Source organism: Pectinophora gossypiella, chromosome 6, assembly GCF_024362695.1.
Source record: "Pectinophora gossypiella chromosome 6, ilPecGoss1.1, whole genome shotgun sequence".
In the NCBI taxonomy this organism is placed as follows: Eukaryota; Metazoa; Arthropoda; class Insecta; order Lepidoptera; family Gelechiidae; genus Pectinophora; species Pectinophora gossypiella.
The window spans coordinates 203,523-325,418 of NC_065409.1; the positions used below are offsets into that span (position 1 = coordinate 203,523).

Sequence of the window (121,896 nt, forward strand, 5' to 3'; positions counted from 1 at the left end):
ATCACAATTCTTAAGTAGTTAAAATAGAAATATTGCATTTACTTAAATATAAATATAGTTCTTGGTAATCTAATCACAAGAAGCTAGACTCCAGAATTCTTTAGTTATGGGTTATAGGTAAGAAGCAATTGTTTAGCTGGTGGTCGGGATAGGAAAAGAGACCACGGAATACCACTTACTTACTAATACTACCCTGACACACCAGTTCCGCTTCCACCGCTGTCACCAAACCCTCCTTGCGTGCTCCCCGGCTTAGAGCACTCTTGGCCTGGCGTTTGTTTGTAACATCCTCGCGGTATGTTAGCTTAGGCCGTCCCGTCAGTGGTTGTAGCGGCGAATAATTTATGACTCTATCACTGAGTCACCATTTTACTCGTAATTTTAGCTTATTCTCATAGCTATTTGCTATTTTAAGGAAAAAACAGCGTGTGACCTAGTGTAATGGCGTCGAGGAAAACCGCAAGACATTCCTAGCTGGGACCCGCGGCCGACTGCGGTGGTGGTCCGTCCTCAAGTCCACCGAGTGCGTCAGGTCGCACGCGCACCTCACTGAACATCATTACCAAGATCGTTCTCAAGGTAAACATCGACAGTAATGTTTCCGTCCCGAGATCAGATTTACAAACTAACGACTTACCTGAAGTACTTACTATCACAACCTACCTATTATCACAACATCATCTTGGAGAAACGTTCTCGGACGATATAGGCATAGGTTTAGGACTACTTCTAAAAAACTCTTTTGATCATGACATTAATAATGTGTGCATGCCAGGCGCGTCATATTCGCAAATCATCACAAAATTATTCCAGTGTAAATATGATGCAAACACTACCGTTATTCTTTTAGTAGGCAATAGTACAGGGCTCACAAAAGAGCAATTGACTAGGTATCATAGGTCACTAATGAATGTTGAGTGTGGAAACTTAATTATTTGTTCTTTTCCATACTCAAATACATTAGCTAGTGAGGAAAATAATTATATATTTTCTCTCAACCAACACCTTTATAACAGAACCTGTCATCATAGTAATATTATTTATTTAGATTTGAATAAGTTTATTCGAAATTGTATAATAACGACAGATAGAATATATCTATCTAAGTACTTTAAAAAAATTATATGTTCAGTACTAGTTTTTTATATTACAGACACTTCTGCCAGACCAGGCAGTAAACTTATTGACTGTACTGTCTTTTACAGTACAAAACTTTTTATTGACGGTAGTCAGCCATGTACCACGAATGGTACTTCATCTTTAAACTAGACAATAAGACAAAAGAGAAGCTTGGAATATTAAAACTAGTTCACCAAAATATTCAAGGCTTCTCTGGCAAAGAATTAGACGTAGAATTATTTTTAGAGACATTTTTTATTGACATTTTATGTATTACAGAGCATTGGTTGAAGGATTATGAATTGTTATTCGGTTTTAAAAATTATCATTTCGCTAGCGCTTTCTGTCGAAAGATCAAATTACGTGGTGGCTCCCTTATTTTTATCAGAAATAGTTTAAAATATAAAGAACGCAAAGATATTACTGGACTTTCGATAGAGGGCACTATGGAGATTTCATGTATAGAAACAGAGAAACATATTGTTGTAGCCGTATACAGACCCCCATACAGTGCTAACTTCACAGTTTTTGAATCAGTGATGGAAAATGTACTGAAGGTCATATCTAAAAGTAATAAAGCCATTATAGTGTGTGGAGATTTTAACGTTGATTTATATGAAGTAGATTCAATTACAACTAGATTTCTAAGTTTGTTTACATCTTTTAACCTTGTTAATATATTTATGGAGCCAACTAGAATTACAGAAACAACTGCCTCATGTTTAGATAACGTTTTTTGCAATTGTGACTTTCAAGACAACAGTATCCTTAACTGTTTTAAGTCAGATCACAGTGGGCAGCTGGTCAGTTTTCCAGTACTTAAAAATGTTCAGAAAATTAAATTTCGTACACGACCCATCACTGATACTCGGATAGAGAAATATCGAAATAGTCTTATAAGTAACTTACCTTGTCCAAACTTTGATACAGACAATCCTGACGATTTTTACAGGGATTTCTTTACTATTATCCATAAAGAATTTGAAAATAATTTTCCTCAAAAGGTAGTTACCAACAGTCGATCATTCAAGTTCAGTGACTGGGCTACCGTAGGCATTCGCAAAAGTAGAAATACTCTTTATTCTTTATATGAGGAAAAAACGTATACACACACTGATAGTTTTAAAAGCTACGTCAAAAATTATTCTAAAATATTTCGAAGAGTGTGTTATACAGCCAAACAGATGCATATTAGTAGTAAAATAAAGACCGCGGATAATAAAATAAAGGCAGTTTGGCAAGTAATAAATAGCGAAACAAAGGCTTCGAAACCGCGTGAATTAGAATATAATATAGAATCGAGCACTGGGTTAGTTAAACAAGATAAAGATGTAGCTGAACTTTTTGATAAATTCTTTACGAACATCCCTGTAAAAACTACAGAATCTCTCAGGTCCTCTCCTGTTCAAGCTGATATATTGTTGAAAAGTAATGTTACTGCTTGCACTGAATTATTTGATTTTAAACGCGTTGATCCGAGTAGTATTGTTAAAGTATTCAAACAGCTGAAACTTAAAACCTCGAAAGATTTATGGGGATTGTCTGTCAAATTGATGAGCTCTGTTATTGATATCTTAGCACCATATCTAGCTTACATTTTTAATATGAGTGTTGAAAATAGCACTTTTCCAAATTTAATGAAAATCAGTAAAGTTATACCTCTTTTTAAATCGGGCACAAAATCAGACCCCACGAATTATAGACCGGTTTCTATTCTACCAGTACTTAGTAAAATTTTCGAGAAAATTATTCTCGACCAACTGCTATGTCATTTTAATTTAAATAACTTACTTCACAGCCAGCAGTTTGGTTTTACTAAGGGTCGGTCTACAACAGACGCGAGTGTCACATTTGTTCGACACATTTTCGATGCTTGGGAGAAGTCGCAGAATGCCGTAGGAGTATTCTGTGACTTGTCTAAGGCATTCGACTGCGTGGATCACGAGACCTTGCTTTTGAAATTGAGGCACTATGGATTAAATAATGGAGCTCTCAGTTTGTTAAATTCATATCTAGGTGATAGGATACAAAAGGTACAAATCAATAGTACGACTTCTTCGGGCTCTCATGTTCAAATGGGAGTTCCTCAAGGATCCATTTTGGGGCCGTTCCTTTTTTTAGTGTACATAAATGATTTACCTTATGTAGTACAGAACCAAGCTGACATTGTACTGTTCGCGGATGATACTTCTCTTATATTTAAAATCGATAGAAAGTTAGAGGAACTTGACGAAGCAAACAGCGCTGTGTCGCAGGTTCTAAGCTGGTTTACAGTAAATAACCTAGTTCTAAATGCTAAGAAAACGAAGTGTATTAAATTTGTTCTACCAAACGTAAAGAAAGTAAATAATAACATTAAAATTAACGACGAGAAACTAGATTTTGTTGAACACACCGTTTTCTTAGGAATTACTGTAGATTCAAAACTTCAATGGGGCCCACATATTGTATCACTAGCGGGCAAGCTAAGTTCAGCAGCATATGCCGTCAGAAGAATCCGACAACTCACAGATGTACCCACTGCTAGACTTGTCTACTTCAGCTACTTCCACAGCATAATGTCTTACGGTATTTTATTGTGGGGTCGAGCCGCTGATGTAGAAACTATTTTCATTATTCAAAAAAGGGCAGTTCGCGCTATTTATAATCTGCGTTGTCGGGACTCTTTAAGGGAGCTGTTTAAAGAAATAAATATACTGACGGTCGCAAGTCAATATATTTATGAAAACATTATGTATGTGCGTAAAAATGTATCTCTCCTTCCGAGAAACTGTGAAAGGCATAGGTACTTAGTTTACAATACAAGGAATAAAAATAAAATTGTTGTTCAAAATTCTAGATTAAGTAAATTAAATTCATCTTTTTTGGGGTTATGTATACGTTTTTACAATAAAATACCAGATAATATTTTAAATTTGTCAGAGAACAAATTTAAAGCTCACGTGAAGCTTACTTTATGTAAAAAAGCCTATTATAAGATTAATGATTACCTAAATGATAAAAATGTCTGGTATTGAATGTGTTCCTCTAGTTATTAAATAACTTGTAATGTACCCTCATTGATTTAAAAGATGTGTTGCTGTTGCAGTTTCTTGTCATTTCTTCTCCTCAGCCATAACACCTTGCGAAATGACGTAAATTCAAAAATGTTACATTGACCTTCAACAAGTTTATCCATGATAATTACGTTGAATAAATGATTCTGATTCTGATTCTGTTCGTAAACCTACGCAATTAAAATCTAGATATAAATAATGATACTTAGAAACGTTACACATTCTGCGCAACATATCTATAGTCCTGTTGGTTTTCTACTCAAGGTGAAATTGATGATAACAATTATTTTCTCTCCATATACCCGCAGCGTATTTGATATAAAAGTTTCCACGTACATAAACATTTTTGTGTGGATGTGGAGAGCTTGGCTCGTCGTAATTGCAGGATACGTTTTGCGACCGGATGGAAAGTAACACATTCTCATTTCACATTAAATCTGTCGACACTAATATGCGCGCGTATGGCAAAGCGCCGCCGGCCGCTGTTCATTATTCATACGTAGATATGCATACACTGGGGCCCTCCCAGCCCCGTCTGGCCCACAGAGACCCTCCGACAACTTTTATATTTGCCTAGAAAATAACCGTATGATTATGGTTTTTTTGTATCGAGCAAATAAATGTTTTTATTATTATTATTCTTCTTCTTCTATCATAAGGGTTGTGAGGGTGATTACCAACCTCAGCAACCCCGGTATCAGGGTCATTATTGAGACGCCAAAGTCCCTGATATGGCTTATGTACATAACAACCTACATACTTACGTCACCAGGAAGTAGTAAGTAACCGGGGCCAACGGCTTAACGTGCCTTTCGGACAATCGGTTGATCAGCCTGCAACCTCCTAACCAAACTAGAGATAACAAAGTGATTTTTATTATATGGCCCCACCAGGATTCGAACCCGAAACATTGATTGAGAGCTTATCGCTCAATCACTTGACCAGTGAGGCCATTTCGGTTAATGTAAGTTAATAAAAAAGTAAAATTGTTAACAACGCCAATATTGTAGGTCCCGTCCCCTTCAGAAAATAAAACGTCTACTTACGAACATCTAATTACAACGAGCGAAAATTAATCATGGTACTTTGCTATTTACCATTTAGGTATTATAGGTAGGTTATTTGGTACTAAGTATAACTCAAATACATGTAGGTGTATTAGGTACAATATACAAAGGTATGTTTTGGATGACGTGCGAGTGTGATGCGCGAGGCGAGAGGTGAACGGTGACACAGTGATCGCATTTTGTGAGTGGATCGGCCGGAGGCGACGATAAATGCACGATAGAAACTTCAAGGATAAGACAACAAAAGGCATCTCTGTTTAGATTGAAATATGTTTCCCCAACTCACTATACTGAAATATGCCCCTGATTCGATGGTTCAAGTGTTAAGTTTATATTTCTCTGAAGCTAAATCGAGTTTCTTCTTAAAAGCAATGTATGACTGAAAGATTTATTTTGAATGTAATATCCTCAAATTGCTTGTTCGCCCGCCAATGATGACGTGTGTGGAGAGGGCGGGCGGGGTGCGTCTTGGTATCGATCGCAGCCTCCACCGCCGCCGCCGCCGCCGCCCTGCTGGCTCCCGGCGCCCACACCGTAGGTACACCGCCTAACAATTTAAACTTTCATCCTATTATATTCCCAAGTCACCGAACTATTGCTCCGAGAGACGGCCAGCTAATGGAAGTATCGTCACTTAAAACTTGTCCCTGAATTTGACATCAGCCGGGACGACGCGTATACTTTCCATGATTCACTGTAATTAGGTTTAATCAAGGTCTTAACTGATTGAGAAATAGGAAGACGTCTGTCATTCAGAGGTGTAACGAAACAGATTTCGACACGGCCGTACAGGTACTAGCAAACTAAAGAAAGTCATTTTCCGCCATTGTAGGTACTCGCAAAATGCTCTTAATATTCCTGCTATTGTACGACCTGTTAGTTGTGTGAAAGGTTGGGTGGTGCGCCATGTAACTAAACAATAATCTGAAAATAATATCGAGGCTGCATGTTCGCCTCCCGTGGCCCCGGCCGAATGAACCGCCAAGCTCGCATCACTCACGCCGCTCGCCGCCGCTCTGGAACTCGCAGTAATAACTTGTACTTAACCCAGATCTCTTTGCCGGCGAATGCCGAGTGGAACGAGTGCGAGTGTGGCCCTCCAATGGATGGAGCGCCTCAGAGACTGACTTCAGTTATGCTTAGCTTTTCGCCCCCGATTTGCCAACAAATCGTTATTTTTACTTTTCATACATTCGACTAGAATAAAGAACACTTTCGTTCAGTACAAGACACGATCGTCATATTGGGCTGATCTATCACCATAGTATCAAGAGCGGTTGCAGGGTGTTTTATGAGGCTCTGTCTACCACCATCAAGACTTATGGGCATGAGGATAGATATGTATCTACTTATAACAAGATAGGTTATGATTATGAGAGTACCAATAACGTCTCATTATGGTAAGTAGTACCTACACGGTAACATCTTTAAGTGTTCGAGGTGGACGACCTACTACAAATCCACAAGAGACTAACGAGTACTTTTACTATTGGTTGTATTTGGTAGCCATCATGTTAGCATGTCACATAATATATGAAGTGACGCTAACGTCGGACTATCACATCATGAAACATTTATAATTTTCGCTTTTCGGCTATGACCATGAACGGTGCGTTGGTATTTCTAGTAGGTATGATTAGATTACATAATGAAAATAATTAACAGAAACTTTTTTTTATGTTAATCGTGTTTTAATCAATACAAATTGTAGTTTTACTTGACGTAGGGAAACTAAAAAGTATAATAAAAAATAAAAAGTACAAAATTAATTCGCTGAGGACAGGATTCGAACCTGCGCGGGTAAAACCCATTGGATTTCAAGTCCAACTCCTTAACCACTCGGACACCTCAGCTGTGAGCGAGCGAATTGAAATTACTCATCGCTATCCGCAAGCATGGTGTCCTTGTCACACACGCACACGGTTTCGCCCGTTGTGCGAACGTAGGTAACGTCATCTATCTACGTCAGCAATGTTTACACTTGGTTTACCTACACCTTTACCGCAAACATTTTTTCTTTTCGTCAAATCAAAGTCTGTGAAATACTCTAAGAAAAAAATAAGAAAATCTGCGCATGTGCAAAGTTAGATTATTTCTCTACTATGTATCTTTAAATAAATGTGTACTGAATAGGTATAATTTATGTATTATGTCGTGGAGATCCTTAGGGGAGGCCTATGCCCAGCAATGGGCGTTGTACGGCTGATGACAAGCTGATGATGATGTATTATGTAAGTAGGTATCTACACAAACTAGTATCTGTTATAATTTGATTATTACCTATTATTATTTAAAAGTAGCTTCAACCAATTAATCCCATTGCGAAAGCGAAAACAGTGGGAGAGCGCATTTTATTATCTTGTGAGACAAGAATGACAAGGGCGGCAAATTTTGTGCATTGCGGGAACAATGTTACTGTAGTACCATATCGTCACTGGAAAGGCAAAATTACGTAAGCGCCAAAATAGGTATTTTGGGTTTTTTATATATTCGGAATCAGCGTTTCATTCTGCGTCGATCTGTCTGGGTAGCATTGCGATACGAGCACTTTTTTGGCGCTTACGTAAATTTGAAAATAGTTGAATTTTTTCAATTCCAGTTTCTTAAACGACAAGATTTTGGTGTTTTTTTCGTGACTGGTGTATAAGTAATATTGTGGTCATATATAATAACTACATATTAACTTTAAGTAAATTTGGCATTCTATAGTTTGAAAAGTATAATTTTATTAGTAATTTTGGACTACTGAAAATAAAAAATAGACTATGTATAAGTCATTTTTATTTACAGCTTTTAAAATAAGTAAGGCGTATAAGAAAAAAATGTCTTAGCATGTTTATGCAGTGAATGGCGTATAAGTAATTTTGACTTACAGTATTTAGAATAAGTAAGGCGTGTACGTAAATTTGCCTTCGCATTTTTATGCTGTTATTAAGCAAGTTTGTGGGCTAGCAGTAAGTTTCCCAGGAAGTTATTTTTTAACAATAGATCTAAAAGTAAAACTATTTTAGAATTGATTTTATAATTTATTAGCGACCCGGCTTCGCTCGGATGCAATGCTGAGGAAAAATGAAATTATTTACGACATCACATTAAAATCCTCAAAAATAACAGTATTTCTTCACTATTTATTGGATGTTATTATACATACCTATAAACTTTCCTCTTGAATCACTCTATCTACTAAAGAAAATTGCATCAAAATCCGTTGCGCAATTTTAAAGATTTAAGCGTACATAGGGATATAGGGACAGAAAAAGCGACTTTGTTATACTTTTTAAGTTCTGTCGTTTGCATATTTAGCGCCAATTTTGAATTGAGAACTCAAAATTCAAATTTGTTGGAATTTCAAATATCAAAACAATTGAAAGCATTAGGATTAATGCAATTGTTTAGTCACAGCGTTGGTTTGAATCTGTCAGGTCACGTCCGAAAATGAATCTTACAAAGAAAAATTTTCTATAATTTTCGAAGAGGCCTACTGCGACTTCAGTGTTTCAGACAGTTAAAATCTCTATTCCACGATGAAGTGCCATGTCTGCGAGCCATCGAACGTTGGTATTTAGAATTCGAGCGTGGACATCCGCCTTCACTGAAGATAATATCGTTGCTGTGAGACAACTAATCCTCAAAAATCGTCATGTGGCATACCGAGAATAGAGGCGTTATTAGGCATTTCAGGGACAACCATTTAAACGATATTGAATGAGGCACTTGGTGTGAGAAAACTAGTTTGCCGTTGCATCCCGCATTTTCTGACGATCATAAGGTAGCCCGCGTCAGATGGTGTAAGAAAACTCTTCAGAGGTTCAACCGAGGAGAGTCAAATCACGTGTACGACATCATCAGTGGTGATGAATCTTGGATTTATGCTATTATCCTGATTCCAAACAACAATCCACAGTTTGGGTCTTCCAAAACGAGTCAAAGTTGTTCGCTCTCGAAGCACTTCAAAGAAGATGGTGGCTACCTTCGTGGAGAAAATCGGTCATGTTGCGACAATTGCACTTGAAGATCGTAGGACGGTTAATGCAGATTGGTATACCACAAGTCATCGCCGAACTTCGAAAATCTAACCCAAAGCGACGCATGATGATGCGCAGGAGTGCAGGATGCTGCACCATGACAACGCAAGCTCACACACCGCTCGTCAAACGATTATTTGAAGCAGGAAAACGTAGAAATTCTTGACCATCCTCCATACAGTCCTGACCTAAGCTCCAATGATTTCTTTACATTTCCTAAAATTAAAAAAGAAACTCTTCGCGGTCAAAGGTTCCAGTGCGGTGAAGAAGCGGCCAACGCTTTCAAGTCAGCCATTTTGAACACTTCTACTTTGGAGTGGAATAAATGTTAAATAACACCTGGTTCGAGCGAATGGAAAAGTGTATTAAACTTCGTGGTAAATACTCTTAAAAACAATAAGGGGAATTATTGAGGAATTAAAAAGACTTGACCCTTCCAGAGACTTGACTCGACTTAGAGCCACGTATGCTTGTCCTAATTCAAATAATTTTGAGCCCAAATATACTACTGCATGGTCGACTGTGCTGCCCTGCATATGTTATGTTATGTTAGTGGGCTCTGTTTTCCGCATTTAGACTCTAAGGTGGCCCATTATGCGTGTAATTGTTGACTACGTAAGCCAACCTATCTCCTTCCAGAAGCTCAGAAGCCTCCTGGGGATTTCACAGGCTTCGCGGAGCGACCCCACCCAGCGATCCACTGTGCTGCCCTGCATATTATGGACGGTGGATGACAATGACAAAATTAAGGGCAACATCCTTCTTTCAGTCATTTTGTAATATCGTCCATCTTGGATTTGAAATTTTGACATAATGACAGTATTCTGCTAGTGTAGTCCTATCTTTGATACCCATATTGAGGGGGTTGTGGAAAAATATGTACCTAGTCCGCTATTTTGAAACGGCGGCCATCTTGGATTTTAAATTTTGACATAATCACAGTATTCTACTTGTGTAGCTATTTCATTTGATACCCATATTGAGGGGGTTTGGAAAAATATGTAATCCCCCATTATGTACCGGCTGCCATCTTAGATTTATAATGTTATTGATTTTATTATATTGTATTGACATCGGAATTAAAGGTGCGTACCAAATTTCAGATCAATCTGACAACAGGAAGGTACTTAAATTGCAATATCTAATTTTGATACAAATATACCGTACGGGTTTAGCTAAATAAAACCGTTTAACCCTTTCACGGACAGAGACCATGGGTCATTGGTGGTTCATAATAGGTAGTATGGCACCTTGGAATCGGAACGTCCGTATACGTTCTGTCTTTGAAAGTGTTAAAAAGAAACTTTTACAAACAGATAACGGGTTGTACGCTATTATTTATATTTTATGAAACTTTATTTCTGACACTTCAGTATTTTAATAGCCATTTTTATAAATCAATTGAAGTAATAAGTAGTTTAAGGAGGTATTAAGAATAATTATTTGTCTCTTACGTCTTTTTACCCATGTAAGATATTACAAAAACTTACTTTAAAGAATTTTTGGTGAACTGACATAATCAATCGATCACTTTTTAGGCAATTTTTACATAATGAGAGCAGATGTGTAAAAGTCGTTACAGTAACTTTTACTCCGCTAACATTACAGTATTATTATATTTAAAGAAATATTGTCGTTCTCGTATGCATTGTCTTAAGAGCTGTAAGTAATTTTGCTTCCAAATAATATTTTAACCAGATGGCGGTTAAGTAAATTTGCTTTACTGTAAACTGAAGTCATTTTTACGTAAGCGCCACTATATCCTAAAATAGCAATCCAACAGTTATAATATGTATTGCTGGACATAGAAAATTAAAAAACAATGTAACCTTACCTTGACATCATCTAAATTGGATAATTGGGTAAAAAGTTATGATAAAAAAACGAAAAAATGAAACTTTAAACGGCTTTTTCTCGAAATGGCCTTTTGGCGCTTACGTAATTTTGCCTTTCCAGTGACGATATTATAGCTACATCAATAAATGTTCCATACACCACACATTCATTAAGCAGAATATCTCGACAGTGGCAGAATAGTAATGACCGTTGCTTTAGTAGTTGTAATTTAAAAAATATAAGGTATTTCGTTTGACGCAAATATCACAGCTTTTTATTTAAATGAATTATATATTTCACTTATTTTGAAAACTTACACAACAGTATAAGCCTCGATCAATTCAATACAGGATAATATCTATATGCGATTCTCAACAAACTGTTATAAAAAAACAGTTTCTTATTTTGACGTTTGACATTATTATCGTAAAAAGGAACGTTGTTGAGAACCACGGACGGACATGATGGCAGCTGTGTGAGTTTTTGGGCTTTTTGGCGGGAGGCGGGAACGGGACAGTTGCTTTCTTCATTGAATAATCTAAATAATTAATACGAAGTGGTGTTTTGTGGTTAATGATCGCATTAAGTTAGTCGGAAGACATTCGCGAGTGTTATTATATTGGAGTATTCAATAAACAAAGTGTATCTGCCTATTTTCGCTTCGTGTCAGGAAGCCGCTTCATAACTCAAAAGTTTATGCGGACTTTTGAGTTAATTCGTTTGGGGTTCGGAGTAGGAGTCTACTCCGAGGGTGGGGGCTTAGGTTTCATCATCATCACCTTTCATCATTTCATTAATCATCAAGAAAAAAAATACGTCAGACATGGCTGTATGGGCATAGTTCCCTTTGCCTTACCCTTCGGGGAAAACCAAACCAAAAAAAAAAAAAAAAAAATGGCAGCTGTGTGATGTTTTGGTTTATACACTACATAATTCTTCCCAAAAAATATTATCCAATGCTGTGTAATCTTAACAAAGGAAAAGCCATATTCTTGTTAATAGTATAAATAAATAGTGAACGCAATGAGTGAATATGTAATATAAGAGTTCGATGTGCTCGCAGGGTTCGGAATATGTTTTTCGTAGATGATAGCGGTCGGAGGTGGGTGTAAGATGCCGTGCGAAAGCTGTGGTGTACAGTTCAGCGTGTTTCGGCGCAAGCGGGCCTGCTCGGAGTGTGAGCGGCTGTACTGCGCCGCGTGCCTGCGCCGCGGTGGCGGTATGTGCGCGCCGTGCCGTGCGCTCTCCACCCGCCCGTTGGCGCGCCAGGCCATCACGCACCTCAAGGCCCGCGACCTGCAGTGCTTCCTGCAGCGCCAGAATGTATCCACACGCGGCTGTGTCGGTAAATTAGCGCTTCCTGTTCAATTGCTCACCAAACAGACATATTGCTAACCAATAAAAATTCTAGAACAATCAAACACATCGTTCATAATACATACTTATTCAACTATGATTAGGTTCCATTGTCACACACCACTTTCTTCCTCTATTCGCATCAATGTTACTTACAGGAGACTTATTACTCTAGAATCTTTAATGCATAAGCGATTGGCTTTATGCTAATAAGTTGAGTTGAATACCTTCACTAGCTAACTTATTAACTTCATTGTAAACCGATTTTGTTCCTGTATTTCGCAGAATCAGTTATGAAATAATACCACAACTTATCACTACTTACTAGTAATATATAGCTGAATATCATATGATTTCAAATATTATGTGTAGACTGGAGCATAGAATAAGTAAGAAATACTATGTGTAGAACGGCTACTCTCGGCTTCCCACCACAGTCTGAACTAGGGTTACCTTGGCCCTCCTCGAATATTTGATCTTGCAGTATTTGCCCGTGCTGGCTCACCTACATGGTGCCTATAAATATTTATTGTTTGTGGTGGTTATTCATCAAAACATGCTAATAATTAACATAGTAATAAAATTGAACCTAGGCTAGACAATTAATTAGTTCAGTGATTTGTCAAGTGTAAAGCCTACTTATTTATATTGTGCCTTCATTATTCAAAATTTCTTGTTTGTGATTTGTGTGATAAATAAATAAATATTACCTGATTATTATAAAACCATCTTCCATAAGTAGTATTACCCACTTAAGTAAGTAATGACGGTTAAATTAAGTATTGTAATTGGCAGCCCTCAGAACACTGTACACTTACTAGAACTTAGTACTGTATTAGAATAATCTTAATCTAATAACAGGCAAGTACCTATATAATGTATGTATTCTATATTGTATGTGACCTGTGTTCCAATGTACTTGGGTATTTCTCCAATTTCTGTGTCTATGTGGCACTTGGGTTGAGTGTTGGTTTTCTGAAATCTTAAATCATCCGTAAACATTCCCTTGTGGATTTCTCCTTTACCTTGGCATGAGCACCAGATATCTATCAAACATAATTAATACAATCAACAAGTTACTATTAAGCTTAAGCTTAAATTTATAATCCGTGTATCATTAGAAAGGAGATTATCCAAAAGTGGTCCAAATGTACACCACTAACAAGACCTATATAACTGAGTAGCTCATTAAATACTCAGTAATGAATACTAAGACCACATAAAAAAATATGCTGTCAATAAAAAGTTATGGCTGAATGAAAAATCTAGATTTTTAACACTTTTGTACAGAAATATTTTCAACCATGTACCATGGACTGAAAGTTAATCCAGAAAAAAAGTTTGTCCATGAAATGAGAAGGTTAAACAAAGGCAACTCAGTACAGCACCATCTTTATTTTTTTGGGGACTGTTGTCTGATTATTCCTTCATTGGGAATTCGGTATTTATGGAAAAAATAAGTTATGCTAATTCTAAAACCATTTCAAGATTTTGTCTTAATTGGCCTTATTTCTCTAGTTTTAGCTTTTAAGTCAGTTGGATGGTGTTTATTTTAGTAAAAATTGTGTATATTTGACATTCATGTGACCTCTACTTTAGGTCTACCCAAATTGTCATTGCCAAATGCCGTTTATAATAAATAAAATTTAATATAATCTATGTTCATCAAATACAAAGGGTAAAGTGTTCTAAGAGTGAGTGATTAACAAACTTAATGAAATGGCTTTGATAATAATAACCATCACTAACCCTCATCATATTTATTAGAAGCATAAACTATTCAAACTAGTTTCTTTTTAATAGCTTAATCATTCAATTAAAAATCTAAAGAAATACCTTAAAAAATACCTACATACCAGCTATATACCAACTAGTGATATATACATATATATAAATTTTGCTGCCATCAATGGTTCATATAATCTTCAGAAGCAAGCAGCTATTTAAAAATATTGCGTTTGAATGTTTTTCTTTATTGTATTATAATCCAAATCAAGTGTACAAGACACTAGCCAATTAGTAAATAATGTAGTTTAAAATTTTCCAGAAAAAGACGAATTGGTGTCGCTATGCGTGTCGCACGTGAACAGCGCGGCGTACCGGCGGCGCGGCGCGCGCGGCGCGGGCGCGGGCGGCGCCTTCACGTCGCTCAAGGGCTTCACCAGCAACATCAACGAGCTGCTCAACTCCGCCTTCGACCTGCGGCCCGCCGCGCAGCCGCAGCCGCCGCCCCCGCCCCCGCCCCGCGGTAACACTGTCTACATTCTCTTAAGACCGACTAACATAAATATATTTCCTACTAATTAAGGTAATAGAGTACTATCGAACAGAGACGTCACTTAGCGTGGGCGATCCTGACTCGCAGCCTGACGCAGAAGTAAGTTCCGTCGGGGCCGTACATGCTCAGCTGCCAGATGTTGATGCCCGCCTCCCGCGCCGGCATCATGCTGTTGGCGCTGTCTATCCTGTTCGGGTCAATCTTGTCGAACGTGTAGTTACCTCTGTGCACCATGCAGGTGTCTGTATCGTAGGGCAGGTGTAACTCCGCCATAGCAATCTTCACGAACATGTTCCTGCATGTCATGTCCTTGAAATCGATTTCGTTATGAGAAATCTTCCCATTCTTCTCCAACGCTGAGGTGAGTCTTACCAGTAGCCGGAAGTCTTTATTCACTGTGGCGTTACCTCTGACGAGGATTCTGTTAAATTTTTTATATGGTTGTATGCTGAAGACCACTTTGCCTGTTGACTCGTAGGGCGGGTCTGGTTCGGGGCACCGGTAGACCTTCAGTATAGTTACCTTATATGCACTAAGTGGTGGTTGTGCGTGATAAATAACGTATAAGGCGATTACAACAAAAAATAATGTAGATGACATCTCTGTAACTATCAGTGCAGCTACAACTGTGCCCAGTAGTGATCTGGTACACTATTGTTGTTTCCAAGTTGATTATCCTAGACCCTTGAACAAATTGAATTCGACGGATTATTTTTAAATCGTTAAAACCTATTTAAAATCTCATTAGTGATATGTACTAGTTGATAATGGTGGCTGAAACAGAAATCATGATTTTGTTCAACAGGCTGCAAAAAAATTACCTCCAGTGTATTTAAACATTTGCATTTGAATCAAGTCGCAAGATGAATATAACATACCGAATCCGCGCGGCAGCGGGCCATCGCCTTAAGAGATTTTTTGGACAGGTCATTTGTGACCACTCTGCTTACCAATGGGTGTGATACATCATAACGCTGACAGGCTCGCAGCTTATCAAGCTATCACTGATAATAGATAGTCCATCATTTTTAAGACCACATTCGTAGCCACTGTAGTCGTAACATAACCACACAGCGATTTCAACATATTTAGATTGTAAAGGTCTACTCAATAATACCAGGCTTTCTCAGAAATTACCAATATCTTCTACGTCGCGAGTCGTGGATTTAAATAAATTGCACAAAAAGTTACTTCTATACTCATATGTCCAATTTAAATTCAAAACAGTTAAAAACCCATTTTGTTAATGAAAATCATTTCACCACAGGTGGCAGCTGCTTCAACACGGCGCACGCGCACGCGCCCGCGCCACCGCCGCAGCCGCCGCGGCGCGAGCGTTTCACCATTAACCCAGGTAACCCGCACTTTGTGCTACCGTTTATGAAGTCTTTACAATATTGTTATATCGGATAGATATCGAATAATCCACTGTTCTCTTTTCTGTTTCGGATAGTTATGTATGAACAGTTTCTTTTGAGCAATGCTAAAAGTTGAGTGATGTTTGACGTTGTGTCGTGACGTAGGAGGCGAGCCGGAGCTGGTGGTGCCGGTGCCGGGGGCGGGGGCGGCGGCGGGCGAGGGGGGCTTAGTGTCGCGCAGCGCGTCGGCGGGCAGCGCGCGCGTGGACAGCGCCGACTGCTTCGAGGTGGAGGACCTGGACGACGCCGGCTGGGAGTTCGTCAAGCGGCCCGCGGACCCGCTGCCCGGAGGTGCTGCACACGCTCTCATCCTCATCTATTCCATGTTTGAAAATTATCATATATAATGTAACCCGTATACTATGCAAAAAAATTACCTCCAGCGTATTTAAACATTTGCATATTAATGTTGTACGGTTGTCCTACAAAAATCGATCCCATTTAAATTGCGGGTAATATTATGTAATTCGTAATATCTGAATGCAAATGTCTCATAAATGACCGATTCGTGAAACACTCGCAGATTCAGAAGTGCTGATGACGGAGAACTCGGCAAGCCCGGGGCAAAGCCGCGCGAGCAGCCCGCCGAGCACGGGCGGGCCGCGGCCGCCGCCGGCGGGGCCGGGGGCGGAGGCCGAGGGGGGCACGCCCCGCCGCGCCGCGTCGGAGCTGGAGCTGCACCGCTCGGAGTCGGCGCACACGCCCGACTCCAGCAGCCTGCAGGACGAGCCGCTCATGGACGACCCTGGTAACGTTTGAACCTCTGTGTATAATATATGTCTATAAGAGCGCCGGAGCCACAGCTGCGCCATTAGTTGATGAGCTAGATCCATAAAGTACGTTGTGTGGCGGCAGAGTGCAGCGCGGGCCCCGAGCCGGTGTCGCTGTCGCTGGTGTCGCGCGAGGCGGAGCTGGAGGCGCTGTCCGTGAAGCAGCTGAAGGAGCTGCTGGCGCGCAACCGCGTGGAGTACCGCGGCTGCCTGGAGCGGGCCGACCTGCTGGAGCGCGCGCGCACGCTCTACCGCGACCACCACAAGTATAAAGACGGTACGGACACACGTTAACCACTCACACACCCTGATAGCACCGGGGGACAAGACAAACCATTATATATTATTAGGAGCATCTGGTCTCTAAAACTAAATTAAAGTATAATAAAGAATTATTATTATTAAAGTATGGCACCTTCAGCGCTCCCCATTTGTTCGGCCAAGTAGAAATGAGATACGTGATAAATCTACAATATATGATAAAAAAATACATTTAACCCGAAAGCCGTTGTTCTGTTAATGCATTTTATTGCAAAATAATGTTAATTTTATTGCATTTAATTCATAGCCTCGGCCGACGCAGACGGATCGTTCAATATCACTTAGACGAGCTTTGAAGGGATACATCACGTGAGTTTTTATTTGACGAACAGAGCTAGGTCGGACTTTTATTTTCTTGATGTGTCTTGTGTCCCACCGTGTAACGTCCGAGCGCGACAGACGTGCAGACGAGGTCCGCCTCACCACGTGGTGTGTTCCGCAGACGTGGACAGCCTGCCGCTGGAGGAGTGCTGCAAGATCTGCATGGCGGCGCGGCTGGAGTGCGTGCTGCTGGAGTGCGGGCACATCGCGGCGTGCACGCAGTGCGCCCGCCAGCTGGCCGAGTGCCCCATCTGCCGGCGCTACGTGGTGCGCGCCGTGCGCTTCTTCCGCTCCTAGGGCGCGCGCGCACGCCAACTACGCCGACTGTTCGATCTGCCTTCCACCAACTACACATTGTTTAACCTAATGCAGTTTTTTTAACGAAGAACTTGTCAACAATCTTGATAGAAAATTTAGGAGTAAATATTACACTGCTCCGCGGCCCTCCCAGTGACCCTGCCGCCGCCCCTGACAGGGACACGCCAGAAGTACATTGATGGTGTTGATGTGCATACGGTCATATGTTTTCATCGACGAACTCTACATGGTCATCTAATGTTTATTCGCTTTAGCAACCATTTCATGTTTTATCCATTAGGTGTTAATTTACACGTACACCGCACATTGTTCATTCATCACGCCGGTCATTGTAAATAAGTGTATGATTACAGTGGACACGCTCGTGTTGTGTCGTAGCGGCCACTGCGCGAACTGCGAGTACTGCAGCTCGTTACATCTCGTACAAAGATAAACAGCGAGTGAACAACACAAACAGTAACTCGTAGAACGCACAGTCAAAAAAGCACCAGACACAACACGTACACTTGGCTTGACACAGCGCGCACCGTGGCCGTAATTATCGTCGCTCACAGTTGGCGGCAGCAGGACAAGTCATGGCGGCCGAGTCTTAAATTTATAGATATATTTAGTAGTGCGCTAGACAACGGGCTGTGTAACATTAATGTTATTTTTGTACGTGTATTGTAAGCAATGGTGCGTATCGCATCGATTGATAGTGCGCACACGCAAGTATTGGTTACGCCTATATTGTTATTACGCCTTTATAGATTTCGGTAGATATTGGTTTTAGTATTTAGATATATGGTATACTTGTACAGAGCTATGTCACAAATGTGGGCCCAGCCCGATGGTGCGACGCACCGCCTCCGTCTGCGGTCTCGATAATATTCTATATTTAGGCTGAATTTAAAAACTGAAATCATCAATTGTCTTCGCATAAAATTCTATAAAATGCTGTTATCTTAAATGTTGTACATAAAATAGTCATTCGTATTTTTGTATGTAATCATTATTTTTAATGGACTACCTGTAATAAACGCCACTCGGCATTCGATTTATCAAGTTATACTAAAAAATAATGTACATTTCAATACTGTTCCATTCCAAGCTATATACCTTCTGATCAACATAATATTGAATCAATGTATTTAATGTCTACTAGGGACTGTAACGGGAGGTACGCTCCGCTGCGCGCGCAGCAGCGGACGAAGAAATGGTAAAAATCGCAATGCCATGAGTGATGTAAATAAATATGACACCAAACTTGTTGTCATTACAATTTCTTTTATTTTCATCGTTCCTTTTCTTATTTTACCTTAACTTCGCTCTAATAATATTTACACATTATTTGAAAGTATACATCCATATGAAACAAAAGGTGAGTTGAAAATTACATACATAGAATTATCTATCAGTGAGATAGATAAAGTTGTAAAGCAATTGTTAGTGGAGGCGCGGTACGTTCTAGTCGCGGCCGATGGCGTGCGTGGTAGCGGGCGCGTCGACGCGGACGACGCTGGCGGCGGGCGTGAGGTAGGCCTCGTACTCGACGCTGGCCGGCGTCACGTCGTAGTGGTAGTGCCCGCCGTCGCCGTGCTCGCCCCACCCGTGGAAGTGCTGCACGCGCAGGTCCAAACCCTGCCACACATGACACAGCACAATGGCACATAGCTCTCGTAAAACAACGTAAAAGTTATTGCAACACGACAATTTTCAATTTTACTATTATTGTTAATTTAATTTTTATTATTACTTTTTTTAATAAAAAAACAAATCAGAAAACACATAAGCAGTGGTGCCAGAACGTCTCCGTTATCTTGTAGAACTCGTTAAGCTGTACTCTGACCTATTACGTGCCTAGTATAAAAGTATCAGTTGGGAAGTATATCGCTACGTACGTGGTCGCCGGTGACGAGCGTGCCAACGTGCGTGATGGGCGCGCGCATCTCGAAGTAGTGCAGCCACGCGTCCACGTCGCTGTCGCTGCACAGCGGCGCGGCGCTGAAGTCCGGCATCACGTGGTGCTTCACGCGGCCCGCGCGCACCACGAACGTGCCGCCCATACCTGGCCCACACCACACAACACGTACATCGTACCAACACGAGGGGAAACTTATTTACGTAAGTAGCTCAATGCCTGTTTATTTCAAACAAAAGGATCGAATGATTGCCTTGGACCTATATATCAGTGGGATATTAGTGTAGGGTCCTCATATCTGCAAAGCAACTTGTCTGTTTCTTTTTGTAGTAACAAATAACTTACCGACTACTTTCTCCCCGTAATGATTTTTAAGCGTTTCTCTAATAGCAGTAATAAAGTTCGATTCCCCGATACGTTTCTTAGCCACTACCTTGATGACCTGAAATCAAATAAAAAGACATATTTTAAGATTTACAAAATCTGAATGAACCTTCTCTGCTGCTACATAAATTATAACCTTAAAATGGGATTGCTTTTAGTTATTGTTTTTTTTACGTTAGGTAACTCGATAGCATGAGTCACATGAGCACCATACAGTGTACAGTTGGTTGAAAGTTTGCAAGTAAACACATTATCATTGAAAGGGAAGGTACACCTAACCTTGCCGGGCCGTCCGTCGCAGAGCAGGTAGTTCCCGAGCAGCGCAGTGCGCGTCTCAGTGGGCGGCAGGCGGCGCGTCAGGTAGCCGCTGCGGCCCTTGGCCGCGCCCGCCGGGTGCACGCACGTGACGCGCGTGCCTTGCTCCACGGCGCCGTCGCGCACGCTCAGGTTTATTATGCCCTGCAACGTTCATAACCACGTCACCATGAGTATCCTACACGTGATGTAACAAGAACTACAAAAGCCTTAGATAAAATTGGTCAAATACACATAATATTGTTCTCTAAACATGGTACTCGTATCTACTAATTACTGAATTACGTCACATGCGAACCTAAAGCAAACGTTTCGATGAGTAGAATCGGTAACGTATTAACTTTTTCAAAATAATTAACAAGTTGCGTCCAGGACACGGTTATAGATATTAACACATAGCGAGTGTAGAAATAGCACCATTTTCCACTTGACTAAATTGGAAATTTAGTAAGTTAGGTACCTCGCAGTTGACACCGACGTGCGGCCAGGGCCCGGCGCCGGCGCCGGCGATGAAGGCGGGGTCGCGGCGCAGCTGCCGCGCCAGCGCCGCCAGGTCGTACAGCTTGTCTCGCTGCACCAGCGGTAGCAGGTACGGCGGCCCGCCGATCTCCACCAACTTCGCATCGCCCGACAGACCTGATACACGTCAGCTGTATTGTATATACCGATAGGTACTTCACAGAATTGCATCCTAGTACGTCTTTTCCAATATGCTAATTCATACATGATTTACAACACCATCTATTGCTATCTGTATATCCACCTCAAAAATAGTATGGCGTGAAGTTGATTTTAAAGTATATTACAAATTTTATATGTAATCTTGTTAATTACGCAAGTGATTACATTTAACACAATACAAGAGTAATTACATAATGTCAGTAAGTAAAGTGAAGATAATTATGTTTACAACAACCAATAGGTATCTACGAGTGCGACAGATAACCGACATCATATACTTGTAACTATAAAACAAATCAATGTGTTTGTAACACTTCAAAAATACCTAAACTGTAACTAAATCGTCGTCAAAATTATTACGTAATATGTTCTTTTTATCGTTAGGAAGGCATATACAAAACGTAGAACGTCTTCCCATTCATATCTAATATATTTAATTATAAGGTTGGGATGATATTGTGTTCTGGTTACGTGTAGTTGTCCTCTCCTCAACCCATTAGGTATAGCGGGCGTGAGTTTGTGTATGTGTATATATATCACTGACCCGGCGAGGTGAGGTTGTACGGCGGCTGCGTCAGGTCGGGGCACTCGACCACAGCCGCCGACACCGACTCGAACGTCGCCGGCAACCCGCCAGACAGCACTGGAACGTTAAACAAGCCTCAATTTACTTAATTCAGCGCTCTGCTGTTGTACTTATCAAAAACACCATCAAAAATCTTTCTTACCGTCTGCGATCTCCTGCAAGGGCGGGACGTGAAGCGGCTTCTCCACGATCGGCACTTTACTGTAGTCCACGGACGCCATGCTGTAATGTAGTCAGTGCGAATATCAATACGCTCTAAACACCTATGTGTACCGTTGTTGACAGTCGTAATGTTTCCGCGGTGTCGTAACGTGATCCTGCACTGTGTCGATCATTGCTCTCACCTGCGGTCGGTCAAGGTCACGGCAGCTGCGCAGGCGCCGCCGGTAACAACCACGCAAACTAATAAATATCCCAACATTTCTCGTCTCTCGTGCTCATGAACGCGAACTGTTTACCTCTACTCGAAGTTAACTTTATTTTGATAAAGTTGTGTGTGACCCTTAAGTAAATAAGCGTTTAAATTAAATTTGAATTCGTAAACGATTGTATTTGTACTTGATCGATAATTACCTTGTAGACGCGCGAGGCCAGCCCGACTGAGGACAGCAGTGCGAGTGCGGGCGCGGCGGCGCGACTCGCCGCCACACCATGCGCGCCGCCAGCCTCGCCTCGCTCTCGGTTTATCTGCACTCGCACCGCGGTTATCATTCTATTGTGTTATCGTACAGTTTACTATTTGCTGTGATTTCTTCACTGTCATTGTAAAGGTCGAGTACCGGGTTAAGGGAATATTTATTAAAAAGTATTAAAAAAAACACATCAATATAATAAAAGTCAGTTTATTGCCCTTTCCAGGTTAACAAATTAAAATAAATAATCGTTATAACTACCAACAGCACGGATGAAATAAATAAATAGTAACTACAAAATTCAACACTTCGCCTTAATTAATGTAAACCAAGCTTTGGCAATGGGTACTATATACAGAGTTCCTACAACTCTGTTACTGAATGCAACTATTATATTTAAAACAATTGTATTGAAAGTCATACTTAACTAACATTGCCCATCATAAAATTTGCGCAAATAATAGGTTTCACCATAATTATAAAATTAAATATGCACATTCTTTAGATGCGACATAATTGAAGTTATTGGTTACACTTTATTTCATATGTAATAACAGAGTAAGGCTTCGGGATACGGAAGTAAAGGATCCTCCACAGGGGTGACATGTAACTGTACAACGCTGCGTGGTCACAGCTCACGCGGCACGTACACGCCGGCTGCTGCTGACACACACAACTCGTCATTTTCTCATTGTCATTGCGACCAATCACAGCCTGAGATATTATTCGTCTCCTAACTACAAGACAACTCTCGCGTACACAAAATATAATCCCATCTCGATCGCAGTCAAAATAATCATTCTCTCCGTCATTAGTATAACAACATGTTTCTAGTCTAGATCACATATCACCGTACATAGGGTACTACCAAATAAACAATAGACACGAACCTTTAAGGCGGGGTGCAACTACAATAAATTACAGACCAGGATACACGTAAACTGAAATATTATATACATTAGTCTTTTATTAAACCAAACATTTTTTAACATACAGGTACGAGTGTGTTCGAAAACTCGATAGCATCTCACAAGCCAGTCCACGTACAATTCTGCACAGTAAAACTTAAAATTCATCATCCTCCTTTAATAATATCACTAATGGAAATTAATATTACTCTTATAATATTGACATATAAACTAGTTACGTTCATCCACGCGGGCACACGACAGATTACTCAAACTAACAACAAAACTAAGTTTATATCGAGTTGTACCTTATTTTCGAGCACACGTCGTCTAATATGAGATAGTAAATACAAGGGAGGATATTTACAAAGGTCCCCGGACGCGCGCGTCCAGCTGTAGGCAGTATACAAATACCATGAACATTACTAACTACGTAGGTACACTTTATTAATATTACGACTCGGTTGAACACAGCTGAACAACATAAATTATTGCATTGATATGCGTTTTCGTCTTTTCAAAGTCAGTACGTTTCATTTGATATATTACACGTACAACAACAGGTGTTTTATAAATTATTCAGTTCATTACTATGTTGACTCGACACGGAAGCGCCTCACCGGTTAAAATAGTTAATTTGGATCAACAAAAAAGGTCACAAAAAAAGCCATGGCAGTATGTATTTGTAGACACCTTTCTCTTTGTTATTTCTATTATTAACTATCTAGAAACCGGTAAGCACTATAGCTTAAGTTACAAGATCAGTCGCTAGGATACAAAGAGTTAATAGGATACAAATGTGTAAAAGGACTAAATACTACGGCAGAAAGAAACGCCTGCGTGTGACAACTCCCCTCCCCTCCTTTTACTGCTCGTCGAAGACACTCTCGTTCCGCACGTTATGCGAACGAAGAAGATACGTTAACGGTAAGTCACATAGGTCGTGGTGTAGTCGGTGTTAGAGGTCGGTGTGCGGCAGCAGCGTGTGCACCTGCTCGTGGTAGAGCTGGCGCGCGTAGGCCGCGTGCTTGGCCACCCAGCCCGCCAGCTCGGCGCTGTCGCACTGCACGCGCGGCCGCCGCACCGCCTCCGCGCCGCCCGCGCCCCCGCCCCCGCCGCCCCCGCGCACGCCCAGCTCCACGTAGTGCGCGCCCTCCGACGACACCGCCACGCACGACACCAGGTTGCTGCGGGCGAGTTCCTTCGTTACTCATGTCCTAAAGGTAGTTTATACGAGAACCTTCGGGTCTCAAATGAAAAGTAGCTCCTTTCGGTGCTATCGTGAGGCATACGTACCTGAGGTGCGTCTCCATGACGATCTGCGGCTGGTGGTGCTTGCAGGTGAAGATGCGCAGGTAGGTGGTGGAGAGCAGCGCGCGGATGTCGTGCGGCGTGCCGCGCACGGTGCGGTAGGCGAGGAACAGCTCGGCGTAGTCGGCGCCGTTGAGCGCGTGCAGCAGCGCGGCGCCGGCCGCCTGCGCGGCGCAGTAGCGCGGCAGCAGCCCGCCCGCGCCCGCCCCGCAGCGCGGCGCGCGCACCCGCGCCGGCACCCACTTGTCCGACCTGCGCGCGTTATCGTTTGCCCATTACCCGCATGCTCCCCCTACTTTAGCCAATCTCCACCTCACGTCATTTGATCTAATTCGATATAATAGAATACCTTCAAAATTTTACTGCATACAGTTTTGTTTAGTATCTAAAAATTTGCAGGTAAATTGTGTGTGTACCTGCGGCTGGTGTCCCGGAGCGCGGAGGCGGTCTCGGCGGCGAGGTCGAGCACCCCTATGACGGGCTTGGTGACGGTGCCCACCAGCCCCTTGCCCACGCCGGCCAGGAAGCCCGGCAGCCCCTCCTGCGTCGCGCCCTCGTAGCTGTGCTTCACCAGCGACGTCATGCCGCCTGGACGCATGTATTCACATTATATACGCTGATACGCTTTGCTAAGCAGTAGTAGAAACTTCGAAGATAAAGAATCTTATAAATATTTTAAATAAAGGCAATGAGCACATAAAATTATAATTCTACTCATTGAAGTTCCAGACAGCACAAAAAACACAAGGAGGACATAAAAGTTATGAATATATCTTGTGATACAGACACAATATACAGATTTATTTACCATAAATAAAATTAACTTTATATAAATGTGATCTAACCGAGTATCCCGAGCCCGAACCCCCGTATCCCGGCGGCTAGATGCGCGCCGGCGGCCGCGCTGCGTATGCGCCGCCGCGTCTCCTCGTGCGCCTCGTCGCCCACCACGCGCTCCAGACCGTCGCCCAGGGACTCTGCACAAACATCATATTTCATTAACAATATACAAACGTACTACTTATTGGTTCGAATCAACTTGACCTCAATGGAGTGCAACCCTCTTCCTGTATATTTTCCCGTTTACCTTCTTTGCAGTTGTGAGTTCTTTTCTTTTTCTTTTTAAATAAAATAAGCTCGCGTTTGACCATAATCTCACCTGATAGTAAGTTACGATGTGATCTGCGGTGGATCACGCTTACCTAGCAAATGCCTATTCACCCTAGCCTTGAAGACTCCCGGATTATAACGAGTTGGAAAAACACGACGGCAGGCAGTTCCAGTCCTTTGCTGTTCACATCAAAAAGGAAGAGGCAAAAAGTTTTGTATCGATCATGGATCGATAGATCAACCATGGTGAGATTACCTGTGACCTTGGCGGCGGAGTTGGAGATGCCGTGTGTGACGTTCTTGAGCAGCGCGGAGACGTTACCCTCGAGGAAGAAGCCGGACACACCCTCCGACACATCCGCCACGAAACCCAGCGGGTTGCCTAAGAAGTCCACTGAGCCCAGGATCTTCGCCGCCTGCCACTTGAGCTCCTGACGAACATAGAATATGAAAAAGTTTAACAACTTGACTAGTGTGTCTTTCATCATCATCATTAACATTGTCCATTCGACTCCACGAAGAACCATTGCTAGAGTTGGATGTCTCTTCAAAGAATGCATTCGGAGTTAAGAATCGCGTTTATTTGGGAGATATAGTCCTAATGTAAGACCTATTCTTTAGTGTCTCCTACAAAATCGCCGTATAGATTTGGTAATAATTCTTAACCCAGACAATTTCAAGCCTCATTTACAATAGAATTGAAGATTGTACTTGTAGGTGATAAAGGTTCTTACGTCCTTGAAGTGTTTGAGCAACTGGCGGGCGAGGCAGGCGGGCGTCTCGAAGGGGTGCGCGCGCACGAAGGGCTCGAGCTCCACGCACGCGTCTTCGAAGCGGATGAGCGTCAGCCCAAGTCGGCGCTTGAGCGACGCCAGCCCCGGCTCCAGCTTGTTGGCTGTGCACATCGACAGCCGGATCTGTACCGCACATACTCATCATGTTATTGGTTATTGCTTAGCTTGAGTTACGGCTTAGTGCAGACACAACATGCAACTCTTTGGAGAGGAAAGATTATTCTAGCTTTCTCATTTATTCACACATATTACCGGAAGACAATGTAAACACGACAATAACAACACGATATCGTCGCCTTATAATGTACATCGCATAAGTGAATTTCTGAAAAATGTCGTTGGAATGTGATTTCTGTTAACAAAACCTCGCAATAGACGCGCTAGTTTAATTCCGGTAAAAAATATGGTGTCCATTTTTACCCGGATTGAAATGAATTGAAAGAAATCAATGTTTTGTTAAAGTAAATCACATCAGAATGTGATTTTTGAAAAAGGCGCTTAAGTCGTTTTCAATCTAAGGCGGCGATATGCAATAATGGATAATGTAGTCAACAAAATTCATGAGAGGGTAAACTGACACAATAAATACTCATACTCAAAGTTCGGAGACAAAGCTAGCCGTTACGGGGAGACATTAATCTGACCTGTTTGCATTTCCCAATCTGAACGCGTTAGAAAAATATCCGCTTTAATTGTACATGATATACCTATTAACAATACAATAAATCATAGGTTGTTGGACAAGCTTGAAGCAGGTCAAGGGAACTGGTCAAGTACAAACCTAAAACCTGGAGATGTCTAGGCTTGCCCTGCATGACCTCTCCGTAACGCTGGGTCGGCATTCCCAACCATACGGTGCAGCGGACTGGCCGGGACTAGTTCACGTGCTCATTTTGACGTAATGTCTCCAGTTGCTTCTATAGACTGAGAGCGAAAACCTTTCCGCGTATGTGTGAGTTTATGTACGTTTTAAGTGTAGGGTACCTGGCTGGGTATGATCTTGATGAGCGCGAAGTATAGTCTAGTCGCGTGTAGTGCGGTGAGCTCGTCGAGCACGCGGCGCGCCTCGTACTCCGCCTCGTCGGGTGCCTCGCGCGCCGGGTCCTCCGCCGGCGGCGCCGCCCACGACCACAGCTTCAGGATCAGTCTACATCAGGATTCGAATGGATATCAAGCTGAATAATACGGAATAGTAGCTCATCACCTGATTGTCCGTAACTAAGATAATCCGTGCTTCGGAAGGCTAGTTAAGCAGTTAGAAGTCGTTGCATGAGCCATGTCAGGGGCATTCGGCGGCTAAACCAACTGGGCACAATCAGGCCCGTTATCTTAAATTTTGTACCGGGTGAAGCCTTCAGCGCTCCCCATTTTTCCGGCCAAGTACTTAATGCATTTTGTGGCAAATGTTCAATAAGTCAAAAAAAATATTGGCGACTCAATAATAATGTCAGGGTTGATAGTTCACCTCACAAGACACGCGATAGAAGAAGTGGGCATTTTTCTTTTAGCGACACAACTAAGCTATATCTATGTATGACTGACCTCTCCTCGAGGCGGATGGCGAGCGGTCGCAGCGCGATGATGAGGTGCCGGAAGAGATGCGCGTTGTAGCGGTTGTTGCGCGTGCGCATGAGCTCGGCTGCCGCGTGCAGCGCCGGCAGCGCCGCGCCGCCTCGCTCCGGCAGACAGTACAGCAGCACCGGGCTCGCTGTTCCTAGCAGCTGCACCAGAACACAAATATTGATTTATTTTAATTTTATTTAGTAAAAGCACCGCGCGTGCTGCGGCCCAAGGGAGAAATGCCCTCTTTTACCTGGTTGTCCCACTGCATGTGGTGCACTATAAGAGCGAGGCGCGCGGAGGCGGGCGCGGCCTGCAGCTCGAGGCTGAGCCCCGCCAGGCGCGCGTGCACCAGCTCGGCGGCCGGCGCTCGCGCCACCAGGGACACTCCCACGCCCGCTAAGCTCACACGCACCCCCCACTCGCCCCACCCACCCCAGTTCGAGCCATCCTTCTCTTCCTCTTCTTCGCCCTCGATCCAGCCCGACTCCTGGAAAACAGTCGTGTCATTAAGACGAAAATAATAAAGCAGACATCTTGCATGGTGAAATGAGTATAGTGTAACTAACGGGTTCCTTGTGGTCGTGTATGCGCACGACGCGCGTGGGTCCGTCGGCGGTGAGCGCGACGTCGAGGCGGCCGGAGCCGGGCCGCAGCGTCTGCCACGACACGGCCTGCTCGGCCGGCACCGCGCGCCCCGCCCCGCCGCCGCGCGACTCCGGCAGGCCCAGCACCACGCGGCTACCTGCATACATCCAATCACATAATCAGTAAATCCACTCTAAACGTCTGCTTGAACAATTTTTTTCCAGACGTTTCATCAACTTTGTGAATCGTATGGTATTAGGCGACAGTCCATCCAGGCGAAAGGATGAGAAACGGCTGAATGCCGCATGTAATGTTGTATACAAAAATAGTGAAAAAGAGGCTAATACCGGGCGTGAGCGCCATGAGCCCGCCGTCGGGCTGCACGCAGAGGTTGGCGTGCGCGCAGGCCATGCGGCCGGGCGGCAGCAGGCGCCACGCCTGCGTGCTGGCGCGCCGCCCGTCCGCGCGCCGCAGCTGCAGCGCCGCCGCGCGCCCCGGCCGCGGGGCCGCGTCCTCGATGTCCAGCACCTACCGTCACAACACCATTCCAGTACTTGGTACTTTCTCATCAGCACAAGGTTCAGTACCCAGTGAGTGGTAAAATTGTCACAAACGCAAAGTCGCCTAGAAGACGTTTTTATTTATTAATACTGTAATCAATAACGGACCCTTACACTAGGCCGGGAAAACGATTACATTACACAGAAAAAAGAAGGTAAAACAAAAAAAAGTTTACGAATTGACAGTAAACTTACCATAGAATGCGGCGAGAGCGCCGTGTCGTCAGACAGTAGCGCGTCAGTCGGCTGCGGGGGCGAGCTGCCTTCGTGGATCAGCTGGTCGTTGGGGCCTCGTCTCCATAACTGAGATCTACTTACGACCACATGGCTTAGTATTCTATCAAACACGATTAAGTCAGTTTCATCAGTGTATCTCATACCTGTCGCCGTATCGTTTCCGTCCGAGTACAACCCGCGTCGAGTTGAGTGGCACTTCCAGTACGAGGGCACCGTCGTCTTCCGTGGCAGAGTTGGATGCTGATTTGGCTGTCGCTGACGTTACGAAGTCCCTGATAGTAACACATTGATTGACACGTGGAAATTTAAACATGACTAATGTGTTAATTTTCCTAGTTTCGTATTTTAACGAGAATTAAATTAAATTCAGTTAAAAAATATGAAAATATAGCAATGAGTTTATAATTCTAAGCTCAAAACAGCGGTATTATTATGAGTCACGAAAAAACAAAATATAATATTTTATATTTTTGTATAAATAAAAGTACGGTCAGTTACCTGGTGGTGGTGTGCGTGAAGACGATGTAGATGAAGTTCTGGTAGAGCAGGTGGTGGTGCGCCGGCAGCTTGTCGAGCGGCAGCGTGGTCCGCGGGCCGCCGGGCGCCCGCAGCGCCAGCGCCGGCGCCCCCTCGGGCTCCGGCAGCGCCCAGCGCGACGCCGCGTGCGCGCCCACCACGCACTCCTCCGCGCACCCCACCTGCGCAACCGAACACACTGCGGGAACCGTCCTACCAACAGGAACATCAATCGACCCACAACCGACCAGTTTAAGGTCTTGACGTCTGTTGGGGATTAAGATTCGCGCTGGAACTTGTAACCCGCGTCAAATCCTACTAGAGTGAGCACAAGCAGTGTACCTGGTGGAACATGATGGCGACGGCGGAGTAGTTGTCGATGCGCAACGGCGCGGGCGCGCAGTCCCCGTCGCTCAGCACCACGAACAGCGTGCAGCCCTGCAGCACCACCTCCACGCGCACGAACTGGTACGTCGACCCGCCCACCTCCCTGCGCCGGACCACATCCGTATCACAAAAGACACATACAACACAGGGATACACCGATGATCACTTGCCGCAGCCAATTTGATCGGCATCAACTAAGAACTACTAACAACTAATCTAACCCAAATCATGTTTTTGTCTACTAACTAAAATTGTACATGTTTTGATCTAGTAAATAAATATACAAATCATCACGGTTACATCCTCTATACATATATCTAAGCAAAATGCTTCGAAACAAATCGCCTGCACTGAAAAGTCGCTTATTAAGTCTGTCACCTGCACGCGATGTGCAGCGTGCGCGGCGAGTCGATACGGAAGCCGCCGGACCAGGCGGTGCGCGGCGCGGGCGGGGTGGGCTGCGCATGCGCGGGCGGGGCGGGCTGAGCGTGCGCGGGCGCCGGCCCCAGCAGCCGCACGCACAGCAGCTGCTCGCGCTCGTGGCGCGCCCAGTGCCACGGCAGGTAGCAGCCCGACACCGCCGACACGTGCGTCGCCATCGCGCCCGGGTCGTTCTAGTGTCACAATTATACATGAAAGGTGTTGTTGATTTGTTTCATATAGTCCCATACAGTAAAAATAATTTGAAATACGTCTCTTCTTCTATCGTGTGGGTTGTGAGGTGGATGACCAACCTCAGCAACCCTGGTGTCAGTGCCATTATTGAGCCGCTAAAGGCCCCTGACATGGCTCATGGAACGATTACTTACGTAAGTAGGACCAACGGCTTAACGAGCCTTTCGAAGCACGGAACACGTGTCACGTGACGGGCACGTGATATAAAAAAAAGAATGATAGCTATATGAGGTTTTAGGATGTGTGCCCGGTTAATGGTAATAGAGTTTAATGGGATTTAAACATAACTGGCGAGGAAGGGGGTGTACTATATACCTCCCCCTAATCTTCGGGGATACAGGCGTGTTGCTATTTGAATCAGAGATTTGCCAAATACTTTTGGATTATTCTTAACCTTCCATCTAAGATATATTTAGTCCTCTACTTTTTCCAGTCATTAGTCGATACCCCAAAAAGTGTTTACAATGTGATTGAACTCACGAGGGTGGTGGCGGTGCACTTCTGCGCGAACTGCAGATGGTGCGTGGTGTTGTTGTGCAGCTGGTAGCGCGGCGCCAGCGTCACGATGTTGGTGTGGCGGTAGCGGCCGCGGCCGGCGCGCGCGCACACGCCCGCCAGGTACACGCGCTCCAGGCCGCGCGCCTCCAGCCGCTTCACCGCCACGCCCGGGCCCAGCCCGAACGGGGAGCACCACTGCGGAGTGCAAGCATCAACACTCTGGACACTCCATACAATAATACCGTTCTTAAACCTAAATAAAGATTTTACCTATCTACCTTCTAACCGTGCGCCGCGCCCCGTGCCCCGTGCGTGCGAGCGAAACAATCAGTCCGCGCTGCAAGTCAAGCTCGCTCCAACTCGTATTGGTGCGGGCGGAGAGTGTCCCTTCTATACGTAGTATTAATGTTTATTGATAGTTTCTAAACATAGCCGTTACAACAGTAGGTACATACAATATTCAAAGAAAAGCAACTAGTTACACGACATATCCGTATACCACACCGCCGACGCTCTACGTTCATACCGGTACACACTAGTACGCAATGGAACAAAGCCGAACCTCAGGGTTAGCGGCGACGCCGCGGCCCAGTCGTGCGGCCACAGTGGGCCCGCCGTCGGCCTCCGCGAAGGAGAAGAGCAGCGGCGCCACCATGCGCGCCACCTCGTGCTCGTCGAACTGCCCCGCCGCCTCGCCGGCGCCGCCCTCCGCGCGGAACACCAGCGGCAGCCCCGTGCGGTTCACCAGCCAGTACGCCGCCGATATCGACACCTGACACATCAAATCGAAATAAATACCTACACATTACTGTCAACTTAGTACACGATCAGCCATCGAATGACTTTTTGAATGACAGAAACGTTATGATGAGTGAAATGCACAATCAAATCATGCGGGTTTTCAGTTCTGTACCATGATTTTGAACGACCAAGAAATTTGTTGCAAGTGGCAGATTGTGCACACCCAGCGCGTCACACTGGTGGAAAGGTAAAGGTCGCTTATTACGTAGACGTACCTTGATGCCGTCAGTCTTCTTGATGGTGACGCGCGCGTTGAGGTAGAGCCGCCTCCCCCGTGTGTCCCGCAGCTTGAGCCGTGCGCTGAACGAGTTGGCCGCGCCCGCGCCGCCCACGCTCAGCGGCGACGACCACCCGAACCCTTCCAGCTTCACTGACAGCTCGACGCCCTCTTCCACGTTCACCTGTTAGTATAAAAGAAATATAAAATGATAAATTGATATCTATAAAATCCCCCAACAAATCGCTACGGCTGATTGTCCCTTTTTGGACGACGTCTCAGTTAACAATGTTCTCTTATCGATTGACATTATGCTATGTAGTTCAGGTACAGGAAGTCCGTGTCTGTTGGTGTCGGATAGGAATATTGTTGATTTGTGAACCAACTGAAATAGTGATATGTATTAATCAGGTGTTACCTCATGGAAGGGCTGCGTGTCCCCGGGCGGCAGCGCGCCGAGCGCCCTGGGCGCGGCGGCGTCGTCGGGCGCGGCGGCGCGGTACGTGAGCTCGAGCGGCAGCAGGTTCTCCAGCCGCAGCGCCGGCACCAGCGTCAGCGTGTGCCCCGCGATCGGCACGCTCGACCGCTCCGGGGGGAACTGCTCGCGGATCACCACGCAACAGAATCTAAACGGATACAGGTAAATCAGTCATATTACATCGTGGTGGTATAAGAAGGAAGGTGTGTCGAGATGGTCATATCGCGGCTCTAGAAATTTTAAGAGGAAGGCTGAAAGATTTGATATAAGATATTATTGATAACATAAACAGCCTATATACGTTCCACTGCTGGGCATAAGCCTTCCCTCAATCCTGTGAACCTTGTCATAATTATGAATGTTATATCATGATTGTGTTCACTAAAAGCCGGCGTGGTACCTGTAGGAGGTGTCGGGCGGCGCGCGGCACTCGGCATGCAGCAGCGCAGGCGCCAGCCTCCAGTCGAGCGCGGCGGGCGCGGCGGGCAGTGCGTGCCGCAGCAGCGGCCGCACCCACAGCGCGCCCGAACTCGCGCCCAGCGGCGCCGCCCACGCCCCGCCGGCGCCCACCGCCGCCGCGCGGGACCCGCTGCTCGACCATTGCGCTGTAAGGACACCCACACAATAGAAATCTTGCGATGAAACCGAAGATACTTTAATTTTTAAGATATCTCAGTTACTTGTTTTGTCTTTTCATTTCAAAATCGTCCTTATATTCCAGGACTTGCGTTTATCGCAGAAGTAAAACACCTAAAACACGGTAACGCAGAGTTTGCTGCACCCAGCGTCAGGGTAACGTCCTCCACGTGCTTGTCCCGGAACGGTATTGATATCATCATCGTCGAATCTGAGGCGGTGATCCGCATGACACAATTTCCAAGAATCAAAGTCAAAAATCTCCTGGATATAGGTTATTATGGCCGACCTGAAAGTCATTGAATAGGGTTTGGGCCCAGGTGGGTCAGAATACGGAAAACTTGTCCAGGATTCATAGGAGATTCCAAATTGGAGTATAAGTGTGGAACGGTTCCTCGGAAAATAGAACACATCATGTTTTGTTCTTCTTGCTCTGCCACCTACCTGTACGTGGGAACGCTTGACGCTGGCTACTGACCATGCCACTTCCGTAGCGAAATACTGGGAGATTATTATAATATAGGTCTAGTATCGTCTCGAAAAGGTTTAGTTAAGTGGTATATACATAGTAAAACTGTAAATAAAGCTATTTCAAAATATATTACTGAATGTGCTAATTACACAGCTAAAATGGATGTGAACAAAAAGTTTGCGAACTACTGAAAAATTATAACTAAGAGAGGTCGTAGTTTAGTAAAGCGGGGTGACGGCGGCGCACACAGACTATATACACCTACTGCGACAGATTATGAATAACAACTTCTGAAGTGATTAGGAAATTAGACAACTGCAAAACACAACCGGTGGCTGAGAAAAAACCACCAGTAAGATTTATGCAGAGGTAGGCTTCGCTTTAGCGACGAATTTCCAAATAATACAAATCCGAAATGTTCGAGTCAATACCATGTATTTACGGGTATACATACAATATATGTGCTGCAATGTGACTAGGCTTACATAATATTGTATGCCTATAGATTATAAACATCGGTACCGGGGAGCTGTGTGCCGTGCTTATAACAGGTCGCGCGAGGGCAGCACAGCAGCGGGTGCGGGGGGTGCGGGGGGGGCGGGGCGCGCGGGGCCAGCAGCGGGCGGCGCGCCGCCAGCGCGCGCTGCAGCGCCGCGCACGCCGCCCGCACGGCGCCCGCCGCCGCCGCGCCGCTGCGCAGCGCTTGCTCTATGGCACAACATGCGCGTCAGCTGTACTCCCTCCCTAGCTTGGCTACATGCTCGTTCCTATCGTGCCCAATTAATGTGTTCGATGTACTCGTTACTGACAATTCTAGCCCTCGTCACTCCACCTTACTTTCAAAGTAGGTATGCTATATCTAAAGGATTTTGGCAGCCTAAAGTGATGATAAGGTCTCTAGCATCGATGGCAGCCTGGGCGCCTAGTGATACTGTCAATTAGCACGTAGTACCTGTGTTGGGCGCGTGGTCGACGCGCACCTCGACGGGGTGCGGCAGCTTGTTGATTAGCTGCAGCGCCGAGCGCACCGTCACCAGCTTGCGCGCCGAGCCCTCCAGCGATACCTCGAACACTATGCGCGCCTCCGCACCCGTCTTCTGCGAATACGCTCAGTATAACCACACAAAGATTCAGAATTGAATATCGGATTAGGTACAATTAATTATATGTATTTGGAAGTTATTGGCTTGATTTTACAGGTCTTTAGGCCACGTCAAAATAAACTTAAAAGCTATGACGTAATCTTTATTTTTTTTATTTTTTTCATAGAATATAATACGATTTCCACGTGATATTATTTTTGAGCAAATGTTACTCACGGTATGCGTGAGGTGCCGGAAGTAGACGCCGACGCGGTCCACGCAGACGGGGTCGGGCGGCGCCCAGCCGTCCAGCCGCAGCGCCAGGCGGTGCAGCGGCGCGGGCGCGTGCGCCGACGGGTGCGCGTCGGCGGGCGCGTGGCGCGCGCGCGCCCGCCGCGACCCAAACGAGAAGGGCTCCGTGTCGCCCGCGCGCACCGCCACCCACGAGTCGTCCGGCCCGCACCACGCGCCCGCGCTGCCCTCATGCAATCTAAACCAACGCAAACACAACACTAAAATATAACCACTTAAACGTTAATCTACGCATATGCATCAAACGGAATGATCCTTATATTAATATATATTTATCAGCCCACAAAGGATAAAAATCAGATTTTAAATAATTTTAGGAGATTAGGAAGTCATTCAACAAGTAACGCAACGCAATGTTAGAAGATACTTACACTATAAGAAATAAATCCCGTTTAGAACGATAACTCGCCGCTCTTCCTATTTACTTATTTATTTGTTTACTTGTTATATAGTTGGCGGCCGTCAGACGCCACACACACACACACAGTTGCGCGTGTACGATAAGTCGATAACGTCTATGTAAAACGAGGTTTCATGTATGAAGTGTCCGGATTGTGCTTACACATCAGATGTTGTGAGCAGTGTGGTGAACCAAAGTCGATGTCCGGTGTGGTTCCGCAGCGCGTACGGCACGAACGGTGACCGTCTACGGTGACCAGCGGGGCTTCCCTTCGGGGACTGCTCCTGCGAGTTTGACGCCTGTTTACATAAAACGTCACGAAATAAACTACCGTCTTCAGTATCTACCACTAGACCATTCAAACCTTTGGCCTGTGTCGGGTCAATAAAATAACCCTGACACCAGGGTTAACGAATTCTGTATCTTTGACCTCACATCCCACATGATAGAAGACCGTTCGATCCTCAGGCGATGAATAGAAATAATGAAGACGTTTTACCTAAAAATAAAACGTGTATTAAACATACTTACCTTATTCGAAGCCTAATAATAATTATATGAGATATGCCACTGTTTCCGTTCCTTTTCTGTCCCTTTCTTCCGGTTTTTACCTAGTTTCTGTCTCTTTCTCTCTTTCCACCACCACCGGCAGTAGGGCGCCATAGTTTTGGCGTACAAAATTTTCCTCATTAAGTCGTTGGACCATCAGGCAGAATTAAACTTATTAGGCTTCGAATAAGGTAAGTATGTTTAATACACGTTTTATTTTTAGGTAAAACGTCTTCATTAAACATCTTGACCGTTATTCGAAGCCTAATAATAATTATATGAGACGTGTTTGATATCGCCTGGTGGTGGTGACAGATCTGATGTCAATGTGACTACATAATATTACTCACGAAAACACTTATAATAAATAGTAAATAGTAATTATAAAAGGAGCGAAATTCGCCCCTACTGGGATGTAATTGTATTAAAATAAAACTTCTCAGATCTGTGTAAGTACAAAGTTGTTATAATATTCAAGAAACAAATCAGCATAATATAAATTACAACCACTTGTAAATAAAAATACTTTTACAAGAAATAAAAACAAATGCAGTACCCAATTCCCATTAGAACAAAATGAATTCTAACCTAGAGGATTAAATAATTGTGACATAGATCGATTAGGGTTAGAGTCGGTATTGATTACTTTTCGGCAGTAAAAACGTTGAAATGTTTTATTTGATCTCCAATTACCTCTTGATAAAATATCTTCTAATGGCGAATTATCCAACCAGCTTTTAGAAGCTACTGCAGCTCTGAAACTGCCAGCTGAAGCGTCGATACCAGCTTCTCTTAACATATTTTTAACCCAACCGGCAATAATTGATCTCGAAGCTGGTTTAGCTGGACCACATGTTGACACAAATAAACTGTCGCAATCAGCATTATCCCTTCTTTCTTTTCCTACATCAATCATACGCTTAATCCAATAAACGGGGTCCAAACTTTTATTGTCTGGGTTACGTTTTAACTGCCAACCAGATTGACGATATTCGGAGGAATCTGTCTTAGATCCAAAAGCAGGTATAAGCGTAATACAATTATCAGATACATTACAATCCTCAGGATTTACTCGTAGTAATGTTAAGTCGTGAACTCGGCGACCCGAACATAATAAAAGAATTGTAGCTGTACATTTTGATACTTGGTATAAATTACTAACGTCTGAATTTATTTGCGACATGTGTTTTATTACCAAATCAATGTCCCATATCGGTGGTTTAGGTGCTTTTGGGTTAGCAATGGCAATAGATTTCAGTATCCGTTTTACAAGCGGATGACTGCTAAGACGCTCAGAAGATTCTGGGTCGCACAGAGTTGATACAGCCGACTTGTATGACAGAATAGTGTTATAAGACAAACGTTCATCATTATGTAAATATGCTAAAAATCTAGATAAGTCTGATCCGTTGGGTTTGTTAAAGGAAACATGATTTATCTGAGCCCAAGTTGTCCAGCGTGTCCAAGCCGGTTTGTAAGACCTCAAAGTTGAAGGCCGCCAACTTTTCATGAGAAGAGATTTTTCGACCTCGGACCAATCCCTTAGATGTTCATTCCAGCCCCACATCTCCAAACCTCTAGGCGCATTTCCGACGCTTTGGGAGGCGCTAGCCCCGTAGCTACGTCCACTAGAACTTGTGGAAGGTTCTGGATTGTCCAAGGTGGAGCGATTGCTCTGGCTTTCAGGTCCGGCCTCCAAAAAACACGCTCCCATTTCGGAGCCACGATCAGATATACACCTCGACATTTGTTTAGATGTTGAAGAACTTTGGGAATTAAGAAGGGTGGAGGAAACACCCATGCTAGGTAATAATCCCATACTCGAGACAGGGCGTCGTGAAATTCCGCAAGGATGTCTTGACAATCCAGAGTACAGTACTTTGGGACTACTCGCGTGACTCGAGACGCGAACAAGTCGATGGCGGGTGTTCCCCATTTGGAAAATACTGGAATCGTAGCTTGAGGCAATAGGTGCCACTCGGGAACTATTTGAAATCGGGAGAGTCGGTCTGCTTCGATATTGTACGGGCCGGGGATATGATGAACTACCATATTTATCTGCAGGGAATCTATCAAAGTTAGGATCTTGTACGTAAGTTCCATTAGCTTCTTGGATTTGGTCCCGCCTTCGCTTCGTAGATATGAAACAGCTGTTTTGTTGTCGCACTGCAGGTGAACAGAGCAAAGTCGGAGGTTCTGACTTTGATCTTCTATTACCTTGTAGATGGCAAGTAACTCCTTGAGATTGCAGTGCAATTTCTCTTCCCTCTTCGACCAAGTTCCTGACAGAGGCACGTTGTTTACTAACGCTCCCCAACCTTGATTTGATGCATCTGTCACGATGTAATGGTGTGGATGTGCTACATGGATAGGTGACGGGTCGGACATGTGATTTATCCACCATTGTAACTCTTGTAGAACCAGGCCCGGTAAGGGAACCTCTGCATCTTCCGGCTTCGTTGCATTTATAATGCTTAACATTTGTAATCTTCGAAAGTGGAGTCTTCCTCGGGGAACAGCAAAACTGGCAAAATTCATTTTTCCCACAAGACTCTGTAGGCCTTTTCGACTGGCAGTCTGTGTTTCGAGAAGGCGGAGTATCTCTACCGTCAGTTTCAAGCGTTTGTTCTCCGGAAACTGTTTTCTGTTGTTTCGGGTATCCCATGACAACCCGAGATATTCTATCTCTTGACGAGGAGCAAGAACAGATTTGCTGTGATTTACCGTCCATCCCAGATATTTCAATAATTTCAATGTCATTGCTACCTGCTTCTCCAGTAAGAGTGCATCTTGATTTGCCAATAGGTAGTCGTCGAGGTACACCAGTAGGCGGATTCCCCTTTGGCGTAGGATCTGAGCAATCCAATTGCTTATTGAAGCAAACGTCCTTGGTGCTGAACTCAACCCGAAGGGCAGGCAGTTCATTTGCAGTAGTTCTTGCTGGTAAATAAGGCGCAGAAAGCGCCTGTGCGATGGGGATACTGATACGTGGAAGTAAGCCTGAGATAAATCGATTTTCACCAACCAGTCGTTTGCTTGTAGAAAATCGGGGATCTTGTGGGTATTTATCAGTCGAAATGGACTTGTGCCGACATAGTAGTTGAGAGCTTGTAGGTTGAAAATGGGTCTCAATGTTCCGTCTCCTTTGGGGATCAGGAACATCCGAGAGACAAAACTCGGAGACGTTAACGGTACGACGGAGAGCACACTCTCTGCTTTCATTCTGCATATTACTTCGTCCATTTTTACTGATGCAGGCGTCGCCTGTCGGCTTCTGGGGATATCTGGTATATGCAAGGGAGGCTTTTCCAAAAAAGGGATACGGTAGCCTGAAATAATCCTTAGTATGTAGTCCGGCGCTTTCATTTCTTGCCATCTGTGGTAATAAAATGTCAATTGGCCGGCTTGAAAGTGACTCGGTGAGTCAGTATTTCTTATTTTTATCTCTCCTGTCCCGGTGGGACGAGGGGGAGTGTTTTCGAGCACGATTATCGATGTCGATATACCTACGATTTGTTTGTTTTCCGCCTCGGCCCCGAAATGACCTATTGTTAAATCCGGAATAATTTCCACTGCCAGCTTTGAAATTGTTTGGATTATGTTGCGAATTGGCTTTATAATTTAACCTTTTTGTAGGTTGTGTCGACGAATTCGGTTGGCCAGATGTAGAAGCACTACGATCGGGCTGCGTTGCAGACACGCGATCCTTTTGCCTAGGCCAGAGCACCTTTCTGACACCACCCGCTTTTTCAAGTGTAGATGTAAATTTTTCAGCATCAAAAAGATTACTGCAAGATGGCGGTATTTTCCGCAATACACTTTTGTGAAGCGGATCCTTTACTGAAGAGAGTATTGTCTCTCGACGTTGCTGTATTATCTCTGCCCTGTGGCCGCAGACCAACTGCAGAGCATCGTTAGATATTTTGGAGAAATCGCCAGTCACAAAAATATCCTGTATTTTACAGTTGATATCCTCATAAGATAAACTGGGAGACTCTTTAGCCCAAATAAGAAAACTACGAAGCTCCTTCTCTAAGTGATCTTTTTGTTTAAGAAGCGCAAAACTTAAGGAAGCGAATGCTTTTTCTATATTAATCAATGTACGCGGTGCGTCGTAACGTTTAACTTCATCATTGGCCTCTAACTCTGTAAAACCGGGCGAATGGCGGTAGTATTTTTGCACGTCAGAGTACCTTACATCTCTCCAATCTGGATCTCCTAGCCGTTGGACTGATTTTAAAAGCTCTAAGTACGGTTGAGGAGTCTTCAGTATATCTGGATCTCTCAGCTTAGTGCCAATCGCCAAGGAAATCTCTGGCTGCGGTTCTGGATCAACATCATCATCTTCTAACACACGTTCACTACTGTAAAGCTGACGACTCACAGTATCATCGATATAATCGTTTTCACAGCATGTTTCACTATTACGTGTGCAGACAAGTTGAGATTTTAAATTCGAAACCTCAGAAATCAATTTATCTAACTTACAGTTTTGTTTTGATTTGCGCCGCTTAGATTTACGATGAACTTATTTTCACCAACTACCGACGATAATATCTTTTAAAAAATATATTGATTATTTGAAAGGGAACCAAATTCACTTTGTAAAAATAAAATAATAGTGTAGCATGGATGACTAGGAGAATTACTCACATGGAAATAACTCCAGGCACGTCTTGACGGAACGGGAACAACGACGTTAATGAGGAAAATTTTGTACGCCAAAACTATGGCGCCCTACTGCCGGTGGTGGTGGAAAGAGAGAAAGAGACAGAAACTAGGTAAAAACCGGAAGAAAGGGACAGAAAAGGAACGGAAACAGTGGCATATCTCATATAATTATTATTAGGCTTCGAATAACGGTCAAGATGTTTAATATTCATTGACATTCATCAATTTTAAACCAAACGTTGCTAGTTTTTTATGTTTAAGAGGCAGCTTGCCTCGGTAGTCGGTGCAGGTAAGAATACGAAGCTCTGAAATGATTAATACCTGTGGCGCGTAGTAGTCGGCGGTCCAGTTGGCGCGCACGAGCTGGCAAAGCTCGATGAGCGATGACGTCACGTTGGTGTTAAGCACCTCCTGTGACGTTACCTCCACCTGCATGCGGCCCAGCGACAGCCCGCTGGTCAGTGTGTACTCCCAGCTCGTCTCGAACCTGACGGACATTCATACTTGTTATTACATATTTATGGGTTTGTAAATCAAGCATCTTCTTTCAGAAGAAACGGTGTTTATATCGCTATAAGAGTAAGTTATTAGAATTCTTGACTTGACAACGCAGAATTAAACATATGATGTCGATGTAGTGTGTACCTCCACACCCATGTAATATACATATCTATGTTATATGTCATTATGCATAGACAGACAATAAACGACCGTCTTAGAAGACACACGTCTCTTATTTAACTCCACAACTCCGGCGTCCCACAGTGCATGGCGACCCTGCCAGTGCTGCCTTACGGCGGCGCTGCGCATGAGTTACAATAGTGAAATGTGCGAGTAAAAAGGACTTAAAAAAAACATAAAATAATAAAAATAAATAAAATAAAATATAAAATAAGCCTTTATTGCTGTTACTTATGTTACTTACATTGTACTTACATCTAATTGCCAATACTTTATAAAATAAACTAAATCTGTTGTTTAATTAACTGTATCGGCGAACGGTTGATGATTTGCGACAGCTTGTCTTTCGACAAAGGCCTCCTCTAAAGATTTCCATCTGGTTCTATCCCTTGCTATTCGGGTCCATAATGGTCCCGCTACTTTTTTGATATCGTCTTCCCACCTTGTCATCTGTCTACCTCTACTTCTTTTAGCATTTCTTGGGTACCATTCTGTTATTAATTTGGTCCATTTCTCTTTCTCTTCTCTCATTATGTGTCCTGTCCATCTCCATTTCAGTTTTTTAGAAACTGTTAACGAATTTTTAAATTTTGTTTTTCTTTTTATTTCGTCTATTTTAAATCTATCTGTTCTCTTAACCCCGACAACACTTCTTTCTATACCATTCTGGCATACTTCTATTTTCTTCTGCTGTTGCTTTGTCAATGCCCATGTTTGACAGCCATAAATCAAGCAGGGTAAGATGCACGTATTAAATACTTTCCTTTTTACATTTACAGGCATTTCTTTGTTCTTCATGACTTCGCTCAATGACCAATATCGCTTCCAGGTATTAGCTACCCTTCTTTCTATTTCTTTTTGCATGCAATCTTCGGTAGATACAAGCTGTCCTAAGTATATATATTCTTTTACATATTCTATTTGTTCATTATTTACTTTTATGTTTTCTATTTCTGTAGAGTTAGTCATTACTTTTGTTTTGGAGGTGTTCATTGACAGCCCTGCTTTAGCGCTTTCATCAGATAGTTGTTGTAGCATTATTTCTAAATCCTTTGAACATTCTGAAAACAAAATTAAGTCATCTGCGAAGCGTAGGTGTGATAAGACTGTACCATTTATGTTAAGTCCGTTTTTCGTCCACTCTAGGTTCCTGATTATCATCTCCAAAACAGCTGAAAATAGTTTCGGTGAAATCGGGTCCCCTTGTCGAACCCCTCTTTCGATAGGAAATTCGTCACCAAGAGATTCCAGTTTTACTCGTGCAGAACTCCTCGAGTAAATATTGTTATATATTCTTATGTATTTTATTTGTATCCCTTGAGCCTCTAGAGCTTCCCATATATATTCATGTTCTAAGGAGTCAAAGGCTTTGTTAAAATCCACGAATGCCAGGATGTAATCTTTATTGTATTCTTTATATTTTTGAAGAGTCTGTCTGAGAACATGAATGTGGTCCATAGTTGAAAAATTACGGCGAAATCCTGCTTGTTCCTTAGGTTGATTTTCTTCTAGTGTATTAGTAATACGAGAAAGTATGATTTTCGAGAATACCTTGTAGATATTTGACATCAAGGATATCGGTCTGTAATTTCCAATGTCTCCTTTGTCTCCTTTTTTATGTAATAAAACTATTGTTGATTTTGTCCAGTCATCCGGGATTACTTCTGTCTCAATGATTTCATTAAATACATCTGTTAATTTATGAACTATTACTGGCAAAGTAGTTTTTAATAATTCGTTTGTTACTAAATCTGATCCAGGTGCTTTATCTAGCTTTTGTGTTTTTATTGCTTTTCTTACTTCTTCTTTTAGTATTGTTGGTGTAGGTTCTGAGTCTACCGGTATAATGTATTGTTTTTTCACTTTCATTTTATTTTGACTTTGATACAAGTGTCTGTAATATTCTGTAGCAATTTTTAGTATTTCGGTTCTTTTGCTTGTACTATTCCCATCATTTTTCTTCATTCTTGGCATCCAATCTCTTTTTATACTCAACTCTTTTATAGCCTTTTTAATTCCACCTGTTCTTTCAATGTATGTTTTTAGAGTACGTGATCTTTTATGTTTCCTTTCTTTTCTAAGTTGTTCACTTATACTTTTACTTAGTTCTGCTATCTTTTGTCGATTGACTTGTTTGTCTTTTCTTTTTATTAATTCCATTCTTTCTCGTAACAATTGTTTGGTTATATCTGAGGTTTCTTTTTTGCAATTCATGTTTACTTTCTTGGTTTCATTCTTGAGTATGTTTACTAAATCTTGGTATTTTCCTTGCGTTGATGATGTGTTGTCATTTTCCATTTTATTTATTGTTAATTTTAAATTATCAAGAAGGATGTCACTGTTGCCTGTGCATTCCAGAGCTGTTAATTTATTGTGGAATTTTCTCGACTTCTTAATGTTTTTCCCACTTAATGTTGCCCGAACCATTCTATGATCTGAGTTGAAATTTAAATTGTTTAGAACCGATACATCTTTGAAAACTTTTATATTGTTGGACATAATATAATCAATTTCGTTTTTGTAGAATCCATTTGGCGATATCCATGTCCATTTATTTTTGTGTTTCTTTTTGTAGAAGCTGTTTAGGATGCTTAATTTATTTTGTAGAGCAAAAGTTACCAACCTTGTCCCGTTTTTACTTCTTTTACCAAATCCATGTTTTCCCATAGCAAATTCTTCACCCATATTCCGCGTTCCAATTTGTCCATTAAAATCTCCCATGACTATAACATTTTTATACGAATTATCAACCGTGGTCTGTAGATCTGAATAAAATTTTTCTATTTTTTTAATGCCTTCTTTTGTATCTGATTCAGTTGGTGAATATGCCTGAATGATAGTCCATTTTTCCTCTTCTTTTCTGTTCATTGGTAACTTTATGTTAAGGATTGCGATTCTTTCTGATATTCCTCTTACTTCTTCTATTTTATTAGCAAAGATTTTATTTATCATAAATCCTACTCCATACAATCCTTGCGTCTCTCCCTTGTAATGTAAAATATACTTTCCATAATCTTCTATTCCTTCCCCTAACCTTCTCATTTCACTTATCCCAATTATATCCCATTTAAGTTTTTCTATGGCTAACTCTAATTCTTCCAATTTCTCCTGGGTTCTCAGTGAGCGGCAGTTAAGGGTAGCTATGTGTATATATTCATTTTTGTTTTGTGCTTTTTCTTCATGTGTGTTGTAGTCTATATGTGTATTTGTATTTATATACGTATAATAATCTATCTTTAGAGGGTCTTGGTCGTTTTCCCCCACGAGGACCAGTCGGCTTGGGGGAGAATTATTTCTTTCCGTTGAGTTAATATCTTTTCCGTTATTCTGTTGTTTTTTCCGTTCACCGATAGCTAATTGTTATTGTTTTTTATCTGCTTGATAAGAGAGGGAGTTTGATCTAACTCTCATCATGTCAAATGCATTTATTCTATTAGTTTTAGTAGCCGATGTAACTTGTTGCTTTCTTGGCTGGATGTTATTTTTTCCCGGCGAAGGAGTTTCCCTTTTCCTTTTTTCTTTGTTTCGATCATTTTCCTTGACTATTAACTTGTCGTATTTTAGATATGCAATATTACCTTTCTTTCTTTCCTCCTTTAGTTTAGGCAGTAAAGATTTTCTCTTTTCTAGAACTTCCTTTGAGTACTCTTCGGTGATATACACTTCTTTCAGATTTTTCTTGCTTTTCATTATTTCATTTTTTTTCCATCCGTTCACAAAAGAGAAAAGAACAGGTCTTACTTTCTCGTCTTTCATTTTTCCAATACGGTGTACTTTGTTCACTTCATTTTCTTCTATCTTTATTTTCAAGTCATTTTTAAAAATCTCCTTCACCTTCTGTATTAATTCTTGAGTAGAGGTTTCCCCCTCTTGCAATTCATATATTATTATGTTGTTGTTTCTCTTATCTCTCCGCAGATATTCTACTTCTTTCTCAAGATTTTCTATTTTTGTTTTTAATTCCTTATTTTCTGCTAAAATAGGCTGTAATTTCTCATCCATTTTTTCCATATAGTATCGGTATGTTTTTGCATTTCTATTTGCATTTTATTAAATAGAAGTTGAAATTGATCGTCCATTCTGCTTGGTATTATCGAAGATTTGCGTATATTGGAACGTAATTTGGTAGAATATTTATTTCCTTCTGCTGGCAACACTATAAGTGTCAACGTTATGTCAATGTGACGTGCGTGCCCTGACGTCTTATCTACGAGTATTATTCTACCGTACAAAGTGAAATGTTTCTAACCTTTACTTGATGCCGGGATTTTTATAAGTATCGAATTCTCTTCTAATCTTCAGTATTTCCACAGAATTGATGTTTACATGTCTCTTTAGCACTTTATCCTTCCGTTTAGTGGTGGTTATAGTATGGAAAACCAACTTGGAATATTTTTAAACTACGATATTCTTCGGAGTGACAGTACAGTGATGTTTACTTTTCAACTACCGGAACCGGATAAAAAAAACATAAAATAGTAAATACTAAATATTAAAAAAAGCAACAAATATGGGACCCACAAAGAACAATTTAAAAATACAGTGCACATAAAATTAAGTTTTAATACATAAGAAAATATAGGATACTAATAATTTAGATTACTTAAAATAAAATAACATAGCTACTAATCAAGAAAAGAAATACCAAATAAATACAAGAAGATTTGGACATCTGGCAAAATTAAATAAATATAATAAGTAAAAATGTGGTGCGGTAATCAACTTATGGTGATGGAAGACGGAATTAAGGGTTAATCTCTCAAGGGGTCAATAACAGAGCGTCTTCATTGGCGTACCATGTATACCTCCAATCCGGTGCATCATAGGCAATCTGTGAAAACATCCTTCGCAGATTGGCGAATACTTTCATAACGATGCCGCGATGATTGATCAAACTAAGAGATTCGTCGTTACGACTAAGAAGAAAGGCGAGTCCTTACTTCCAGGGCTCGACGACGGGCTCCCAGCCGGACAGCGTGCGGTTGTAGTAATCGGCACTCAGCGCGCCGGCCAGCCGCCCGCCGCCTGCGCCTGCGCGCTTCGTCGCTGTGCTCACTGCGCCCACCGCGCCCGCCGCGCCGCACGGGGTTGACACGAGGAGCGGGTCCTCAAATGCTTCTTCGACTTTGCGCAGATCCTGGGCCAAATGGTGTATAGAGACATTTAGTTCTTGAATAAATACAACAGGCTAAGATTTTTTCCAGATTAAGGAAACTAATCAAAGGATAAATGGCAAGACAAAGAAGGTGGTAGGTAGGCTTTATTTTTTGTAAAGGTATGCAGAGCATGTAAAACACTGAAGATTTTTTGGACAACTCATTTACAAATACAAAGGAGTTAAATAAGCATCACATAATTAGATTTGTATAAACGAGTCAACGTAGGGATTGAGTACCGACCTGTTCAACCTGCAGTTCACTCAGAGACACCTCCAGCAGTGGCACGTCCGAGTCCAGGCAGTCGTCGATCACGCACAGCGTTATACACTCCGCATTCACCTGAGCAACAAACAATGATAAACTGATAAGCGATTGTATTTATAAGAGATTGTATTTTTGCTAACACCATGCTTGGGACAAACTATAATGTAGTGAACGGCTGTGGTAGCTAAAAGCGCTTTCTGGTAAGTAATATCGGAAGTTGGTAATATGAGTGAACGTGATACGAGTCAATCGGGAGAGAGCGCATGTATTCAAAGAGCAGAGTAATATCACGTAATATACATAAATGACAACGCGACCGGCTATGGCGTATCAGGTTGCGAGAGCATGTTTGCATCTGTGGTTTGCATTCTCGACATTAACCAAAATACATAATTGAATAACTAAACTCTTTAAAAAAGTTGTAGGATAGGGGGAATGTTGAATTCAAATCAAATCTTGACCTTCAGTAATAAATCGCTTGAGTATTCTGTTTATATTTTTTTCCAGTGATATTTACCTGCACAGCTCGGAGCGGGAAGATAGGGTTGGGCTTGGGCTTGGGCTGCGGCGGCAACAGCGGCGCGCGCGCCCAGCGCGGCGCGTGCGGCGCGTGCGGCGGGTACAGGCGCGGCCGCATGTGCGAGCTGTTGGCGGGCGCGCCCGCCGCCGCCTCCGACGCTGGCCCGCCTGCACCGGACACGTTAGCATAACTTACTATGGGAACGCTAAATCCAAATAGCGGTAATTAAATCCTCGTTCCAAGTTCAAAAATGCTAAAACAATAACGCGATCATCTGTGTGAAGAAGTAATATTTGTGTGAAGAGGTAATGGCCTCGAATCGCCCCAATCACTAGGTAACAGTGGAATCACCCCGATCTCCGGCAATAGTTATATCACCCCGGTCTCTGGTGGGGGTGCAACTAGCTGGCTATTCTATGGAACTGACCAGACAAGGCGACGCGCGCCTGCACAGGCAGCGACTGCAGCATGGCGGCAAACATGCGCATGTCATGGTACGACAGCCGCAGGTTCAGCGTGCCCATGTCCACCTGAAACACATGACACTTGGTTAATACTTCCATTAAAATGACATTCATGGCTTTACATTCGAAAAGGAGATACGATAGCTGTACGTCACGAGTCAGTGTTGTTATACTAACGTGCAGCACGTGGTCCGCGTGCAGCGCCACGTGCAGCGCGGCAGGGTCCACGATGGATAGCGCCGTCTCTTCCTCCAGCCCCAGCACGCACGAGAACACCTCCAGCTCGTTCAGCGAGCACGATACCGGTTTCAGCGAATCCGCTGCACGGTACGTTATCACTGTTGTGCTCTGGGGATTACAAACATAATAATCTGGTTTATTTAAGAAAATAAGGTCTTAATATTAGGTGTTTACCTATAAAATTGCCGTTTTATATGAAAAAAAAATTAAATGATTTTTTTCATGTATTTTTATTTGTATTAGTCGAAGTAATCACCCATGCAATCACTACATCTGAGCCACCGCAGTGACAGTTTATTGATGCCCTTCTTAAAAAAATTAGCTGCACGGGAGGCAACAAATTCTTCAAAGGCATTTTGTACTGTCTCTCGGGTTTTGATTTTTTTCCCCGCCAAGAAGTTATCCAAATTCTGGAAAAAGTAGTAGTCTGTAGGCGCAAGGTTTGGTGAGTAGGGCGGATAGCGCAGAGCTTCCAAGCCCAGTTCTTGCAATTGGAGACCGTCTGCTGTGCAGTATGAGGCGCTGAGGCCGCGCGTTGTCGCGCAGGAGCAGCGGAGACGAGCGATTGACCAATGCTGGTTGGAGATGTGCCAGCTTCATTGTATTCTCTTCTTCCAGTACACATCTGCAGTAATGCTCACCCCGTTTGGTAAGAAGCTGTGATGAATCACACCGGCGCTAGACCACCAAACAGTGACCATCACTTTTCTAGGGGTAAGTTTCGTTTCGGGCATCGTTTAGGTGCTAAACCAGGATCCTACCAACTTGCTAAGCGCTTGCGGTTATCAAACAGAATCCAATTTTCATCGCAGGTAACAATGCGGTTGAAAATTCCTTCATCTGTGTGTCTTTTGAGCAGTGCAAGACACGTCTCGGCGCGTACTTCGCGCTAGAGATCATTGAGTTCGTGGGTCACCCATTTGTCAAGCTTTTTTACCTTGCCAATTTGACGCAAATGGACCAATATTGTTTCGGCAAACAAAAATACTGCAGAACGGCAATTTCATAGGTAAAGACCTATTACATAAACAGCGATATAATATATACTTTGTGGAATGGCTAGTAGCTTTCAAGCCACCCCATGACCTCCGACTTGGCTTAACGTCTTCTGGCATATGCCATTAGCTACAAGTCTGGTCAGGAAATAAGACTGAACTAAACAAAAATTATGCATGGACAATGGTGTCACCCCAGCGCGGGGATCATCGCACCTTGAGTATGACGGCGTTGGTGTCCCACACGGACGCGTCCTCAACGAGCACCAGCTGCGAGTCCGTCACGTTCAGCTTCAGCTCCATCTGGCCGGGGTCGTCCGCCACCGCCGTCGGCCGGCACGCGCCGAATGGCTCCTCTCTGCAGAATATACAGGGTGTTAGTGACACCGTAACGAATACTGAGGGGGATTGAGACTGTGATTCTTAGTTGATATCAAGTGGAATTTCCTGTCGGAAAATTCATAAAAATTTTAGGGATTTTTTAAATTATTTTCAGTTCCCTACTTTTGCGACGGAAAATTCTACTTGATATCAACTCAGAATCATGGCCTGTATCAACCCTAAAAGTTTTCGTTACGATGTCACTAACACCCTGTATACACTATTTTATATGATGCTCATTAAAAAACCAAAACTGGCTCATTTTCCTTTGTCTTCTTTCCTCGTATGGGTAACAAGGCCGGTGACCGACCTCGCTAATTGTTGTATTTTTTTCGCATAGGAGATGAGTTTTCTTTTAAATAAAATCATTTATCGCAATTCTTGTTGCCAGTTATTATCTAGAATTTAAGGAGCATGAGATGTATATGTAGTGCGTACAGCGGCGGCTGATCGGCGTCGGCGGGCGGTGGCGGTGGCTGCATGAGGAACTGGTGCGCCGCCTCCCACCAGTCCAGGACGGCCATCAGACGCATGTTGTTCACCAGAATCGTGTACGCTGACGACTCGCGACGCTTACTACAAACACATAAAGATTTCAACACATTGCGTAACTATCAATAAAGTTAAATGCGGGTTGGAGGTGATAGATCTAGTAGCCAGGACCAACCGTGCCTTTCCAAGCATGAAATCCCGCACCCGGCTGACTGTAAGGAGGTCTGTGTCCCCAGTAATGGGTCGTACATAGACTGTCTCGTCTGTAATATATAATAATAAGATAAGAGATAAGTTTTTATATAACTAAATAAAATAATGTTATAAGAGATTTGGAAAATTGAAAAAGTTAAATATATGTACCGTGCATGCAACTCTGCCTGCACGCTGTGCGGGTGATCGGGCATGGGCTGCACGATGTGGCTGAACACGTTGCCGCGCCGGTTGGCCGGCTCGCCCGAGTATCGCGTGTCGGATACCAGGATTTCCTGTATACGCATAGTTATTATGTAATAAATAAATATTCAATCAATCCATCATTACCAAAATAGCATAAATTTTACAATTGAAATCCGCTAGAAACATAAAATCGAACAAAATATTACGACAATTTGCCACGAGTCTCCGCTAGAAACTCCCAAAGTTGATTAGATATTTTTATGGGCACAGACCTGCGAAACGAGGTCGATGTCCTGGCTGAGGTCGGAGTAGGTCTCGACGAGCAACCGCGACTTGATGAAGTTGATGCAGGCCAGCGAGGACACGCCGTGCACCGGCTCCAGCTTCATCGTCACGTCCTGCAGGTCCAGCTTCAGCGATGACGTCGTCCACACCTAAACATACACATTGGTCCGGTCACTGCGCAAGAAACTCAGTCGATAGGCTACTTCGTAGACTGACGTTAGCTGTCAAACAGGTAACTGACGGTCGTATCAATGCGGGCAGGTCGTCATTTATTATTTATATGGTGTTTTAATTTTGAGCTACTATTGTTATTGACGCCCCGACAGTTACAGTCCATTGCCAATAAAGTTAGTCCATCAATGAATATCGCTTGGTTTCTCTTACAACAAAAAAGTGTGAGGAACTCACCCAATTGGCCAGAGTTGATCCAAGAGGAGAAAGGTGACAGAATCAAATGGAGGCCAAGTTTCCCTAGCAATGGGAGCAGTTAGGCTAAATAAGATGAGATGAGATGTCCATTGGCGGTACCTGTCGGTGGTGTGGTAGCGGCTGGTGCGCGGCGGGCGGCGGCAGCAGGTCGTCCACACACTCGCCCAGGTTGTGCGCCAGCACGCCGCGCACCAGCCGGTACTGCGACGGGTCCAGCGCACACTGCAGCGTCGTCAGCGTGCCTTGGATCGTCATGTCCGGGACTGGGGGGAATTGTTACTGTATTACTACTATGTTCAAATAGAATCAAATCAAACCACTTATTGCAAGAAACAGGTATACAGAAGAAGTTTATAGAATAGATGAGAAATTACGACATAGCCTAAACGCTTAGAGGATCCTTATTCGGTGACTTCGAACGATGTGGCCAACCAAGGTCATAAAGGTTTGAAGAAAGTTGTTCAGAATTCGATCATCAAAATCGTCGACTTCGATAAAGATCTTCCGGTAAGAGTTTATAGACTGGCTCGCAGTAAGGGCGTTGTTTTTAATAATATTAAATATCTCCTATACTTAAAGGTAGCCTGGAAAAGATTGCTACTTAGCAATAAGGACGCCTATAGTGCTCTTTCTATTTCTCTTTTATTTTGTATTTTCCTGTTTGTGCAATAAAGTATTTGTCATGTCATGTTATGGCGTGGGCACCGTTGTGTGTGGCGCTCATGTTGTGCTCCACGGTGAGCGCCAGCCCCTGCGGCGCGGGCAGCAGCGGCGGGCCGGCGCGGCGCACGCGCAGCCCGCGCCCGCCGCGCCCGCCGCGCGCGCACCACAGCGACAGCCCTGCCAGCTGTACCACGCGCACGTCCAGCGTTTCTCGGACACCTATCGAACAAAAAACGTTACAACAATTCTATACATAGATATTTTATTCAGCTAAAAGTTATTTAAATATGACCATATCTTATTGCAAGCAAAAAGATAAACGCCGAATATTTGACAAACGACGTGCCAACAAAACAGCAAGTCTTTCTGCGTATTAAATGGTGTCTCAATAAATACTAGTCGTCACTAACTCGCATTAGGATCGGTCATGGTGCTGGCGGTGCCCGGATCGCCGGCCTGCTTGAAGCAGTTGTCGACGTGCAGGTGCGTGAGCTCGGCCAGCAGCGCGGCGCGGGCGCGGCCCGACACGGGCAGCACGATCACGGGCGCGCGGCAGCGCACGCGCAGCGACGTGCGGGCCGCGCGCCCGCCGCCCGCCGCGGCGCCGCCTACCGACGATACCTGCGGGGGAGCCCACCACTAAGCGCATCATTTTTATAAAAACAAGTTTAGAACAGGCCTCATATGATCATCGATATACGGGACGGGAGAAACGAAATAATTTCACCTTTAGCCTAGCTTGTAGAATAACCCGTCGCAGCAGACTGAAGTCCCTGGCGAAAGCCTGCAGCTCCTGCACGAAGCGTTTCGTGTGCACGTAGGTGACGGGCCCCATGTCGATGTGCAAGCTGGTGTCGTGCCCGGCGACGGCGGCGTCGGCGGGGGCCAGGCGGCGGTACGTGAACTGCAGCGCGTGGTCGGTGGTGGTGCGCAGGCGGTCGCGCCACAGCGGCGCATGCGGCGTGAGGTCGGTCAGCGCCAGCGCGCCCAGGCGCGCGTGCAGCGTGCGCGCGGGGCCCGCGCCCGCGCCCGCGCCCGCGCCCGCCGCGTGCAGCCGCGAGCGCAGCCACACGCGCGACACCAGCGCGCGGCACGCCTCGCCGCGCGCCGTCACCACCACCACCGCCAGCGAACGGATCGTCGTTTCCATCTCTGTCGTGCCGCTCTCCACGGCAGGCACTTGCGTTGCTGCGACATCGACAGATTGTATCGTTCCAAAAATACTTCGGAATAAAAAGGGATCTCTATTTGAGAAGACTTTAATACTAGGTGCGAAGTGAAGTTACCAGTTTGTTGCGGCTGCGGGCCGTCCCCCTGGGCACCGTCGGGCAAGTCGTCGCCGGCCACGCCGAAGAAGTCGAGCACGGCCACCCAGCTATCGATGTTCACCACCAGATTCAGGCAGTTGAAGTCCACTTTCGTCAGCTTTGACACCTGTAGCGGTAATGACATTGGCAGATGTAGTGAAATATAATTGCTCTAGAACAGATATAAAAAATGGAGATAATTCTAACAGTAAGCGCAGCAGGCAGAGTATTAGAAATCCTCGTCCGTCTAATCAGTTCGAATTAATCTTAAAATATAACAATCTTGATTGATACACTTTCTATCAACAATCGAATACGAATAAAAAACAGTGCATTAAAACAAGAAAATATTTGGCGAGTTTTTGACTTGATTTGCCGCAGGTGGTATTCACTACCTGTATTCCTGTATTCACAAATAAAGATTTTGTTTTGATTTGTCTACCAAATTTAGATATACAGTGTTGTGTATAATAAGATTTATTAATTTCTCACAGACAAATTATGAAGATATATATAACTTGGCCGGACAAAGACATTGCGAAAGTACCTTATTATACTTCTCCTCGAAGAGCGGATGGTCGGGGTCCCGGGTGTGCACGTTGACCCAGACCAGGTTGTCGTCGGCAGCAAGGTCGCCGTCGGCCGCGTGCGGGGTCGCGCTGCTCGGCTCCGGCGAGCACGGCGGGGTGAGCCCGCACTTGCTGTCGCGCTTGTTACGCCTCAACTGCTGCTGTCAAAAAAAAAAGGTCAAATAAGCGAAACTAAACCGAGCCTAATTCAAATTAATCACCAAAAATTCTTAAGACCATACTATGCTTAAAAAGTACAAAAGTTAGTACTAAAATCGAGTCTTTCAACAGTAATAAACATAAACTCTGGATCTATGTAAATGTGATGAGAATCACACAAACCGGCAATAATCAAACTTAATCCTATTCTCAATGTAATCTTGTTAAATATTTTCCATACCTGTCTATCAGCGACGTTGAGCTGGCTGGGCAGAGAGCAGGAGTTATGCTTGGTGTATTGCAGCGAGCTGATGCTGGCCATGTCGTCGGCAGTAGCGGCGGAGGGGAACTCCGTCACGAAGTCGGGGCACGACTTGGACACATACACGGCCTTGGGCGGCACCTGAGGCGTGTGCGACATCATCAGCAACCGGTGCTTCGACTCCGGGTCCTTGGTTAGGTCTTCCATCGTCACCGAGTGCAGCGACACCTGGGTTATGACAAATTGTATTTATTTATGTCCTCTAACATGATGGACTAATGTTATGGGCGATAGGCTGATCCCTTATCACCATAAGGTTCATCATATCCATCTTTGGACTTCGTATCAACAGTGGCTGCAAGTTGTTTTTGATTACTTGTGGCTCTGCCCACCCCATTAGGGATTACGGGCGTGAGTTTATGTATGTATGTATGTATTTATTTACACCTTCATACAGTAAGTCTATATAGTAAGTTAAGTGTTTTAAGCAAGTTGGGGTAGGGTGTGGTAAATGCGGTCAGATGAGATCACCAATAATAAGGTCAGATGACAGGAAATTGTATTTCACCTGCAGCATAGTTTCGTGCGCATGCGTGCGCTGATGTCGCAGCGTGAACTCGCGGAAGGCCAGCTGCACTAGGCTACGTTCGCCGTGACCCAGGTCCGCGCGCAGCTCCAGCGTGAACATCGGCAGTTCAAACACCACTGAAACATACAGTACTGATTCATATATCTGTCATTTATTTTTAAATCATTATTGATCTTGGAATTTTATAATTCAGACCAGCCCAAATAAATACAAAATAAATAGTTAAATTTGTCCTTCACGCCTTCTCACCAACATCCCAGATAGAAAATATTATCGTCTGTAAATACACGTACCAGTAAGCGGCGTGAAGGATCGCGCGTGCGCGTGCGTGTCCCGCTGCGGCTGCGGCGGCGGCACGGCCAGCACGGCGGCACGCAGCTGCGGGTCCAGCCGCAGCGTCGGTACCGCCGGCTCCACCAGCGTTGCCTGTGGAAATATAACAAACCATTAGCAATATCATTAAAAAAGCAGAGTTCCTGCGCGTACTAATTACTCACATCACACGTACCTGGTCGGCGGCAGGCGGCGCGGCAGCAGCGTCGGCCGCGTCCGCCGTGCTGCTGATCCAGCGCAGCGTCTCCAGCAGCTGCTCGTACTGCTCGCGCCGCGCTGACACGTGCAAGCCGCCCACTATCTTACCCGTCACCTCGCACTAAACACACGGAATTGACAGTCAGTTATCACATTGACGCAAGTGGACAACAAACTCCAAATAATATTAAGAATAGAATGACGGAGATGGATTTATTTTGAATCAAATTCTAGCACATTTCGCTGTTTTAAATTCAAACTTGAATCGCAAGAGTTTAGAGTAGGTGTTGTCATACCACGGTGCTGTCGTCGTGGTCCCCGGGCCTGTAGGCGGCGGCGAGCTGCAGCGCGGTGTTGTGCAGCACGGGTTTGCCGCGCGACACATCGTAGATGTCCTCCATGCTCTCCAGCGCGCCCGCGCCGCCACCGCCCGCGCTACGGAGCTTCTCGCCCACGTCCAGCTGGAGCACAATCATATAGCCATTTCTCTTTCTATTAATACTGTTAAACTTGTTAAGGGTTATAAAGACTACAAAGGAATTCATAGATACTTAGTATGGGCTTCCATCAAATCGAGAAGAAGGGAAAATTTGCGGAGACGGGCACAATTGCCTAATAATGGCGTCTTTGGTGGAAACCCACCCTTAAGATTAATCTTGGATTACAGATCAGTATTACGTTATAACTATAACGAATGAAGACAATGATAAAACCTACCGAGGCGAGTGAGATGTCCCTGACGCGCACGCGATATGAAGTGTGCGTGGGCGGTCCGGGGCGGTTGTTGAGACTCATGCGGCCCAGGTGCGCCACGAACACCTGTGTGGACATGGCGGCGCGCGGCACCACCACCACTGGTGACTCCAGCTCCACTGACACGCTGCACATGGGAGGACACAGAGTTATAGCAGGACAGCTCACCATATACCGATTTTTACGTAGCTGCGAATCATGCGAAAGCGAAACTCGCTCCTCTCTGTCTGCCGCTCACGTTAACCTCCCCCAACAAGACTGGCACGACACAATTCGTGGTCATTTTACAACCCAGTGCGACTCATCTAGACACCTCATTGGTATGTAACCTATTTCTGGCTATTAACATGTTATACATAGACTATATTGTTGAGGATGGCGCGGCGAGGGTGCGTCACGAACACGTGGCTGTGCTGACCTGAGCACGATGTTGTCTGCGGTGAGGTCGGGCGGGTCATCCAGCGAGCAGCCCATGCTGGTGGTGCGACGGCGCGGGGACACACCCTCCATCGACTGCGACAGCTTCGGGTTTGCGTACAACGACTCGCCCCTGCAACACATAACCAACGTCTAACTAGAAACACGTCAAAAAAAATTGATTACGTCATATTTTTTACTGTATGTATCTGAGATAATCATTTTAAATTGTACCAATATCTCGTAGTTGGAGGAAAGAAAGAAACTTGAAAGAACAGAGAGAACAGAAATAACTCTTGTTACCTATGCATTTAAATGACCATAAGTTAAACAAGTTCACTCACGTTGAATGTAGGCGTAGGTTATAGTATGATACTGAAATACAATCCAAATCTACCTTGGATGCACGAGTCCGATGGCCATGTCGGCGGCGGCGGCGCGGATGGAGCGCGCCAGGTTGGCGAGGTACTGCTTGAACTCGGTAAGGCAGGACTGCAGCTCGCGCAGCAGCGGGCCCGAGTGCGTATACCACACACTCGCCACGTGCATCGACACCTTCGCCTCCACCACTGCAATTATATTAACCAACTTACAATATTGCTCGTGTAACTTTCCCTGCTTGGTTGTCAAATTCTTAAACATTGTAGCAAGATCAATCATAAATTTTGTAGAAAATCTAAGGTCAGATTTAGGTGGACAACAGGCGCTGTAATACAAGTTGTCTGGATAAATAAAATGAAAGACCAGTAAAATCTAGAGTATTGAAAACTTTCAGTTTACCTGGCGCGTTGCCATCCTGCGCGGCGTGCACAGTGCGATGTATCGTAAACAGCAGAGCTTTGTCACCGTCATGGTGGTCGTGGTCGTGCGGCTGGTGCGGCTGGTGCTGCTGGTGTCCGGCGGCCAGCACGCGCGAGTGCACGCCGGCGCCCTCGCATAGCGACACCACCTGCACGCCGCCCAGCGAGCCCGCCGCCGACACCACGCCGCCGCCTGACACCGATGTACAAACACCTTACATGGACGTATTCATCTTCGTGTTGGTTTGTCAAACTTATCCTTTAGAATTTGACTTTGGTGAATGGATTCAATCTACGTCGGATGTTTCCACAAATTGTGCCGTATAGGAGAAAGGTTCTAGCTAATATTGTTAACTTGTGAAGGGTGGGTACTTTAGTTCGTCTTTATTTATTTAGTTTATATTAGTGTGATGGGGTACCCATTTGGGAATACAGTCATGAGCTTATGTTTAAGGTACGTTATGTTTATGTCTTGCGTATGTAAACGTGCGTTAGTATAATGAATCAGGTCAATTACCGATAGTGGCCTGTATCTTGGCCTCTCCGAGCGTAGCGGTGGCGATCTTCTTAGCAACCACGGTGCCGTCCAGCACGGCCGCGCGCAGCAGTAGCACGCCCAGCCGGTGGAAGTCAAATGTGATCTCCGTTCGCGTCTCCTTCTACGGTTAAAAAGGAAAATCTACTCTTCCACTGGGACGGAACGGAGCGTAAGCAGCATACGACAGTCGGTCGGTTATCAGCTAGCGTTACTATGATGACTCATAGTAATTTGCAAATTCCGGCGCTCCGTATGCTCCGTCCACGCCTACTCTAATGGTGTAGCTTAATTCGCAACAATGTATCTGCGCATAGGATAACGGAGGCACAGAGAAGGCATTGAGTATACACAACAATACGAAATTACTGATGATGTCACGGGGCGAATTGTTCAAATAAAATAGACAATAAAGGCATACAGAACTTGTACACACCTTAAATTCTTCCTCGGCGGCCGGCGCTTGCTGCGCGAATGTAGCACGTGCTTCCAACGCGATGTCTGATGGCACTTTCTTCGGGGCAGACTTAGTACCCAGCACTCGCTGTGTAAACCCGATCAGCTCCACTATGGTCTCTTGATTTGCTGGACAAAATAGTAAAATATCTCTCTATACTTGGTAAGTTCCTTTAAGTGTAAATAAAATAGATGCAACATATTTGTTGATTCAAAGTTGTAAAATAACTTGGAACTTACCAATAATATCAAGATTGTTGAACAATATATTGGCGATCCTGAGATCTTCGGAGTCCCCTTCCCCTTTGACGAGACAGAGTTCGACAGCGATGAGCGCCTCCGAGTCTACGAGCCCAGCGGCGCCCCAGCCGGCGCCGCCAGCACCTGCGCCAGGGTAATTCCAGCTACTACCAGTAGGCCCAGAAGGCCCCCAATTACTGCCGGCAGGCCCCCACGTGGTACCCCAAGCGGACCCCATGTTGCCCCAAATAGCTCCCGGCATCGTACTACTCGTGTTCCATGTGTTACCCGTTGTCCAACTTGGACCTGGGCTTAGCCGTTCGGGATCGGGCATACCTGCAATACATACATAGAACTTTATAAACTACGTCCATAGTTATGTATGATTTTGAAGTTATAAGCCTTTTACCATTAGAGCATCCGAGACGAGGACGGGAGCATCCAGGCTCCTATTCTGGTCATGTAGTGAATTTCGAAGCAAAGTTACAATACTTTATATAAACGCAGGTCCTTTTGATCACGAAAGATACCCTTGAAACCGATGGTTTAGGGTTCCAGCCTGATGTTTTATATGTATGTACAGTTGTCACAAGTACTGACCAGCTTTGTGCGTATCTCCATGATGCAGCGAGTATAGCGCCTGGTGCAGCGCGTGCGGGTGCGCGTGCGCGTGCGCGGCCGGCACGGGCGACGCGGGCGACGTGGGCGACGTCGGCGACGTCGGCTCCGAGTCCCGGATACTGCCCGACGCTGTGTCCATGCTGAAACAATACTCATATTGACAAGAACAATTAAAGGATACTCTCGATAACTGGTGTACAGATGCCATACCCGACATGTTTGTGGCTGGCGACGAGCAGTTCGAAGTCGGGCCCGTACGTCTGCAGCGCGTCCACCAGCAGCAGGCTGTGCACGGACAGCGACAGCGACACGTCCAGCGGCCGCGCCGTCAGCGCCGCCTTCACGCCGCACACCTGCACCTCCGCTATGCTGCGCCCGCGGGACTGCACCTGCAACACAAGTTATACTATAATAGAATATTACTATTACATTGCAAGGGCGGATATTGAACATTCGAGTCATAGTAGATTTTCTCTATCTCTCTCTCGTATGAGCTAGTTTCAGGGTTAGGTAGGCTCTTGCATGTGTGTGTTACCTCGAGGGACATCTGGTCGATGTGGAACTGCAGCATGAGCAGAGTGGCGTGGTGGTGCGCCGAGTGCTCGGATCGCGGCGTGTCCGAGCTGCAGCTCGCGTCCTCCTCCGCCACGTTCGTGCGTTCTGTGCCCGGCTGCTGCTCCTTCCAGCTGCGGAACACAAAATCCATTCATATTAAACCTAACTATGGACCTCGTAAAGCACCTTCGCTGTCCTAAGGTCCTAACTAACGAGACTCGAGGAAAATTCTGCATCTCAGACCGAACTTAAGGTTGAGGTGTTTGAGAACGGATGAACCATTGAGGCAACCTCGAGATGAACAGCCCCGACCTGGCGCTGCCTCAGTTGAATGTCCTAGGATATTCGTAAGTGGTAGTAACACTGACGCGGGGTCGGCGATGAGCGCGGAGCTGGCGATGACAGCGCGCACGGCCAGCAGCTTCTGCTCGCTGAGGTGCACCACGAGGGCGGGCAGCGAGCCGCACAGCGTGGCCGTCGGGTACTGCGGGTCGCTCGTGTGCACCACGCGCCGCTCCGCCTGCACATGTTATAACGATCCATGAAGTATTGTATTGGTTCAGGATATGTATTGATACCACAGCGTAATTCGATATAACGATATTGAAAAGGCCCCGATGCCCTTTAAAATCCAATTCTCATTGTTTAACTATTGTATCTGGATCACATGTAGTAAAGGCTTAGACACCGAGGTTAGACATCATAATTTCTTATAAATTCTAAAAACACATTTTGACGATTCGTAAAACTGGTCCATTGTTTGATATTACACGAATCACGTTGCGCTGTGAGTGGGGAAAGTCAATTTTACATTTGTGCATATAAAAGTAGGTAAGTACGCAATGTCAAATAGCAAATTGCTTTGTAATTGAATTACTTCAATGTGGCCTTTTAAATTTCTATAGCAGTAGTATCTGAAGCAGTACCAGCTATCAGACGGTTATCGGCAAGTACCTATGCCTGAAATTATATGTACAGTACTGACTTGTAGTGATATACTGAATCTGTCGAGCAAATGCAGCGAAGACGTGGTCTTGGTGTGTGCGTATTTCCAGTTGTCTCGAGCCCGGCCCACCAGGATCTGCAGGTCGCTCAGCTCTATCTTGTATCTGCAACCAAATCACGTTACTGTATATACTCATTGCAAAGTAGAAAACTATCGAAATCTGTCACAGAAAGCGAAATTCCGAAATTCAAGAGTTCGTCCCCAACGGTACCTTAACTTGACCAATATACACGTACAAGTCAACATAACTGATCTTTCTAAAGCCTGTAAATAATGACGTTTGCAAATTAGAAGCACGTCGACTTACTACCGGTTGACAGACAATTAGTGGAATGACATACATCGAGTTTTGTGTCCTTTAGATACGGAATCCTAAACCTTTAAAGAAAAAATAAATTACGAACCTGTCATAGAGGCGTGTGTGCAGGTTGGCAGCATCGAGCGGCGCGTGCGCAGCGGGGTAGAGCGGCGGGTCGGCCGGCGACAGCAGCGACGCGGGCGGCGTCGAGCACGGAGTCATGAACAGCTCCTCGTCCTCCTCCGTGCTTATTACGGCCGCTCCTAGCAATGTTGCAATGAATACACAGTGGTTTGGTATCGCATTATGTATGTTTTAAATAGAAATACCAGCAGTTGAAAAGCTTTATATACAGGTTTGAGGCGTACGCCCGACGTTCAAATGTAATCTCCTGCGGATCAACTGGACACTCTGTAGACAAGTGATGTCAACTCAATAAGCACGGGTTATATTAGCCGTTGTACGCTACCTGCAGCTGCGGCATCATCTCCCCCGCCGTCAGCAGGCACGTTGCAGAGCCGCAGCCGGCCGAAGTCCACCACCAGCACGGACGCCTCGCGGTCGCACAGCTCCTCCACGAACAAGATCTGCGGCGCCGAGATGTCCAGTTCCACTTGCCACGAACGACGCTCGCCCTGCAAGACACATCATAAATAATGCTGGCTTATAACACATAGTCCCCATTGAAACTAGATGTGTCGCATCTAGTCGCAATGATAGCGCTCGTCGCAGTGAGACGGCGCGATCCTATATTGTAGGGACTTGTGATGAGCGATGTATAGTTACAGGGTGCGGGTGCATCATGTGCTCGATGTGCGTGATGAGCCGCTGGCGCGTGTGGTCGCGCACGGAGGACATGGCGAGCCGTGGCCGCGCCCACGCCGCGCCCCACGCGCCGCGCGCGAAGCCCAGCGCCCAGCGGGCCGCCGCCGCGCACCACACCACCTCCAGCGACTGGGACTTCACCCACAGCCTGCGGACAAACACCCCCATAACACCTCAACAACATACGTCGCAACACGTTGCGTCCGCGACGTTCATGTCGCGGTCCCTACGTAACACGGCCACACCATACAAAAATCTCAGCCAGACAACCCGCGCGTGCTCCCTTACTCCTTAACGGCTTAAACTGCCCCCGTCTCTGATAAGGTAAATCAATCGGTGCGGAGCGGAGAGTGTCCCTTCTATAGGTAGTGTTATTGTACATTCTATGCCCCGTAACGCCGAGATTGTGTTAGACCAAGAACTTGGCAGGCTTAAGAGTCGTCACCATCGAACCTTACTAATTTAGTCATTATACATATATTAAAAGGTACATACAACGTGTGTGAACGATGTGGAACTTTCTGCCGTTATATTAAGAAGGCTGAAATTTATTTTATTGACGGAACAGAACAAAGAAGCAGTCGTTACATGAGTCAAGAACAAATTAACTATAGGTACACACTTATAATCGCAGTTGAGTCCGAAAGGTTTCTTCTCGTAAGTGAGCTGGAAAAGCGGCTCGTGGTCGTCGGGCGGCGCCGGCGCCGGCGCAGCCTGCGCGCGGCACCACGACATGGCCGCGGCCGAGGGGTTCATGGCGCTCAGGCCCTCGCGGATCATGCCCTGCAATGTACCACTATACTTGAGTAATAGGAGAAGTGCCGAATTAAGCGAGCAGTCACGTCACCCCATATTTGAGCTGTAGAGCTGCTGCTGCTGTGATAATTGATAATAATACTAAGTAACCATTGCTGGCGAGAAGTGAGTGTATATTATACTATACAGTCTATACCTTCGGGGATACAGGCGCGATACTGTGTTATATAACGTGGTTAGCAGTCGTTAAGCGTACAGGCCACATAGTTTCGTTTAAAAGGAGGCTTAAAGGATGAGTGGACTATGCTAGTGTACCTGCGGCGCGATGAGCACGGGGAAGAGCGTGTTGGGCGTGATGCGCTCGCGCAGGCAGACGGCGCCGAGCGACACGGCCAGCAGCAGCGAGGATGCGCGCGGCCGCGACTCCAGCCGCACACACACGCTGCTGAACTGCAGCTCCACGCCCGCGTCCGTGCCCGGACATTCTGACCCGCCATGTTCCGTGCCGCCATTTATGCTTTGGACCAGAATTCAATTACAATCTGGATGTAACAATAAACATTTTCATAAAAAACAATTTAGCAAAGTTTTAGAGAGTGTCAAACTACCAAAATTGAATTATAAATTAGATCGTGAACTTACTGTTCAGCCTCGTCCACTTCAGTGCTCAGATTCAGACAGCCCTTGCTGAGGACAAACTCGAACTTGCCGAAGACAGTGTCCCTCTTCAAGAGCGTGTTATTCTCCAGACTGTCTGCGATGACGTCGAGGATCTCCTCCTCGAGGTCGGGCGCGGGCGGGGGCTCGGGAGCGGGGGCCGGCGGCTGGTGGGGCTGGTGGGGCGGCTGGCCGTACCAGCCCCACCACTGCGGGAACCAGTGCACCAGCATGCTGCGCCCCGACGGCGCCGGCTGCTCCGACATCGCGACTGGCGTCGCCGCCGGCACTTTGCGCATCGCCACCTGCACACAAACATTTTTATTCACATTTCTTTGAATACACGAATTCGTTCATTCCGAGTGAATGCGCCGGGAGTATCTCATTTTTAGCAGGAAAATTAAACACTTGTCTAGAAGAGTTTCCAACAATGTATTTGACCTCTCTAAGCGCCTTGAGGATGTGCAGCGGCATGCGCCACTCGTACTCGTCCTTGGCCCGCTTGGCGGCGGCGGGCAGCGTGGCGGCGGGGTTGGCCAGCACGAACAGGCACGTGTCCACGTACGCGCGCGCCTCGCGGCCCGCCGCCGCGCACGACGCCCACGTCGGCCGCGGCTCCGTGACTGGAATACGACGACAGAGCTTTATAAGCCTCGAAAACCGGTATAAACTTATGTAGTTTTTTCCAGGTTATTATTACTGGTCTGACTGCAGCTGTTCGCAGTACAATGTTACGCGGTAAGGCACTCCGTGTAATCCATCATAAATAATTTTGCCAAATTCCGGGCTCCATTTAAGAATACAATTCATACATTAAACAACAGAAAAAATAAAGAGTGTTCTTCAATTGCCCGGTCCGTCATAAGGCCTACCCAAGCTACATAGTTTTGAAACTAGTGTAGTTTATTAACTCACAGTGGTAGTGGTGCGTGTGACACTTGAGCGCGTAGATCCACCACTCCCTCGCGTGGCCCTTGACGGGCGCGGCGGGGCGCAGCGCGCGGAACTCGCGCAGCTTGGCCACCTGCTCCAGGCCCAGCGCGCACCCCACCGCCTCGCTGTACTGCCGCTGCACGACACACAAACTATTAGTATACCTCAATATTTGAATATGATCACAACAAGTACCTACTTTTTAGAAAGCCTGGGACACTTGTCATTCATATTCAATAAATAAATACCGACTCACCGAGTTGAGATTGAGGGCGACGGTGTGCAGCGTGAGGTGCGCGGTGAGCCTGGGCCGCGTGCGCGAGCGCAGCGGCTGCGCGGTGCGCTCGCGCCGCACGCGGGCCGTGGCCGACGCCGGCTCCAACAGGTAGCGGTGCGTAGCCTTCCACGTCTGCGCCATGCGCTCCTGACCATCGCAAAACAATACATACAATCACTAGTGATATCATAACAATATCATTTTAAACAGAGACAGACAACAAACTCAACTAACCGTAAGCTCGTTGATGGTGCAGTTGGCGAACATGGCGGCGGGCCCCGGCATGGGGTCCCAGTAGACGGCTAGCTTCTGCAGCTCGAGCAGCTTGAAGGAGCAGCCGTCGGGGTCGGGCAGCAGCGTGAACCCGCGCCGCCACTCCGCGTCGCACGACTCCGCCGACAGCGCCTCCGCCGTCAGCCCGCACGCGAACGCCTGGGGCGAGCAGGTTATCGCGTCCTCGAAACGTATGTGCACGTCGTTTAGCTTCAACTGAAACGTAAATTGGTAGTATTAGTTGTATTTAAAATATAAATAAACTCATTCATTTTTAAAGTAGTTTACTAGCTACACATTTATTTGATAAAGTTCTACAACATTCTATGTTAAGTAGTCACAACACGGCATCCGCAATTACAATGACGGACAGTAGAGAGATGTGTCGACAAGTCACCTGTAGGTTCTCGACGATGTTGGCGAGCAGGCCGGTGCCGTAGCTGAGCCAGGAGGAGTATGACGTGGCGTAGTAGCCGGCGTCGGCGGCCTCGTGCTGCACGCGCCATTCCGCCTCCAGCGCCTCCAGCAACGACACCTTGCGCTCGTGCGCGATGCTCGCCTCCACCTCCGCGTCCCACTGCCGATGACATGACTATCTTAAGTATCATATAGGTAACACAAGGGTCATACACCATAACCAATACAGTTAGCTATATTGGCCATTATAGACGGTGATACAGCTCACCACCTATCATGTGGGTATAACAGAAAGCTTGGTGAATTGTGGGTACTTAATATATAGTCCAGAGATGGCAAGAGGGAAACCACTGCTCTATTTTCCCTAAAAAGTTACATGGAGAATGCTACACCAACAAGAGTGGCTCTTAAATTAGTCATGTATATATAGTTGTGAGCATAATATATTATGTTTGTCATAAGAAATAGGAAGAAAAGGTAAAACCAAAATATTAGTTCCTTATACAAACATGCACCTAATTACTTACAAAGATCAGATTAATTAATCATGATGTAAGATCATCACGACTGGTTTAAGAATGTAACATAAACATATATTTTACTTGTCATGAAATTAGAAGTGTGTATGAGTAGTAATGATAACAAACAAATCCCAAACAATACAATGTCAAAGCAAGAAAAAATTGAGATTACCTGCCACTATCAGCTAAGTGAGGTAATCTTATCTCTACAAGAAAATAAAGACTGTTATGTCACATGTCTAGTATCAATGTAGTCAAATGTGTTTCAAGGATAAATAGTATAGCTGTACTGTGCCCGTGACCTGCACATTTGACCTTTGTACAGAAATATCACAATGTGTCATTGCCTGCCTTTTATGGCTCAAATATAAAAAAATATTAAATCACATATTAAACTGTTAATAAAATCCTAGATTACTTGAACTTTATTAAAAATAATTCTTATAAGATTTTAGTTACACATAGAAGAAAAGTGGAAATTATACCAACAAGTAACTGTAGGATATTTATCAATATTATCATCAGCCAGTAATATACTACTGCTATAAATAGAACATTAATATAATTATGTAAAATACATATTTTGTACAAAAAATATACAAATATTTAACAAAACAATTGTTTGTTTCTTTGTGCAATAAAGAATATTACAAAGGTAAAAGAGGCTATATTAAGAGGTTTTATTTATTATGATTTCAGGAAATGGTAAGTATTTTTAACTTGTTAATTTGTTCCATATAAAAACAGCAATGTGCAAGCAATGAACACAAAAATTATTACCTCATCCAAATTGACCGGAGCTGCAACTACATAGAGCTTCTCTATGGCTATAAGCCAAGGAGCAGAGCGGATCTGCCGCACCGGCACTTGCAGCTGCACTTTGCCAATGAACCCAGCCTTCACCTCCACCGGTAAACCCAAGTGTCTCAATGCATCCTTCTTCAAAGGTAGATTCTCGAGTTCCACTTTCCCTAAAAACATAAAATTGCCATTCAAGACTTGATCTGAGGCAATAGTTTCAAAGCAAGAGGTAAAGGTTAGCCTCCTCAATTAATGTTGAAGCAGTTTCGGCGTTGAGTGTTATGTAAAAATGGCCTATAAACAGGATATTTTTTTATTACCTGAGAGCAGGGCCACGCTTAGCTGATCTGTGTTCAAATTTTCGACATATTTGCCGAGATAATTGTTCAAAACCCAAGCTACTAGGCCCTCCAACATCGTGCATGGTCGATGAGGACGTGACTTCAGTTAATTTACATCCACGAAAAAGAAGGTTCAACTGTGTTATGACGACTATACGACTATTGATCACAAATTAAGTGTTTCTCGCGCGCGTCATACTATTTTGGCAAAATTAGTCAACAATTGCGCAATTCTGACTCGTATAGTATTTTATAATTAGAATATTGTTTCCATTTGTTCCCAAATAAAATTCTTGTTCGATTTTCTCATGAACAAATTAACAATATGACAATTATGACAGTTTTATGTGACAGTCAGCTGGCGTGCAGCTGACATTATTATTTTTAATAGACTTGAAAGTCTTGAAAACTTGCAAATTAAACCTAAACGAAACAATAAATCCGCAATGCAGGATCTTGCATATGCCGCTTTAGAAACGTTCCGTTACATGTATTTCTATCTATCTATTTCATAAATCCATCTGAGAATGACATTAGATCATAGATGACAATTTCAAACGTAAAACAGAACGTGGTTATACTTCTTAGGTCAATCGCAGTTTTTTATTTTATATTTTCTAATGTATTTTAAGTAAACAGTTCTTTATTATTGTTAAAAATGAAAGTGGCACATGTGTTACGAAGATTTAGTGGCTTACCCTTCTATAGTTTAAATGTATGTTGCCACAGTAAAGCAACAAAGCTGCAAGTGCGATACATTTCTACATTAGGATTTCCTAACTCGAAAAGGTTTGCTCCTGTTGCTGTGAAAATCCGTAATCTAGGAATAGGACCTACTTCAAAGGATTTTGACGAGCCTTCACAAGGAACTCCACCAATAACCAAAGCACATGCTCAAGAGCTCGTACTCCATTTGACTGACGAAGAGAGAAAGGTCCTCTTCGATGCCCTACAAGAGTATCAGTCTAACAAAATTAAGGATGAATTTGAAGGTAAAATATTTGGGAAGTCTAAGAATGTTTGACTTATGTGCTGTATTAAAGAAGAATTACAATTTTAGATAAGTTGGCGGGCCATAGGTGGAGGACCAAACTCGGCAGACCCAGCAAGGTGCCGACGCTGGGCGACGTCGACCCCACGGGCACCTACTGCCCTGTGCCCGAAGATTGGCTAAAGAAAAAGTATGGTGAGTAGGTATACAATATTGTCAATATAATGATTTTCAAGTGGAGGTTAAATCTAGTTTGAACCAGTGCAAGGCAGATGATGTCATTGACCAGATTGTTTTATGATTTTATATTTGTATGAGTCAAATATTGGTAATGAAGTTCTATGAATTATGTTTTATTTTTGTAGTTTATTCCTAATGACAGCTTTTTATATTTCCAGCTGCAACAGTGCCCAAGCCTACAACCAGGGAGCTGTTCCACTGTGAGTTATCACTGCTGCCTACATTGCAAGCTCACTGTGTAAATAAACCTAAATCATTGCCTAATCACCTTCAGTAATAACTGATATGATGTGAATAGTTACTTTGAGTTTAAAATGTAATGCATTAAGGATCTTTGTACAATAGCAGAAAATGTATAGACTCGTTTTAGACTATTGTATTAATTTAATGTGCAATTTCATACATTAATGACTATTTAACAAACATTAAATTAAATAAGAGAACTGGCTATTACTGGATGTTTTTTTACAGTTATATAAAATTAAAATGTATTTGTAGGAGTAAAATAATATAGTAAGGTATAATGTATAAGTCTGATTTATGTTTTCAGTATCACTAGCAAACTCAGTACCTTTCATTGGGTTTGGTTTCCTGGATAATTTCATCATGATTATTGCTGTAAGTATTTTAATATGCCATATTTATTTTCTACTTACATTTATTTGTAAAGAGCCAAATATCCCAGAACACACCTGACTAGTTGCAAACGATTTTGAAAAGTGACAGTGATAAAAATCTCATATATTTTATCAATTTCGTTTTTCGACAACTTCATCAAGGCCCATGATGATCTGTCATGAGTAGAAAACAAATAATTTATTTTACCTTTTTTGTTTTCTCTCTTAAGTGTGTTTTCGTTTGGTTTTTTGCAGGGCGACAGTATAGAGAGTAGCATGAGCGCGTACATCACGCTGTCGACGATGGCGGCGGCGGCACTGGGCAACACGTTTAGCGACGTCATCGGCATCGGCTCCTCGTACTACGTGGAGCGCGCCGCCGCCTGGGTGGGGCTGGGCGCGCCCGCACTCTCGCCCGTGCAGCTAGACATGCCCGTCTCCCGGCGCTTCTCCAACATGGTTAGAGGACATTGTTCACTACAATAATCATCATTTAAATACTGGAAAAACGACCTTATTCATATTGGTATTGGTTATGCATGTGTATGACAGCACTCAGATTGCTATACTCCAATAATATTATAGTTTGAATGAAACAATATAGTCTCTACCCAACATTCTGTGTAAACTTGGTGGCATGTGAGCTGTAATATCTACCATGTGTTTGTACATTGTCAGGGGCGCGTGTTGGGCATCACGCTGGGTTGCTTCCTGGGCATGACGCCGCTGCTGTTCAAGGACGACGAGAAGAAAGCAGACAACAAGAACGCAGACGCTCAGTAGAGGACCGCTTCCTTCGACATCGGCGCGAACACCCCACCGCACTCTCAACAGAGCGCAGCCGAGGGATGGTTTGTACACACACCAATTTATAGAACAAATCTATAAGCAGCTCATTTTCCGATATGTTTAACGGATGAAGTTATATTTAGGCCAATTATGTACTCTTGTACTTACCTATTATCGAATCTCCGCACGAGTTTACTATAGCACAATAATTAGAATAGTATGCAAATTTGAAACTGCTGTGCAGTAGGAGTATCATTTTAATTATGTAAAATGCTTATAATGCTCTGACTGACTAGGTCACTCCCTCACTCGTAATGCACACAAATCAATGTAATTAGGGGCACATGTTTATATCTTATAAAGTCGTATTTTAAACATCAAAATGAAAATATTATGTATTTATACATCTTGTTAGATGGATAATACCATATAGATATATGTTTGTGTTGCTGTGGGTGTAGAATACGAGGGCTCTGTGTTAATGTTTCTGAATGTTATATTCTGTATATGAACGAAAGCATAAAATGCAATAAACTAATTACCTATATTATTAATCAAGTAGCGTTAAGTGTGAATGTAAGACTAAGAGAATTTATTGATGTTGTTTATCTACGATTTTATAAATAGATTTTCGGAACTTTTTATCTTCATCATGTTTTTTATAAATGAGATAGTTCAAAGTACTATGAAGTGTTTCTTGCCATCGGCGGCTGCCTAGCGCCAATGTGGTCTGCATCTATATCAGCGTCGTGCTATATTCAAACAACTGTGAAGCAGCAGGGACTCTATATCGTGCTGCATTGTAAGTTACCGATACTTGTCTTCCTCATCTGAAAGTATTTCTGAGCATTTCTAACTAAATAAAATGTAACATCTAGTCATTGCATGTGTATAATACGTATCATTGTTCCAGTACAAATGATTAATATATCCTAAGGACTAGTAAAAGTACATATTATACTATAGACGAGTAGATTCACCTATGATGCGGAATCCTTTAGTTCTGTATGTGGACATAGTGATCCAGAACATGGCTAGTATATTGTGACAGTTATCATATGACAGAGGCCTGCTGAATCTACCTCTGGCTAAATAATTAGTTTTATGTTTATTGAACTAGTTTAATGATTCGCTTTTTCAAATAAGGTCGCATTTGACCACAGTACCACTTGACGGTGAGCGGCGATGGCCTAACATGCATCCTAGATGTTAGTGTAGCCATAAGCTCTAGCGTTGACTAAGATTAGAGTATTCGGGACAACAGACTGCGGCAAATCAAGTCCTTTGCTATTTGTTTTAAAAAATAGGAAGATATTATGTTTTTATATTGTGACTTTGCTTAGTTTTAAATGAATATATTATTTAAATTTGAAGGTCACATTCTATTTTATTACACTCCACCCGACTTCGATGGTTCACTCAATGTGACACATCGAACATTTGAGTTACTCGGTATTATTTATTTTGTTACTTCATAGCATAGAAAGAAATGAAACAAGATGTCTGTCATCACAATCATGGTTTAATAAATAATTCTCACTAGTCGATAAGATTATGCGCATGGAAAGCGTCGACAAAATTCGCGGGGAGGGCTCCGGCTATACAATAGCAGACGGACACCTTACACCCATGACACGAACTCTTGTACTAACCGGCACACACCCGCCGACCACCGCCCGCCGCCCTGCTGCGCCACCAGCGCCGAGCGCCTCCACTTACTATGTACGAAGGTTGTCCGTGTAAATACTGTACTTAAATTGTACTAGCGTAATTAATAGTCATCTATTTATTGCCGAAAATTAAATATCAAATACAAATTTCATAATATTAGGACGATATTTTCTTTAATCTTAGCACGAAGGGTCGTCATACAAGAACCATTAAATCACTTATTTGGTAAATCACGACTAGATTGCTCAAAGTTGCATATAAAAATGTATAGGTAGATGTGATTCGTGTACAACTATCACTTATATTATGGCCCGAAAAGGCGGAGAAATGAAGATACTTTCAAAAAATAACATTCGTCTTAACACTGGGTGAGTGCGCACTGTAAAACTTTACAAATTGTTTACTTAACAAACTACGTCAGAATTGCTTAAGCACAGGCTAAGGTAGAACAAGGATTGGTCGAGAAGTCGCGTAAACAAAATGAGATCTTAAATATAAGTGACGCGCGCGCGTGCGCGCTTGCACACTACGCTAACGTACGTCTTGTAAATAATATATCACAATTTTCTTCAAGAAATACAAGAGTCTCGAATATTTTACTTGTTGATATTAAGTTCACAACCAAAAATATAAAATTTCGATTTATTTCAACCTCGCAAAATTTTCTACTGCGGCTGTATTCGTCTGCGGCGGCAACACCGGCCGACAACATTTTGCTTACAACTAAAATATGCATTACTAATGAGTATCATTGTATATACATACAAAATAAATGATATAAAACGTAGCCGAGCTACCTGTGTCGCCAGGACCAGCCAGGGTACCGTATGTACAGCGTAACAAACTGAGGAATTGACATCGAGATTGCTTTCATTTAACGTCAAATTACAGCATATTGCAGAGTATTTCGTTTGCTAAATATGCGCAATGCATTTCGTTGGATGTATACAAATATATAAATGTGTATATACTGATTCCGGACTTCGATAAAGTTGATGTGGAATTATTGCCATACTGTGTGGTACAATAGTTTTATAGTGCATTCAACTATTGCAATGCGAAAGTAAAAGCTGCGCACATTTTGCGAGCAAGATACCCCTCTGCAGTGTGCTCTATAACTAAGATAAGAAGTGGAATTGAACATTTTCAAAAACAGATTCTGATCCCGTTTTTTTAATGATTTGGTACTTCAGTTTACACGCCGTTTTACACAACTGGCACTGGTTTTCTTATAACTACATCACGGTAAAAATAAATATACTGAAACTTAACAGCTAAATGCAAATAACCATTCAATCAAATCAACATTCAAAGTTATCAAACCGATACAGGTAACGAAGCGTCGTCGTCGACACCGAAATAAATATTCCGTTATGATCGCTCATCGTTTTTAACTATATAACCGACCAATCGTTCGATATCTCTACCTAAATTTATCACCGGGAAACTATTCCACTTTATAATAACTACCTAATAGCTGCTCTCGATATTTCTGCGGCCAGCTCGGGGAGCGCCGACCGCGCGATCGCGGGGTTCGGAATATACGCGGGCCAGGGAAGGGGGCGCCGACCGCGCGATCGCGGTGGTCGGCGCTATCATGCGCGGCGGTGGTGCTAACACACGCGGGCCAGCGCGGGCGCTACGAGCCGCTGCGCTCGGTGCGGCCGTCGGCGTCGGTGTAGTTGCGCTCCAGCCGCTGCAGCTGGGCGCGCGCCTCGCCCGCCGACACGCGCCGCCACGCGCCGCCCGCGGGCCCGCGGACCGCGTACCGCGACTCCTCGAACCCCGAGCGCAGCCCCAGGATGATGCTCAGCGCCGACGCGTCCTGCCCGTGGCAGCCCGAGTATCGGTACTGCGGTTTCTTGTCGAACCGACACCCGCCGGACTGCGCGCCTGCCCGGACGAGAGGAAGTCATGTTACACACGGCGGCGATGGTCAGAAGAAAACAGAACACTATTCGTTCCGCTAGCACTAGTCGCATGCGAAGTTAAACTGCCTTACGTATTGCATTGGTATTCGTATCGTATCGGTTTTGACACGTAGAGCGGATGAAGGATAATAGGATTCCGAAAGCAGTATATAAACCGAAGGTTGGTGGTAGGAATGGCAGAGGAAAACCTAGGACGTACATTGACCAAATTGGAGATGTCCTTAGAAAAGGTTCAGTACAATCTACTCTGAACCGGCGCGCGTGTATGAAACTTCTTCTTCTTATTGTGTGGGTTGTGAGGTGAAGTACCAACCTCATCAACCCTGGTGTCAGGGTTATTATTCATCAAGATCAGGAAACAATTGATGAATGTAGAGGAAGCAAGAGAAGTGTGTCAGGATCAAAGCAAATGAAATTCCATGGTCTCTGCTCACCCCGATGGGAAATAGGCATGAGCTTATGTATGTATGAATGTGTACAAATCGCCACGATGAAGCCGCACACAAAATATAACTCACCGATGGGCATGATGCAGTCGAGCGTGAGCGCGCAGCGGATCCAGGGCCGCATGATGGCGGCGCTGGCGGGCGTGTCGGCCAGCACGAGGCGCTCGGCGTCCACCATCTGCACGAAGAGGAAGTCGTCGAGGGCGGCGTGCAGGTAGTGGAACATGCGCGGGTGCGTGAGCGACGTGACGGCGGCGCGGCGCGGCCAGGCCAGCAGCCCCGCCGCCGCCGGCGCCGCCGCGCGGGCCCACAGCGCCGCCAGCGCCGCCGCGCCGCCCGCCCAGCGCCAGCCCGCCTCCACGAACACCACGCCGCCCACCCTGCTCAGCGCGTGCTGACCAAGCACATGCAAGTTAACATTGTTACTTTTGAGATTAGCTCACGATTAGTCTAATTCAAATAAAATGCTAAGACATTGCAGGCTGAAATATGTGTTGTGGCTGTGGCGTCCTCTATTAATAAATATTTTCTTTCTATTTTCAAATCACCTGATTTGTTGATCACTTCGGAAGGCACGTTTAACTGTTGGTCCCGTTAATAAGGACCCCTTATAACGTAGTAAGATTAGAATGACAGCAGGACAGAGATATAGTAGGTACATCGAGGTGAGAGATAATAATATATTTCTCTTTCACACTAACGGTATTATAATAATAAAAGAGAATATCGTAAAAACCTTTGCAAGCCTGCGACCTGTGACTGCTCAGTAATGGGTTGTAGGTAGGTACATAGACAACCATTTTTTAAATATTTTTTATTCACGTTCACCTGGATCAGGTTTTTTTGAATACCATTCATAATGATATCTGTCTGCCATTGTTCGAGTGCCGTCCGCGTCGCATCAAGCAAGCGCGCGCCTAGCTCTGCGAGCTGCGAGGCGCGACAACAACTGTTCACGGCCGCGGCCGCCGCTACGGTCAAGGTCACCCACTAATATTGGAAGCATATTTGTGATGATGTTACATTATGCATTATACACAAATACCAATTTGGACTTTTAGATATTCTCTATACCTACTTCCTAACTTAAGCCTCTATCCAACATTTGTATTGTGTTTAATTCTGTTAAGTATGTGAATATCGGGAGCGAGACGCGCAGGCGACAAGCAAACTCACGGGCTAGTTGCACACTGTTTTATTAGACAAAGGGAACTACCGTCGCAGCGGCGTTAAGATATAACTTATAGACTACCCACATATATACCAATCCCTCCCCTTTTATTCGATACTAATCACAACACTATACTAAAAATAACGTTTGAAGTCCACATTAAATCTACTTCTTAAAGCACGTCGTTGGATCGGGGGTTCATCAGCTGGCTCGCCGACTGGTACCGGCTGTGGGGCGTTATCACGCATGCCATCGCTCTCTGCGCTTGCCTCTTCTCCCTCCACACTGTCGAAAGATTCCGCGCTCTCGGCTCTTTGACTCCGGCTGTCGTTCACCGGCGGATCTGGTTCCTCGCTTGTTTCTACATCACTGTCACTGTCTTCGGGCAACACTATCGACGGCGGTTGATTAACCGGGGGTCTCTTTGGACATATACTCTCTGTAATGTTGCTACCCGCTGTGACTTCTCCCGCTACTCTCTTCCTTAAGTGATCCACATGCTTATTTACTTCGCATTGTAGCTCTGGCAGATACACCGAGTAAGTCACACTTCCCGTTTTCTTCGTGATGATCCCTTCGATCCAACACTGTCCTTTATTATTTGTGTATTTTTTCACCCATACACTGTCTTTCACGTTTAATTGTTTTCTATTTCTACCTCCGTACGCTCTAACCTGTGAACACTGCTGACGTTCTACCGCGTGAGAGACGGCTGTGGACGAAGGAGCGACTTTCGGCGTCAACAAGTCTAGCCTGGTGCGCATGGAACGGCCGTACAATAACTCGGCGGGTGATTTACCAGTTGTACTGTTTTTGGAGTTTCGATAATCGAAAAGAAATTTTGCTAATTTTACCTGCTCCATAGCCTTATTATTATTATTTAGGATAATCATTTTCAAACCTTTTTTCACAATTTTAACGAAGCTTTCCGCTTGTCCATTACTGGATGGATGATATGCCGGCGAAAACATGTGCTTGATCCCGTTTAGCAAGCAAAACTCATTAAACTCGTTTGAAGTAAACGAAGTGCCATTATCACTCACCACGACGTTAGGTATACCTACCCTCGACATTAGGTCGCACAGACTATTAATTACCGCCTTGGTTCCGTATGACGACGTCATCGGATAGCACTCCACCCACTTAGAATATGCATCTACTATTATTAAATACATTCGGTTATTAAAAGGGCCTAAGAAATCCAAATGAATCCTATAGAAAGCGTGTGGCGGGTGGGGCCACGGCGCGAGCGGCGCGTGAGGCGGAGACGGACGCAACTGTGCACAAACGACACACGCCGCTGCTAACCGTTCCAGGGTCGCATCTATGCCAGGGAACCAAAAACGTTTCCTAGCCTCTGCCTTCATTTTAACTATGCCAAAATGAGAACTATGCAATTCCCTACAGATGACGTCGTATAGGCTTTCCGGAATTACTACCTTGTGACCGCGCATAAGTACACTATTTTCCCATGACAATTGTAATCGACAATTGTAAAAAGGCTTAATTTTGTCCTCATTTACCTTCCGCGGCCATCCGTTCATTACGTAACCAACGACTCTCGTCAAGACAGCATCCCGCTCGGTGTGGCGCCGCACCCTATCTATTGTGACCGGCAGAGTGCCCTCCACTACGAAGTTAACGTAAGCGGCCCGCTCCGCGCACTCGGGGGGCTCCCCTTGCGCCTCCCCTCCCGGTAAAGATAACCGTGACAAAAAATCGGCACTGTTTTTATTGCTGCGAATGTACTCAATTACGTAATTATACGCTGTTAAAAACAAAGCATATCGCTGTAATCTGTTCGCCGTTACCTCCGGTACTCCGTGTTGCGGCCCAAAAATACTAATTAATGGTTTATGATCACTTCTTAACACGAATGGAACATCTCGCCCGTACAAGTACTGGTGAAAACGCCTAACCCCAAAAACTATCGCGGTTGCCTCCTTCTGTATTTGTGAATACCTTTTTTCCGCCGGAGTTAAGGTTCGCGAAGCATATGAGATCGGGTGTTCAGTACCGTCGTCACCTATTTGTGATAAGATCGCTCCGAGCCCGGTCGGGGACGCGTCCACCGTTAAAATTATTTTAGCCTCTGGATTAAAATGCGCTAAAACCTGATCTGACGCTAGCAATTTTTTAATTTTGTTAAATACCTTATCGTGTGTCGATGTCCATTCCCATTTAGTATTTTTATGTAAAAGGTGGTACAAAGGACCTAAGGTAGTCGCGGCGTCTGGTACAAAATTCCGATAATAATTTGCCAATCCCAAAAAGGATTGTAACTGCGACACGTTTGTTGGTTTCGGCGCTTCTAAAATCGCTTTAACCTTCTCCAGGGATTTCCTAACACCGTTTTTATCTATTACGTGCCCTAAATACGTTATCTCTTTTTTCATGAACTCGCATTTACTTTTCTGCACTGTTAAACCGGCTTTATCTAACCGCTCTAAAACCGATGACAGCCGCATAAGGTGTTGCTTTTTATTTTCCCCTGTTACTAAAATGTCATCAAGGAAAACTATAACACCGTCTAACCCAGACAAAACAGTTTCCATTGCCCGTTGGAAAATAGCGGGTGCGCTCGAGAGTCCGAATACCAGGCGAGTGTACTTAAAAAGACCTCGATGCGTGTTTATGCAAGTTAATAGCTGTGACTCATCCGATAACACAAACTGGTTATAAGCCATCGACAGATCGAGTTTAGTAAATTGCTCCCCATTGTGTAATTTGATAAACATTTCTTCATAGGTAGGAAACGGATATTTTTCTACTAACAGTTGTTTATTTAATGTCACCGAGTAGTCTACACACAATCTAATAGTACCGTCTTTTTTAAGAGCGGGCACTATGGGTGATGCGTAATCGGAGAATTCTACCGGTTCTAAAATACCTAAATCAATTAAGCGGTCTAACTCACTATCTATTTTTTCTTTTAATGCGAAAGCGACCGGTCTCGGCTTGAAGTAAACCGGTTTAGCGTCGGGTTTTAAATGTAGTTTAATTTTATATTTATTAAAACAGCCGAGATTTCCGGAAAAAAGTTTTGGGTACTGATTTATTAGATTTGCGACAGCTTGTGTATCCTCTTCACTGACGTAGTGGACCTCGGACGCTGGCGATAGTTCTAACCTAAACCCTTGAATAAAATCTCTGCCCAGCAGCGGCGGCCCGCCGCCGCGCACTACATATATATCGAGTGCATGCGTACTCGCGCCGTACGTGACGTTAGTTCGGATGACCCCTAATGTTTGCATGCTACTACCGTTGTAACTTGTTAATATTTTTTTGGCGGGTAATAATGGCGCTTTCTCGAAAATAGATGAGTAAGTCGAATCAGAAATAACGCTGACCGCTGATCCGCTATCGATTTCGAACTCCAAAAAACGATCACCTATTAAAACTCGCTCCGTCATTGGTTTTCCATTTTCGCACTTAATATTAAATAATCGCTTACCATCATCTCCTTCATCCATCGACCCCTCTGTCACGTATTGCACCTGCGCTTTTTGATCACACATTTTACGTAAATGTCCCTTACGTCCGCATTTTTTGCACTTGTAATTTTTAAACCTGCACCTGTCGGATTTGTGATTGGTATATCCGCACACACCGCACTTCTCACTCTTTACGATGCTAAAAACACCTTGCTCGGCGATAGCGTGTGCCTCTGCCGCGCCCGGGGTGGTGCTCCCCACGGCCGCCGCCTTCCTCGCGCAGCGCACGCTCTCAGCCACCTCCACAGCCTTCGCCAAAGTGAGACCTTTCTGTTCTCGGGCATATAGCTTATCCCGTTCGGGACCTGCCACCATGCCCATCAGGAACCTGTCCACGAGTGCCTCCTCGAGACTTTTGAACTCGCAGTGTGTCGCCAACCCCCTGACACGTGCCCCCCATTGAGTGTGCGTTTCCCCTATCTGCTGAACCGCTGAAAAAAAACGATGTTTCTCCGAGAAGCCTACCCTCTTCGGAATAAAATGTTCGTCTAAAATATTAATTATTTTGTCATATTCCACTTCTTCCAGCTTCGCAGGTTGAGCTAGATTACTAGCCAGCTTATGTGTTTGCTCGCATAACGCGCTCAGCAAAATCGCCCGTCGCTTGACCTTGGCCTTGTCGGTCGTGTCGTTCACGTCGTTCGCTATGAACCACATGGAAATCCTGGATTTGTAGCTTTCCCAGTCTTGTGTCTGGTGATCAAACGTGGAAAGCACACCAAACGACACTGATGCTGTTGTCGAAGACATTATACTATCGCGGGTACGCTCGTCGCCACTGTTAAGTATGTGAATATCGGGAGCGAGACGCGCAGGCGACAAGCAAACTCACGGGCTAGTTGCACACTGTTTTATTAGACAAAGGGAACTACCGTCGCAGCGGCGTTAAGATATAACTTATAGACTACCCACATATATACCAAATTCAATACGCAACGCGGAAAGGAATTGCTGCATAGCAGCAGCAGGAAGTTGTATCCGTTGTAATTACCAAACGAAGACTTATTAAGTCTTCGCCTAGTAAGTAGGTAGATAGTTCGCGTTACCGTTTACTGATAATCTTATAAGAAAACAAGGCAGCCTTGCCGTTTATCTTGATTCCATTATTAACGTAGACAAAATAGATAGGAATTTGAATAAGCTTGCGAAACTACAACAGAACATAATAGACTATATTATGTTTTATAGGTATGATCAATCAATGGTCGCAACTCTACATACTACGCAACTATATTTGAAAATCCTATTATCTTCAAGACACTGTGGAAATCATATCGATACTGAAGTAATAATATGATGCCATAAAAAGTTAGGGATAATGAAGGCCAAGTATTCGTATGCGGTAATCACGCGGCTTAGTGTAGCGCGCCAGAGTACAACGTAAACCACGTTCGGCGCGCATCATCGTCCCGTACTAGGCAATGGTAATGTTATCTGCGGCGGCGCGGGCGAACAGCTACGACTATCACTCGAGTCGAGTGTTTGCACTGCCATTACCAACGCGTCATCTAATGCACCTATTAATAGGATAAAATTCGAATGAAAGAAATTTTAACTAGACTTCTAAGCCTATGAATGATGTAATTAATGACAAATGAGTTGTTTCTTTGTTACTGTTGAATAAAAATTTTCCATGACCATTTTAAAAGTATAATTAGCAACCTAGTTTGACCTAATTTCCAGCACACTGCATTATCACGGCATTGTAATGTCTAGGGTGTAACTTCTTAATTATGGTCACAAATGAGCAGTTGCCCTCAATTGCACCTGCCAAGTGCTTGTAATTTGACTACATATTTACATGAAGGACAAAGGTGACACACTCACATCTATAAGTATGTGATAACGTGAGTGATGAAATGATTGCGATGCGAGGTACCTGAGTACTTGTTATCAAATGATAACTTTCAGAATGTATGAAACAATTTCAGCATAATGTAGAATAATTAACGATAATCAATAAAGAAGTGACACGCAGATACAGATTTGGTTTTGGTACAAGAGAGAAAGGACCTGTATGATAAGAGGCCGAAACGCGTGTATGCTCTCATCACTCACATGCGAGGGGAATTCATCTAGGTCAAAGTCTATCACTGCACACTTTGACGAGTTACAATAATTCTGCACCTGGAATGCATATTATAAAAATACTACCACATTAGGTATATAAATACCACGTAAATCACACAAATACCTCACATACAATGTATGTCATGTAATTAATTAGTTTACTACTCAATGTGTGCACTAACATGTTACAAATACAGGGTGCAAGTGACACCATGCAAAATACTGACGGGGATAACTCAGCTCATGACTCTGAGTTAATATCAAGTGGAATTTTCCATCACAAAATTCATATCAATTTTGTATATTTTTAAATTATTTTCAATTCTATACTTTTGCAATAGAAATAGCCACTTGGTATTAACTTAGAGCCATGAGCTGAATTACCCCCCTCAGTGTTAGTTACAAGGTGTACAAGTATGTACAGGTATGTATGGGTGTCAGTCATAACGTAATGAAGACACTGTCTGAATCATCCTTCAAAGTTTTTATTATATTATGTATAATTATTTTATTATGTATAAAGTGCCACTAACACCCTGTATACTTAAATGACGAACCTATCAAAATAATAGGATTTTTTGTCTATTTGGGTAAGTGTTGATCGCTATAAATTTTAATTTTTAAAACATTTTCCTTGAACAGCAATAAAATTTACCTCAGTGTTGTACATGGTAAAATGTACAGTACAGGGGCAGTGTAGATATAAGATAAAAGTTACATAAGTACCACAGAGAGAGAGTAGGGCTTCAAGCCGAGGTTGTAGAGCAGCACGGTGTAGGGCAGGCGAGCAGCGGCGCGCACGAAGCTGACGGCCGGCGCGTGCGCGTCGCCGCGCACATGCGTCACCAGCGCCGGCGTGCTGCTGTTGTGCCACCGCTCGGCGCCCAACAGTCGTCGCATGTAGCGCTCCTCCGCCACCAGGTTGCTCTCCTCCACATCGCGCAGGTTCTCCTGCACCGCCACAGAGCCCTGCTTGTTGTTATATGTGCTGTCTATGTGCTCTCATCCCCAATTAAATACAGATTGCTACTAAACATTCTAATACATTGGTTTCAACGCAGGTGATAAACACGCAGGGATAGTAATGTTTAGATTTATTGATAATAGTTTTAATAAATGTGAAATAAAACTACATTGAGGTATAAGTTGCAGTAAGTACCTGAAAATCTTTGATGTGTTGATGAGTTTGTGTGACGATGTTCTGGATAGACTGCGGCGGTTGGGAGTGGAACACGATCAGGAATATGCTTATCGCGAACACCGACGTTGAGAATACAAGGAAACTTTTAGTTTTCATCTTGCGTATACATTCTCACCGGGACCGGCTAACATTCGACACCTCCTGGCGGTAGCAAAAGCCTGGACATTTCACTATCCTGGGCCTACATCCTTTTAATATTGTTCTTTCAGCAAAATAAAATAAATCAATATTACTGACACGAGCGCGAACGTACTACAAACTTTTAAGAAGCATTTTCGCACGTGAAACTGTAATACTTAGAACAACGTTTGTAATTTTTTTAAGTATTGCTACAGAGTTACAATAGTATTTGGAAATTATTTTGCACAAAAAATAAAAAAAATACGAAAAACCACCCGCTTCCATTTGTCTTTTTGACAGCAACAATGGAATATAGTAGAGATGTCCATCCACTAACCAGTTTACTTAATTATTGAGCAAGTCAAATGAATGAATCAGATAGACTCACGGTCACAGACTCACCTCAACATCAAACTTCCTATGTTGGTTATATTGTCTGTAGAAATTTTATTTTTAAAGCCCCTGAGTCAAGTCATACAACGACCACGTAAACTCATTACTCATACTTTCCCAACCAAAGTTTCCAACATTTTAAACCCTTTGTTTTAACATGGTTTTAATCCAATTTAACCACTGCACTGCAAACATATGTTTTTCTTTTTTTCAATTTAATGGTAACACTAACCATTACGTCACACAATTTTGGTGACGGCCGGAGGGACGGCAAAATTTTTTTTGGTGGCGTTCTAGACGGGATATTTTTAGAAATTGCTGTTGTAATATTCGTGTTGACGAAAATCAAGAAAGAATAGTCCCACAAAGAAGAGCAAAATGTCGAATATATCAAAAAGAAGACGGGAGGGCTCTCGAGCCAAGATCAAGGTGTGCACAAAGGAGGTCACGAACATAAGTCGTCGTGGCCGAGTCCTACCTCGCATGGTGTACCTACAATAGTATTCAATAACAAAATTGTTTATGTTAACGGTTTATTAGGCACTTTTATTAATCTAGCGTAATTGTTTTTGCAAATGGCATCCTCTACTATTGCATGAGCAGCTAACGTGATCTCATGACGTTGCTTATAAGTTACTCACGTTTTTTAACACATTTTAGTGATTGATTTAAAGCAGACGAATATAAATTCAAAGTAGAGAGAGGTTGAGATTTTTTAATGATTGGTTGAAAATGTCATCTTTTCGGTAATAACCTTTTGCTGGTAATCAACAGAGCATGGGCGATCATAAAGAATTCCTCAAGCGCATCACCAAGACCCTGTACTACGGCCAGCTTCCCTCGCTGCCCTGCCTCAGCCTGCCTGTCACTGGTACACATTACAGTTTACTACTTGGGGACTTTAAAAGACAGCACGGGTTCTGTGTCGCGTGCGACATAAATTATATCGCGCTTGGCCTTGACCAATAGCACCAGCAGCTATCTACATGGAGAAACGTATGGCTGTTGGGTGAATGCTGCAATATGACTTGTACCGTCAACCCAGCAGGCACAGGTTAGATGTCCAAAGCCATTATTCCACACAATGTTAATTTTCAAATATTTTTAAATTTTCTTTTCCTAAGAAGAATTATGAGTGTGTTAGTTGTACTGAATAATTTTTGATATTCTCATTAATTAAATAACCACTAAAGCATTATAGTTTCGCCTTGTGTCTAATTAAAATACCAATGAGATGTTTACTAACTAAACTGATAATATCTCTAACAAACATCCATTCAAATACTAGTTCAGTAACTTAGAAGCTTTTTATTTTATTTAATGGTTGAACCTATAAAGTCCGATGACGTAAAAAAAAGGTGTGGCTAGATGTAGTTCAACCCTAAGCCTTAATTTTTTCAAAGTTGCATTTTTTTTAATTTTATTGGTACTTTGATATCTGGCTATTAAAATATGTGTATTGTATTGTAGAGATCTCGTGCGAGGTGTGGTCGGCGTGGCAGCGCGGGCGCTCGGTGCGGCGGCTGCATGCGGACGCGGCGGCCAGCATCGCGCGGCACGCGTGCGTGTCTCCCGCCGCGCTCGTGCTGGCGCTGCTGTACCTGGAGCGCCTGCGCAGCGCGCGCCCCGACTACCTGACGGCCACGCCACCAGCCGACCTCTTCCTCGTCACACTGGTACATTAGATAGATAAGATAAAAAATTTTAGCTTATACATAATATTAAAAAAATTATGTGTTTAATTATGCTCTTCGTCCATTTGTTTTTTGACAAAGGCCTCCTCCAGCTCTTTCCACTTATCCCTGTCTCTCGCCAGCCATCTCCACATATTTCCTGCTGTATTTTTTATTTCTTCTTCCCATCTCTTAATTGGTCTTCCTCTCTTTCTTGTTCCGTATCTGGGGTACCACTCGGTTACGTCTTTTGTCCATTTCTCAATTTTTTCTCGCATCATATGTCCAGTCCAACGCCATTTGATTATTCTTATGTGTTCTGTTATGTCTTTGACCTTCGTCTTTTTCCTTATAACCCCTACCTATAGTTAGGGGTTATAGGCTGCAGTAGTTTTAGGCGGATGAGACGTTCGTTATGTAAAAATTGACGATTCAAAGTGTAACTATGTTACCTACTGAATAAAGATATTTTTGAATTTGAATTTATAGGGACAATTACAAATTGTATTGTATTTAATAAAACAATTTAGAAAAGTAATTCAAGTTTGTTATAATTTTATGAGGTTTTAGCCAGAATGTTAACCCTTCAATCTTTTATTTATTTATTTGTTTGTACACAATAAAACAGACACAAGAAACATACAAAGAAAACAGATAGTACAGGCAAGCTTATCTCTAAACAAAGAGATTTCTTCCATGATGATGATTTGATGTTTATTTTGGAGAGCTTAAAATTAGATGAATACACTTTGTCATTTTCAGATGGTAAGCAACAAATTCCTGCAGGATGATGGAGAAGACGAAGAGGTATTCTGTTCAGAATGGGCGGCATCTGGCGGAATGGGTCTGAAACAGCTCAAGAAATTAGAAATAGAATTCCTAAATGCAATAGTAAGTGATCCTCACTGTCCAACGTCATCCTCACTCACAGCTCATTCTATCATCTAGCTCTTATTTATTTACAGCCTTAAATCAGAAATACAAGTTACATAATTCAGAAATACAAATTAGTCTTTTCTCAATCTATGATAACTAAATTAGTGTGCCTGTGGCATAGAATAAGGAATAATGGTGTGCCTTTGGGCAAAGGCCTTCCCCAATTTTTTTCCATTCTTCTTTGTTGACACTATCTGGTTCAGGATTCGATCATCCAGCTCTTGGTGTAGCCATTGAAATAACTAGCTCTTAATTTCATATCTAATAATTCTTTTTCAGGACTGGAACATTTTTGTTAACGAAAAGTCTTTCGAAGAGGGTTTGCAACGACTGGAGCGGCGAGTGGCGCTGAAGCAGGCGCAGCTGCACGGCTTCTTCACGTACACGGACCTGGCGGGCGCGTGCGACGCGGCGCGGGCGGCGGCCATGCTGCGCGCGCTGGGCGGCGCCGGGCTGGCCGCCGCCGCGCTGGCCACCGCCGCCGTGGCCGCCGCCACGCTGCTGGCCGCCGCCGCCGCGCTGGCGCTGCTCGCCGCGCCCGCCGCCGTGCCCGCGCCCGCCGCCCTGCTCGAAGCCAACGTTGTACCGCACTCTCTCCGGCCACCCGTAATCTTGTCCCGATACATGCCCAACTCCACCGCCGACTCGCTCGCTGAGGAAGTACTCCCGGCAGAGCCCGAAGCGACTAAAATACGATGCTGCCCGACGTGGCTGAGGTGCCGCGAGAACGCTTCTGACGGAACCGGCGGCCGGTACGACGATACGGCTGTGCGAGATTGGAGGTCGTTTGAATCGTGGTGGTCCAAAACGTCAGTCTTCAACTGGCTGTACCAGAGCTCTCTCGTCAATCCGATAAGGCGGTGGTTGGATAGAATTCAGGAGTATGCAGATCTGTTCACTCGCGAGTTGTATGAGGAATCCACGAAAATTACAGAAAGGTGTCAAGATTATGAGAAAGCTATTAAATACACGAACCAACAGAAATGTGTGCGTCAATGGCTAAATTTGAGCAAGTTGAGTGCCCTGGTTGTGTCGATGTCTGATCGGTAATGACGGTGCAATGCTCAATGCGTATAAATAAAGATGACGACGACGCTGAACACGGCTCATTATATTATCGCTAAACATATTCAGGCATATCTGTTTGCTTATATTTTTGTCCTATAGTCCTGTGGTTAGTCTTGAAAAACCCAATCTAAAAGCAATGTGTCTCGTTACATCACTGTATGGTTAGTGACGCTCCACTGATGAGCCACCTCCTGTATATTACGATGTATGCTTAGTGTAACTGGTTGACGTGACATTGAGAGGATCCTGACTTGTTGCGATCCCAGAGTAACTGTACCTGACTGTACTATACTCTACAACATGAACAAGTTTCCTACATGTACAAACTATCTCTCGTTAAATGGTTTAACAATATTTATACTATGTATATTTTTGTATGTGATGTATTTGGATGTATGATGTAACTCAATAAATGTCAGATTATGTCCACAGAATCACTTTTTCTTTTTAAATAAAACATAATAATATCCTTAACATAATAATATTTTTATTGATTTAAGTACAAAAATATATTCAATAAAAATATCTTGAGCTAAAAATGTTCAGTTACAATTTTCATGTAATTTAATACTACAATAGAAATAAATGCACATTTTAGTAATATATTTAAAAAAATCCTAATAATTTTCACATCATAGATGGGGCATGGATTTCAAGATCATTAAGCCCAATGCACGTAGGGGGAGGAGTTCCGGACCGGGACTGATTACGTGTTCCAGTATCGAAGTACGCGGTCGCGCTGCACCTTTCCATATAAATTCCCAACGCTCGCGGTACCGTCTCTATGTACCTCGGGGTATGATTGAATATAATAATTCTGGATCCTAAGAAAATAATATCGTACAAGATATGACGTCAGCTTATGTCAAACTCACATAGATAACGGATTTTGATAAACTAATTTGTCCACAAAACAGTTTAATAAAAATACTTAAAACATTCTCATTCCACTAGGCTGTTTTTTCGTTCGTTGCAGGCTACCGCACGTATGGTGACTCACATAACTTATCTGTGGTAACTATTACATAATTAAATAATGTTTATCACAGTAATCCGAATACTACGTCGTTGCAAGTCCGTACAAGATTTCCATCTTTATCCGTCACCAACTTATTATTACTTAAGTTCTACAATACAACATCACTGATTTTTTTTAATATTATCATGTTTGTTACTACTTGTAAAAATGAAACATCTCGTTACCAGCGAGACGTTATTACGCAATATTACGTTTTGTAAAGTACGTATGAGGTTCAGTTCGTGTGAGTAGAAGCTGTGCGCGTGCGCGGGCGGCGCGAGGCGCACGGTCGCGGGGGGAGCGGGCGGGGGAGGCCGGGGTCAGTCCTCGTAGAGGCCGGGGTGCAGGTACAGCCGCCTGTTGAAGCCCCAGCGGTCCACGGACGAGGTCTGCGTGGAGAAGCGCTTCCTTAGCTCCATGTCCACCAGCGTGAACAGCTTCTCCACGTGGCAGTCGTACGCGCGCGCCGCGAACACGTCGCACAGCGCCTGGATGTACCACGAGCCCTTCACCTCGTCGCGGTTCGATGCGTACCCTGTAAACGTAGCACACTGGTATCGTACTCGTTCATAACTTGGCTCGATTCGTAAGAGATCAATATTCGGAGGAGATGTCTCACCCGGCACGGTGGAGTGCGCTATGAGGATGTCGGAGTACATGCGGTCGCGCGCGGCGTCTGCGTGGGCGGGCTCGTCGTCGTCGCTGTCGTAGCGGTGGCCGTCGCGCGCCGTGCGCGGCCGCGGGCGCGGGGTGCGGGCGGGCGGCGCGCGCAGGTGGCGCGGCGCCGGCACGTGCTCGTTGTTGCTGCCCCTGCGGCGCACACACGCTGTGGCATACGACTCACGGCACTTGTCGTTGTTTGGCTCACCACAGGGGGTCGCCAATTGAGACGGACCATTACGTTGGAGGTGATATCACAAGCGTTAACGGGCTCTTACGACATGCCGAGGATTATAAATGGCTGAAAGCATTCTCCGCTTGTCCAATATAGAAAAGTAAATCTACCATATAATATTAGCCTATGCTTCCTCACCTGCAAGTTTGAAATATGAAAACTTTTGGGATCCCTATGAGCGCAGGGATGTTTTCGTTGTTGAAGTATTTGATGATTTCGTAGTAGGAGATGAGTTGTCCGTCGGAGCAGCGGATGTCGGTGTCGCCGGTGCCGGTGCGCGCGTACCCGTGCGACGAGAACAGCACGAACACCGTCTCCGGGCCCTCGCCGCTCATGCCCATGGCATCCTTCAACTTCTGAAGAGTTTCCTTTGTTTCCTGCACAGGTGTCGGTGAAACATTAATTCATATATCATGTCTCACCAAGTCAAGCGCAATCAAATCAAGTTAAAGAACATGAAAAAAAGGCAACTGAAGACCAACATAAGCAGAAGTCCTTTTATCCAAAGCGCCGCCGTATTTACATCTGCAGCTGATGAAACTTAGATAAGGTACGAACTCGGTACGAACCTTGAGTGAGAGGTTGACGTAGGAGAGCACCTTGAAGCCGAGTTCGACGAAGAGATAGCGCATGCAGTCTATGTCGACGCGCGCACCTTTGCGTTGCTCCTCGATGTCGTACTTGAACGAGATGTAGCTGAACAGCAGTAGCACGCCGCGCAGCCGCCCGCGCGTGCGGTACAGCTTTATGTCTGCAGAGAGACAACACACATGCCACATCACCACTTGCGACCATCAAACATCCCACCACTCTAGGATGCAGGGGTCAATCAGAATGCTGCATAGAGTAAATAAAACTGAACCTAAAATAAACATTAATTTTAAGTATTGGTATTATAGAAAATAAGCTTACCATTGCCATTATCTTCAAAAAACTTGGTAGACTTGATAACGTTAAAGTGAGGAATACCAATCTGGCAAAGTGAGTCCCCACTGGGACCCTGTGCAGGTGGCTCCGGATTACCTGCAATAACATGTGTTATAATTTTACAAAAGAACATTACAAAACATCAATATTTAAATGAAATTGGATCATGTTTAGATTTTATATTGAATTATAGTGAATAAATTTTAAATAAATCCATCTCAACATATCTAGGTTTAAGTTTTTGTAATTATAAGATGTCTACTTTACCGTTTTCTGGAGAATTATATTCTGGATGTGGATCCTTGCTAGTGGAGCTTGGAGCCTCGGGGTTGCGGTTTGGATCTATTGACATTAAATAATTTGCTGATAAATTTTATGCAATAATGCACACACTTACTATGTTATGCTGCTATGAGATTTTATTCCAAATCATTGCTTTCATCTAAACCTAAACTTACAGAAATATAAGCGTTTATACAACTTTTGTCAGATGAAATAAACTATATAATTATTATAAGAGTGAGCTAATTAAAGTATATGAAGTTTACCATTTTGTTCCTTGCCTGTAGTTCTCCTCTGGTCAAAGAGGCTGAGAAATTTGGTCTCACCCTCTCCAGAGTGACTGGGAGCTGGTCCTACAAGGAAAGCATACTAATACTTAGATACAGCATACAATGAACCTTAAAACATGCTATGGTAATGATAAGAATGATTATGTTAGTATAGTAGCGGCAGCAGGTGCACACATGGCACAGCTCCAAAGAAATATAATAATAAAAGTAGATAAGTATGCAGTGATTGAGAGTAATTGTACTTACGAGGTCGGGGACAGGGAGGGACATAAGGGTTTTCAGGATCGAGGTCACGGACCAGATTCCAGTAACCATTCTCAGATAAGGCATCTACAAGATGGCGAAAAGCATCAGGACCTCGTCTCGTAATTTCTCTGTACAAATACCGTTTTCTGCTACGCATGTCTTTATTGACATCCTAGAACAATAAAATGATTATTTGATTGCATGTATTTTTTGTGGACGCCATGGTAGAACGCTTGCCTCTCACTTTGAGGTTCAAATCCTGCATAGGCCTAAACCAATGATTGTCGAAGTCATGTTTGGATTATAAATGATTATCACATACTCAGCAGTGAAGGAAAAACGTTGTGAGGACACCCACATTCCCAAGAAATGCATTTTCCGAGGTATGTGATCTAACCTATATTGGGATGGTTTTCCGTTCGCAGGTTGTAAAGTCAGACAAGCAGTCGCTTCTGTAAAAAACTGGACCTGTCAAATCTTCACATTAGCTAAGTGGACTCTGTGAAAAATGGGATAATGCTAGGAAGCTGATCATCATTCTCCTGCCCTTATCTTACACTAAGTGGGTTAGGAATAGGCTAGGGAGATGATGGTTGCATGACATTTCTAAACAAGTGTTGACTATAGGAGTAGAAATGATCTATAAAATTAATTTTCGAATATCAATTGTGTTGCAGTCTCTTTATATTTAAGTAAAAGAAAAACAGACACTTTCTTGCAAGTAACCGGTAATAATCTGCGATGATTCGAGAGCTAACACTTTTGGGTATGACCTTAGTATGACTCATCTTCAGTGTACCAAGTTTTAAAACATAATACATACATGTTTCATATTCTTGAGGTTTCTTTTTACTTGTAAGCATATTTACCTTGTAGGGCTCTATCATGGCCTCCGAGAAGACTCCCTTCTCGTACAGGACTGTAACCATGAGGTCCAGGTCTGTCTGCTCCACCAGTGAGGTGAAGTTCTTTTGTATCGCGTCCTTGTGTTGCGCCTGCATTGTAGCACTTCTCTTAGTTACTAACTATAAAACTTTTTTCAATAATTATGATTTCCGTCTTTCAATATTCACAGAAGAACGTAGAAATAATTATAAATTACATTGAAATTATAAGAAACAACAAATTAGCAAACTTTACACAAACAAACAAATATAACATTTTTTTTAAACCACAAAACAGTGTTGCTAACCTTTTAAAAAAAATACCATGATGCTGCCCAAAGACCTTGTGTCTTTGATGCTGCCAAACAAAAGATTAATTTGAGTGATTCAATTTAATTCAACTATGGACACTAATCAGTGTCATTCGTCATTTGTTCGTCATCGTTTGTCTTTTGGGTTCGGTATTATTTTCTACAGATTTTACGTTTATCTGTGACTTTCGAGTTAAAATCTGTAGAATAATACCGATCCCGGCTACAAGACTTTATTTTTTGAACATCTCGCTCCTGTACATCAGGCTGCCTGATGCGTAGTCCTTTGCCAAGTAAAATTCTATTATAAAAAAAAACAACTGTCATGTATCATTAGAACCAATCAAACAAAACGTTAGTACTAAAGATCTTCGTCTGATACGTAGTAATTAGTATCTCTTACTAGTCTGTGGTCACTCACTCCACTCCTGTCTAGCGAATACGTTTTCAGATACCTATCTCGCTTATTTGTTTTGCCGAATTATTCATTATCATTACAAAATGAAGCTCTTGTTATTAACAGTAGGTTTCATATTTGTTAACGTGTCGGCTTTTGAGAATTCGGATATTGTGTCAGCTAGAATTGAGGTAAAAGTTATTTAATTTTCAGTTTCTGTATCAATACGCCCCTTATCAGATATTTAAATTAAGTCATTTAATATTTCAGAGCTGTAGGGGTTGTTCGTTGAACCGGCTTCCAGAAGTAAAGAAGTTTATAATGGAGGATGCGCCGAAGTTTGAGCGCGTGGAGGTGAAGTTCATCACGGGCGCGCCGCCGGAGCTGATCCTGCTGGGCGAGGGTGACCGCGAGCTCGAGCGGCTGCCGCTGTCGCAGCTCACGCGTAGCGAGTGCAACGACCTGCTTAACACCAGGGGCTTCACTATCACTAACAAGAAGTCTGAGTTTTAAGATAAACTTCTGTAGTTTGAATGTTCCATTAGATTTTGTAAGTTACCATTGAGAAATATTGAAAATGTTTTAAAAGCTGCCTAACATTAGAGAATTCCAGTTAGTGTTTAGAAGTATGTATACGTAATATATTCTGTGATTGTATTTCAGTTTAAATACCATAACTTGCTGAGCAGAAAGGATTCAGGCTTAACAGTGGTAAATCAGCCAAATCTCTTACTAAATATAGCAATTACTTTTTGTACCTTTTTAATTATTTATAGTGACAAGTCAGGCTTGCTTTCTGCTGAGCATTTGTATTATGGCCATTGTGTGTCACTGTTTAGTACCTACATACAACATTCCACAATTTCTACAAAGCTAATAGATTGAACAGATATTCTGGAGTAAAAATATATGAAGAAGCATCCGATTTTTTTTTATTCTGCTTCCTTTCTTTGTTATGCTTCTAGTAAAGCTCTCCTTAGTCCTTATATACTAATTACATTCGGATTTTTATAGTTACCAAGTTGATTTGTATACTGAAATATCATATAGGTTTATGTTATGATCATTATCAATGATAACCTTATCTTGGTACTTATCATGATAATTGAATGGTAATTTAGATCCATTTTGTGATAATATTTGAATAATATGGTAGTTTCTTGGGTTGATGGTGGTGAAATAAAAGAGGCGGTGATTATAAATAACATTAGGTTAATATAATTATATAGTGACTGATGCTCAACATATGAGCGTGCAGTCGAGCTCTTCCTGGCGGCTGTCGGGGTGGGCGCGGCGCAGTACCCGCGCCACCACGTCGCTCAGCGCCTCGCGCGCGCCCGCCTCTAGTAGCGCCGTGCATTGCTGCAACACACATGATTACATTACTCTTGGTCATACAGTATGTGACTTATGAGTGATTAATACAACATCCAAATAAGTAAGCCTTACTGTACTGTGTGTGTTAGCTTACATCATTTCTGCTTCTTCCATGGGACTGAGTATATACGGAATGAAGTAGAGTTAATTTTCAGAGGTATGATTTGTGTGGTGTTAAGGGACCATCTACGTTACACCACGGCTCCGTATAAGCAACACACCTGGTAATAGGTGTCGTCGTGCAGCCGCAGCACGTGGCGGAGCGCCAGCTCGGCGTTGGCGCGCACGTACGAGTTCTTCTCCTTGGTGCCGTTGACGAGCGCCGGCAGCAGCGCCCGCAGCACGTCGGCTCCCGGCGCCGCCGCCTCCGCCACCACTGGCGCCTCCAGCGCCACCATGCCCGCCGCGCGCGCCATGAGCTGCTTCACCTCGTTGCTCGAGTGGTTCATGCTCTGTGGATGGGCCACACTCGAAATTAAAACAGGTGTATTATAAAAAACAATATAATACTTAAGCAACTATGTTCATACAACAAACTTGTATAGTATTCCAGCGGAGTACTCACCCTAGCGAACTGTGATAGGATCTGTGGAGGAATGGGCCGGTCGTTCATGAGCAGGTACCGCATCAGGTAGCCGATGCCGCGGATGCCGTTGCACACTATCGGCGTCTTGTCGCTCTGCAGGTACGCGAGCAGCACCTTCTCCACCTTCTCCTCGTTGTGGTCCTTGTATATGATTTCGGGGTTCTCCTTGAGCGCGACGAAGAGCGCGCAGGAGCGGCCGTGCGCCAGCAACCAGTCGTCGGCGGCGGCGGCGGCGCCCAGCCCCGCGGCCAGCACGTGGTGCGTGACGGCCGCGTCGCGGTGGTGCGGCGGCAGGCAGTGCAGCAGCGCGCCCAGCACGCCGCCCACGGCGGCCCGCGTGACGTCGTCGGGGTGCGCCAGCAGCGAGGCGTGCGTGAACGTGGCCAGGATGGCGAGCCCCGTCTGCTCGGACATCTTGTCGCCGCCGGCCGTGATCACGGCGCGCAGCGCCTGCAGCATGGTCTCGCGCACGGCGGGGTCCTCGGCCGTCTTGGCCCAGTTCTGCACGTCCATGAACAGCAGGTCGGAGCGGTTGTGGATGATGACGAGCTGCGCGAGCGCCACGCCCGCCTTCAGCCGCACCGGCCTGTTGGGGTCGTGCAGTGCCTTCAGGAATGTCGTCTGTAGTTGCGGCAGGAACTGCTTCAGCATCACGCCCACCTGACACACACGCGATAAGGTTAACTCCAAATATTCCCATAAGCATAAAAGAACAAAATGATACAATCCGAGTTACAAATGTGGACAATGATGACCTTTACTTGTGCGCAAGCAAAGGTCGCTGGGTTGCATCGCGCGGCTATGTCAGCTCGATCACCTTGCCCACCTCAACATACCTTAGAGAGCAGTGAGGCAAGCGTCTCCAAGACTGCAGCCTTGACGCTGGAGTGGAACCGGTCGCCGAGGATGCGGATGAGCGGGCCGGTGACGTGCACCACGCTGGGCTGCAGCGCGCTGGCTGACGTCAGCTTGATCACCTCGCCCAACATCAGCGCCGCGTTTTCCTTGTCTTCCGGTAGCCCATTCAAGATCGACTCGCGGAATAACGGCAGGATTGGTGTTATGCCCTGGGAAGGAAAAGTTCATACAATTTATTTGCAAGAGTTAGTATAAACTGGAAATTCGTAAGAGCATAGCCAAGAACCAGGTCAAGAGTACTAAATCGACGAGCATGTATGAAGACTTTGATGGGAGTGGAACAAGTGAACGTGATGTGGTCTCTGTCTACCCTGACGGGAAACAGATGTACGTTATGTATTTGTAAGAGATCCTTATTACTCACTTTAGGCAAACAGAATCCGGGAAGGAGTTCCCCCTTGAGGTCGGACGCGGCGTATCTGACGGCTTGTCGGACGTCGACCACGTGAGCTATTTGTCTCTCCGCGTCCAAGGACTTGGTGAGCGCCGCGAGCGCCTCCCAGGCCATCTGCAGCACGTCGCGATCCGTCTCCAGGAACAGCAAGATGAATCCGCGCAGCAGCTGCGACACGTGCGGCGACACGTCGGCGCGAGTGTGCGTCACGAACGCGCATAGCAGGGCGGCCGCCGCGCGCTTGCGGTCGTTCTCGTTCGTTCGGATCGTTTCTAGAAGCGTGTCTATTATACTGGAACGAAAATGTGGGATGTAGAATATGCTAGTTTCCATCTAGGGAAATCCGTTATTTCTTACTAAACGTCAAAACACGAAATTACCATGGTACAAAAATACATTGTGAGGTCGTAGATTAACGTGATAAAAGGTCGCACTTATTATTGCGGTTTTTGATTGAAATGCAAAAAAAGTTAAATATAAAAAAGAGAACGTTTTTTGTCAGTTTTAGATCTGTCTTATAGGGTATCCACTGTAAATTGCAAATGCCGCTTTGGCACAACAGTTTCACGAATAAAAAGCAGTAAACACTTTTATCTTGCATAGTGGACCCGAGCCATAGAATAAGGAATAATATTACTTATAGAATGGCAAGTGTAGCTCTGAGCTAGGTTCGGTGTGTGCCCGGCTGGAGTACGCACCAGCGCACGCCGGCGGCGTCGGTGACGGGCAGCAGCGCGTCGCGGCAGTGGTCCAGCTCGCGCGCCTCCCGCGGCTGCGCGCGCGCCGCCGCCAGCGCCGCCAGCAGCGCGGGCAGCACGCGCGGCAGGTGGCGCGTCAGCGCGCCGCCCGCCGCCGCCGCCAGCGCCGACAGCGCGCGCGTGTCCACCGCGCCCGCGCCGCCGCCGCCCGCCGTCAGCACCGGCACCAGGTACGGCAGCACCGCGCGGGACTTGATCGTCATTATCTGGGTTTATTACAATGAGGCTTATTTGTACAAAAGGCGATCCCAAAAGAACGTCTGCCTGAACAAAGACATGCAATAGGTCTCCGCTCAGCGAAAAACGTTCGTTGCAAAGTTCGTGATTAATTATTTCGTGGCCCATATTGAACGAATCGTCAGTGGTATAAACGGCAGGATGTCGTCCGGTGCCTTTTTGCCGACTGTGGCGTCTTCCTGAAACCCTCGATATGCGGTATGCACCTGCTTGAGTCCATCGAGGGTGGCGTCGGCGAGCGCGGGGTCGGGGTCCTTGAGCCCCTCCAGCATGGACGGCAGGATGTCGTCTAGCGCCTTGTTGCCGATTGTGGCGTGGAGTGAATCGAACGTCCGCGCCGCCGCCAGGCGCACCTCCGGCAGCGGGTCGCATAGCGCCGTGCGTACTGTTGGTACCTACATGGAAAAACTACTGTTAATATGTCTTATACACATACAACTCTATCCCTCTCTATTTGAAGCGTTAAAAAAAACTGCGGGTTGCAGTTAGCAGACTTAAAACATTTGTACACAACTTTTCTACTAAACCGTTGGATTGGATTGTGAGTTTTATTTCTAGAATTAAAGTAGAGAATCCTAATGACGAGGTTAAAAATGATCCAAACAAATGTATCAGTGTATGAAATGTGAGTGTAAACAACATACAACACAGTATGTTTGAATGTAAACCGACCAGTCCGTCGGCGAAGCTGAGCACGGCGTCCCGCGAGGTGGACGCGAGGATCTCCCCGAGCCCGATGCACACGCCCTGCCGCTGGTCCGCGCGCTCCGAGCGCAGCCCGCGCTCCAAGATCGGCACTATCTCCGGCAACACGCGCTCGCCCAGCTGACAATATTACCATGTTACAGGTATAATTAAACATCTCACACACAGGGGAATGGAAATTTACAACAGTTAATCCGAATAAAGTTTCTCGCCAACTAGGCAGCCAGGCGATCACAGAAAGAGGCAACCATAGATTGTTCTTAGTTCGCAGCCCAGCCGTGTAGCGGGCAGGCTTACATCTAGGAGTGTCATGCAAATACTATCAAGATGTAAAGTTATATAAGAAATCGACGTAAAAGGGGGATTAAAACTGACCTTGCGCACTAAGTCTCCGAGCGTGCGAGCGGCCACCTGCCGCTTGTCGTAGCTGGTGGAGGCCAAGCATCCCAGCAGCAGACCGAACAGGGTCGGCAAGATCTCTCGCAGCGTCTTCGGAGTGTTTGTCACTACCACCTAAAACATTCATAGACATATACATATCTGTTTTGAGAAGAAAAGAGCACTGTTCTTTGAAACTATCTATGAACGTCAGATTTGTCACCGCATTCTATTTATAGTGGTAGCATCAAATAGAGGAGCAATTTACGATCTCGATCAACGCTTTTTGCTTTTCTTTGTACAATGAGATTTAGGCTGGCTTAGCTTTGCTGTAAGTCCATCGTTGCATGCCGTTGTCACCTATAATAGGGGTAATAATAACTTTGTTAATTTGTGAAGACTTGTTGTTAACTCTGTTGGTGACCTTTAAAAATAAATATAAAAATATATATGCATTGTAGAAAAAGGAGAAACACTGAAACCAGTTATCAATAGCCACCGATCACACCACAAAGTGTGTGTATGCAAGACCATAGGTGTAGAGGTGTACAGGACAAGGAGTCCCCAGCGCCTGACCTTCCAGACGTGCAGCGCGGCCTGGCGCACCATGAGCGCGACGTCGCTGCGGCCCATGTACAGGCCGGCCAACACGCGGTTGCGGCGCTCCACGCCCAGCGCGTTCATGATGGCCTTGTGCGACTGCTCCGTGCCGAAGTTGTCGTCCTCCGACGCCGTCTCCGTGCTCATCTTGCCCGACACGCCTGATATCCTATATAGTAGATCTCCGAGAAGTTGTACGGAGCTGTATCGGATGCGCCAGTTGTCGTCAAACAAGCCGCGCTCTAACTCTGGCAGCAATAATGTTATGGCGGATTCCGCGTAAAGGTTGACGATCCTCTGTCCGGCTTTGAGTGCGGTCTCTCGCACGTACTCGTTCTCGTCGGCGAGCGCCTTGAGGATGGGGTTGATGATCTGGCCGATGTAGGGCGTGAACTCGTCGGTGAACGCGCCCGGCATGTAGATGAACATCATGATGTACCCGTCCTTCACGTGCGGCGCGATGTCGGTGCGCTCCGCCGTTGTTATTATATCTGTCAACCACAACACATTGTTTACAAATGCAATAAACGTTTAGTAGGGTCTTCAAAGCTATCTCCTTCTATCATTCCTTTGTTTAGTGTTCTACGCCTTCTACTTTATTATCAAGAAGAAAAACTTTAATATCCAATGTAAACGTGCTTATACTAAGCACTCAGTATTTACTATAATCAGTTTGGACACCTGTTTTTCAATCTTATGGGAAGGTAACATAATTCATCATCATTCATAACAACTGATCAAAACAAGTCACCCGGCATGAAGCTGTGCAGGCGCTCGACTCCGAGCCCGGCGACCACCTCAGCCAGCCCCTGCGCGGCGCCGGAGCGGTCCACAGAGCTGGTCTCCGATGTCAACGTCTGCATCAACCACGGCAGCAGCTCCTCGAAGCAGCCCTCACCCATGCCGCGCACCATCGCGCCTAGCGCGCGAGCTGATACAGATCGCACCTGGGTAGTTGAGTAACAAATCGTGAATATCTTGACTTTTACATTTATTAGCGGAATAATTTCGCGGGGCTATTCTATACGCGATATAACGGGCCTTTTGACGACTCACGCAGTTTTTACGCGTAGTAAATCTAAGGGCGTAAAGTAAACTAAAAGCCTAAGCATGTTGATCGTACATCGATCGCTTATAGCTGAAGTAAATAACTTAAACTACACACTCAATTTACCGTTAATTCGCAAGTGACTTACTTCAGGCACAGGATCAAGCAGGGAACTCTTCAACCCTGGTATGATGTTCGGCAGGTATGGCATGAGATCCTTCTGGTCGGTGAGCGAGTACATGTTGCCGATGATCTGCGCGGCCATCTTGCGCGTCTCGGTACTGCGGTCGAGGAAGGCGCGCTGCACCACCGGCATGATGAGCGCGAGAGACGGCGCGTCGATGAAGTGCACGAACTTGGTGTCTAGCAGCGTCTGCAGGCAGGCCGACGTCTTGTTCGACGGGTCTTGAAGCGCTTGCAGGAGTACTGGCACAATCGCTGTGGGGGTAAGTGTGGGTGAGTAATTGAGTATGGCGATTCTTTGTTTTAGCTTATTAGGCGCCATCTTTGTTAGCATTTTCCCTGAATAAACTGAGTGCGATTCAATAACACTGTTTTGAGAGTTAGAAATTATCATGGATGTGTTAGTGTGATTCCCTTTTACATGATCTCTGATCGTTATTTGAGCAGTAGTCGAATTTTGAGTCTGTCAGTATTATTGTTTTAGAATGTCAAACTATATTACCTTGAATTTCGGGATTCCGGATGACGGAGCCGATGACTTTGAGCGCCTCGGCGCCCGCCTCCTGCACTCGCATGTGCGAGTCGCTCAGCACCTCGATCAGCTTGGGCACGATGCTGGGCAGGCACGAGGACAGCTGCTTCGGCGCGCAGTACGCCATCGAGCCCAGCAGCTCGATTGAACCTGTATTTAGAGTAAAATTAGGTAGTTTACATAGACGTACATCATCTGAATACCTTTTGAGGGCATTTTTCTTTTGTACAGATTTATAATCTGCTTGGTGTGAGTGTGTATGAGACGTTCGCGCACGCACCGGCCTTGGTGCGCCAGTTCTCGTCGTTGAGCGCAGCCAGCAGGCTGGGCAGCACCAGCTTGACGCCGTGCGCGGACAGGCGGCTCATGATGAGCTTGGCCGTGTCGTCGGCGGCGGCGCGCACGTACTGCGAGCTGTCTCCGAAGCACATCAGCAGGAAAGGCAGAATGTGCACCACGTACGGCTCGAACAGCCGGCCCAGCTTGAAGCACAGCATCTCGAACCCGAACAGGGCACCTGGTGATCAAATGACTTGTTTTATACAAAGGTAACAAGTTCAATAGTAAAATCATTTGGATATTGTTCTGAATTTTAAGCTAAAGCGGTTTTTTCTTTCGTTTGTCCTAAATTTAGTATGTATTGGAATTTTACGGCAATTATTACTTGGCCAGCCAAACGGAGCCAAAGACTCGCAAATAGTACATAATGTAGAGCAAATGTGTACTCTACCTTCTCGGAACTTGTAGTTCTTCTTTTCCTGAATAGCTTCAGTGAGTTTCCCCATGACGTCGAGTTGCTTCAAGGACAGGATGCCTAGACCCTTGATGATGCCAGCGATACCGTAAGCTGCGCCCTGCAAAGTAACTATTCATGAATAACATTCTACTGTTACTATTGTTTTAGTAATTGGTTGCACGGACAACTTTAAGACAGTATCGACATTTTGAAAGCATGCTCCATTCGTGAGAGTACTTATGTAGATATTATTTATTAGATAACATGAAAGAAGACGTTGACAAATACGATGACGGGAGTATATCAAAGCGCAATGAGAAGAGAAGCGGAGACTTGCGGAAATTACCAATGACAGAGCAACGAGAGCGAGAGAGAAGACACTCTGTCGCGACCTCTCTCGCAGTGATTGGTCAATTCCTGTACATCTCCGGTGTTCTCCGTTTCAGTAGAAACTGACCCTGAGACAACTCTCGAGGAGTCCATCAAAGACGAACACATGTTAATGTGTTACGGGTACCGACCTTCCTGTCTCCGTACTTCTCGGCGGTGAGCAGCTGCTTCATGAGCTTGTTAATGATGGCGGGGATCTCGTCCTCCAGCGCCGGCGAGTTCACCAGGTGCGGCAGGCAGTTGCTGACTGCTTCTTGCACCTACAACACATTATTATACGTTAAAATGCGAGACTATTTTCATAGACAGAATAAATAATCGAACAAAACTAGTAGTCTGACACATCAAGGACAATAGTCCTTGAAGGGTTGAAGTGGTTAGAGTCATACCACCACAGTAATGATATAGATGATCGAAAGTTGCGGTCCCAACGATCAATAGGACAGTCGCGCTGCGCCGCCGAACGATAAACAATCGTTGCTTATTCCAAAAAAGATTGTATTTGTGGAGATTTATGTTTGTGAAGGTGTAGCTACCTGCTGGCTGGGCGTGGACAGCGCGGCTATGAGCCGCAGCGTGATGGGCTTGATGCGCGCGTCGCCCGGCTCCAGGTGCCGCGCCAGCGAGCCCACCAGCAGCACCACGCACTGGCGCACCGCGTCGTAGCCGCCCGACTTGGGCGCCTTGTCGAGGAAGTTCTCGAATACTGGCAACTGACTGCTTAGCGTCTCCTAATGACGGAAGATTATATTGTGTTAGAATAGGGTCTTCGTAGTTTAATCGCAGTAATGACCTAGGCTTTAATTGAGTATTTACCAAGTTATGTAGTTTTTCGTTTGAACAGCGCACTTTTGTGCCGATCTCTAAGACATATATTTTTACTCGGCACATTTAAGTGATCATAATGTGAATAAATAAATGAGTATTCAAAGCATTAAAATACAGTGAACCAACCTTGCCATGTAGATCAACGATGGCCATAGCAGCGTTGAGCATCTCGGCGCGCACCTCTCCGCTGCGGTCGGCCAGGCCGCGCTCCACAAAGAAGCTCATAGCGTCCGGCACCGCGGCCGCCGTCAGGTGCGGCGCCAGCGCCTTCAGGGCCAGCGCCACGCCGCGCCGCGCGCCCCACTCGTCTACCGCTTCAGCTACCACGTGGCCAAACTGGTCGAGTTTCGCCGGGATCAGCTGGAATACGAAAATCGACGTTAGTATGGAAAAGAGTACACGAGATAGATTACGCCGCTGTATTACACATACGAGGGACGTAGGGATAAGGATACGGCGTACGCCTAAACCAGGCGCAGTAACTCCGCATATTCACAGAATGTTTCCTAGTCGTAAGGCAGCTTTGAAGAGCAAATGTCCTGCAACGCACTCATGGTGCTATAAAACTTGTGGTAGGTGGGTTTAATAATATGCGAGTACATACGGGCAGCTTGGAGGAGTACACCTGCTGCAACGCCAGCAGCACGGGCTGCGGGTCGGCATGGTCGCGCTGCACAGTGTGCGCCAGCGCAGCGGCGGCAGCGCGCTGCACGGGCTCGGCGGGGTGCTGCACCTCGGCCAGCAGCAGCGCAGACATCTCCGCCTCGCGAGCCCACTGCGCCGCTAGAGGCACGCTGTTCCATACTTCCTCTGCTAGTTTCCTGGACACGTACACAACACATACTACCTTATTAAGCATCAAAAAGCGCTCCAAGCGGAGACATCCCACAAAGCTTTTAAGTGGAAAATCTGTTATTGGCTTTGTTTTTGCAGCCTCTCAACTCCGCGTAACTGTAATGTACGCAATGATACTATAATATATGTCACGTGCATCAATTCTCACTTGTTATCCTCTGAGACGTCGAAGGTGGCGACCAGCAGGCGCATGGTGAGCGTGAGCGCGTGCTCGGGCTGCTCCAGCAACTTGCCCAGCCCCTCTGTCACGCGCAGCAGCGCTCGAAGCGCCGCGTCACGGACCACCTGCGAAATATCATTACAGTTGTAGGCCCGGATATTGAGCGCTGTATAGGGGAAGTATGCAAAAGACTGCATCGCAGAACAGCGAATGAAACTCGTTTATTTCTTGAATGGGAATGTTGTTGGCGGGTACCTCGAGCGGGCTCTGCAGGCCGGCCAGCAGGCACGTGACGTCATCGGGCGTCAGCTCGCCCCGCGCCGCGCACTGCGCCGTCTCCAGCAGCGCCGCCGTGCACGCCGTCTGCACGCGCCCGCTGGTGCTGCCTGACAACATACTCTCATTCATACACAGCTTTGTAAAACTTACACTCAGTGCAGTTGGAAATGAAACTAGAACAAAATTGGAAAAGATAATCTCTTGATAGCTAGACCAACAGTATGCTTCATTAAATTTGCATGATTAGAATGACAGCAGTACAGAAATATAGATACATTTTTGTGTTCTGGTGTTTAGGCAATCATTCCGGGAAATCCCGGTTCCGTAAATCCCGCAATTTGCTTAATAAATCCCGGGAATCCAGGGAAAAAAATCACTAAGAAACTGCAATACTTAGGAATTTTTGGTTACTCTATGGTGCCATTTGCCAAGGTGCAGTTACGTACTGATGAGGTCGATGAGCAGCCGGAACATGTGGTCGACGGGGAACAGTGAGGGATGCAACAGGTCCTGCGCGGGGTGGTCGCGCGCCTCCGCCAGCGCCGCGTGGCGCGCGATCACGTTGAGGCCGCACACCGTGGCCGCCTCGTCCGCCCGCACCGACAGGCTCGACAGACCTGCCACGTGGGGAGTTACGGGTATTTAGTCAAGGAGTATATTTTACTACCGTATGAGTTACATATCATGGTAGAGACTACCTAATAGACCGAGGGTAACTTGTCCGTTGTACCCGACAGTCTATCTGCTGACTGTTCATTATTTTGAGTATTAGTGTCTTTTGGAACTGTAAATATCAGGAACAAGGGCCATTGCAGATTACTTGCACAATAGTAAAATTTTTTGCTTTTTCTCTTGTATGGGTTGTCAATCCTGGCTTGGCTGTAGGCTCATCAATCCTGGTGTCAGTGTTACTTTTTTACTAGAGCCCATTTAATTTCACCAGGTCCGGCGTAGGTAGATAGTCACCAAGTAGGCTCCTCACTCACCCAGTTTGAGCAGCGGGAAGACGTAGCAGAAACCTGGCGCGGTGAAGTACTTGTCGTTGCCGGCGTCAGTGGCCAGGCGGTCCTCGGCGGTGGCCGCGTGCACCAGGTAGATGGTGCGTATTGTCGCGCGCTCCAGCGGCTCCTCCTCCCAACTCGGCTCCAGGTCGCACTGCGGCTTGTGCAGTCTACAGGGAAGTTAGTCAATGGATAAAATTAAACTGGCTGTTTTACGATACTACTGCGCATGCGCGTGGACGGATACGGAACGGATAATGAATGAATAGAATAGATAATAGGAATGGAACTACATATTTGTTGATATACCTTTGCATTAGCCAATTGGGAATATAGCCGTGAGCTTATGTTACGTTAGAATGCGTCTGGACGCAGTTTCAAAGTTTAGGAGTCAAAAATTTTGCAATAGAAACATAAAAATGAGCGCCGTACCTGATAGTGACCCGGGCGATGGTGTCCCCGAGCGCGGCGTGCGCGGGCAGCAGCGCGGGCCGCAGCGCTGTGTAGAGGCGCGCGGCGCCGGCCGCCGCCAGCGGGCTGCGCAGCGCGCCCAGCACGGCGCCCACCACGCGCCGCGCGCGCATGCGCAGCGCGTGCGGGGACCCGCGCTGCACGGCGCGCACCATGTGCACGGCGATCACCACGCGCCCGTCCAGCTGTACCGTGAGCATTACATCATACTAACCGAAGGTGTGTTATTGTTATAAATCTTTGGATAAAATTGTATGCAACGTCGCCCAATCTATCCGCGCCGTAGCGCAGCGGCCGCACGCACCAAAATACGGGTCTAGGTGCTCTTTCATCGTTAGGGTGGTTTCGACTGAAGCGGAGACGAAACTCCAAACACACAGATCACATCGTGCGAGAAAGCGAGACAAAAACGCTCTATCCCTCTTTCTTTCTGCTGTGGAAATGCTTCAATAAGAAAAGATAAAAATCAAAGGATTTGACACAAGTTGAGCTCCCGTTGCTATATATATATAATTTGACCTTTGAAACAGGTTCAATGTATAGTGTTTACCTCAGTGAGCCGCTGTCGTATGGCACTCTCCTTGGCTAGTTGCGCTTTGATGGCTTCCTTCTGCTTCGCTGACAGCGGCACCTGCACACACAATCACATTGTCACGTGGAATAGACTTTTTGCGCAAGTTTAGGGGTTTAGGCAGTAAGTAGATTTTGAGCCATGGTGATTGATCCTCGAGCTGTTCCTTGTCCGCCTGGACCACGCTTCAGGTTAATCATTTGTTTCCAAGATGCTGCGTGTTACCTCCTTGAGCTTGCCCTCAGTGCGGCGCTTGTCCTCCAGCTCGCGCCGCAGCTGCTGCTCCTCCAGCTGCTCCTTGTAACTGTACGCCTTGCTCTCGCGCTTCAGGTTCATCTCCTTCGAGTCTTCATTGCTATACACATAGACAAATGTTTTAAATTGTATTCCGACTATTTACATCAAAAATAGCATATTAGAATTTGGAATTAGCAGAAAAGTATCGAGTTTCCAGAATATGGGTTGTATATCTCACCCGGGCACGGAGCTCTTGTCGTATAGTTCTCCCTCGGGCATGAGGTAGGTGAAGTACTCGTCTCGGGTCACGCGCAGCAGGTCCGGCTCGCTCAGCGCCGCCACCGCCAGGTCCACGCATGCGCCCGCTATCTGCTCTTGGTTCGTGGCTACTAGCGTCGACACCACATTCGACACCGTCTGTAGAGTTGAACGGAATATTAAATTACAGTTCAATTAGCGATAGGGATTGGCTTGGCAATAGACTCGCCCCCTATTACATGGGTCTTAAACATAGCTGGCGAGGAATGGATGTACTATACCATACACCTCTGCCTATCCCTTTGGGGATACAGGGGTGATCCTATGTTATGTTGTAATTAGCGAAATTTTAAGCTCGCTACAAACTCATATCTGTGCGGGGCGGAGGGTCGCTTCTATTCAGCAGCAGTATCATCGTGTATGGTATGATACAGCTCTGGATTGTGTCGGGTTGTGTCCCAGTGAAGGAGTCGCTGACCTCATTGGGCGTGTAGTGCGTGACGTAGGCGTCCCGTAGCTGCGCGGCGTGGCCGGCCACGAGGCGGCGCGCGTCCAGCTGCAGCCGCGCCAGCAGCCGCGGCCAGGCGCGCGCGTCGCGGCCCGCCGCCAGCGGGTGGTGGCACGGCCGCAGCGCGCACACTGCCAGCTGCTGCGCCTCGTCTGACGAGTACTCTGGGACATACAACATACGGATCATGACTTTTATAGCACATAAGGAAACCCACAAACAGATAAGATCGAAAAATTCTGTATATAGATGCTATGCATAGATGGGATTCGAACGCACAATGATGCATGTAATTACAATCAAATCGTTTATCACACCATTAGCTACATTTCCGTTGATAGAAGGGTAAATCAAGGTATAAAAAGTGTTATTCTATGGCGTTATGGTAGTATTTTACGAATCGTCCGTACGGTGGATGTACCTGTTGTGTCCGGCCAAGTTATGAATGCCACCCGAGGCATAATCCTGACTTTTCAAAGAACAAGAAACCACCAAGTAATAGAACATACATAATGTCAACAAAGATGAGGATCTCACCTTTGTATGAGCAGATCGCCTTCACGCAGTCCAGCAGCATCTTGCCGGTGACCTCTCCCTTCTCATCCGGCGTCGTCTTCTCCTTGCCCCCCAACACCTTTCCCTCTTCCACCACCTCGTTCAACTTCGTCATCAGCTTCATTGCCACTGGGGCTCTATCCTTCTGCCCCACTAACTCTTTCACTTCCTCCAGCGCCACTTTCCTGACAGCCCTACTCGTCGACAGCAACACCAATACAAACGCCCGGTAGGCGGGAGAGTTCTGCTCGCTGGCAACACTGGGATAGTTCTCTAATACAGTTCTGCAGAGCAGCACCACCTGTATTAGGACTATAAAGGGGTAACTGTTATAGTGTAATGTTGCTCTCTCCAGGTCTAACGCGCTGGTACTCAGCGCGCAAACAACAACAGCACAAAGATGGCGAGTAATTATGAAAATAATAACAACAAGCATTTCGTACAATGTTGCCCACAAGACTAGAGGACACATTACATAAGGCAATCTTACTATATTTCTTTATCATTAATATTCAAATAGATTAAATTTTAATATATTTCTGAACTATTTGGGAAGTCTATTTAGGATTCACTGCTCAATTAAAGTTATGCATATACAATATTACTTTCACTCGACGTAGTACACACTGTGCCTGGCAGGTGGGTTTATTTATTTATTTATTTTTGGGTTGTGTATTATGTACACAGCTTTATAGCTGTAGATAAATGATTTTTTTAAAGAACCTGTACACGTAGTTTTGGTAGTGCAAATATTTTATGAACACATTTTCGCCGACCAAATTGTATTGTCTATGAGGGCCTTTTTTGTAGCCTTTAGAAACACATGTGCAGGCTCATTCAAAAAACACCTTAATACATAAGCACGCACATAGCAAACATACGACAGCCAAACCAATAAGCCTTCAAAGCAAGGATAAGAGTGGTGTATTACTGTCGTCCGAGGCGGCGGCGATGACGCGGTCGTGCAGCAGCACGTGCTTGTCGGGGTGCGCCAGCGGCGTCCACACGCCGGCACGCGCCGGCAGGGAGCGCTCGCTGTCCAGTAGGCACAGCGCCAGCGCCGCGCAGATGCCCTCGGATACCACCAGGTGCTAGGGTGAACAATAACATAAGTGTCTGACAGAAGTAATACTATCTGTCAGATCAGTGCCTGATAGAAGTGTGTAAAATGTGAAGTGTACTCTTTTTGGATGAGGATAACTCGCAGACCAATACATGTTTGGCCTATACGACGTTTCAGAGGAGAGAAGCTGTGTACAATAGTGGAAACCCCTCGACGCGAGGGAGACATGTCCAATGAATTGTTATGAGATTTAGAACAGACCTGCAATGGGTTCTGTGCAGCCTTCTCGACGGCCTTCAGCAATGTGGGCGACAGCTCGTCGCGCTGAGCCTGCGTGGCGACGCAGCGACGCAGCGCGCGCGACACCAGCGACACGTACGCGCACCGCACCGTCTGCGTTGTATTCTTGCCGTTCAGATTCTTCTGTGGGGGGAAAGGATCCATTTTAACAACTTTGGTATTACGGACGAATCTGCGTCTGATTCGCTGTTGATCAACCCTATAAAAACACGGTTGCCATGGCTCAGTACGACCACCATCTTCGCATTCGCACGTTACGTAACGGCTGCTAACCGAAATAGTCGAGTAATGATAATCAGTCGCAATGCGCGTGCATGAAGTCAAGTAAAATGCGCGCGCAACGAACATACACGCTACACCGAAATCAATAAACGTAAGACGTCGGCGTAGGCGGTGACGGGATATTATAAAATTTGTACATATTGTTATAGAAGATGCAATTACCTTTTTATTTGTCAATTTTGTCAATGTAGAATGTCCTTGTTTCCTAATCATCGAATATAAGCTTCCATGAAGATTAGTATTTTACTGAAATCGAGTGGTTGTACAAAGTCAAACAAGTCGCAACGCTGGCGCAACAATTTTCACCCTAGTAGTCATTAAATAGGAGGTCGGTAAGAATATGGTGGTTTAAATTGCATCACTCCTTGCAACGAGTCTTCAATGCTTCTTGGGATTAACATACTGGCAAAGCCCGCGCAAATAAGTCGCAATACGCGCATTTTCAAATGACAATAATCGAGCGTAGGCGGCAAAAGAAAGATTAAGAACATCAAAATTACAATCCTTGAATAAATATGAAGGTGCGTAGTGCACAGGCTGGATGTTGGACGTCAGGGTGACAGTCATCTATCAGGTTTATTGATCCTACAGGCTGGATACCAGGGAGCGCTGTGTATGGATTCTTTCATTGTCCAATTATTCAATTCAGAATAAAGTAATGACGCAGTACAGCAATATACTATTTTCGGATATGGTACTTCATATCAAGATATAGATCATTTAGATTTAGTCGTAGACTCGTTGGAGCGTGTATGACAGTAGTATGAAGGGACTGTATACCTTGTAGATGTCGAGCAGCTGCTGCGGCAGCGCGGGCGTGGGCAGGCGCTGCAGCCAGCAGTGCAGCGCGTCGAGCGCGTGGCACAGCGTGCGCTCGTGGGACTCGCTGTCCAGCACGCGCGCCGTGGCCGCCGCCGCCTCCGCGAACAGCTTCTCCAGCTCCTCCGCGCCCACGTCCAGCTCGCTCAGCGCGCTCACGCCCTGCGACAACATCTTGTTTCAGTACTCAATTCAAAAATGCAAACTTCACCCGCCGATTGCACCGATTGTTTCGGCGTTCCGAAACGAACAGACCCCGGCCGGGAATCTAGCCTTTAGCCTAGACGCAGCCTCGCGGGCCCTGATTGGAGAACTAATTATAGCTCACTCGATGTTGCACACGGACGCACACATCGGATGTCATAAATCACGGCCACGTGCGAAGGACGGTATCCGGCGTCCCTCTCTGGAGCACGCAACAGGTCGAACATGCTCGCGATCAATCCAGCTCGTTCATTGGCGGGCTTTGTATCCTTTATAACTAGCGCATGCGATGTGAGCTCGCGAGTTATTGATTCGCAGGTGAGCGATGAAAGTGAAAGTTCGGTCCTACTGCGTCGTGGGTGTGCATGCTTTTTTTTGTTTACTATGTGTTGCAAGCTGTATCTTGAAGTTTTACCACCGATTATTTTTATTGTTTGTTTTTTAATTGAGTGTTGCTAGCAGAATGTGACGCAATGGAATGTAATATGTGGCTGAAACGACACAAAATGTGTCTATTAATATGTTTTTATTGAACCTTTTGTCTTTAAAAATGATTTAATGTCTTTAATAAACGCAGCGATGACGAATATTTATGAACAAATTTTAAAATATATACGCTTAGGATTTTTCTTGATTATTAAGGAGCAGAATATGCAATTAACTGTACGATAGGTTTCTGATGGGTTTCTTGCGATCCACAGATTACTCTCAATAGACACAGCATACCAAGCGAAAGTCGTGCACTGCACATATTTGCATTTATACATATTTCCTCTAACAAAGGCTCCTGATGCGGTGTCTACTGGAGTTGACCTGTGATGGGGCGTAAAGACTAAAATATTTTTTTGATAAGAACGACAAGAGGCGTGGTTAAAAAGGCCACATCAATGCGAGGATAAAAACTAGCAGTTGAAATGGAGGCGGCAGCACTGTTGAGTGTTCCTAAATTTTGTCAGTTTTCCATACGGTCAAGCTAAAATTCGTAATAAATTGCTATAAAAAGCGGTGCAATGTGGAGTGCGTCCCGTTTGAAGAATGAGTTACGAAAAAGAAAAACAGCCAGTAGGCAAAAGGCAGATTTGATTGAAAATATTTTCTTTTTAGATTTTTTTTCCGATCTTTAGGGATCTGATCTATGATTTTGCACTTAAACGCTGCGCAAAGGGTTATCGTTGGAAAATATAACCAAAACAATATGTTTGTTTACTCAAATAGTACGGGGAACTGTCAAAATTTAAGAATACTCAACAATAGCGACACCTCTTGGGAGAAATGGGCAATTTTTATCCTCATTATTTTTTGACATTGCGCATTTAATTTTACATGCGCAAATGTCAAATGGCAATATTGCTTTTAGATGAATAGCTTGTATGTGGCCCTTTGACCCCTTGTGGTGGCGTGCGCCGCGCGTACGTGCAGCACGGCGATCTTGTCCTCGCTGGAGGTGAGCTTGCCCCCGGCGCCGTTGTACTCGGCGAAGCTGTGCGCCAGCAGCGCGCGCGCGCAGCCCGCGTGCGCCACGCGCCGCGCCAGCCGCCGCAGCGCCGCCTGCGCCCACGACCGCACCCACTCGTCCTTGGAGTGCAGGTTCACTGCCCGGGTAACGTCCATTACATTTACATTTCTTATAACTGATTTCTTATTATATCTCTAGATTTACAAATAATCCTGTCAGTATAAAGTTCTGTTGTTGTTAAAGTTCGGTTGATTGAGGGGAGGTCTGCGCCCAGCAGTGGGACATATACAGGTTGTTGTTATTTATCTACGGACCTCGGTCACATTACGAGCCGATACCCTTATGACAGTATCCGTAGATTGTACTCACCGATCAAGCTCTTCCCGATGTCGACGACGATCCCGTCGAGATGCAGCTGCAGGTTGTGCAGCACCTCCCCCACGGCCTGCACGGCGGTCTCGGGCGAGCGCAGCAGCGCCTTGTGCAGCGCGGGCGCCAGCGTGGCCTGCGCCGGCTCCCGCGGCGTCGCGGCCAGCAGCGCGCCGCAGCCGCGGATGTACGCCGCTAGGGGGCGCGACTTCACGCTGATCAGGCTCTTTATGAAGCAATCTAGCATCTTGCTCTGAAAAGTTGAAACGGACAAATCTTATAAGTCTTGTCACTATAATGTACAATATATTCAACTTTAAGATTACTTGTGGCTCTGCCCAGCCCATTAGGGATTACGGGCGTGAGTGTATGTATGTAATCACTTGCATGTTACGATTACAGTCTAATCAAGAAAAAGGAGCAGCCTGTACATGGACTGGAACTGGTTCTGTTCTCTTTAAATACATGTACGACTGGCGTATTGTTTGGAGTATCGGGGAGGGATACGGGGAGGGATACGGTACACACATAGGTAAGAGCGATGTACTGCCGTGTCTACCGGGTGAGCTGCAATATCCTACTACCCACAACATTATTTTTATTTTATTATGTTCTGTACTTTAATTGTTCTTGATGTATATAATGTTTTTGTTAATTGATTGATGACAGGAAACCTAGCATCGAGACAAACCATTCCTGGTTTAGCGATGCTATGCGTCAAAACTGTATACCTACTCAGTTTATCAAATAAATAAAAAAAAAAAAAAAAAAATGTAAGTAAACAATTATTAGGTCTGTCAAATGTCAATGGAAGCAGAAGTGCTCTCGAAGTTAAATTAAAAATAAGTGCAAAAAAGTGATATTATTGTTTAAGAACATTACCAAAGTGGGACCAAACATCTGTGAATTGTGTGATATTGTTATCCTTGCGTGAAACACTAATTTCAAAACCTAAATAGTGCTAAATATATTGCAAGTGACATCTCGCATAATTTCCGAAAGAAAAAAAATAATAATATCTACCCTCAATTCATTTTTCCTTACTAAATTATAGACAATGAACTATATTCAGTGTTGCCATAAATAACAACATAAAAACTCCCATTAAACATAATTTACCGGAAGTGGCTGACCAGGCTTCCGGTAAAGAAAATGCTACTGGCTTAAGAGCAAATACTGGGAATAATCAAAATGTACTCGGAAAAGTGTCCTTACCAAGAACTAGACAACTTTCGCTTGGATCTCAACCAAGTACAATAGAAAAAATCAACCTTGATCCTGAAAATCAAAAAATTGACTCAGGAAATGACTGGCAAACTGTACCAATCCTCCGCCAATATAAAAATAGGCAAAAGCGAATGAGATTAAGCCCCACACCTTCGCCTGAAAAAGAAATTCAACTACAAAACAGATATTCTCCACTACAAGTAGACAGTGAATCTGAAGCTACCCCTCAAGTGAGAGTCTCAAAACCGCCACCAATTATTCTCTACGGAATAACGGACATAACAAAACTTAAAAGTGTAATTGATGCTGTATTGCAAAAGTCAGATTATGCTTTTAAAATCGTCACCAAAAATCAACTGCGCATAACATGTAACAATATTGAAAGCTACAAGAAGTTCATGACCATAGTCCGAGAAAAACAGCTGATTGGGCACACATTCAATAGAAAAGACGAAAGACCGTATAGGATTGTCATTAAAAACCTACACTCATCAACACCAATAGAAGCCATAAAATATGCTATTGAGGAAACTGGAAATCTGATAAAGGGCGAAATAATAAATGCCAAACACCGTACAACCAAAGTACCTTTGTCAACGTGGTTTGTAAATCTTGAACCGAGTCCAAATAATGGAGCGGTAAAAGATTTAAAATACATATACCACACTTCAGTGAAAATCGAAGAACCAATACGCAAAAAAAGTATTCCCCAATGTAAACGCTGCCAACAATATGGCCATACAAGAAACTATTGTATGAGACCACATAGATGCGTTAAATGTGCAGAAAACCACGATACGGCAGATTGCCCAAAGAAAGACCGAAATACTCCAGCAAAATGTGCCTTATGCCTTGGAGAGCATCCAGCTAACTACAAGGGCTGTAGAGTCTTCTTGGAAATACAAAAGAGAAAGCTCACTCCCAGGCTCCCTAATAAAGCGCCGACGAAACCAAACCAGCTAACAGAAAGTTTTCCTAAAAACATAGAAGATCCGCAACTAATTGATGAAAATGAGAAGCAACACAAAACCTACGCACAAGCTACTGCAGCAAAATCAAGCAGTCTTGAAACAATCCTTTCAAAGCAAGCCGAAAGGCTAGATAAGCTAATCGACCAAATGGGCACCTTAATGGGTATCCTGACAACACTCGTGAGCAAACTAGCCCGATAATAATAAAATGGCTCTCAAAATTGCCACTTGGAACATCAATGGATTACTATCCAAGAAACATGATGTCGAAATCCTGTTAAAAGTGCATCAACTGGATGTATTACTAATATCCGAATCCCACCTAACGGATAGAACAAAATTTGTCACAAATGGATACACCACTTATACAACCCATCACCCAGATAACACCGCACATGCTGGAACAGCAGTAATTATCAAAAACACTATAAAGCACCAACTCCTCCCAGAATATAGAACGAACGCGATACAAGCCACATCCATAATGGTATATGACAGACATAGTCCACTGACGCTTTGCTCGCTCTACAGTCCCCCCAAAAAAAGAAGACAACCAGAGATTAGTGATGAATGCTACGACGCTCTGTTTCAGACACTGGGCAACAGGTTTATAGTGGGCGGCGACTGGAACGCCAAACATATAGCTTGGGGTTCACGGATAACTCTTACCAGAGGGCGAAATCTGAAGAAAAGTATTGACAAAAACCACCTGAAGATACTAACTACTTGCCAACCAACATACTGGCCAACAGACCCGAGAAAGCTACCTGACCTACTCGACTTTTTTGTGTATAGAGGAGTGTCGTCGCATTTCCTGGAGGTAGAAGGCTGTCACGATACTTCATCTGATCATTCACCGGTGATCCTAACGTTAAGTACCACCATAATTAAAAAGCCTATAAATTCGTACTTATACAACGCACATACGGACTGGCATGGTTTTAGAGAGCACATAAACAGGTACATCAACTTGAAACTACCCTTGAAGTCTGACGACGATATTGAAGCCGCTACGACCTACGTAACTAAACTTATACAGAATGCAGCCTGGCAAAATACTCCAACTCAATCCTCTAGAAAATCAAATGACACACTTCACGTGCCCCAAGAGGTGAAAGTAAGAGTTTTAGAGAGACGGAGACTTCGCAGAGTATGGCACCGTAGTCGTCATCCTGCAGACAAGAGAGCCTTTAATAAAGCGGCTGCCGAACTGAAACAATTTCTGATTCAAGTTGAAAACGATACTCTACAGCTCCACTTAGAAAACTTAACGCCATCAGCTCCAGGCAAAAGCGAATACTCGTTATGGAAAATTACCAAATCATCCCAACAACCACAGACAGCCCAACATCCTTTAAAATTAGAAAACGGATTGTGGGCCAAGACAGATGAGGACCGCGCGGAAGCTTATGCCAACTTTCTAAGTGGTGTCTTCACACCGAACGACGATGTGGGCATGATGGAAACTGACGCCGATGTACTATCGTTCCTTGATAGCGACCTTCAGCTGAGTCCACCTATTCGATGCTGTACACCTGGAGAAGTATGCCGCACCATTCAGAAATCAGAACTGAAAAAGGCCCCAGGATTTGACCTTATTACCGTTGAAGTATTGCGAGAACTTCCAAGAAAGGCCATTGTCTTTATAACACAGTTATTCAATGCTATCCTAAGATCCGGTTACTACCCCAGCATCTGGAAGGTGTCACAAATAAAAATGATCCCCAAACCAGGAAAACCACAACATCTCACTTCATCATACAGGCCTATAAGTTTGCTACCAGTACTGTCCAAAATTCTGGAAAAAATTATATCCACTCGCTTAAATACTTACCTAAATGAAAGCATCGTCATACCCGAACATCAATTTGGATTTCGAAGTAAACATTCAACAGTGGAACAAGTTCATAGAGTTTGTAATCACGTAAGAAAAGCTTTGGAAACAAAGGAATACTGCTGTGGTGTCTTTCTAGATGTACAACAAGCATTTGACAAAGTCTGGCACGAGGGCCTACTATTCAAACTAAAAAGATGTCTCCCGCATAACATGTTCATGCTTCTGAAGTCCTACATCAAAGACCGCGTCTTCTTTGTCAAAATTAATGATGCGACGTCAAACTACTACGACATCAAGGCTGGAGTCCCTCAGGGATCAGTCCTGGGCCCTTCGTTGTATTTAATGTACACAAGCGATGTGCCAGATTCGAAAGACGTCACGACCGCAACATTCGCTGACGATACGGCAATACTGGCATCTAACACCAGCCCAGCCACAGCTTCGAGCATAATTCAGAAACATCTTGATAAGATTCATACCTGGATGAAGAAATGGAGGATAAAGGCCAGTGCAACCAAATCCCACCAAGTAACCTTCACCTTGCGAAATGAAAACTGTCCAACTGTGAAGCTAGGAGATGAAGAACTACCCCACAACACATGTGTCAAGTATCTTGGGTTCCACTTAGATCGCAAACAAACATGGAAGACACACATCCAAAATAAGCGAGATGAACTAAATCACCGGTACAGATCACTAGAATGGCTTTTGGGAAGAAGATCTCGACTATCTGTCAATAACAAGCTATTGATTTATAAAGTAATACTGAAGCCAGTCTGGACCTATGGTATCCAGTTATGGGGAACCGCAAAAACCTCCAACACAGAGATATTACAAAGATATCAGAATGGTGTACTCAAAGCCATAGTAAATGCCCCTTGGTTCACAAAGATGGATGAAATCCACCAGTACTTAAACATTCCTACAGTACGAGAGGAGATAAAAGCGATGACCGCAACCTATAGGGACAGGATTGAACTTCACCAAAACCAACTTGCCCAAGTTTTAAGCGAGCCACTGCAAACAAGACGATTGAAGAGATCCTACACTTGGGATAACCTGTAGCAATCTACAGTAATCTACATGCAGGCATCCCAACAATGGGCGGGCATGCCTTACACGCCAATACTGCTTAGCAAAAAACTGCTTATGGTTGGAAAACCGATCGCAAGTTAGAGAGGAAAAAAAAAAAAAAAAAAAAAAAAAAAAACAATTATTACTTAGTGGACAAGATTGGATGTCTAGTACAACATTATGTATATAATGTGACAGGAATTATTGTAGATTGGTAGCAAATGGCACTAAATACATGGTCGTAGTCTACGTGACAGGCATTGTAAGCAAGGTGTTACCCTGTCGCTGTCGCTGAGCGCGGCGGCGGCGTGTCGGCAGAGCGCGGCGTACATGACGGGCAGGTGCGGGCCGGCGTCGGGCGGCGCGGCGCCCAGCGCCTGCCACCACAGCTGCTCGCGCTGCCGCCCCGCCGCGCGCCACATCGCGTGCAGCTGCAGACATTACAATAACACATTGTTTCAAGTCAACTATATTTGCTTCCTGAAACTTTTATAAAATGCAAGACCATGTTGAAAGACTTGGTAGAAAAAATGTGAAACTTACTTTGAATTCAAAGTTCCTCCAGTCAATACAAAAATAAAACCAATTTACAAACTAAATAAAGGGCATGGTGCAAAACTAAGAGTTTTGCTATTTAGAAATAAATAAATTCTTTTGTTTGAATAAAAATAAATATTTGTTTGCTATAAGATCGAGGAACAATTTATAAAATAATTACAAACACTTTTTTAGACTTAATGAAAATCAATAAGTATTATAATCACTATGGCAAGGAGTGGGTGTACCCACCCTTCCAGGATACAGGTGTGATGCTCTGTTATGTGTGTTATAGTCACTCACCATAGTGTAAGCTTTGTCATGTTTCCTTTTGTCCCCATAGGCCACGACAACAGCCAACAAGTTGGCCTGTGTCAGCACCAGCGTGTTGTAGTCTATGTCTTCATCCTTCTCTTTGGCAGCCTTCAGTGCATTTTCCACGAGCACTGTGGTCCAGCGGAGAGCTATCAGCCCAGTTTGACTTGTACTTTTTCTGTAATATTATCAAATACTTTCTTATCTATTTTTAATTGCAATAATATTGTGTAATAGTATTGTGCAATATTATTGTGTAATATTTTTATGCAAAAAAAAAAATTAGTGCCTTTTTGAAAAATCACATTTCAATTTGAATTTTGTTTACAAAACTTGCAATAGACAAACTTCAATCCCTGTGAAAATTGATGCTCTTGATTTTTACCTGGATTGAAATTAATTGAAATAAATTTAGGTTTTGATATAGAAAATGACATTGGAATTGTTTTCACTGTAAGGCAGTGTTAAAGAGTTGCTTGAATTGCTTTAAAAAAGAAGCTTTTGTACCTATAATAACTTTAATTAAAGGTCATATCACTAATGAAACATAAATAATTTCTATAGCACTTACGATGCAGCAGTATGCCTTAACTGGGTGGAAATGTCGAACATGAGCGGCAAGAAGTTCTTGAAGGTCCATTCTCTGTATCTTTTGGCCAAAAAAGCCAGTAAGTTCTTCACATATGACTGGGATGTGGAATCCCGATACCGATCCAAAGTGAGGGTCAACACACGACATATAAACCTCACTACTGGCTCTGTAATATCTAACAAGACAGAGAAAAGCATATTAAAAATACAATAACATTTCTAATCTTATTTAGAAATATGCAGATGGAAAAAAATAGCGCTAACATGTTTGTAGAACATCTCTACAAAAACATCCTAAAGTCCTATTCCACCTGTTGTAACATTCACATATGATGCAATTGTACATTTGCATGGTATGCATACATCTCACAACATGTATTGAGAGTTCAATGTCCCCAGCCACAACATCCCAGGTATGGATCAATACAGCTAGATCCAGCTGGGTCCATATAACCTAAACATAAACACCTATACATCATGAAGCTAATATATATACCAACATTGCTAAGGGTCAAAACAAGTTACTTAATACATTTTCTTTTACCTGGAGTCGATAAAACGTCCTGAATCTCTTGAATAACCCTGCGTCGTTCTTTCAAACTTGCAGTCTGGATTTTAAATGGTATATCTCTCAATCTCTTCTGCACCTGTGGGTCAGACAACCGCTAATGTATAGCCACTTTATTCCACTATAACATCTAACTCAACTGTACTGATATTACCTCGTTGTCTGCCATTTTTCAGCAACATTCAGATTGGATTTTGTTAGAAAAGCACACGTCCCTCCTTGCGGCTGCCGACAACCACAGACAAAAGGAGGAGCGGCTGTCAAAATACAGAGTTGCTAGATCTAAAATAACCAATTCTACCATTTATAATTTCATGGTAAATTTTTTTGGCTGAAAGTTATAAAATTATCGGCTTTTTGGCGGGAGGCGGGAACGGGACAGTTGCTTTCTTCATTGAATAATCTAAATAATTAATACGAAGTGGTGTTTTGTGGTTAATGATCGCATTAAGTTAGTCGGAAGACATTCGCGAGTGTTATTATATTGGAGTATTCAATAAACAAAGTGTATCTGCCTATTTTCGCTTCGTGTCAGGAAGCCGCTTCATAACTCAAAAGTTTATGCGGACTTTTGAGTTAATTCGTTTGGGGTTCGGAGTAGGAGTCTACTCCGAGGGTGGGGGCTTAGGTTTCATCATCATCACCTTTCATCATTTCATTAATCATCAAGAAAAAAAATACGTCAGACATGGCTGTATGGGCATAGTTCCCTTTGCCTTACCCTTCGGGGAAAACCAAACCCAAAAAAAATTATAAAATTATCATTTTTGAACGAGACGTAAAAAGTCAAATTACCAGCTGATTACTTACAGTATCTCTTACTAGTCTGTGGGCTTTTTCGGCGGGAAACGGGAACGGGACAGTTGCTTTCTTCATTGAGTAATCTAAATAATTAATACGAAGTGGTGTTTTGTGGTTAATGATCGCATTAAGTTAGTCAGAAGACATTTGCGAGTGTTATTATATTGGAGTATTCAATAAACAAAGTGTATCTGCCTATTTTCGCTTCGTGTCGGGAAGCCGCTTCATAGCTCAAAAGTTTATGCGGACTTTTGAGTTAATTCGTTTGGGGTTCGGAGTAGGAGTCTACTCCGAGGGTGGGGGCTTAGGTTTCATCATCATCACCTTTCATCATTTCATTAATCATCAAGAAAAAAAATACGTAAGACATGGCTGTATGGGCATAGTTCCCTTTGCCTTACCCTTCGGGGAAAACCAAACCAAACCTATGGCAATTGTCGCATTGTATTTTAGGATTTTCTGTGTTCGGTTTGTGGCTTTTTTATAAGCAAAATTAAAAATGTCAACGAGAGAGACGGATTTGTCGCATTTACACTCGTACATTGAAGGAATGGATAAAGAAATAACTATGATATTACAAAGTTTGCAATGGGACCAAAAACATTTGTTAGAGGTTTGTTGTCGACTTATTTCAGTATTTTAATACTGCCTGGAGCTTTTTCATAATTTAAAGTCTTATTTATAACTTCAGGGCATACCCTTAGTGGCTTGTAAACATGATTCGACTCATAAGGTGCCCCCAGACAAGAAAGAAGATCATGAGATTGATTGTTTATTGAGAAGTCAGGGTTACAGTAAAGAAGATATTCTGCTGCCAGAAGTCATTGATTCTTCGGTTCACACACTTGTTAAACTTAGTAAGAGACCTTTATTTAGTCATTGTAATACTTACATGTGAGTTCATACATAACCCTGTTCATTTGTTTTCTTTTTCAGGCAAGAATGATATTGACCACTTAATACACTCTGCGGCCCTATCTGATCCATTATTCAAAACAGGTATATTGTATTTGTAAATAAAACAGTATAAACTTGTTTTATTTTAATAATATATATTTATTACAGTTGTTCTCATTTCCAGTTACAAAATTATTGTGTGCGTACATGGCTGCAATGATTTGAATGTGCGCTTATCTGTATCCTTTATTAATAATATTAGTGCTGTTAGTGAAAATCATAGTTTTATGATATCGAAAAGAAAACATTTGTTTGTATGTAAACTTATAAATTAATTTGGGTTATAAGTTGTAAAAGTTTGAGCCAAATCTTTTAATTATTATAATTTTACAATTGCTTTATAAGTTGAAATATTTATTATTAAAATTATGAACTAATGGGTAAGTTTCCTTGACTGGTACAAGGTTCCGGGTCAGAGCATCCACCCCTGACGGCGGAGCGCTTGCAGGCGGCGTACTCAGCAGACGAGCGCCGCGTCATCCACGACGCCGTGGTCGGCGCTATGCCCGACAGCTGGCACGGCGAGGACATCCTGCTGCCGAGGTGTGCACTCTGGTATAATAATAATAATTATTATTTCCAAAAAGATTTGTACTAGTGTGTAACGGTGTACTTAGATTAAACAAAGGACTAATAAATACTACTTTATAACAAGTTAATAACATTGAGCGCGTGCAGGAGTTGTATTTGGCGGACGAGCGCCGCGCCATCCACGACGCCGGTGCTGGTTTACATTCAGGGACCTGGAAGTTATAAATTATCGAACTGAAAGAATCAGAAATCCGCCGACTATCTATCAGAGATAAATCGATAGGAAATTCGTTGGCTTAAAAATACATTTGCTAGGAATGTTTAGACTCGTTCTTCGTCTTTTTAGCGAGGGTGGCGAGGGCGAGGGTGTCCGCCGGCGCAAATCTAAGCTGGAAGTGCTGGCGGAGCTGCGCGACATGCGTCGCCGGCGCGTGCGCTACCGCGGCGCCACGGCCAACAGGAACTATTCGCACGTCATCAGGGACCTCATCAAGACGCAGGTTCGTGTAAACCTTATGATAAGTTTAGTATCAAGGTTACTATTGACATCAACGCAAGGATGATCAAATCATCATCATCAGCCGTAAGACGCCCACTGCTTGGCATAGACCTCCCCCAAGGATCTCCACGACGATCGGTCCTGCGCTGCCCGTATTCAGCAATCAAATTAACCACAAAAAGCTATTTCTATTTACAGATGGAAGTGTACACTGGCGTGCAAGGTGATGATATGCCTGCAACTTCTACTGCAGAAAGTAATAGACACCTACCAATAGATTGTGAACAGCAACATAATAAAGACATAAACAAAGATAACAATATATCTAGAGAAAGATACAGAAATAATAAAGACAATTACAGAGGAACCAAACGCAATGAAAAACGAACAGAACGAAGTCGTTCAAATGAAAGATATAGATATGACGAACAACGTCGTCGTACAAAAATTACGCTTAAAGATAGGTATTCCAACGTTCACGACAGAGACCAGCGTGACAACACAAGTGAGACATTTATCAAGATTGAAAGTAGTGAAATCGAAATTAAAAGAGAAATAGGTGAATACACGGAGTATGGAGATAAAAGTGCAAAAGACAAAGGACACAGAGATGGTTATAATAACGGAGATGCAAAATGTAAAACTAATCAATACGGTGCTGGTGGTTCCGGTTCTACGAAAAGACATCGAGAACAGAATTTTACAGGTGATGGATATAGGAATGAGAAAGTTCACAACAGTAATAAATACGAAAATAGTGATAACTCTGCCAGGAGGAGGTACCACCGGCACCGCGATGATAGGACTGATTCCGACAGTGGAGTTATCAGAACTATCAAAATTGAAAGACATGAAGATTGTGGTGCATCTAGAAAACATAGTGAATACAATGCTTCCAATAGCGGAAATGAAAAAGGATTTGAAAATCATAAGTTTAACGAAAAAGCAAGTTCCTCTAGCAAGAGACACCATGAACGCAGAGATTATAACAACGTTGGGAATGAAAGAGCACGTACAACTAACAAATATGGCGAGAGTGAAGGAAAGCGATATCGCGAAGACAGTGACAGAGATATTCATTCTGATTCCTCGAGGACAACACATTCTAGCTATCGCCATGATTACGATCATAAGAGAACTCACAAGAGTCACAAGCATAAAGACAGTTCTGACTCTTCTGCAATGAGACAAAACGGACACAGTGGTGATTACAGATATGAGAGAAGTCACAGAACAGAGAAGCACGACGGTTCAAGTTCTTCTAAGAATGTTCATCGCGATCGTAGCAAAGATCGACCAAAAGAAAGATACGAATACAAACACCTGAGATAGATAGATACCGCCTACGTCGTAAAACATGAAGACGAACTTTCATATGCATGGACATGAAACGTAGGCGACATTCGTGACTGTAATAAAGCTTTTTCTAAGAAAATGTCTTGTTATTCAACCGTTTCTCTTAATTGTGGGGGCAGGGAACTCATTTGCGCGAAGATGGCGGCTCGCGCACCGAGCTGTCCGTATAAATTAGTGAAATATGAAAAGTAAATCACCTGCGTCTCGCGGGTATAATAATATAACCGAAGCAGTGCAGGCTTGCGCGCGCGCAGCCGTGAAGATTGAAATCTTGCCGTTACTAATACGTCTGTTGTACTATTATGACGTACGCATTAAAGTTCGGAAAAAATATGATGTCATAGTACTAACGGCAGATTGTACCTATTCGTCGACAGAGTTTTACTCACATTTTACCTAAACAGACTCAGCTGCTTTTCTTTACACAACATTAGAAAATAATGAAATTACCTTTACTTTGTTACACAGCCATAACTGTGGCAATTATTCATAATTGC

At 44.4% G+C, this 121,896-nt stretch overlaps 10 protein-coding genes and 1 non-coding gene across 13 annotated transcripts; 5 read left to right on the forward strand and 6 right to left on the reverse strand.

The window, feature by feature from the left end:
- Positions 1 to 7,013: 7,013 nt before the first annotated feature.
- Positions 7,014 to 7,095, reverse strand: Trnas-uga (transfer RNA serine (anticodon UGA)). The gene has a single exon. It is a non-coding gene; the product is annotated as a tRNA-Ser (tRNA).
- Positions 7,096 to 11,601: 4,506 nt separating this feature from the next.
- LOC126367583 (E3 ubiquitin-protein ligase RNF34) lies at positions 11,602 to 19,146 on the forward strand. The gene is made up of 7 exons (XM_050011169.1): positions 11,602 to 12,448; positions 14,507 to 14,707; positions 16,005 to 16,091; positions 16,261 to 16,446; positions 16,679 to 16,903; positions 17,011 to 17,202; positions 17,689 to 19,146. The coding sequence occupies exons 1-7, from the start codon at positions 12,190 to 12,192 to the stop codon at positions 17,862 to 17,864; spliced, it is 1,326 nt and encodes a 441-aa protein (XP_049867126.1). The 5' UTR covers positions 11,602 to 12,189; the 3' UTR covers positions 17,865 to 19,146.
- LOC126367585 (ester hydrolase C11orf54 homolog) lies at positions 19,132 to 22,480 on the reverse strand. Its single transcript, XM_050011172.1, has 8 exons — positions 22,325 to 22,480; positions 21,894 to 21,973; positions 21,710 to 21,808; positions 20,945 to 21,120; positions 20,449 to 20,628; positions 20,131 to 20,227; positions 19,766 to 19,932; positions 19,132 to 19,505 (listed from the first exon to the last, which is right to left on the reverse strand). Exons 1-8 carry the CDS (start codon positions 22,402 to 22,404, stop codon positions 19,332 to 19,334), a joined length of 1,053 nt encoding a protein of 350 aa, XP_049867129.1. The 5' UTR covers positions 22,405 to 22,480; the 3' UTR covers positions 19,132 to 19,331.
- Positions 22,481 to 22,576: 96 nt separating this feature from the next.
- LOC126367617 (intermembrane lipid transfer protein Vps13D) lies at positions 22,577 to 67,373 on the reverse strand. Its single transcript, XM_050011232.1, has 70 exons — positions 66,996 to 67,373; positions 66,655 to 66,845; positions 65,334 to 65,513; positions 64,898 to 65,152; positions 64,643 to 64,810; positions 64,369 to 64,522; positions 63,895 to 64,076; positions 63,439 to 63,758; positions 63,112 to 63,313; positions 62,663 to 62,823; positions 62,002 to 62,188; positions 61,685 to 61,850; positions 61,322 to 61,478; positions 60,897 to 61,020; positions 60,280 to 60,431; positions 59,892 to 60,042; positions 59,567 to 59,745; positions 59,336 to 59,496; positions 58,736 to 59,071; positions 58,476 to 58,624; positions 58,022 to 58,163; positions 57,485 to 57,697; positions 57,102 to 57,273; positions 56,706 to 56,837; positions 56,252 to 56,414; positions 55,831 to 55,995; positions 55,512 to 55,655; positions 55,297 to 55,429; positions 54,983 to 55,119; positions 54,394 to 54,642; positions 53,972 to 54,154; positions 53,404 to 53,551; positions 52,845 to 53,305; positions 52,528 to 52,738; positions 52,160 to 52,336; positions 51,554 to 51,717; positions 51,013 to 51,174; positions 50,705 to 50,829; positions 50,288 to 50,425; positions 49,685 to 49,826; positions 48,411 to 48,581; positions 48,197 to 48,299; positions 47,767 to 47,936; positions 47,226 to 47,324; positions 46,767 to 46,963; positions 41,467 to 41,632; positions 36,088 to 36,224; positions 35,451 to 35,703; positions 35,084 to 35,228; positions 33,424 to 33,628; positions 32,964 to 33,171; positions 32,544 to 32,729; positions 32,090 to 32,299; positions 31,510 to 31,722; positions 30,733 to 30,968; positions 30,310 to 30,457; positions 29,950 to 30,149; positions 29,595 to 29,723; positions 29,410 to 29,524; positions 29,002 to 29,182; positions 28,636 to 28,811; positions 28,320 to 28,556; positions 28,049 to 28,227; positions 27,491 to 27,653; positions 26,447 to 26,629; positions 25,969 to 26,143; positions 25,448 to 25,579; positions 25,019 to 25,190; positions 24,588 to 24,854; positions 22,577 to 24,478 (listed from the first exon to the last, which is right to left on the reverse strand). The coding sequence occupies exons 1-70, from the start codon at positions 67,090 to 67,092 to the stop codon at positions 24,250 to 24,252; spliced, it is 12,618 nt and encodes a 4,205-aa protein (XP_049867189.1). The 5' UTR covers positions 67,093 to 67,373; the 3' UTR covers positions 22,577 to 24,249.
- A 200-nt stretch (positions 67,374 to 67,573) lies between these two features.
- On the forward strand, positions 67,574 to 71,031 carry LOC126367586 (uncharacterized). The gene is made up of 6 exons (XM_050011173.1): positions 67,574 to 68,008; positions 68,077 to 68,202; positions 68,406 to 68,447; positions 68,798 to 68,865; positions 69,120 to 69,323; positions 69,543 to 71,031. The coding sequence occupies exons 1-6, from the start codon at positions 67,675 to 67,677 to the stop codon at positions 69,645 to 69,647; spliced, it is 879 nt and encodes a 292-aa protein (XP_049867130.1). The 5' UTR covers positions 67,574 to 67,674; the 3' UTR covers positions 69,648 to 71,031.
- Positions 71,032 to 71,155: 124 nt separating this feature from the next.
- On the reverse strand, positions 71,156 to 82,243 carry LOC126367584 (uncharacterized). Of its 2 annotated transcripts, none has more exons than XM_050011170.1 (5): positions 81,596 to 82,243; positions 81,163 to 81,405; positions 80,380 to 80,493; positions 73,774 to 74,095; positions 71,156 to 73,217 (listed from the first exon to the last, which is right to left on the reverse strand). In XM_050011170.1, exons 1-5 carry the CDS (start codon positions 81,731 to 81,733, stop codon positions 72,964 to 72,966), a joined length of 1,071 nt encoding a protein of 356 aa, XP_049867127.1. In that variant the 5' UTR covers positions 81,734 to 82,243; the 3' UTR covers positions 71,156 to 72,963. The 2 variants fall into 2 exon arrangements, with proteins under 2 accessions (XP_049867127.1, XP_049867128.1); XM_050011171.1 differs by having other exon boundaries at positions 81,163 to 81,387; positions 81,596 to 82,114.
- A 130-nt stretch (positions 82,244 to 82,373) lies between these two features.
- On the forward strand, positions 82,374 to 86,261 carry LOC126367618 (protein CNPPD1). The gene is made up of 5 exons (XM_050011233.1): positions 82,374 to 82,579; positions 82,925 to 83,021; positions 83,621 to 83,826; positions 84,586 to 84,714; positions 85,039 to 86,261. Exons 1-5 carry the CDS (start codon positions 82,529 to 82,531, stop codon positions 85,807 to 85,809), a joined length of 1,254 nt encoding a protein of 417 aa, XP_049867190.1. The 5' UTR covers positions 82,374 to 82,528; the 3' UTR covers positions 85,810 to 86,261.
- A 31-nt stretch (positions 86,262 to 86,292) lies between these two features.
- LOC126367582 (caspase Dronc) lies at positions 86,293 to 90,681 on the reverse strand. Its single transcript, XM_050011168.1, has 9 exons — positions 90,355 to 90,681; positions 89,486 to 89,657; positions 89,216 to 89,302; positions 88,935 to 89,009; positions 88,653 to 88,763; positions 88,310 to 88,491; positions 87,879 to 88,117; positions 87,465 to 87,655; positions 86,293 to 87,380 (listed from the first exon to the last, which is right to left on the reverse strand). Exons 1-9 carry the CDS (start codon positions 90,484 to 90,486, stop codon positions 87,166 to 87,168), a joined length of 1,404 nt encoding a protein of 467 aa, XP_049867125.1. The 5' UTR covers positions 90,487 to 90,681; the 3' UTR covers positions 86,293 to 87,165.
- A 390-nt stretch (positions 90,682 to 91,071) lies between these two features.
- On the forward strand, positions 91,072 to 91,999 carry LOC126367587 (selenoprotein M-like). Its single transcript, XM_050011174.1, has 2 exons — positions 91,072 to 91,268; positions 91,348 to 91,999. The coding sequence occupies exons 1-2, from the start codon at positions 91,182 to 91,184 to the stop codon at positions 91,588 to 91,590; spliced, it is 330 nt and encodes a 109-aa protein (XP_049867131.1). The 5' UTR covers positions 91,072 to 91,181; the 3' UTR covers positions 91,591 to 91,999.
- Positions 92,000 to 92,272: 273 nt separating this feature from the next.
- On the reverse strand, positions 92,273 to 117,503 carry LOC126367577 (eIF-2-alpha kinase activator GCN1). The gene is made up of 39 exons (XM_050011161.1): positions 117,410 to 117,503; positions 117,232 to 117,334; positions 116,668 to 116,863; positions 116,085 to 116,274; positions 115,523 to 115,675; positions 110,136 to 110,388; positions 109,724 to 109,902; positions 108,068 to 108,268; positions 106,967 to 107,128; positions 106,574 to 106,733; positions 105,625 to 105,954; positions 105,058 to 105,251; positions 104,560 to 104,738; positions 104,310 to 104,439; positions 104,064 to 104,144; positions 103,475 to 103,698; positions 103,028 to 103,212; positions 102,488 to 102,658; positions 102,018 to 102,148; positions 101,751 to 101,887; positions 101,352 to 101,568; positions 100,874 to 101,107; positions 100,456 to 100,650; positions 100,051 to 100,179; positions 99,524 to 99,647; positions 99,074 to 99,310; positions 98,764 to 98,943; positions 98,227 to 98,516; positions 97,782 to 97,977; positions 97,007 to 97,521; positions 96,428 to 96,565; positions 96,020 to 96,172; positions 95,554 to 95,742; positions 95,051 to 95,316; positions 94,323 to 94,644; positions 93,877 to 94,107; positions 93,020 to 93,700; positions 92,676 to 92,906; positions 92,273 to 92,439 (listed from the first exon to the last, which is right to left on the reverse strand). The coding sequence occupies exons 1-39, from the start codon at positions 117,422 to 117,424 to the stop codon at positions 92,317 to 92,319; spliced, it is 8,025 nt and encodes a 2,674-aa protein (XP_049867118.1). The 5' UTR covers positions 117,425 to 117,503; the 3' UTR covers positions 92,273 to 92,316.
- A 590-nt stretch (positions 117,504 to 118,093) lies between these two features.
- LOC126367581 (NKAP family protein-like) lies at positions 118,094 to 121,478 on the forward strand. Of its 2 annotated transcripts, none has more exons than XM_050011166.1 (6): positions 118,094 to 118,669; positions 118,748 to 118,913; positions 118,993 to 119,055; positions 119,418 to 119,568; positions 119,891 to 120,044; positions 120,242 to 121,478. In XM_050011166.1, exons 1-6 carry the CDS (start codon positions 118,556 to 118,558, stop codon positions 121,373 to 121,375), a joined length of 1,782 nt encoding a protein of 593 aa, XP_049867123.1. In that variant the 5' UTR covers positions 118,094 to 118,555; the 3' UTR covers positions 121,376 to 121,478. The 2 variants fall into 2 exon arrangements, with proteins under 2 accessions (XP_049867123.1, XP_049867124.1); XM_050011167.1 differs by having other exon boundaries at positions 119,418 to 119,556.
- Positions 121,479 to 121,896: the final 418 nt, after the last annotated feature.

Excerpts from the sequence above, each read along its gene's own strand:
- LOC126367583 (XM_050011169.1), top strand. The coding sequence starts at position 12,190 with ATGATAGCGGTCGGAGGTGGGTGTAAGATGCCGTGCGAAAGCTGTGGT. Across the intron at positions 14,708-16,004 it reads GCCCCCGCCCCCGCCCCGCG|GTGGCAGCTGCTTCAACACG; the intron begins GTAACACTGTCT and ends ATTTCACCACAG. Across the intron at positions 16,904-17,010 it reads GCCGCTCATGGACGACCCTG|AGTGCAGCGCGGGCCCCGAG; the intron begins GTAACGTTTGAA and ends GTGTGGCGGCAG.
- LOC126367584 (XM_050011170.1), bottom strand. The coding sequence starts at position 81,733 with ATGAAAACTAAAAGTTTCCTTGTATTCTCAACGTCGGTGTTCGCGATA. Across the intron at positions 80,494-81,162 it reads AGCCCTACTCTCTCTCTGTG|GTGCAGAATTATTGTAACTC; the intron begins GTACTTATGTAA and ends TATGCATTCCAG. Across the intron at positions 73,218-73,773 it reads CGACTGCATCATGCCCATCG|GCGCGCAGTCCGGCGGGTGT; the intron begins GTGAGTTATATT and ends TCGTCCGGGCAG.
- LOC126367617 (XM_050011232.1), bottom strand. The coding sequence starts at position 67,092 with ATGTTGGAGGGCCTAGTAGCTTGGGTTTTGAACAATTATCTCGGCAAA. Across the intron at positions 57,698-58,021 it reads CAAGATACAGGCCACTATCG|GCGGCGGCGTGGTGTCGGCG; the intron begins GTAATTGACCTG and ends CATCGGTGTCAG. Across the intron at positions 54,643-54,982 it reads CGCACGAAACTATGCTGCAG|GTGTCGCTGCACTCGGTGAC; the intron begins GTGAAATACAAT and ends GTCATAACCCAG.
- LOC126367587 (XM_050011174.1), top strand. The coding sequence starts at position 91,182 with ATGAAGCTCTTGTTATTAACAGTAGGTTTCATATTTGTTAACGTGTCG. Across the intron at positions 91,269-91,347 it reads TTGTGTCAGCTAGAATTGAG|AGCTGTAGGGGTTGTTCGTT; the intron begins GTAAAAGTTATT and ends TTAATATTTCAG.
- LOC126367586 (XM_050011173.1), top strand. The coding sequence starts at position 67,675 with ATGAAAGTGGCACATGTGTTACGAAGATTTAGTGGCTTACCCTTCTAT. Across the intron at positions 68,203-68,405 it reads TTGGCTAAAGAAAAAGTATG|CTGCAACAGTGCCCAAGCCT; the intron begins GTGAGTAGGTAT and ends TTATATTTCCAG. Across the intron at positions 69,324-69,542 it reads CCCGGCGCTTCTCCAACATG|GGGCGCGTGTTGGGCATCAC; the intron begins GTTAGAGGACAT and ends GTACATTGTCAG.
- LOC126367577 (XM_050011161.1), bottom strand. Across the intron at positions 101,569-101,750 it reads GACGTCTCAGAGGATAACAA|GAAACTAGCAGAGGAAGTAT; the intron begins GTGAGAATTGAT and ends GTACGTGTCCAG. Across the intron at positions 92,440-92,675 it reads ACGACGACACCTATTACCAG|CAATGCACGGCGCTACTAGA; the intron begins GTGTGTTGCTTA and ends TGTGTGTTGCAG.
- LOC126367582 (XM_050011168.1), bottom strand. The coding sequence starts at position 90,486 with ATGCAGGCGCAACACAAGGACGCGATACAAAAGAACTTCACCTCACTG. Across the intron at positions 89,010-89,215 it reads TACAGGCAAGGAACAAAATG|ATCCAAACCGCAACCCCGAG; the intron begins GTAAACTTCATA and ends TAATGTCAATAG. Across the intron at positions 88,118-88,309 it reads ACGTCAACCTCTCACTCAAG|GAAACAAAGGAAACTCTTCA; the intron begins GTTCGTACCGAG and ends ACACCTGTGCAG.
- LOC126367581 (XM_050011166.1), top strand. The coding sequence starts at position 118,556 with ATGTCAACGAGAGAGACGGATTTGTCGCATTTACACTCGTACATTGAA. Across the intron at positions 119,569-119,890 it reads CTGCCGAGGTGTGCACTCTG|CGAGGGTGGCGAGGGCGAGG; the intron begins GTATAATAATAA and ends TCGTCTTTTTAG. Across the intron at positions 120,045-120,241 it reads GGGACCTCATCAAGACGCAG|ATGGAAGTGTACACTGGCGT; the intron begins GTTCGTGTAAAC and ends TTCTATTTACAG.
- LOC126367585 (XM_050011172.1), bottom strand. The coding sequence starts at position 22,404 with ATGGTGTGGCGGCGAGTCGCGCCGCCGCGCCCGCACTCGCACTGCTGT. Across the intron at positions 20,228-20,448 it reads GCGACGGACGGCCCGGCAAG|GTCATCAAGGTAGTGGCTAA; the intron begins GTTAGGTGTACC and ends ATTTGATTTCAG. Across the intron at positions 19,506-19,765 it reads CGCTCGTCACCGGCGACCAC|GGTTTGGACCTGCGCGTGCA; the intron begins GTACGTAGCGAT and ends CATGTGTGGCAG.
- LOC126367618 (XM_050011233.1), top strand. The coding sequence starts at position 82,529 with ATGTCGAATATATCAAAAAGAAGACGGGAGGGCTCTCGAGCCAAGATC. Across the intron at positions 82,580-82,924 it reads GCTCTCGAGCCAAGATCAAG|AGCATGGGCGATCATAAAGA; the intron begins GTGTGCACAAAG and ends GGTAATCAACAG. Across the intron at positions 83,022-83,620 it reads CCTCAGCCTGCCTGTCACTG|AGATCTCGTGCGAGGTGTGG; the intron begins GTACACATTACA and ends ATTGTATTGTAG.